Source organism: Sturnus vulgaris, chromosome 3 (assembly GCF_052056855.1).
Source record: "Sturnus vulgaris isolate bStuVul1 chromosome 3, bStuVul1.hap1, whole genome shotgun sequence".
Lineage (NCBI taxonomy): Eukaryota > Metazoa > Chordata > Aves > Passeriformes > Sturnidae > Sturnus > Sturnus vulgaris.
Window position 1 is genome coordinate 64,674,118 of NC_142245.1, and position 106,554 is coordinate 64,780,671.

The 106,554-nt window shown below is 38.9% G+C and overlaps 1 protein-coding gene across 1 annotated transcript; it reads right to left on the reverse strand.

Moving 5' to 3' along the window:
- Positions 1-16,008: 16,008 nt before the first annotated feature.
- On the reverse strand, positions 16,009-66,147 carry CLVS2 (clavesin 2). The gene is made up of 5 exons (XM_014876685.2): positions 65,693-66,147; positions 57,132-57,306; positions 26,401-26,511; positions 23,672-23,892; positions 16,009-18,948 (listed from the first exon to the last, which is right to left on the reverse strand). The coding sequence occupies exons 1-5, from the start codon at positions 66,079-66,081 to the stop codon at positions 18,861-18,863; spliced, it is 984 nt and encodes a 327-aa protein (XP_014732171.1). The 5' UTR covers positions 66,082-66,147; the 3' UTR covers positions 16,009-18,860.
- Positions 66,148-106,554: the final 40,407 nt, after the last annotated feature.

The window sequence follows — 106,554 nt, forward strand, 5'->3', positions numbered from 1 at the left end:
CCTGTTTCTGTTTAAAAAGAAGGTCTGAAATGTATAAAGTAGTTTGTGTACAGCATTCTCTTTTCCTGCTGTTAATTCTTTAAAATACCTTTTAACTGCTACGGATACCATTTATTTTTCGTTCATTAGTCTTAGGTGGCCCTATCACAGAATTCTCATGACAAACAAGAAAATATCCTTCTAACCTTTATAATAAACATTGTTACCATCCAACACTTCACAGAAATGTGACTGTATAATGAAACAACATGTACTCAGATGTATAGACCATTTCATGGCTGGAGCCAAAAGAATGCAGTTTACGGATGTACAAGAGGATAAGAGCTCTTCCATGTGTTACAAGCTCAGACAGTTCTTGGCAAGAGAGAAGGGTTTTTTTGAATTGTTAAGAGGAACAAGGTGCCATTGTGAAATAAATTTGGGCTGCAGAGAGTTCTGATTTCTATTGAGATGGATACTGCCAGGCCACTTGATTTTCATTTGATTTTTCCAAATTTTCTGATGCTGCCCTCAATCATTCAGGAAAAAATAGCCAAAATCAGACGCACCAGCAATACACAGATGTTGGCTCTGGTTATGCAGCCTATCATTTTTGAAGGAGAGCCATACACATGTTGGTCCATCCCCAGCTTCCTGTATCTGCACAACTCGCAGTGCCTCTGGCTGCTTTCAATACCCCGTGGCAAAGGGCGGGTGGCTGCTTAAAGAAATATTAAATTTGAGAGCAGCTTCCAAGATTGGATAGAGCTCCAACAGACACCTCGAGACAGATATCCTAAAACAATAAACACTTTGCTGCCATCCCTTCTCTCACTTCCCTTTTACTCTTTTACTTGCTTTAAATCCTCTGTATACAAGGTTAGTCGTCTTTCTAAATTACAAAACAAGTGAGTACCAAAATAATTTTCTCCTGACCGCTGCAAGCAGCAAATAACAATCCTTCCTTTGCTGACTGGTAGATAAAGAGAACCAGACCTGCATCTCCACTCCCTATTCCCATTGAGTCAGTGTTTAGCTAGTGCTCAAATGCACAAAGTCATAGCTCAGAGTAAAGATCTGAGTTATTGATATCTCCCAACCAAGTTACAGTGACTGCAATCCCAAATGGGTAAGCACTGCTAATTCTGAAGATTTCCTTCACTCTATGAAAAATAGAGAAATTTTTAATTTAAACCTGTTGTAAGTTCCAACTGCTACAATTAAAACAGCTGCGGATGTCTGGGTTACAATACCTCCTCATCAAAAAGACGGTGAGACCTTAGAGTGAATCCTCTGAGAGAAGTCTTTGGGTCTCCATTGCTGTTTGAAGAGAGGCTGATTTTTTCAAGGAAGAGATTTAGCTGACCACACAAGAAGTATTCTCCAGATTCATAGGCAATGAGTCCATGAATCCAGCACAAGATCCTATGATTTTTGGATTTTTTTATTTTTTAAGGAAAGAAGGAAAACGTCAAACTGTAATATACATCCATCTCATAAGCTAATTTGATGTTCAGTATGTGTTGAATGTAAAGAGGCACAATTTGTTAGGGGACACTGCAGTGTCTTTTATTGATCCATCACCATGCAGATCAGTTGTTCAGGAAGTCTGAACTCATATTACTCACACTTCTGAGGACTTGAATATTCATCATAATAAAGATCCATGTGGAAATGTTTCCTGCCATATCACAGTCCATTCCTTTTGCCTTGTCTCTCAGAAGAGCAGCTGGGGCACATTTCAGTACTTCTAGCATGAGATGATTCATCTTCTGAAGGAGGTGAAGGAGAGGTCAGATGTGTGTGCAGCAGAGCTTCTTTGATGATGCAAGCCTTATTATCTGATTTTATTAAGCAAGGATTGTCCTTTAGAGACCTATCTCTTAATTACAAATAAAAGGTGTAAAAACAGCTTCTTCCACTGTTTAAGAACTTGTAAAGAAACAATTCTCCTGTGGACTGCCTCCGAGCAGTGCACGGGCTGCTTCAGGTTCCCATTATGCCTCCTCTGCTAGTCATACCAACAGCTTCCCCCAGCTAAGATTTCTGCTTTAGGATATGATAAGTAGTGCCTTAGAAGTGACTGCTCCTCTTTATTGATGAGGGTGCATAGAGCTAGATCATGTAAATGAAGGTTGGTCAAATAAATGCTATCCATTTTGACTCCAATAGCTATGTAAGTATTCAGCAGCTGTATTTTTGTATCAAAACACCATAACAGCAAGCAGTTCCCTACAGATTAACAATGTAAAACGTAGCATTTGGAGCACAGATTAAATGAAGAACACTGGCTCAAGGCAGATGAAGTACCTTCAAAGCATTGTGGTACATTTAATATGTCTGAAGAAGGACTCGTGAGCAATTTAAGTGTCATCATGAAGAAACAATGACCTAATGTAGATGCAGATTGAGGAACTGAAGAGAATGATTTTCGGCTTTGAAAATAATATATAAATAGTTAAAGGTGTAGGTATAATTGTAAGTGTAGACACAGATATTTGGGAAATTGTTTTTCACTGGTGATAGGAAAAACAATGAGTAACAAATTTCTTTCCATATGGCAGAGAGACAGATGATTTTATCTTGAACACAGAAACAATACTCAAAATAATGTCAAACATCTGATACAATTCTATTGTGAATGAATAAAACCTCCAGGAGTTACACAGTCCAGCTCCTCTGACCCTAAGCAATTCCAGCCTACTCTTCCCTGTGCTGCCCTTCAGATGCTCTGCTCTGTTTACACCTCCTGTCTGGTATTATTCTTAGGCAGTTACATTTCCATTATACAGTTTTTTGGGGCCAAGAGTGATTTAAATGCATTTTTTCTCATTCTTAGCTAGCCTACTGAAGTGCAGAACTGGGATTTTGGAGAAAATACATGACAATCAGGCAATTAACATTTTTTTCTAGTGAAGTTTATCTTTTGCAGACATGCTACACTCACAAAGGAAGAATAGGATTTTCTGGATAACAAAAGATGTCTTTAACATTTCTGTGGAGCCCAAAACTGGTATGCATGCCAGAGATTTTCCAGCTGACTCACCTTTGCATTCATGTTTTAGAAATTATACCAATCTCTCCTTAAAAAAATAATTTTAAAATCCATGGTTCCTGCTTTTTATGCCTTGTGTTCCTTGAGGAAGGAAGCAGAACTAGAATACAACTCTCTACTTACTTCCCTTTCTTACAAGTTCTCCCCTCACATTTTCTCCATTGTGGATGCCAGTCAAAGGCAGTGAGAGTTTATCTCCTGGCTCCCCTTACAGAGAGCACACAGCTTATCTCCTAGGGGAGATGACAATAACCATGAATTCTCTTCTCCACTGATCAGAGCAGGGATTCAGGTATATACCTCACATATAGATGTCTAAAGTCAGGTAATGCGAATTTCCCACATCTATCTTAATGATAGCAAGCCCCTGCAGCATAACAGTCTTTGAAGAATCCCAAAAGAGGATAGCTCTTGCAACCAGCAAATCTCAAATCCATCACTGTGTTAGACACTAAATAAGCCTGTACCATATAAGCTATTTTAGTGAAGGTAGGAAAAGCCATACTGGGAAAGACTAAAGGTCTGCTTAATCCTGTTTCTGAGAGTGGGCAGCAACTGATGCTCAGGAAAGATTTGAGAATGGTGTGAGCAGGAATTGATGCTCCCCTGGTGAATTGTGTCTCAAGATACTCCTGACACAGTAGACATACTCCTTTTGCATTTAATGACCCTAAATAAATAATCCTTTTATGAATATTTTTTTGGAAGTCATATATATTTTCTGCATCTACAGTGCTCTGTGGTAATGATGAAAATATTTTAATTAGGGGGTGAATGAAGACTCATTTTTTTCTTATGCATCCTGAATGTGCAGCCTGATAATTTTGTGTGGTGAGTTTTTGCTCATGTAAGGAAAACAAACAAACAAACAAACAAACGAACAAGTTATTCAGTTTCTCCAAACCACTCATGAGTTTTTAGGCTTTTATCATACTTCAAACTCCACTGGCTGAACTGTCTTAGCACATTTACTCTCCATGTGAAAATACCATTACATCATCTTTGGTATCACTCTATTAAACATATTTAGTCTTATTATACTATTTCTGTGCAAGCAAGCTCAATACTGTACTTTCTAGACTGACTTGGTGGTAGTCAACAATACTGCAAAGAATACAATTTTTTAAAATAAATAACACAATAACATGGCATGCTCTCTGCTAAAGTAAATTGATTTTCAGTTAAGAGCTGATCAGAAAGGAAAGGGAACCATTACATGCTGGAATAAATACTTTGAACATGGCATTATTTATCCTAATGCTTTAGTTCCTTGCTATCACTGTCACTCTAGATCTTCACTTTTCCCCCTCTCTTATTTACCTCTCCCCCTTCCCCTCCCCATTAGTGGTTATTTTTTCTTCCTTGATACACATGGTCTCCTTGTCTACCATAGTATTGAGAAATTTGTTGGTTTTCACATGCGAAAGTGAAAAATTAGAAAGTGATTCTGACACCAATATCAGAATTGTAGGATTTTGAAAAGAAACATGCAAAGCCACAAATTTATTTATTTAATACGCATCTCAGATCTCTTTGGCTGTCACCAGGTGACAGAGAATGAGGCCAAAGCTTTGGGATGGATGAAGAGAAAAGAACAAATCTTTGAATGGATGAGTATGGTTCTGAAGGACTGGAGGTACATACTGATCAAATCATGACCTTTCTGAGAGGCACCTACAGCAAACAAGAGATGCTGATCCAAACAAAAGATAAAAAAGGAAATTTAGTTCATAAGAAAAGTATATGGATTTTGAAATTATACTTGTCTCATATTATAATGAATTGTAAAAATCCCAAAAGTTTTAACAAAATAAAATATCCAAGCTGAAGCAGAAGTATTTTGTGCCGTTGTTTTAACTAAAATATCATAAAAGGAATAATTTTATCAAAATAAACATGTTTAAACTGTTTTAAAAATTACTTTAAAAATGTGGATGGCATTTAAATGTTTCACAGTTTCAACTTTTTTTTAGGATCTAATGAAGATCCAAAATCTTCAGTAGAAAAGAGCTTCTTGGACAAATTCTGACCAGTCTCACTCAGGAGAATAGAGAAAGATGGGAAAAATTCAAAGGCTTAAAACTGTCCCTTCCCACGCAGCCTGACTCATCACACAGATGCAGGAATCCAAACAAGGTGGCATTAATCATCTGTGCCCTGGAATTATGGACCTCACTATCTGAGGACAGAGGCAATAAACCTGAGGAGTGCGTTGTTTAAATTTATAGAGCAGGTGCAAGCATTAACCAAACTTTTCAGAAGACTAGTCTTGCATTTTAAGATGGGAGTTAATGACATGATTATTTTCCTAGATCAGTAAATCAGCAAGTAACTGACTTTTAGTGTCCTCTTAGGCTCTTTAATCTTATTTCAGTTCATCTGTTATAGGAACCAATATATATTTGCAACTTATGACTTTATATGACAGAAGTCAAGCAACAGAGCACATTCAATTTAAGGTCATCTCTTCCATGAGAAATTGAGGTAGTTTGGCAAATGAGATGCAGAACCAAAACGGGCATGAGAACAAAACTTCCTTTAAAAAGTGCAATGCTAATCATTCAGACTCATGATATTGCTTTAATAGTCAGAATAGCAGGCTTGATTAAAAAAAAAAAGAAACAAAACATTTTGTTTTAGTTATAGGTTATAAACAGACAGAAAATCAATTTGAAAATCAAAGCCATTTTAAGAAGGAAAATCAAAGTCAGGTCATTTTAATCAAAATGCTCTTGCAAATAATGACTGCAAACTTGAACATTAAAATCAATACCAGTACTGCTACTAGCCTCTGGTAGTTTTCCTCACAAAATAAAAAGTCCCTTGGGAAACTCTCTCAACTTGGAAAAGCTGACAGTTTTATTCTCTGCCTTCCCAAAATTAGTCCTCTGATGGCACAGATACTTTTCTCCCTAGGGTGCAGCAGTCTTGTTCAGTGAAGCTATGTGACAAAAATCCCATGGTAACTAAAACCCAAACAAAGTACCTTTTATAAAGAAGAGATTTCCATATCTGAAATGCAAACCATTAAATGCATATTTAATTACTTCAGCCAAACATAAACTAACTTCTGCAATCTGAAACCCACAAATATCACTCTGCATACAAGCAGTGGTAAAAGGCAGCAGGCAGGTGCCTTTTCATTATATGGCACTCAACCAATGCCCAACTTACCCTGATAGCCTTTTGTGGTAGATAAATTCTTACCTGAGCTTTAAAATGTAAATAAATAAATAAACAGTGGTCATCTTATTAGTGTGCATTTATTTTCCACATATGAGAATAAAGACAGGGTAAAATTAATTCTTTTCAGTGGAAAATACTCAAGATTAACTGCATTATTTTCATTTTATTATCTCTGCAGAGGTGTAAATTGCTGTCATCTTAGGCTTTATGTTGCACTGTTAAGATGCCTCTAGGAAAGGGAAACTAGGCAGGAAATTGGCATCATTATGCATTTCTAAGGTGCTTATATTTAATTATTACAAACAGCAAATATTTAAATAATAACCTGGGGAGAACAGTCAGTCAAAAATATTTTTTTGTAGGTGCAGGATTGTGAAAACATCATTTGATTAATTACCTTGAAACAGAAAAAAGGGCTCATCTCCTCCCTTTCCAAAAAAATAACCCAACAACAAAAACAAAGCAAAACAAAACAAAAAAAAACTAAAAAAAATCAACAAAAAAACCCCAAACAAACAAACAAACAGAAAAGAAAACCAAAACAACACCAAACACCGCATGAAAAACCCTCACACAAAAATCACCTCATCATCAATAAAATTGGAAAACAGGAATAGAGCAATAGATGAAGATTAAAGAAATTCTTCTCTAGTAGATCTGTCTGTTTCCTTTCATAATTCAGGAAGTTAGGAAAGAAATTTAGAGGCAATGAACTTGAGAGAAGAATTTAAAGAAGGAAAAAAGCAGCAATAGCAGTTCACATTCTCAGCTTCCCTGAAAACCTCTACAAAATCCTCCACCAAACATCAAGTGGCAGTGGATGTTACTCACAGGTATTGTGACTTCAGGTCAATCTCAGTTATTGACTGAATTTTAATTAATCCACACTGCACTGCAGTGGCCTCCATATTTTACAAAATTCTTATAATGAGACGGTTTTATCATAATGAGAAATTACCAGTAGGCAAAATCTTAGAATCACAAAATGGCTTGGGTCAGAAGGAACCTTAAAGGTCATTTAGTTCCAACACCTCCCACTAGACCAGGTTGCTCAGAGCCCCATCCAACCTGGCCTTGAACACTTCCAGGGATGGAGCATCTTCACCATCCTCTGAGTAAAGAATTTTTTCCTTACATCTAAACTAAATCTCTCCTCTTTCACTTTTAAACTGTTCCCTCTTGTCCCCACACTACCTGCCCACGGAAAAAGTCATATTCCTGGGAGATATGCTCCTTTCCCCCAGTCTTTAATTCTGGAGGTTGAAGACTGTCATTTCCTAACGTGACTGCAAACCACATCTTTTTAAGAGACTATGTACAGGTAGGTTTGCAAGAATTTTTTTAAACACTCTCTTGAGTGCAGCATCATTATTTCATTATTAACTTTAGTCTGTAATTTTTTTTCAAAAGGCACTATATGTCAAAGGGTTTTAATGACACTAAAATAACTTAGGAGACTATTGTCGTTTAGCCTGCTTGCACAGGGGTGCATCAACTTGATGCAGCACATGAGCTGACATCCAGGGCTACAGTTTTTTTAAAGAAAAGGAAAACGTACGAACAAGAAATTAAATTAAAAAAATTTAAGGTGTAATGTGCCAGGTACATGTTTCCTTTTTTCTTTTTCTGCAAACAAGACATTTTGTTTCTCCTTGTGGTCTTTGTTACATGAAAATTAAAAAGATCTAATAATAATATAAAGCCTTAATAGAAAAAAATCCAGTTGATAATATAATGCACAGTTGTACATCATAATTTATTCTGACAACTTTCATATTTCAGGATATATTCTTGGTTTGTGGTTGATAGATATAATCTGTAAAAGGGCATATGAGAAGAAATATTAAAGAAAAAGAAACAATTTTAAAGCATTGACTATGCTATTTTCCACGATTGGATTTATTAACAAACTAATATGAGGCTTCATATTTCACTTTCAAATTTTATAAATTTTGGTTTATACATCAAAATCTAAGAAAAAAACCCCATTAAGATCAGCATCCCAACTGCTTCTTCATCAGGGTTAGACTTTATTTGGTGATTCTGGGATTGGGATATGGTTCAAATCAGTCTCATTTTTACTTCATTGCTCTATAAAGAAGAAATTACATGTCTGTTAAAAAAACATTTTTATTTTCAGAGACTGAAATGAAAATGAATGCTATCAAACCATATGATTATCTGTTTTCTGTAGCATTACCACTGCTGGAGATAAAATTTAAACAGTTCTATTTAAACAATATTTTTTCATTAATATTTTTTCTATAAATTTAATGACGAAAGTTGCAAAATTGTATATCAGAATAGAAGAGAATGATAGTGTAAAACAAAATATTATTTCTATTTTGACCAGCGTGACATATTTTTGCTACATAGGCACTTTCTCAGTTGCTAATCTCCAGGGGTTTCAGCAGTTAAACTGATGGATGATGGGAAGAGGATTTCTTGACAGCTTGGTAATCTGTCCAGAGGGAAAAGGATGCTGTTGGTCAAGGTTCAGGTACTGGAAGGGCTTTTGACTAGCCAACCATCTGTACACGTCTGGAAGGCCAAGGGCTGTTTTTCCCCACTACTCAGCTCATGGGAATGAAAACAGCACTGCCAAGAATCTTGTAGGCAATGCGACAAAATACTTTATTTGTTACTGACACAGAGAATTTTTGGCTTTGTGAACACTTTCTTTGTTTCTATTGTGCTCAACGGACAGAGATTTGTGTAAACACTGCCAGTACTATTGACATTATTATCACAGCTCCCAGTTTCACCATCCACTTCTAACCTTTCATCACTGCAGCACTACTGTGGGCTGCACCAGAGCTGTGGTAGCACAATAGGTAATTAATTCCACAGACAAGACTCCCATACTCCTGCACATCCTCCTGGCCATGCCACTACACTGATGGGAGTTACACTGACATTCTCCTTTTGACTGGAGGTCGTGTATGAACTCCTGCCCAAAGGGAGCAACAAGCATTCCTCTGCCCACCTACCTACTTTTATGGTACTACATGTCTAAAATGTCTGTGTAGCCCCAGTGTAGGTCCCTGTTGCCTCCCAGTTCCCCCAGAACAAAGGCAGGTCTGGCCCTCTTTCTCCCATCCTCCAGCCCACATCTGGTCTCCTCTGGCAGGAACTGAAGGCACTGGAGTTGCCCATGAACTGCGGGATGCTCCAGGCAGCTCCACACCAGAGCCAGGCACCCTGAGCCCGTCACAACACGCTGTCACATGTCAACACAAGATGCCAGCTTGGAGGCCTCTGGCTTCTTCCCACAGAAAACCACCACTAGGGAAGGGGGTCCAACATGGGAGGTGGGGTGAGGCAAGCAGACATACACACACACTCCCCCCAAAAGTGCACACACGTTGTTCGCAGGGAAAAGCAGCCTGGCTACATACAAATGGGTTATAACTCAGAACACTGGCATTGCAAACCACACCATTAGAGGGACTTCAACTCTGCTCAGCCAGGAGGATCCAAGTGAGGGATTTCCAAGGAGCAGAGAGCTGTATTGACATGTAGCTTGTACAGTTATGTCATGATGAAATGCACCCTTGTGCAGCAATAGCTTATGTATTGTGTACAACCATGCAGCACCTGGGAGCTGAGGGACTACATTCCCACATAGATGAAAACCCATCAACAGTTTTTCAACTTGTTGGCATAAGAAATGCATCTGCATACACCACTGAAATTATGTGTGAAACAGGAAGCTGGTGCAGCCTATTTTTAGCTTTTTAATATGTGTAAACCAGAAAGCTGTGGAAAGAGATGGAAAATGTACTGAAGAGGTGAATGTGTCCTTGCGTCTAAAGCAAGGCATACCACAAAAATGACATTAAAGAAGCACATAAACACATAACTGTAATTTACTGGGCCCTCCCCTCCCATGGGAAAAACAAAATCTAGAATGAAATATGGTCATTTGGCAGGCAGTGCTCCAATGTCACACAGCCTGCTCTATCCTACCCTGGTTAATCTCTCCTGAGAACAGAAACATTTTCCTGGAGAAAGGGATATCTCTGTGAAGAGCTAACACCACTTCTCCCTGATGTGGCATCAAAAGAAAAGTCAATGAACATGAGCTAATGCTAGGGAACACACTACAGATGAAGCTTAGAGGCAGGAGAGTAGGAATTATCTTGGAGGGGGAAATGAGCTTTTCTTGTGTTGCATCTCTACGTGATCTTCACCTGTGAGATAAGAGAGACTTCCAAGTATGAGTTCACCATGGTGCTGTAAATATGAAATATGTTAACTCCCTAAAACTTACTGATGGATGGAAAGAGACATTCAGCTTTACCAGACTTTCATGCTGACATACCACTCCGAACTTTTCTTTCAATACTTTGGTAAAAAAATTGCAGTTCATCTTGTTAATGTCTTCCATACATGTTTTAGCACAAGGAAGCCAGACAAACACTCCCATGTACAAACACGAAAATATATATGTATTTTAATTTTTCATTTGGTCATATTTTATTTAACAGAATGTCATTCTTCCTCAATAACCAATGATGATTTAAAGTCGTAGCACTCTCCAAAGCAGCCCATTGATCACAGAGAACCGATGATATTTAAATATACAATATAAAGAGTGATGTTTCACAAAGTTGCTTTATCTTCAGACTTTAGGTTAGAACACAACAGACCAAAATTAACCATTTCACTAGGTCCAAGAATAAAATTCAAACTGACAACAAGAAAAGAGAATAGTTATTGAAACTTTACAGAGAAAGAACATGATTATTAAACTTGTCCTGGCTTTACAAATCTCAGACCCCCTGAGTCCTAACAGTACTAAACTGAGAAACAAACAAATTTTATCCTGAGGATACAAGCACTGTTTGTAAATTACTCATGTAATTTAATTTTGAATTTTGATATGGTGCTATAACATTTTCCATAAGGCTCCAAAGTAGATTGCTGCATGCAAAAAGAACATTATTCAGTAGTTACTGCTATGCTAGTACTACAGATCACAAGAGCCTTAAGGCACAGATTGCCAATCTGCAATTTTAGATGTCACCATGACTAGCTGTTAATCATTATTCTCATAACAGAGCTGTATTGATATATTATGTGAGTGGTTTTGTTATTTTCATGAGTGCAGAATCAACAGAGTTAACATGATTTGTGCTCAGCCTTCACTGGGACATGAGTACGTCCATAATATGTTGTTGATTAAATGTTGGTTCAGTAGTTCCTACATGAAGAGTGACAACTAACAGTCAGGGAAGGTAATATCTTAAATCACAAGAGTTTTTTCATCTACACTCCTAGTCTAAATCTTTCATTTTGTATTCCCCTATGATGTGGTTGGCCTTGGTCTCGTTTTCCATCTCACCCTGTTAAATGGTGATTTATACAAGGGAAATATTTAAAATACTGATCCTCAAGGTCTATTGATCAGCTTATCAGTGTGTTGGAGTTTTTTTACAGTTTTCTTCTGTTATTCATAGAATAAAGTACACACAGAAGACAGGATGCTGTAGAACACAAGAGGGTAGGAGAAGGGCTGAAAAGCTGGCCATGTTTTGCAGAACACATTTCACACAGCAATCTATAGGGTGAAAGAGCTATAGAAGCAAATTATTTAAAGGAGCCATTATTCTCAAGTTGAACACTAGCAAACTGCAAAACTATTTTTTAATAGTGTCAGGTAATCTAAATGTGTGCTTCTAAATATATTCATAACTTTAGAATGACATTTTCCACTATTTAATTCCTTCTACCATTGCTGCATCAAAGATGCACATAAACCTCAGGGACAAGCATACTTACAGGAAAGTGATTATATACTGAGTCCCATGAAGGATACAATGCAACCAAACCCTGAAGTCTTTAAGTTATCATAATCTTAGGCATTACTTGGAACAATCACCAATTTAGTATTCTTAGGCATTAAGTGTAATGCTTAAAGTTGTCAGTTTCCTTTAAATCATCTCTGCTCTGAGTGGCTAATGGCTACAATTAACATCACCAGCAGCCCTGTTTAAAGACACAGGACACAGATCACCAGCTACAGCTCGAAGGCTGCATAATTAGCACAAGACACCGAGGTTCGAGGTTCGCAGGGGAGATTCCCACACCACTTCCACTCACAACTTTCCACAGAGTAGATACCGATGTCAGGGCAAGGCAGGCTGTAACTCCAGCAAGCACTAAATTCCTGAATTTTCTCCCACAGAATTTTCTCTGCAGCAGGGTTTTGCAGAATACGTCCCTCCCTTCTCTTCCTATGGATAGGCTAGGGACCTCCACCCTTTCAGCTTCTGCATGCTACGTGATACCCACATCCTGGGACTACCGTGGAAACAGCAGCAGCAGAGGCACTTCGGGTTTAGCATATGCATCAGGTTTAAATATACTGAAACTGAGTTTGTGTGGAAAGTGAGAAACATGTTATCTCTCCTTCCTGATGACAGATGCGTCATGGGGTTTGTAAGTCCTCTCTTATATTACTGAGCAGGTGAAAGCCTCTCTCACTATTAAAATGCTTAACCAGTTCACTCCAAATCCCTAATGTTGTTCTCTCTCCTGCCACCCTTCCTTAAAGCCATAGGGCTCCTTTGATTCTCTCCTTCCACCACTTCTTCAGCCAGGCAGGACACAGCACTTCTCATATTCCTGGGACCCATCTTCAGGTGAGGCTTTGCTGTCCTGTTCTGACCGCTTAAATCATGGTCACAAGCTCAGCTACAGCACCTACCATTTTACATGGTAGCTCGTTTTCTAAAGATTTGGGAAATTCCATCATGGCCATAGATGGTAGACCATGTGAAAAATGGAAACTCTGCTCATAATGCAGAGGGTAGGGATAATAGGCTAGTGATTAATTTCCTGGAAGTGTTAATGCAAATTCTATCACATTATTTTTGCCATTCATACAGCTTTCTACTGCAAGCTTGCTTCTGTTTTGATTTTTTAATTATTGTGTTTTATCATCTTCTATAATCTCTTCCCTTGATTTTTTTCTACTCTTAAATTTTTATTAACCAAGGGACCTGATTTGAGATGCCTGCCTTTAGGCACTGCTGTTTGTTGCTGATGATGCGACAGCTTCTTTAAGGAATCACAGCAGCATTTCCATATCAAATAAAAATCCTAATTAACTCCTGCCATTTGTCTACTGCAAATTGACAGATATGTCAATTCTCTGGAAGTGAATTCTCTACAAAAAGAAGCTTTGTCATACCTTTATTAGAGAGGACTTTATGTAAGCCACTGATTCAGAGAGAACAGACAGGGCTGACCACCATCCCTGCAGACAAAATACTTTGGCCACATTTTAACAAAATGTGTACCTTAAGGAATTATCAGCACCTTCTTTTGGAGGTCTCTCTATTTCACCTGCTTGCAGTGCCCCTCATCCCCTGGATTCCACAGTAATAGCTGATCAATTCAGATTTTGAACTCACTGCAGAAATCACTTTTTTTCTCTATTTTTAAATTAATATCATGCAAGTGTTACCAAGTCTTTTAGCAATCAAAGCAGTTAACATACACAAAGCGTTGGAGGAGGAGTGACAAAATAGTGGGAACTTCTGACCTATGTTTCAACTTCACCACAGCCCAGCCCTGCACAAGCTGTTATTTTTTAACAACTAAACCACTTCGCAAATTGTGCAATCCAGGGGTCAATGTAATTTTGTGCCAACAGACCCTTATGAAGGAAACAAATTAAGATCCCAAAAGCTGATAGGAAAAAAAATCCTGCACAACTGAAAGCTGAAATCCAGACTGAAGGGAATGTTGAAGTCAATCTGCTAAATATAGACTTTTGACACAGGATTATTCAAAGTTACAAGGCAATACAGGATGTGGGATTCTATCTACCTGGCTTGCACTTTCATTTGGGGTCACCTGAGCATGCCTCTAAACAAAATGGTGATGTTCCTTGATGTTAATGGGAGATAAGTATCTTGTTTCGTCCCTGACAGAATTCTTTACAGGGCAAATTTCCTTTTGGGGGTCTTTGGATTAAACTACCTTTTTCCCCCAACAATCAGAGAGAGAAGAAAGGCATTTCATTTGGGGGACATACACCTTTTTTTTGCCATTTCCTCAGCAGAAATGGTTAAATGTGCATTCGGATTTAACTCCACAGGAAAGCAGATCAAAGCTCTTATGGTAAAGTGTTCTAAAGAAACTAGGCATGACCGAATTGACAAAAAGACCTTGTTACACAAAATAGGGACACATTATTTTCTCTCCTTCAGTTAAAATCAGAATGAGTGATCAAAATGTCATCTTTTCCATATAGAAAAATGTCTTCCATTGAGATATGTCTCTAACTCGCTGTGTTCCTGTTTTACTACCTGAGAAATGGGATAACTATTATTTTCTCAATTTCACAGAATGTTTTGAAGTTTGTGGACAAAAAACCCTATTCTCAGCACCAGAAGTACACACACACAGGCTACTTATAAAATACCTTTCTTTAGAGGGACCTGATCCAGCTAGATGTGTGATTGTTTTTTTCAGTACAATCCTTTGAGACCTTTGCTCTTATCTTTCATATTGATATTTATCCACCAAATTTGTCTTGGAACCCAACAATGCCAATAGCACAGGATATTCCCCAGACAAAATTAAAGATTATAAAATCCAAACTCAGTATCCCCCTAAAATCCCATTTTAATATTCTAAATAAAATCCTGAAGCCTGATTGATTTTGTTTTTTCTCTCTTGCATGCTCTTTCAAACATGACTTTATAAAAAAACTTGACAAATATATACATCAATAATAATAACAGAAACAACATAATAACAGGGATATGACCAAAAGCTTATTGCAAAGTGTTCTCCAAGTAATGCTAAATGGTAGTTCTTATGATGCTTGACAAACTTTAATTTCCTGAACAGAACAGGAAAATAATAAAAGGCATAAACAAAATACTGCCAGGTTACAATTTTGTCAGGTAATGTGCTTAGGCTTGGCTGTGACTGTGATTAAATAATACAAAGAGTATTCCATGCAAGATATTGAGCTGAAACATTTGACAGTGACATTAAAGTGAATCTGCTCCTCCACATATCAGTGACCTCTGGAGGTCCCTTTTACTCCTCTTTTCTTTAATTCTGTGTTCAGTTTGTGACTAGGCATAGCATGTTTGTAGAGTGCAAAACATCTTTTTAAATATGCTATACAGTAAATTTACATTTCTGTAAAGACATCTCAAACTATTTCACAACTAATAACTATTGGGAGGGAGTTTGTGTATTTGTTGGAGCTTAGTGGGTCTGATTACCTGTCTCTGTAAAGTCAAGAGTCTATTGACATCTCTGATTACAAGGAGGTTTTGGTCATGGAATTTTCCATAACTTTTCCATACATTTTTAAACATTTGTGTCTTGAAAAGCAAGAGGACATTTTTAGATCTTATCAAAGGCCCCAAACTATCGATTTTTATACTTTTTTTTTTTTACTCCTTTTTTTATGCAGTTGGACAGGTATAGCCAGTTTCTCCACTAAGTTCCTCATATTGCAGGGTATTTTTATATGCACATCAGCATGCATAATTACAACAAGATTTTATTCTACCCAATACACAAGAAAGGTAAGAAATTAAGAGGAGTTCCTCCCAAGCATGTGCATTCTGTTTTTAGCACTTCGATTCTGCTATAAAAATTAGACTGCAATTCCTATGGTAATAAAGATTGGAAAAAGTTTTCAGTCCAAATTCATCTAATAAAAATTGAACTACCTAAAAATATTTTCTACAAGAAAGGCGGAACCCTTTATGTACCCTGATATGTAAAAGAGAAATGCCTTCAAAGAATACTGAGAGCAGGTAAAGTATATTTATTTTTCTTACCCATTTCCATATACCTTTTCAGTATCACAACTGCAATTACCACTGTCAGAACTTGCTCCAGTGAAATAAAAGCTGCAGCCAAGAAGACCTGTAGTCCAATTTCTCAACAGAAAGAATCTTATCGAAAAAGCAATTTTGTTCTTGCTGAAAGATGAGGTCCCAGTTACACAAAATTATAATGTATCTGACTTTCACTTTCTGGAAAGAATGTATTAATACTCATTACCTTAAAATTGAAATCAAACATCAGAAAATATTACATAAATTACAGTTAAGTGCACAAATAAAGGATTTTCAAACAAAAATTTATAAGCTTCAAAACAAACTTTAAGCTTCATACAGTGGAACAGATTTGCATTTTTTTATTAGACAGGTGGTGTACTCTGAAATCAGCATTCTGCTGTCTTAGACCACTCTGGCCCATGTATCTAAAAGGATCCATGAAGATTTTGATCACCACTGTGTCACAGCTTATATACATGTGGAGTACTGACTAAATCCTGAAGCCCTTATAAGGAGAAAATTTCTATGATTGTTTTAGTTTTATCTGATAAGAATTTTTAAATCATAACTATGACAATATACTATTCTACTAACCAGAAGTGTGGAAATATATAACATACATTCAAATATGGCACTTATGCGAGTACTGGAGACACATCTCACTTATACAGCATGATTTTACAAGGAATTGAAAAACAGAACTGGATAAAATATAAGAACTGATCATTTTTTTCAAGTCTCTCAAACCACAGAAGTAGTATTAGTACAGTTTCTACTACTGACAACTTGTAGGACAGACTTATAAGAAGTTCAGGCTCCATATCTTTTCTCTCTGCATTTCCTAACACCTACCATGAAAACAGAATTAGGAAAGCAGAAAGGCAATGAGTTGTTCAGACAAGTTCCTGCAAGGTGATGGTGTATTAGGGCATACACTGTTTATCAGTGCTGCTAATGACCTGTGAAGTAAGAAAGCTTTATCTGTGTGTTGCCTGGGCTAATCAAGGGTGATGCTGGAAGAGTCAGGGTCGTCTCAGCCCTGAGAAACGCTGAAGCTGCCACCACAGGAGTTACAGCTAAACTCGAGATGACAGACCTTCAAGTTTTCACTCTCTGCTCTTAACTCATCTCAGCCTACCAAATCTTACAGCTGTAATCATCCTGGATGAGAAGAGGTGACCTACAACCAATAACTCTGAAACTTCACCAATCACTGGAGTGATAAAAGAAATGTTTTAAACTCTAGCACTTGGGAGGCAGGGTTGCTGTAAGCTATCACCTCCCCTGTGGTTAGTGTTTTCTTAACTAATCCCTGCACTGCCTGAACATGTTCCTACAATACTTCTAATTATTCAGATTTCTTGATGGGCACCCTGTGTGTCTTCCCACTCTGACTGTCAATTTAAGTCCTAGTAAGAAATTACATTCTCGCCTCAGCATACCACAGGCTGCACACACATCAGCCAGCACACAGAGATGACAGAGCCCCTATGTTTCAGCTGATTTACCCAATCCCTAGTGAAACCTGTTGCCCTTTTGAGGTAAAATGTATTTCTCTATTATGGCACATGTTCAGTATACATAGTTACACTACAACCAAAACAAAGGTGTCCTAAACTATAGGCTGAGACTACAACTTATTCATATTAATCTTTGCTTGGAGTGGGATGCTGTTGATCTATGGAAAGTTTTACTATTTTAATAATGACAGTGTCTCAATATACAATCTATAATATATCTAAGTACATTGAATAAGTATGATTTCTTGTATAAACCTGCAATGAAATATACTTATCTAACAATGTCACCTTGTATGCTTGTCAGAGATTGGTAAAAATATATATATATATATGTGTATCCAGTCTCCCAGTGCACAGGATTCAGTGATTATACCTCTGCTGCCAGGCTTTACTTTCAGATACCGGTTATTACACTGTATTTAGAGGACTAATGTCTCACTCCAAGGGAGAACAGAGTTCTGGAAAAATTCTCGATGTGCACCCAAAATGCAAGAGAAGTAACTCCAATGTGTCCCACATGACAACACCCAGGTTACGGTACCAAGCCAGGTTACTTTTGTAAATGAAAAGTTAGGGAAGAAACCTCAGAGACCCATACAGCTAAACAACAAAGCTATCCCAGAGTTGCTTCCAGTTCACCTGTCATCTTTCTCACAATGCACGTGCTTTATGCCAAATCACAATCCTTAGCCCCACTGTTATTTGAGAAACCGATTCCCACATTTAGGAAACATTCCACTGATTACAGCATCTCCCAAATACTTATATTCCCTCTTTATCTTAGCACACTATGTGAGCATTGCAGAAAAAATCCAGTAGCCAATGTACCAGTTGGCTTCCCATGGGAAGGACAACACTCAATTGGCTTTGATATTTTTCTTTGTTCAGTATGTTTCTCTCTGTGTATGTGTGTGTGTGTGCATATGAGAACATACACTTTTTCTCCTCTTTTTTATGGTGCACTTCACTGACATATTTAATAGTCACTCGTTTCCATAGCACTTGTTTACCATAACTTACAAAGTAAAATTGAAGGATTATATTGTATTTACAAACAAGTTGGCACTTACAGAATAAATTATTGATTCCTTTTCTTTTTTATTTTTCTTTTTTTCCTCCACTTCTTTTTCACCAAAGGGCATCCAGAATTCAGGCAGAATAGTAACACCTGCTGCCAATATGCTACATTAACATGAGTAAAGTAGGATTCCAGCTGTTACACTTTTTCCCAATGACTTGCTTGTTGCTGAGAGGCAGTGCCTTCCACCTCAGTTCATGTCCAATGCTCAAAAACTGTTAGTCAAGTGAAAGCAAAGGCTGCATGTTTTCTTCCTCATTCTTATCCATGCGTTTCAGCACCCCAGGATCCACAACTGACTGAGACCTGCAGAGGGACAACATGTTTATTTGACATTTCTAGATCAAGACAAATGAGGGTAAGCCTCAGCTTTCTTTAGTTTATTTTAAGTTCTTTCAGGGTTTAAAAATAAGGGTTCAGCATTACCCAAGCATCTGATCATTGCAAATCATCAGGAAATACCCTCACGGAGGGATGACAGGGCTTTAAAGGGCTTGGTGCTGATCCGTAAATATAGGAGAAAAAGGTGGAATAAAGTGGATCCTCTCTTCAGTGAAATCATGAAGCAGGGAGTATCCTCCACACACAAGACCAAACTAAGCTGTCCTCTGCTGTGACTGACCGTCTCTCCAGAAGGTTATACAGCACTGGGCTGGCAAAGAAGGTACAATTCAACCACTCAGCTGGCCAGTCACACGCTGCAATTAGCAAGATGTGTTAGCTGGAAGCACAAGTTGCTCCTTTACTGAATAGCATCTTAATTCAACAGTGTGAGATCCTAAGCCAAACCTAGGAATAGTGCCATGGTTAGTAGGATTTCTGGAGCAGCGGACAAATGTGTCAAACTCACTTTTCAGCTCAACTGAACAGGGCAGGGAAGGATGATCAGGGAAAATTCAGTGATGATTGTATAATTTCTCTAGATTCTCTGATTCAGCCCAGAAGCATAATATGGTACTGGTGCCCTGCAACAGCCATATGTGAAGGACAAAGAGGAAAACTGAGTCTCCAGCAAAATCAAAATGTTCCATTGAAAACAAAGCCTGGAGTGTTAAGATGGGGTCTCACAACAGCTATGGCTCAGCTTATCAAAAAACAGCCATTTCTGGGGCACAGTAAATGCAACCCTTGTTAGATGTTTCCTTCAGTGACAAAAACCTCACGCAGGAAATGCCTACTTCTCTTTCTTTCTGTAAAGAAGATTTGAGATGACTAAAGAACATGTGTACCTCTCTCCAATGCAGGCATCTATTTTTGATCAGTGGAAGCACACTGTGCCTGCAGCATTGCTACAGATTTGACCATTTAGAGGGCTACAGTGCAGAGAAAAACCTTTACAAATTCTAACCTTTCCAAAGATAACCATATGGAGTCAATCCCCCTCCTCTTATAAGCTGGCATCATCCAGTGAAACCAATGAATGAGGCTGATTAGGTCTTTCTCAAAAAAAACCATAAGAAAAAGTATCTGACTTAAAGCCTAGGTGAAAACTTTAAACACAAGGATATTTTCTAATAATATTTATCCTACTCTCATACTAATACAAAGAATCAAGAAAATTAGCTTTAAAAACATGATCGTCTCTCTTGTGATAAGCGTAACTTAAACTTTTTAAATTAAGAGTGTACAATAATACTCATCCTGAACACTAGTCAGTTCCTCAGGCAGAAAACTAAACCACTGAATTAAAAAGGCTTTTTTTAAATCTTCACAGGGTACCGTGCCAATGCAAAGCTGATTGAAAATTTGCTGGTGGGAAGCTGCACTCATGGAAAATCCAGTTCATCATGATAAAAATTGCTGTGGAAGCAAATGAATTTCAAAGGTTTGCCAACTGGCTATAAGTGCTAAAACTGAGCCTTTTCCTCGGCTGCCAATGACTGAGCAGACAGGATTTCCAGTTCTCATCTGGGCAAAACTGGAAGGGAGCTGGAATGGCTGTAAAACCTCCAATTCCCAGCAAGGAAGCTTTGGCCGTAAAGTCCTGGGGCCTCCAAAACCCCCAATGCCAAGGCAGGTGTGAAAACTGAACTGCACAAATCCTGATCTATGGTTTGTAAGCTCAGATGCCCAAACGCCTTGAAGAAAAAGAAGAAGAAGAAGAAGGATAAATAGCTTGTGCTCAGTTTTAAACCAAAATTTACTGTCATGCTTCATCTCATTCAGCAGCAATTCACAAGTGAAGGTATGTGAAAGGAAAAACATTTAAGTCTATAGCTCTTTCTCTTCCACCTACATCTCCCAAATAACTTTATGAACATTACTGAATATATTCTGAGAAAACACATTGAGACACAGTTATTCTACAGACTTATACTACAAAGTCCCATTGCAGAGGTGAGGAACCAAAGCACAGCTCCTCTGCGAAGTTTATCAACACAGACATCTGCCCTGCTGGGTTAGGTGAGGAGAGGATGCAGGTCTCCAGCTGGGTGCCTCAGGATGACAGCAAGGGGAGAGCACAGCCACAGGCTAAACCTGACTGCTGAGACAGCTGCAACGTGGCCAGGTGACGTAAACAAGTTCTCCCCAGAGGTTTGTGCTACAGGTGGCATTAATTCCTCCTTATCTCCATCATTCTCCCCCCACAGTCAACCTTCCTTTCAAGGTGAGGTCATCCAAGTCAAGGAGATCTGGAGGAATGTCAGTGGTTCACAATGAGGGAAAAAAGTAAGTAAGAAAGAAATGAATTCTCAGTAGGATTTTGGTTTTAAAAAGACATTCTTTCAGGACAGTAAACTAATTTTAAAATGGTAAGGCAAATTAAACAAGACGATTGTTGATGATCTACTAGATGCTTGTGAAATTATTTCTAAGCTAAGCATTTTTCATTGCCTTAGTCATGGTTGAAAATCTTCTGCACTGATGTATCATACTGACTGTAAGTTTAAACTGAGAGAAACAACCCATCAGTTGCTGCACCCAAGTTAAATTTAATTTTTAATGAAATAGAGTTTATCTGTTTTATCTTATCTTTTCTATTTATGTTTTAACAAAGTCTGTGCACTTAATATACTGGTCTTGGGACTTTCTATCAGTCTTAGTACTAGCACAGTAAGTCTACTTAGTACTTTTTATGTCCAGCAGCAGGAACAAGGATTCCAGCAGATGCTGAAGGCATGCTAACTGAGAAATAATGCATAGAAGGTGAAGAAATTTTAGCATAATATTATATAGATACAGATTTCAACGTGTTTATTTTCTGCACTAGGTCTCCTACTGTGTTAGTTCCCCCATACTGAAAGAATGTCATTTTGGAGCTTACACTGAAGTGTAATACAGTATGAAAAGAGTTTTCAAGAACAAGTTAAATGAGAATAAAAATTATTTGAGAAAGAATTAAGAATCTGGTCAACTCACTGCTTTTCCACTGATAATAAGCTTGACCGGGACAATCTGGAAAACTCTGCTCCAAATAGGCTGCTTCAAAAGGACTTGCCACACGCCTTCACATAATTTTTTTGTTGCACCCTTGGATGAAATTATTTACTCCCACAAAATCGTTTTGCAGCAGAAAGACTTCTGCATTTCAGTTCCTTAATTCCATCCTTCTGTCTAAGATAGGTTCTCTATTATCTCATAATTCTTGTGTTACGTGCAAATCATATATGTGTATTGCTCACCTTTCCCCTCCTCTGGCTCTTTTTCTCAGTCCCCTTTTCTCCATTAATTGTGTTAGTTACACAATTCTATCTTCATATATCTGGGCATTGGGGATTTTGGAGGCTCTGGGAATTTATGGCTAAAACTCCCTCACAGAGAATTTGAGAACAGGTTTGCAGACATTCCAGCACCCCTGTTATATAGTTTCAATATAGTTTTAGCTTCTTATCCTAGCTCATTTCTATCCAGTTTCTTGCTATTTCCCACTTTCAACAGAGTTTCTTTTAACACAAAATCCTTAAACTTTACTGCTTTTTTTTCTTTTTTTATTTCCCATAGCAATCTTACTTTGTCTCATCTGTTTCTACAAAAATATCTCCCTTTTAAACCACACTGTCCTTCCCAGTCTAGGCAATATTTTCCAGCCAAAATCATCTTCCTGGCTGAGAAATCTGAAAATATTTGATCCTGTTTGATCTGTTTCCAGAGTTTCTTTCCCTTTTGCATTGCATGCTGTCTCCTGAAACTGGGTTCCCAGCCCAGCATATCCTAACTTAATTTTAATGACTTTATATATTGGTTTCTGTCTTGTTTGTTCTTTTCTGATCCATTGCTAGCCTTGCCCCTTATGAGCTGCACTCCGACTTTTTCTGGCCTTCCTGCTGCCCTTTCTGCTGCCTTTTCAATCACAGCTGTAATCTTTACCCTTTCCTCTCCTACTGCCCTGGAAAGCTGGGATCAGATTCACCCCTTCCAAGTTAATGATCTCACTGCTTCCATAGTTACTGGAGAGATAACTAAGCTCTTCCTACACTTTATTCTGAATGGTAAAATGCAGCAAACAATAACATTGTACCTTTTCAAAGGGAAGGATATTAGAATGCCAGGACATTTGTGAAACTTGAGTATAACAATTGGCACTGATTTTGGTCCTGGTTCCCCTCATATTTTCTCAGGCATGCAGTCACTATGACTGATGGTTCAGATGCTGTAAATGTCCTGGCACTAACAGACTGGTGGATATCAGGCAGTGGGCTATGAGATGGAGGAAGATAAGAGCTAACATCACCACACAGAAAGATAATTGACTCAAATTTACTCTTTACACAGAGGCTCACTCCAGCTAGCACTGTTTCTCTAATAAGTACTGTAAGCTGAGGTGACATAGCAGCTTATTCCAAAGCCAGTGCTGTGTACACAACCTATATGGCACCACAGAAATAATCAGCTGCACTGAGTTCACAACTCACATGGGTAATAATCAAGGCCATGATGTCGCATCAATACTGATATTTTTAAGAAAGGAAGAAAAAAAACTATTGTCTTTCTATATAATAGACTGAACTACCTACAGCTTCATAAAGGAGGACGAAGGCAAATGTTAACCTCATGGCAATACTAGAAGACACTAGTACCTTTAACTCACCTTTTCATGGATTTGGGAGAGAGGTCCTTTTCTATATCCTTTGCAGGAGTGTTGTAGGAGTCTGCATTGCATTCACTGTCATCATCATATTCATGGTCCAGCAGTGTTCTTGCCCACGTCCCCATGTCATAGGGGGGCAACATTCCTCCGAACTCTGAAGGCAGGATCTCAGGGTGGATGAGCTGATGCAGGCTGTTGAGGTTGTTACCGTGCAGGAATATCTGTATGTACACATGCAGGTAAAAACAGAGGGACATCACCAAAAAACATCAAAGCCCAAATGGCACCGTCATTATTAGGAGGATATTGTACAATTTAAATATTCTGGTTGTGCGGGGCTAACAGAGGTGCAGAGGAAGGCACACATCACCTCTGACTTAAGCATGGTCATACTATGTTCATAAATCTCCAAAGTGATTAAAGCATAAATAACTTAAAATGTTTGCAGGGAAAAGGATTTAGAGTGGGGTAAGAACTGGTGTTTGGTAGCTAGATGGACAGAATATTAGATAGACAAACTGCCTTGTTAATCTCTTGTCAATTGCTCTCCCTAATTCTGTAAATTAAATGAATAAATTAAGATTATAATAAATAAATAAAAATTATATTCACCATATACAAGAAGGAATATATATTGGCTTTCAGTATGCAACCATGAGTTCTATAAATAAATAAATTGTGCAGTGTAACAACAATAGTGCTGGGCATATTTTCTTCCTTAATCTAGTCATATCAGTAACTGCCATTTATACTTGACAATACATGAAGTAAGTAATAACAGTAAATAATCCCTGTGACAACACTGAGGGAATAGCTGATGGACTATTTGGTATTTTCCATCAATGTGTTTGTAAACTGATGTTCATATATACTTTACATTAATACATCAGTGTATTAGTGTGACGTGATATGAATATTTGTATTTATGTTTATGTTTAACTTTAGTTTTTCCCCTCAGAAATCTTTCACGTTCCACTTCACCTTGCAGTGATTCCTTGGGGCAGCTATAGCCTTAGCATGATTTGTAAGAGTTAAATTCAAAAGGCAGAAAGACAAAGACCAAATATATGCTTGTCTTTTATTCCTTACTTCAGACCACCTTCCAGTCACCTGTGGACCCAGGAAAGTTAATATGACCATGCAAAACCAGTGATTTTCTTCCATCTCAGAAAGGAATTTATCCTTTTGTGAAAGAACATTTATTGATGGTGAAAGCTATTTGCTTTATGGTGCCTTTACATCCACGTGTTTCACTTCTTAGCAATTGTTTTCATATACAGCCTAGTACTGCATTTATCTGAATGTAACTATCAGTTGCAAAGCTACATGACAAATTAAAAAAAATACATAATAATTCAGGATAAAAATAACAGATAAATAATAAGCCTGATTTAAAAAAAATCTAAACAGATTTCTCTTAGGTTTGAGGCTTTTTTTTTCCCCAATCGTTTGTTCTGCATCTAACCATTTTTTTTAAAGCTGATCTTAAATTTTATGTGCTGGTCATAACTTTCACATTTTGACACTAAGTTTAGAACTGTAAATCAATATTTAACCATCTGACTACTTTCTATAGGTATTTGGTATTGACAAAAAACAGTTGTAAAAAGTCAGCATTTCTGAAAATATATGCTATCGATTCATGTGTCTAAATAAAAATTTAGGTGCTAACTGATAAGCCTCCGTGTTCAACTGCCTTATCACCTGTTTTTAATGCTGTAACACTCCTATGAGCTGCACTTTACTCCCTAGTTATGCATAGGCAGCACTTGAGTTGAAAAGGCTTCAGACGTATCTGGCACTACAATGTTCTTTGCAGAAGCTGCAGTCAACAGAGTGCAACTGAATCCTGCAAAATGGGGCTTCATTTGCATATTTATAACAGATATTACATAAAAGGCTTTGTGATTTATAGTTCAAAATCTGTAGATACCACAGGCCTCTCAAGCATAATCTGTCAGTAAAAAACAGCTCAACACCAAGGATCATTGTGGCCTTGCAGAGTGCGTTTGAGGAGAAAAAAATACTGAGCTGCTTAGGGAGCTGATTCCATTAAAAAAAAATCATCATGTTCTTTGCAGTGTCATTGTACATGATGTTGATTGTGTTTTCCTGGATGACAAAGTTCCTGTTACAGAAATAATATAATTCTATATGCTATCACCACCAAGCTCTAATTTAACTGCACTGATGCAAATGGTACAAATTCAGCAACATCTCAGAGGCTGCTCATGCTTATGCACAGATGCATGCACACAAATTCCCTTTTATTGGCTTTCATTCAAATTAGTATTTGCAAACTAATATTACTAGATGCCAGCTGGGTATTTTAGCTCATGCTAATGTCAAGGAAATCACACTAGGAAAGGACTTTGTAGTCACGAACTCTGTTTTTAAAAGGAAGACACAAATAATTTTAACAGAAATTAAACAGAACAGAATTGAATACAATCTTAATAGAAACTGTAATGTTGGCAATATTTTTTATATAACCCCCAGGAGCAAGCATATGCTTGCATTTTAAAATACATTTAAGTGCACTGCTTGACTGTGTCCTTAAAGGATAATGTTGTATAAGTTTCTAAAACAGTGGAAGGTACTCTTTACAACACAGATATATTTAAACAATATATTTAAACCTTTTCCACCAATAGCAAGCTGATATCTCTTGTTAATCTACTTTATTAGATGACAACTGCCAGGAAATGGACAATTAAAAAGAAGAATACCCTTTTTCGTGTCTTCTCCTTTAGGAAGGGTCGGATAACTGTGTAGAGGGCATGGATATACCACGGCTGATTGACGAAATGTATTCCTCCAAACCGAGCTGGAAAGCTGTCCTGTGTGCCACAAAACAAATATATTTGAGTGAGTTCTTAACATATGTAGCACATGCATCAAATACTTTTTTTTTATTTTTCTGAATGCCTTCATCTTAATAATAAACCTTTAACAAGAAATATTATTCAAAACTTCATCCTCTCAGTTGAGTTCCAACCAACCACACCAAGGAGCAACACACCTTGGACAGAATAAGTGTGCTGAGATAGCTTTGCTATTCAAAAAAAGGCACAGCATTTCTAACCTCCAGAAATGCTTTAAACTTTTATGATTTGCCCATACTCCATCTATGCAATGCATTTTTCTCTTTTCCACTTCTATGGATTTTATTCATTTTTAATAGTAACAATCTCAAATTTTCCAGTGTCATTGAAGGGTGTCACCTTAAAAATAAAGTGTAAATCTAAACTACTATTAAAAATGTCTCCAGTATTATCCATGTTTCATAAAACTGAGACTGCATTAAACATTATGCATAAACCGTTATGCAATATCCATGACAGTAATTCTTGTCACATCGTCAGAGGCCTTCTGGGAACTCAAATGTAAGGACAGAATATCTGTAATGAAGCAATGGCTTTTCTTTCTTACTTGCTGAAAATCACAAGGGGCAGATAACTCACTAGGAAAAGATTCTGATATGCATTTTCAATTTCTAAGTCAAGAGAATATGCCAGAGGGTTTGGCAGTTTGAGGAGGGCAGCCACTCTGTCCTGGAATTGCCAAATTCCTTGTGTTGTCCTCATTTTGTCTTTGCCTGGTTGATCATATGCACAAACAATGCAATAAGCCAGCTCCTGTCTCCTAGAGTTGCACCATTGAGGAAGGAGGAAAGAGATGTAAACAGGTGCAGTCCCCTTTTGTTTTCATGGCTTATGTCAGAACCTTCTCTTAGTTATACAGACTTGCTAAATTAATGGCTTTCATTCGAAGCTTAAATCAACAGGTGACACAGCATAGGCAGCCATGGTAGTCACTTAGATCAAAACCAGGTTCCTCACAGCAGCAGCAGCTCCTGTTTGACCATATGGTAACAAACAAGGACATCCTTTCCAGCTACACCTCCTCCTCTCCCTCCTCTTTTCCTTCTCCGATGTGGACGCAATAAAGGCAACTTCAAGTCTGTGCCACTGGGATCAAAGGCTCAAAAGGAGGCAGTCAAATGGTCTGACATGGTGCTTTGTGCAAATAGACCTATTTTGCCTCCTCTGGAGACAAGAAAGGAGGCCTTATAGAAGCACCCAGCAGCTTAAATGTAAGCTGCAAAGCACCACTTGAAGCATAGGGTCATACAGCACACACCAAAAAAATGGCCAAGAAAAAAAATCATAAACTATTGCAGCCAATCAAGAACTGCCACAAAAGAAAGGCAGAAACTGCAGGAAGGAAATTTTTCATTAAATGTTTCCAGATAGGAATATATTTTGAAAACTGCCTGCATATCCACAGAGTATTTCTGTGAATGTGTTTAGACCTGTGGGAATAACGAAGTACAAATCACAGACTCCTCTCCAAGGATACATTCATATCCTATCAGGCACACCTAACCCAGGGGTCCTTTACAGCAAGGTACCTGTTGCCTTCAAATTGTAACAACTTCCCGGATTTTCCATCACGGAGGCAGTACCTTGGACAATAATTTGCAGGGAGGATGACAACCACAACACACATCGCTCATATCTGGCTGGCCAGAGCACAACAGTCAATGCAATCAATGGTCTGTTTTGCAGCTTTTCTCCAGAAACTTTTGATTAACAGCAGCTTTGAAAGAAAACAATCCTATCGAAAGATTGCTGCAGAAGCCTCATTCTGCTAAATGCCCGATTCCTGTCGCCACTAACTAAATGTCAAACAGGATGGTTGATAATTTGACACATAATTCACCCTGTTCAGTATTGTAAATCCCCAAAAACCTTTCTGAGGACACAGCTGTGATGTGCAAAAGATAGTAAATTATGTTTGTATCACAGTGATTCAACAAATCCATTAGGAAGGATAAATCACTGGATGACACCTTAACCTTTAGTTAGAGGAGATACAATTCATCTACAGAAGGTTGTGTTTATTTGGATTATCACGGCTGGTTCTCCAGCAAAGAAATCCAGTGCTCCATGTTGCATACCATGCACAAAAGAGCACACACCTAGAGCTGCAGAAATCTCAGCAGAGCTGAAAGTCACACACAATTTGTGAATAAGGACAATCTGTGAATAAGAAGATCTCAATAGGCAAACTGACATGTACAAACACAGATTCAGAGCAGAGTGCCAATGGCATTTGTATTCTAATGTGGCCTCAGAATGATCTGTATCTTTTTAAAGATATAAAATTTCCAGCACAGAAAAGGATTATCCTTGAAAAGTGCCACTTTGACACATCTACTATCTTCTCCTGCACCTTGGAAACCATTTACATGGAAGATCACGAATATATGTGGAATGATCTTCAAACAGAAGATTCCACTTAATCTTAAAAGCCAGTTTATTTCAGTGTTTCTTAGAAATTTTGAAGACATTTTCTGGAACCAAAGAAGATGTGTATCTATCAGTCTTTGTGACTGAACTGAGGTGCCCAGATTCAGAAGCAACTTCCTAAGGTGTAATTAGAACTCCAAAAAATTTGTGCCAGAAAAGAGAAAGGGTGATTTGGTCAGAATGATCCTGCATTGTACGCAGTGCTAGACTAGTATTCAAAAGCTGCTGAAAGTAGATCCAAAAGCAAACCTCAAAAGCACCTGCTGAAAAAATAAAAAAGCAGAATAAGCAACTACATCTGCTAGAGAAACAGGTGTCAGAAGGTTGTCTTGCTCTTCTCAGATGTACCTGATTTCCACATGGGGATTTGCCAGACAGATGGTCAACCTACCTAAACAGCAGGCAGGAATTTCTTTCAAATCAATGATTCTTCTGGGGTTTCATGTAGATTAGGTTACAAGCACCGTGGCAGTCACAACTGCCTCTGCAGACATGCTGTACTTCAACAGATGAGCCTGTAACCCATGAATCACACGAATTCTAAGTAAAAGGAATCTCTTGGCAGAAAACAGTAAGAAATGGAGATCAGCTGTAAAGTGAGCTGTGCTTCTGACTGGAAAAGTAATAAATCTGATGGGGAATTACCAAACTGCAAAAAAGATCTAATTATGTGTACACAGGGGGTGGATTTTTCTTCACATTCACTGTAACCTCTGTTTCAGCAGCAGAACATAACCTTTTCTTTCCTCTGATGAGCACAGTTTGTGACATGGCCATGCCATAGACACAGACAAGCAGGCAGTTACCACCAGAGACCACAGGCGCCCTGATACGAAAATAACAATTAACAGGTGGCTGCCAAGGAAGAGGCATGCCCCTACACTGCTGTCTGCAGCACTGGGGGACTACCAGTGCACTGGCAGCATCACAGAACAATCCCTCACTGGGTCTCCATCTCTGGTGAAATGGTTCTGTGGACTCACAGCACAGCAATTTTAACCTCTCTGACAAACCTAATTTGTACAAACTATCTTTACAAGCTTTGTCTCCAAGGACCCAGCTGCTGTTGCCTGCTACCACCCTTGGCACATACTAAGAAGCCAGGTTTCCACTTGCCAGACACCACATTCCACCCTGTACTAGGCTTGGCCATCACCTGAGTCAGCTCTCAGGGTCTCACAGAGGGTCCCCTGCTCCCCTTTGGCCAGCAGGAACTCTTACAGCACAGGCAGTAACAGCAAAACCAGTATATTAAATTATCAACAATACTTATGAGAGGAAAGTGCCGAATTCCTACTGAAAACCAATGTGAGCCTTCTTAATGGTGTCAGGGCTGTTATCATATCATAAAAATTAGCCATCTTTTTCTCTTTACCAAATGCAAAAAATCAAAGAACTTCTTAAAGGCCATAGCATTCTTCACTCCTTGAGCATCATGTCTACATTTAAATCTCTGAAGTCTACTTTTAATGAAGCAGCCCTCCTAGCTGAACTCAGGACTGTAACCAAATTTGTTTTGAAGTGTAGTCTCAGAAACTGCTGAGACCACTGTGTGCCCAAAGGTGCTTTGGCAGCCCATTGTCATCAGAGCCTTAAAAGTATGCTGCCCATCTACAGCAACCAGACTGTCTGGACACATCTTGCCACATTATTAACATTGAGAGAGTGCTTGGCCATGTGAGCTCTGGGGTTATTTCTGAGGGTTTGCTGTCCTTATGTGCAGTGAAAATGTTTTTGCAGACAGTCTAGAGATGTCCTTCAAAGGCCAGTCTAGACAAATATAATGAACACACTCACACCCTTTACTTAAGGCTGCACTTGAGTGCTCTGATTAATTCAGCTGTAGCATCTGCGGACAACAAGAGGTTACAAAGTCAAAACTGCATCAGCTGTATCTTCATAACAAAAATTGCATGTTTAAAGAAAGTCTACAAAACTATTAATATCTTAACTGTGATTTAAGACTTATTGCTGAAGATAAAGCATTCGTCCTCCTTTAGCTTTTCTGAGAAGTCAAGCACTTCAGGGAGAAAAAAAAATTATTTTGATGAACAAAAATAGTATCTTTATAATAGAAAGCTCTACTAGAAAGAAACTGGAACATTTTGTCTGCTACAAAATGCATCACAACTAAACTTAATTTTTAGCATGTTAAAGAGAAGACTATGGAAACTCATGGAAAGAAAAGGCTCTGGCTAGAAGGAATAGTTCACATCCTTAATATCCAAGAGCTGAACTACAAGAAGAACCAACAGTCACTGCCATCTACATCAGGAAATGACACCCATCTTGCTACCAAACTAGAACTTTCACCAAAGGTGCTGAAAAAACAAGGCATCCCTAATACCAAACTTCCTGCCAACATCCATCCATGACATCAGTATGCAATGTCTCAAAACAAACAAACTTTATGTCAAGACTGATCACCTATGCTCAAGACGTGCCTGGAACCAGTGGTGATGATTGGATGATTAGGAGACTGGAAAGTGAATCTTTGGCATCTAAAAGAAGTTGGGTTGGATTTTTTTAAGGAAACAGATGCTAAACACACTAGGGAGAATAAATAACAGGTGAGGAAAGAACCTTTCAAAACAAAAGACAATGCTGACACTGAAAGCTGACCAGGAACACAACTAGATTGGAAGCTGGTAGACAGCACTGAATCACCAAACATGCAACAAGACTGGCAGGGAGCAGCACCTGCCAGCACCCTAACTCATTCTGAGAAAATTGGTAAATTCTGAGGAAGCTAAGCTTCAGGTTGTCTAATGACACAAGACTTTCCCTCTGCACCTCTTTGTTAAGGCCCTTTAAGGTTCAGGAAAAGAAAAGTCTCAGGTATTGAAATTTTGTTTGACACCTGGAACAGCTGCACTAGTGATTTCCCTCTGTAAGACTAAACTGTTGTTCTCTCCTAGTCTGAGCTTGTCATTTTTATTTTACAATGTTGAGCCATTTCTAAGACAAACAAAAAGTGCCCAAATAAATTTTTGTTACTGTGTTCAACCAAAAGCACAGTACCTAAAGGCAAATTAACATCATTCAGTGACATTCCTACAAAATAAGATTTAATTATCTAGAACTGGATGTTGTCATTTTGCTAGGAAGCTCTCAGTGAAGCAATTTGACTTTTGGCAGTCCTTTTAATTTCTATTAGTCATTTTATCTTACAGCTCATATAGAACTATGTTAAGTTGAATGAAATGAGAAGAGAGATGGTATCCATCCAGTGAGAATATTGCTTTTATATTGGAGTATCTGCTTTAATTTCAAATAGTGTTCCATCTTTCATTCCAATATGCTACTCATAAAAATTATATATTGTTTAAATTAATTAGGTGGGATTTAAAAGTCTCTTGACCATATGTGTCTGCATGTTTATATATAAATATAATAAAATTTAAAACCTACATAGATTTTGTGCTTTCAATATTTGGATAAAGGGATTATACCACTCTCAATTTTTAATTAGGTGGGATTGATAAAGAAAGTATTTTGTGTAAAACCTTCATTTTCATTTGAAATTACTTTATTTCTTTGCAAATTACCTTTCATTCAATAGTTTTAACTTTTTTTTAAAAAAGTTTTAATTAGAAATTGTGAAATTCTTTTAGAAATTTTTCTTTGTTTTAATGGGGATCTGGTGTTTTGAACATTGGTTCTCTGCCTATTTGTTTAGTTTTGACCTTGAAAATGAAGGCTTTAATTTTAAATAAGAAATTAAAAATGCTGTTTTTCAAGGACAATACTGCTTTCAACTATCAGCACTGCCTCTATTCTAACACTTCATTTGGAACATGGGATACTAAAAAGGGGGAAAGGAACCCAAAAATTTTTACAGCCTGATGCTATTTTCCAAATCAGCAAAGCCAGAAAAAGAGTAAGAAGGAGGGTAGAAGTAGTTTATTCTATTCTGTTTTCTACCCTGTGATGAAAATCATTCTTTACAACAGACAATTATCAGATGGTGATTTTCTCTATGGAAATTCCCATAGGGAAAAAAAAGCCTGTTTTCCAGGCAGCTTGTGAATGTCTTATTAGATTAAGGTTACAGACAAAGAGAAAAAAACACTATACCACAAAATGCTGTGCGTAAATACAGTAGCAATACTTTCACAATACTGATGGGACAAAAATAATGTGGAAAATTACTGCATAAAGGATTCCATGTCCAGTTCCTGAAGGCAGAAGTCTTTGGCCAGGGACTGTGTAGCAAGAGCTGAAATGTCACACCAGCACCTCAACTTGTACCACTCCCATCCTGAAGTCACCCTCTTTTTGTCACTGAGACTGTCCAAACAGCCCCTGGTCTCTGCCAAACTGCTGACCACAGGATTCCTGTCAGGATGCTTTTCATCATGAAGAAAGCTTCCCACTGGAATGAGGTCGTTTCAAAGAGGAGCATTAGTATCTACCAGATACCACCCCTCTTCCTTGTACCTGATAAATTTCACACATGAGTAGGTTAAACAGCACCTGGAAGTGAAGGGATACTTTAGGATAATGTTAAGATGAGGACTGAAAGAAACAAGGCAAGGCAGAAACCATAGAAATAAGATAAAAGTGAGGAGCAGAAGAGATTAAATTAAAAAGGGAGAGATATCAAGATACTACTATGATCCACAAGAGAAAAACATTCCCCTTGTTACTTCTCTAGCCCCTTTTCAAAATTTTCACAGGAAGGCAAGGAAAGAGAAGTAGAAAGTATTCCTGCATGGAGGATCCATGTTTTATAGTCACATGTCAAGACTGATTTTGCAGAGCTAAACTCAAATAGGGTAAATAAATACCAAATCTTATATTTTCCATGTAATTTCATATATCATTCCAGCTGACAATCTCCTAGGACCAGACCTAGCCTAAGTATTTTCAGTTCAGGACAGACTTCTGTCAAAATTTGCAAGAAGCTAATCTGAACCTGTCCAGGCAATGGAGTGCACACGTCTGCAGATGTATAAAGTGAAGAAAGATCCTGCACAGAGGCAAAAATGGATGTTTTCAAATACCACTGCATAGCTATCCAGTGCCAGTAAGTTACTGAGTTGAAAGATACCATTTCTACAACCATTCATTTCTCCCCTGGAAATGGAGAACTTCTAAACGGGTGCCTACAATTTTATTATTCAAAGCTCCTTCAGAAATGCAACTCTCAGTTTCTGACAAGATGCATTAAAACTGGATTAGCCCTTTGTAACTTTAAATTTACAACAGTACAATAAACTGAAAAATATAGAGTTTCAAGAGTTATTTCATGAGCCATGTGTTTCCTCATACTATGAGGAATCAATCTCCATCACTGCAGTAAGCACTAAGACCCATAATCATTTTAGCCATCCAATTTTAATCTGTCACTCCATGCAAATCACAGTCCTGAGAATTGAACTGAACCGTAAAATTGGAGTGATAGTGATTTAAGAAAAATCAGCTGAGAACAGCCACTGAGATCTAGAATGCAGCATAATTAAGCTTTAAATTATTGAGGAAATTGAATAACTGACTTGAGATCCATTAATAAGTATTATATTTTATTAAGAGTAGAGGTATCATGAACTATGCAGCATACATAGTTTCAAGAGGTCAGTTCCCCACAGGATGAATCTATTTCCAGTTCCAAAAAGTGTTCAAATATCTTTGTCATAGTACAGAATGAAGATTTATTTCAGCCTTTCAGCTTTTAAGAAAGCCTTAGTCTGAACAGCTCAGCTACACTTTATCTTTTCAAAGGTGCTTGAAAAGATATGATTTCCTACATGCTAACTCCACTTCAGCTTCCCTCTTCTTCTGCACTCTTGAGTGACTGCTGGTGGTACACATATGCAATATGTGCCTGGGAATTTCAATATTGTTTGAGGGAGAACTGCCATTCAACTTATTACTCTAGAGGACCATAAATCACTGTTGTTGAATTCTAACTTCAAACATCAACCCCGTGTCTTTGTACAGCCATATGAGCATGGGTGTCTCTGTGCTAGCTTCTGTGGAGGAAACCTCCCAGTAAAAAACAGAAATTCACAACAACTGGGAAAATAAATAGCTACACATTTTACCATACATATCTAGGACAAGGCTAATGTGTTTGCTGTGCTCTCAGGATATGCAAGCAATGAAGAAATGTGATGGTAGGATCTCTCCTAAAATCACGCTTTTGAAACTCTTGAAAATTAATGTGTAAGGAGTTGGGAAATCAAAACCAGAAATGCAGATGTCTTCTTGCTAAGATAAAAGCGAACCTACATGAATGTATTCTCAGCAAGGGAAAACAACAGTAGCCTCAGTTCACATCACACGGATACCCACTGAGAAAAGAACTCAACTCTGAAACTGTCTGGAATGTGGAGTCCAGTGCTGGGCTCCAGTACAAAGCAGTACAAAGCAGACAGAGCCATAGTGACAGAGTCTGGCAAAGGGCCAGGAAAGTGACTCAGGGATTGGAGCATCTCTCATATCGACAGAGACTGAGAGATCTGGGAATGTCCAGCGTGGAGGAGAGAAAACTCAGGGGAATCTCAGCAATGTACAGAAACACCTTAAGGGAGGGTATAAGAAGCTGGAGCCAGGCTCTTTTCAGCGGTGCCCAGTGATAGGATCAGAGGCCATGGGAACAAACTGAAACACAGAAGGGTCCTTCTGAACATAAGGAAACCATATAAGAGCACACAGTTCTAAACAGGTTAGACATTGATAAAAATATAAAATCACTGAGGTTAAATAGTCTTTTTACCTGGTATTTTTTGAACCACTTATCACACTTGTGCCATTTTTGGAATTCCTCACCAGCAGAAGTAACCAGCGTGATGATAGACTCCTCAAAGGCAATTAAAAAATTATTTGCTGGTAGATGTTAATATTTACCCTATACAAGTTGCTTAGGCTTCTTGGCTTGGCTGAGGTCACTCAACAAGTGACTGTCAAAAATGTGCTTGGCTTTCTCCACCTAAACTAAGGCTTACCTTACCTGCAAACCCTGACGTTTCATGCATCACACTCTCTGAACCAGGATGACAAAACAGTCACTGCCAAGCTGTCTGCACAACGCTGAACAAGTTCGGTTTCCAAAGGCTGGGAATGAGCTGCCTCCCAATTCTGACACCCACCAGTGACCCCACCTTTTCAGAAATGTCAGAGAGCAACACAGGGAGCTCACAGACCAGGGGAAGTCAGCAACAGTCAAATTAACTCCATTCATTAATGACACCTCTAGAAAAGAAGTTCAATTTCCATTTTGAAACTGTCAATTTGCTGCTCTGCTCTTAGCTCTAGCAGCATAACAAAGGGTGGTTACATCTGAAAGTATGTCTTTTTTCTAAATATAGCATTATATACAAAGATATGGCTTTTGCATATGTAACATCTTCGGATGTTTAAAACTAGAGATTGCAAAATGTTTATTGCTCTACTGCTAAAGCCTTATTCAAATTGTAGCATCGTAAGTGCAATGCAATCTACTAGACCAGTGTAACCTACTTTTCACGGGAAGCCGAAGAACGTATGCAAAAAGATCCTCCTTCTCTCACCTTCCATTCTATCTTTCTGATTTAGCCACATTCTGATTTGCAGCCCTCTTCTACAGCATGGCTTACATTTTCTGCTTTCCTCTACTCCTGTCACTCCAGTGCTAGTGGTTGATGCTAAGCAGAGCATTAAATCCCCAGTACAGGGATGAGGGGATGTGTGAGTGGATTTAATGGAAGGCAGAGAGAGCCTGCTGGCTGTCTCTGGCTCCCAATGCATCCAGGAGCACCACAGCAGCATCGTGCCATGCTATCAGTGCCACAGCTGTGCAGCTCCAAAGGCCCCTGCTGTGGCCACCGTGTGCTCCTCAGAAGGAGGCTGAAAACACAAAACTCCTCACTTCAGTGAGGATACCATTAAACATTAAACCCTAAACAAGCTTCTACCTCCGCTTAAATGAACAGTCAAAAGTCATTCCTCAGCAACACAGGACAAGCTGAAATAAAATCAGATCCAATGCTAATATAAGCAGACATGGCCTCTTCCAACCTTACCATTCACAAATGGATGCTGTTGTTGAGACCATGTCACAAAGCTCTTGTACCTGTGCAAAAAAATATTTTAGCCAAGCAAAATACTTGTTAGGTATTAAGAGGTGTGGGGGTCACAGCAGGATGCAGGTACAAACTCAAAATGTACCACATTTTCTAGACATAAGACATCTTCTATTGCCATTGAACAGAACTGCATTGAAATCCAAAAGGAATTAGAGCGCGTGTTTGTGTGTATAAAAATAATTATGCCTCAAAAAGCAAATTAATCTCTTTTAAAAAATTATTAACATGGATAATTTGGCAATTTCCAGTAGCCTATTCACTTTAACATAGATTTAAGAGCTCAGACTATCAGTGTAGGACAAAAAAGGCATTTCCTATCTAGGAACCAGAATCAGTTCTTTGTGCCCTACTGGTAGATCAATTATGTATTAGAGCTGCTGCTGCTGCTTGACTTTTAATCCACATTAGTTCACAGACCCTAAACAAATTTGATGTTACCGTATTAAAAAGGGAAAGCACTAGCATAAGTTATACATAAACAAAAATGAAAACAGATCAAGCAAGAGACCAATTAATCAGTCAGATGCTGGCAGTGAGGGGACAGGCTGCCTACTGCCAGCACACAGGGAAATAAGAAATACAAAGATAAATAATTTAAATTCCCTTAAATGTAATTAAATCCAACCTGGAATAACCATAAGATAATTTTTAACATGTATTTTGCTAACCTTAGTTTTGGCAATTCAGACAGAGAAATTTGCCGATGTGTATATGGGTACAGTGTTGTACTATAACCTATTATACCTGTTCTCATCCTGAATAAACAACACTTCCAGCCACATTCTGGATATCAGACACCAACTGTATGCTTAGCCATTTCAAGACCCTGAATGTGTATTTACTGAAATAGATCATTTAAAGCAGTACTTCAGTCAGCTCTGCTCATTTTGGAGCCTGGCTGATAAATCTTCACACGTAGCCGAAGCATTAAAAAATCTTCCATTTTCTGAGCCCAAGTTCCTGCATCATCATATCCACTACAGTCTTTCAGCACTAAAATTAAAGGCAGCATGAATATTTAAATGTTCTGTAACAAGAATGCAGAGGCTATATATGCCAGTACACAAAATGCAAAAGCTACCTTAGAATTTGAGTTCACTGGATGGATGGAGGGAAGGAAAGTAGATATTAAAAAAAAAAAAAAAAAAAAGCAAGGGGGAAATTATCTCAGAATTCTCGCTAGTTATTGCTACTGCCCTAGGACCTGTAGTTTGAGTGCTCTAAGCTTCCATTTCCTTACAAAGACAATGTTATTTGGTTGAAATATTTTTTCCTACAGTGCACAGCAGTCTCTCCTGGAGATAAGAACAGATACAGCCTAGAGGTAAATGGGGACATGAGGTGTCTGAATGCTCCACTCAATGCTGGCAGCTTTCCCAAAATTAAACACCTCAATTTTGACCTGTTTGATACTTTTAAAATAAAATCCTCTAAAAAGGAGACATTTTACATAAACATTTTCTTTTAGTCATTATGGAAAATTTGTGATTCTTCTGAGAAAGGCTTTAGAGTCAAAGGTTATAATGTTTCTGTATAAATTTTTAGCAGAACTATAGCCTTTGTTTTTGTGGATAAGAATGCAGTATCTTGGAGCTATTCTAACAGATTTCATTCTGTTACTTGCTGTGATCATACACAACACAAGCTTATGTCAGGATAAAAAATTGAATTTCATGCAGATTTGATATGGAGTTATGTGATGAAATAAATCACAGACAAGCACAATCCTTGTGTCCCAAGACACCCTCAGTATTCAAACAGATTGCTTTGTTATTTTAAGCTGTCACACTGCTGCAAATTTCATCACCCAGTCCTGTGGCTGTGACAGACGTCACCTGCAAAGTGAGGCCATGCTGAATAACCTCCAGGTGGAACCCAAAGTGATGCCCAATGTTTGTTGGCACTTCAGTAATTGGCTCCTCTCCTCCACCTCAACTCTGCCCCAAAGTTCCAGCACAGCTGAACAGCTGGTGTGCACACTGAAGCTGTCAGCTTTCAGCAGGAGAAAAGTAACCAAGGTTCTCGACCATTTCTGCATATATAAAGTGCCATGGTGCCATTGTACAGAGAAGCATTAACCTCAATGACTTGATCAAATAACAACTCAAGGAATCTCATTCTGCCTGTCTAAATCCTCTCTGTACTTTCAGCTAACTCCAGCATTTTTACAGCAGAATTCAATTGCCTCAAAGTGTCATCAAGAACTGGAAAACACCAGACACGATAACTTATCCAATGTAAGATGTGATCATCATGGTGAATGTTTTAAGAGTTTATAGCAAGTGGGTCTGATGAGCTCGACTTGCTCTGTGACATTCCAGTCCTGCTACATCAGCCTGCAGGGGTGAGAGCAGGTTCACCAAGGATCTCCAAAGCAATGTTCTTCACATACAGCTCACTCACTTGAACTCACTATGCACTTGCAATGATTTGATTGTATCGGGTGTACTCCATCACTTCTGACTACAGAGACAGGCCTTTCCCAAATAAAATGTACCATAAGAAGTACCAAGGTACACAAAATAACATTCTACAAAATTCCAAGCAGCATTCATACTGCACAATTAACAGCATCCAGAAACATTAATGGAGGAGAAACTCAATTATCTATACTGTGAAAATGTCAGATTAAGTTATAGCCACCGTCCCTCTCCCAAACAATTTGGAAGGTAAGCAGAAATCAAGCACCATTTCCAAAATGACCTTTGGATGTAGCTATAGGCTTAAGTTAACAAAAATAATAATAGTCAGGACATAACCACTACAGCAGAAAGGAGCAGCCCTGGGCATGTCTGTTTTATTAGTACATAGTTACACTCTCAAAGATTTTGCCCACTGGCAGCTGCCCATTATAAACCAGCAAGAAACTCAGGAAAACATGAAGCAATTTTAAATTATTATGCCTCATACAAAACAAATATATTCACTTTCAAGTGTTAGCTATGGATTTTAAAAATTTTATTCATTACACAGATTAAACCTTTTAAATACCATTAATTAAACAGAGTGGTTACTCAAGCACTATGAGGTCTATTGTGTAAATACATGTTAAGGAGTCCTGAGAGATATTTTTGTTCACTACAGTAATCTCTACTGAATAGCTTTTTTTTTACAAAAATTAGTATCATACAAATGGTTCTGTTCATATCATCTCTGTTGAAACTTTTATTGTCCATATTCGGTATAGTCTGAAATGGTGACTAGAAATGGCTGCAAGATACAAAAAATTCTCCACGCAAAATAATGCATCATTATTACTGTGTTAGCCATCAGGTCATTAGCATCCCAGTTCGTTTTCAACAGGACTGAGAAATGTATTGTCATTTATAGTTAAGGTAAGTTATAATGTATTAATTAAGTTCTGTCCATATTCCAATTAATTCAGCAGGTAACTCAAAAGTTTCAACCAAGAACCCTGGGATCTGTAACAACATTTGGTAAATGGGGAAAGTGAGGGAGAAGAGCCCCAGTCTGAATATCAGTAACAAGTGAAGGACACCAGAGCTCACTGATCAGCAGACCTAGGGAGAGCACACAGGGGTTTTGGAGAACCTCACTTACAGTGACATAACTGCCTCTGAGGAGCTGGACTCTGCATCAGGTGAGAATCGCGTCCAGTCTGAGTACACAACTGATAAATCCAAAATAAATAAAGTCCGCATGCAGGGTTGTAAATGTTGATGATAATAACTATTTTTGATCGTCTTAAAGAGTAATTCATCTAGGCTATGTGATTCTCCCTTTTCAAAACAACATACTTGTCTGAAAACAGTTCTCCACTACTGAGAATCTACTGAATGGTTTTTTCTAGGTAAGAGGCTTCATATGCATATAATAAAAGCAACTTATTCCCTATCAGCAGTAGGGAGAACAGCACAACCCCAGTGGGAATAGGAGATAGATTAACAGATAAACTGAATTCATAGTAAATAAAAAATGTGAGCAAGACCTTCGCACGGTTTTGCATTTCACAGAGAAAAAAATTCTTTACAAGCATTTTATAGTTTTCAAATAAAACTCTCCCTCATTGTGTTGGTTTTGTTTGACACCAACACAAATACAGATGTAGCTGTGTTTACAAAAAAACTATTATCTTTTCTACAACACTATTGTTAAACAAGTGTTGACAGATTAATATAACTCAGCATCACTGCAAAGACCTTACAATGTATTCCAATAGAGCAGAAAGTTTATAAAATAGATGCATTGTTGCATGATCAGCAGGCTGTATATAATTTTATATAGTCCACACAAACTGTAATTCTTCCCTGATCCATATTTATCATACTGGCATGCGCTTTTCAGCACTACACAAAACAAAAGCAAGTACAGATGCTATTTACTATGAAAGCATGTGCACAAGTATATGCATCATCTACATGCATCAGTTTCTACAGATGAAAAGTATTCCCAGTGAGGATCATACTGCATTACTTTGGACATGGCTTCCAGCCAGGTAGGGAAGATACCTTCTCTTCAAATGAGAGATCTAAAATAATGCCTGAAGCAAGTATCAAACCAGAAGTCAAAATTTTGAAATTCAAGCAAGTAACTCTCTGTCCAACCTGGCAGGCCTAGCTTTGTTTAAATCCATCTCAAATTGACACCAACTCTGATGATCTCCATGGATGGGCAACTGCTGCCAACTCTCCAAAGCTGCAGGGCTTCAGAAGTGCAGGAGGCTGCACCAGAGCTTGCAGGGGTATGAAGATGGGCACAGAGAAAAAAAGAGAAAACATAAAGACACAGAAAAACACCAGCATCATGGATGGAAAAGTTTGGACCTCCCACACTGGAGCATCTTGTCATGCTCAAGAGGAAATAGGATTTGGATCAGTTTTGGTGAAAGTCACCTGCACACTCACTGCAGGTAAGCACAAAGCCTTTTCTGCAAGGATGGAAAGCTGCATTCATTACTTTAAATGTGCTGACTAGTAATTTGATTGTTAAAACTAATTAAAGATATTTAAAAGCTGGTTTGACTCACTGTTATGTAACACTAAGGGAAATTAGATCTATTTTAGGACTCTAAAAATGAGGGCAAGACAAATGGCACACACAAACATGAGCCTCTATCCCCAAGTCTCACTTCACAGTTTTGATATCTCCAGGCCTCAACACACTCACCTGTTACCTGGGAAACATCATGGAAATTTGACTTTCCAGCACCAACTCCTCTAACTCTATGCTTGATGACATTTTCTTGCAGTGACAGCTCCTATTTTCACCCCTCCTGCTCCTTCTCATTAACATGTAAATGCATTACAGTACATTTCATTCTAAAAGAACTTGCTGTCCATCCCATTTCTATTTTATGGGTAATGCTCAAGAAACAGGATGCTCTCAGCTCCTGCATTATCCATCCTCTCTGCCCTCTCCCCAGTCTCCCTGATCCATGCCAACTGTCCTCCCCAGGTTTCAGTGCCATGGGTCACCTTTCACCATCCCACTTCAGCACTCATTCCTTGCTCACTTCACACTGAACATGATCCCTAGAGAACTCCCTTTTCCTAGGAGCATTTCAGTGTCATTCCTGTGTCAATATGTATATAACCTCAATTCGTGTCTCCCACTGCCAAGCCTCACCCATCACTACTACTTGCCTGAAAGCTCACTAACAACACTAAGCCCAAATTCACTCAGTTTTTGTTTTTCCTAGTGTTGCAGCAATCCTCACAATGCACTCAGTCAGCAAACTCACAGCCTTATATTTCTCTGTAAAGTCCTTTTCTCCTCTAACACCAGGGTCTGCAAGATAACACCATGTCTTTCCACATACAATGTTGTAGGGAACCTGACCCTGTTATCTTTAATATCCTACCACCACATTTTGTGCTGCCTAGAAGTTATTCTAAGGGTTAAGGGGTTTTTAATCAATATAGGTTTGATGAGCCCAGGGCTGTGAATTTCAGTCCATGTTAACAGGATCAATCAAGAGACAAAGGACAGGAACACGTCAACCACCTAATAAAAATAAAAAGGGAAACTAGGCTGACATTATTTGGGTGACCAGAATTGTGATCTATGTGAATTCTGACTGAATTCCCTTCTAAGTTTTTATTGGGTGTTGAAAAGAAAATCAAGGTTCTGAACAAGGAAGGAGTGAGAGAAGCAAGCAACACCTGGCCCAATATGATGCACTAATAGCAAAAACATTCATTCTGAAACCATCTGCTCTGCAGCAAAACACGTCTCCTGCAATACAATACGTGAGTCAAAGCAGATTATGCCCGGGCTTTGCAGCAGAACATGGAACAAAGCAAGTCATCCCAAACCAACCCCCTCATCGACTGATGCAAGGTCGGGAATGCCAAATAAAAAGCTGAACAGCATGGCAGGGCTCCACTCGCTCCATCCGGCCTTACCTCAGGAAGAGGGACAGATGGTGCCAGTGACTCAGAAGAACGCCAAAAGGCTCTCATCTCACAGCAATAACCTATGTCCCAGCCCTGTGACAGTCTGTCATCCAAGCAAATAGTATTTTTCAAGGACATAAGTGTGAACTTGATGCTGGTAGGAAAACATAACAGAGCGCTCTCACAGACAACCTCTCTTCCTGCATCCTGGACAAAAATAATTCTATTCTGCAGTTTCACCTGTGTGCTCCTCTGTGTGAGAAGGCAGGGCCTTGGGTAATAATGCCCAGCAACATAAATTACAGCTTAGTGTACTTCTTCTGACTAACTTTAAATTGTCAAAAACTTATACAGAAAAAAAAAACCTCGGGGAAAGCATAAAAGATTTGTGAGCAAGACTTCATAACCTTAAAGAAAATCAATCCCAACTTTAAAAGTCTGAAAAAAGCCCCAACAAACCAGATCCTCCAGATTTTGCTTTTTTATTTTCTGGTTTTTTTCAATTACTATATTTGCAAAATAGAACAAAGCAATTGTAGGTCTGTTCCCTGCCTCTTTAATATTTTTTTCCATTTGCAAAGTGCGAAATAATTGCTTCCCATTTCTACCGTGGGAAAAAAATTGCCATCGTACTTCTTTTCCCCAAAAGCAGGCACTGAGTGAATAAAAGCAGGGAAGCACTGGCTCAAGATCTGGTCCCATACAGAAGGCAGGACTAATTTAGGACAAACAGAACAGGGACAGAGTTTTGCATTGGTAGACCAAGACCTGGGCAGAAATGAACTGCTGAGAAGACATGTGCCAGTAACAGCTCCTGTGATGGCACTCTTAGTGACACAATGCTCTAATGACATAAATGCATTAAGCCTCATGGGGAAGAATAATTTTCTCCTATTAGACAAAATAGCACAGAATGAGACAGCTACATATGGGCCCAAAGTGCTGTTCTGGGGAACTGTTTCACAGCAAAATCTTTATATTGCACCTTTATGTCCCTTATGACACAGATATTTCTGCTCTTCCAGTCTCAGCTCAGTACACCAAACACTTGGGGGCTTGTCAGTAACAACTCAGTCTCCATTTGCCCTCCCAACTCAAGAGGTGTTTCTCAAAAGACCCACCCTGCTTCACAAGGGCCCTGAAGTACTCTGCCCTCTGTCCCATTCTGTTTTTGTTCAGTCTGAGTGCCAGTTCACACATCACCTCTGTTCTGGCAGCTCACATGGAGATATCCCCACTGCCCTTCTGAACAATAACTTGTATTTGTAGCATGTTGCTCTGAGAAGTGTCCAGCTAAAGCCCAGTGCAGCAAGAAAAAGCAGTCCTAAGCATGCCAGCCTTACCTCCATTCTCAAACCTTGCATATGACAGAGCTGAGTCATCCATCATATTCAGGCCCTGTCATATTTTATTTCAGCTGCTCTCAAGCCCCACACATCTCACCTCTGTTTACATTCTGCAAATTCTCCTTGCATGGTGCTGCTTAAACAATGTGGCTGAGAGAGTGTGCTCACCAATGCAGCAAATTATCTTTTTTTCCAAAAACACTGAAGTACTGCTTTCCTGTTTTTCAGGGAAGACATCAGTGCTGCAGATGCACGTTTTTTCATCTCAGTCCTCATGTCTGCTTTCCTAGCCTGTGATTTAATGAAAGATTAAAGACTAGCTTATGAAAGTTCACCACGGCAACTGCTGATGTCATTGGGAACTGGATTCCCAGTCGGGGCTTAAAGAAAGATGAAGACCATATTGATAATTGACAATATTTCTGACATTACTCATCTACCTAATTAAGCCACAACTCCACACCACTACATATGCTCAAAACTGAATGAACAGAAGATGCAGCACCATTAATATGCTTAGCTATTGGTGCTACATACAATTAGCCCACAGAAATTAACTGCTCATGGAAGGTGTAGACTATTTACTCCTTCCTTATCAAGCAGCAGAAAAACAATTATTATTATTATGCATCTACTTCATGATGTCATGCCTTTAATAATCCTACTGAAAAAAAAAGTATGTGCATTCTTCCTCAGAAAGCAAACCTAAATGCTGCATCCTACAAACCGTAAAACAAAGCAAGTTTTTTTATTCATTCAATTGCAAGCACATATAAGCATTGAAGGAAACGAGACACACTGACAGCCTGGACAGCTTTGCTAGTAATCATTGTCGTGTTTGCCTTCCTTTAGGGAAGAGGTAAAACTTTTGTCTGTGTACAAACACAAGAACAAAAGCACATTCAAAGTAACCAGAGCATACATATGTTCCCCTTCTGACTCTTTCTGAAACAAGTTACTGATAAAATGCCTTCATGGTAGTTTGTTGCTTGCTTCATCTCCTACAGCAGCCCAAAAGCAATGTACTGATGAGCAGTCAGCCCACAGCATAGAGGTACATCCAGTCAAGGAGAATATCTGCCACAAACCCATAATTTTCAGGGATGATGAATCAGGAGCTGTTCAGGACTTTAGCAGATTTCATGAGGAAAAAATGCAGTTAGGGGAGGAAGCAAAGGTTGATTACACAGATTTAAGAAACACTAGCAATAACTACAAACAGTTATGCTCATATCTACATATCTACTATGAGTATTTTGATGACAGGAATGAGAATGGAGGTAGACAGACCCTCTTCCTTCTGCATTTAAGTGAAAGCCATGAGACCTGGAACTGTGCCTGAGTGCTCGAAACACAGCCAAGAGGCTCTGCAGTTCTCCTACAAAGTGTGGCTGCCATTCTCATTACCAAAAAAATGTAAGGTTGTCAAAGAGAAGCTCTTAAAAGAAGACAGTTATAGGCCCCATACGAAACTAAAAGAATCCACCAAGAAGATTTAATGGGACAGAGTATCAAGAGGATGAAGAAAAAAATACATAGTAAGGCTCACCTTGCATGTAAGATTCTGCTTAGTTTGACTTCATTCCTACAACTTAAAGCAAGAACACACATGGTCCAAGATGTTCCCATGAATCTTCAAATAAATTCATTCTTAACTGGCTCTCACACAGCTGTCCTTAAAGGCCTTTGTGCTACTTTCATTTGATACTGCATTGATTTTCTCTGAAGCTTCCTCCTATCATGGCTACCCTGATCAATTAGCATGCTATAAATAGAGCAGTCAGATTCCTTTCACTGGTCTCATTAAATTGCACTCCTGCTGAATTTCTGTGGAGAACAGAATTGGATCATACGGATAGCAATAGTATGAAGACGTCCTGGGGTTTTCCAGAGAAAATCAATTGCTCAATATTCCTAACAAAATGCTTTAAAAAGCATGACCCAATGGATCTCAGCTAATGCCCAAAACATATGTCAAGCCTAGCTTGCAGTTCTGCATCTCTAAACCACTGAAAAATAAAGGATGAGAAAATAAGTGGTTAAGAGCCTCAGGCAGCTTCTCGTTGATACATAATCCCCCATCACGCACAACTATTTAACTGCATCCCCTCATAATGGAAACATGTTGCTGGAGGTATGCAGTTATCCCATTTAATTATTCTGGAAAATGATTGAGAATCTGAAGAAGAACACAGTCTCAAGGCACGCCTGGTGCCTGTCAAAGTCACCATGTAATGGTGGTGTGCTCACTGACTAAAACTAGAGTGGAATGGTATTATCTGGTAACAGTTAGTTACTGCAGCAGATGTGGGACAGCTATGATTTCAAAACGTTAATCTTTATTTTCCAATGGTACGTTAGTATAGCTTTTAAAAAATTTGTTTTAGAGATGACATTTCAATATCAATGAGATTCATAACAGCCATAAATTATGAAATAAAATGGTCTCCTTTGAAACATTTCAAAATATAAACTGAAGGGCACTTTTTAGGTCTGTCTTCTGCCCAACATTTTGCTCTATTCTTTCGTAATTATCCTGTCTTCTCCTGACATTCTTAATGTCCTCATTTTCCCTCTGTTAAGCACTATCCTTCAAAACCTTTTCCATCTTCCTCACAAAATGAATCTACATTTTCACCATATACTCTTCTGCAGGTTGAAAATCCCTGTTGCAAAGGGTTTATAACTGCACTTGAACTACTGAATGTATCCTGTGCTTCTACATTAACTCACTGTGTCTGGAGCATAATCCATGGGGTTTCTGCATAAAGACCAGAAAGATCCACTGCAGATTTCAGAGGACTAGCTGTACCTTGCAAAGGCTTTCTGAGGAGAATGCTGGAGGACTACCAGTACTTGATGATTTGCCCTGGGTTCTCTATACTTTGCATGGTGGCCTTCAGCCAGAAGATGCAGTGCTCTAAATTATACCTTCAGTCAAATAGCTCAGCATGAGATGAAGGCATATCCCAACAAACCCAGAACCTTTGTAGGTAATAAGGCACATTCAGTGCAATGTCAGGTAAGAATTAATGAAAACTGCAGTTGAAACACTGAATCACAGCAGAAAATGCTGGAAGTGGCCAAGGGTTGAAATCCAGTTCTTCTCAGAAAGGAAGTCCTACCCCAAAAGATTCTAACAGCTATAAAGGATTCGTGGAAACCGACTAAAAAGAGCAGAGAAATAACAAATACATCTGAAATTGCAATCTTTAATCACTGATTAAAAGTTGCATTTTCCAATGACAATGTGTGATATTAGAGTCAGTCCTATAAAATAAGGGACAAGAATACCTATTTCATAGTCAAAACCTATACTGTGAGGGACAACATAAAATGTAACCCAAAAGAACAAGCAAGAACCTTGGCACAGCCAAAGCTGTGCTGGGGGAGATGCTCACATGAGGCTTTCTCTGTCAGGCGCTGGAGTGAAAGTCTTTTTTTTTTTTTTGATTGAACGTAAATTTATTTTCCTCAAAAAGGATGATATATTCAGCCACCTTGGATTTCAGTCCATATCCATGTTTGGATATTCATTATGTATAAACAAAACATTACTACCCAATCCTTTTCATTACAAAAAACGCTGGAAAAGATTACAAGCACTATTTTCATATTCCACATAATAAGAAGAGATGTTTTTTAAGAACATATTCTGATCTTCACAAAATATGCAGGAAAAGACTACAGAAATTCTTTTTGGGGAAGGAAGCTTTTTTTAAAGTATATTATCCACACTGGAGTATGATACTTTAGAAAGAATTAATACTTAATATTTCGTCAGAAATACAATTTTCTTCATTTGTTATGTATCTAAACTTTCAGCTCCTGAACACCAAAACACCACTTTTTTAAACAGTCATGCCTATTAAAACACACAAAAATTGAATTTTCTTAATTGTTTTATGATTAGGAAACATGGGATGAGAGAAACCATCACCAGCATATAATTTCACATTTTTATGGTGCTTCCCCCAGAGAAGTTTCCCACAGTTGTTTTTAAACATTAGTGAATTATGACAGCAGTGTTCTTCCTGCACAGCAATCACTTATAAACAAAGTCAAAATTTTGCTTATAACCAAAGGCAAATTGGATTCATAAAAAATAATTGTCAAAAGAGGTGAACACTTGCTGAGGAATATAAGCCAAAATAAAAAAAAAATACATTATATTGTTTTGTGGATGGAGCACTGTAAGGCTTTGCTGGCAGAGGCAGTATGCATGGACAGTATGTGCAGAAGACACTAACATAAAGACAACTGTGCACAGCCTAATAAGATCACAGGGGATTTATTAGCATCATGGAAAATAAAGGTTAGACTGCTTTCAGAAAATAATTACAAAATTATCCAGTGTATACTTTTGAGGTAAACGTGAAATGCATATATAAAATGGATTGATAACACAGGTAAATTGAACACTATAAAAAAGTACATTTGGTCTCTCCAAATAAAGAGGATCCCACTGATTTTCACATTTCACTATCTCCAGTGCCAAACAAGCCAGGAGGAACATCTCCAGGTCCTGATTCCAAATCACTGCTGCTGCAGATAGGTACTGCACCAAAACAATTCCCTCCTATGGGTTACTGAGAGTCAATACCAATCCCTGCTTTGGACCCCACAGCACACAGTGAAATAGAAAAGGGTTTTATAGGAGTTGACATTTTGAAATAGAAAAATTAGGATTAATGCCAAGAAGAAATCTGAAGAGCAAGAAGTCGCATAGAGGTTTCCAAAGAATGTGCCAGACCTGCCTTCAAGCTTTTAAATTAAACTGTGAGAAACACTACAAAATATAATGCACAGGATAATCTTGCCTTAGCAGAAAGATGAACTGTGATCTTAAAACATGTCTTCTGTCTCTAACATTACAATTTACAACAAATTAGTTTTATTTCTGAGTGACCTTACAAGGAAGTCTACTATTTATTCCCTTTATGGCCTTAAGATACTGAAGAAAAGAGAAATATTTAGACCTTGACTGAGAAAAATCACTTTCAAAAATAAATAGATATTTTGAATCTGAGGAATTGTTATAACCATATAGTTGTTGAACTGTGGTCTACCAGAGACAACAGAAAGTCATTCACAGTGACAAGAATTAATTGTCTATACTGAGTTTGTGCTACAAGCCCTTCATGTTTGTGTCACCTTAGTATTGTATTCGTTTTTCAGCCTCATCAGAGCAATTTAGTCACTCTCTTTAGTTAATGCACATAGATTCAGTTTCCTGATAAGGAGAAGAAAAATAGAAAAGTGAATAGCATTTAGCAAAAGCTCAAGAAAGAAGCAGCCTGCATGTACAAGTCTCTTCTATTTTCTTTCTCTCAAGATGCAGTAATTTTATTTGGATATTTTTCTCTGTTGACAGAACTGATGGAAAAATGTCAACTATGAGAATTTTCATTGGTTTCTACACTAACCACTTGTACTTTGTTGAGTCGAAGAAAACATCAGATTTAAAAAAAAATTCTTCTTTTTCTAGATCATGGCATGTCATTCCCGTAACATCCTCAGAAGCTCCCAATGTGTCCTGCCTGGCCCCATGAGCACCAAGTCACATGTACCAAGCAGGCCAGCTCCAGTGTGAGGAGCTAAAAGGAGAGTTTCCTTAACAGCCTGGTGCCTAAAGGACTCACTTGGTATGTAAACAGATCAGGACTCACTCTCCAGTGCTGCTTTCATGAATGGTATGAAGAGCAATGGGAACACCAGTTAAAAGAAGATCTGGAGATGACTGGAGATCTTGAAGGTGATTGGAAGCCAGATGTGGAGAGCATTTGGCCAGTGAGATCACAAGAGGCTGGAATCTCCTAAGGAATCTAAGAAGAACTTAATGTGCCATGCAGTCATCTATGCTGATTGAGGTTTTGGAGGGTGCCTTCAGAATAGAGACCAAAAAAACACATCAGTGAAGACTGGTACAAAGCAAGACAATGTCAGCAGGAGAGGGTTGAGGAACTGGAGAAACAGCAGGACTGTGGCAAAACCTGCTCAGAGCAAAACGGGCAGGAGGAATGAGCAGAAGAGACTGTGCCAGTTAGATCAAAGTGCCTGAACAAAAGCCAAGCTCCCCACAACTAATCACGCCTTGCTTACAGCAAATATCTGCAAACCACTGGCAAAGTGCCCTCTGTCTTTCTTGTTCAGGTTCACATGGAGGATGACAACCCACGGCAGGCAGATACTCCACTAGTTCCAGCAGCAGTGTTTGGAGGGTGGGTATTTAACTCCAACAAGCTTCCTTGCAGTTTTCAGTAAGACGCCACAGAGCAGAGCTTTTGCAGGGGGGAGTTTAGTTTGCTGCTGCTTCTCATTTGTTTCAGAGGTGGCAGCCCACATGGCACTATGTGCATTCAAAGAGAATCTAATGAGAAGCTCTTAATTTAGCCATGCTAGAACTCAGAGTCCTGGCTTGGGGGCTCAAGATCAAAACTAAAGTCTTGAGTCCTCCTGATCAAAAATAAATGTCAGCTGGACTCCAAATATATAAAGAATGACTGAAAATCAGACCATAGCCTGTCACAGTGGGCACCCCAAATTAGAAAACACTTAACACAAATTTTTCAGTGGAATTATTCTCGGTAGGGGATAGGAAAATAAACAGAAAAAAATATTATGGTGTCTCCTCATCTTAAAAGTGTGTTTGTGAGAATACATAAATTAACAGTGCAAAGGCATTCAACATATTTTTTTATGAGCATCATAAAATAATCTAGCAAGGAAATTAATTATTCTGTCTTCAGACAACAGGTTAACAGCTGGAACCACACTGAATAATGACTGTGTCTATACAGACATGCCTATTTGTAGCTGAATTCGAGCTGTGGTCATAAAGTCCTTTCTCACCCAGCAGGTTAAGCCCATCCAGACAGCAGGTGAGGAGCTAGAAATAACAATCACTTCCAGTCCACCCTGTTTCCACAGTAAATTGCTGCTAAGCCTTTTTATGGCCTTTTTACAAGTGAGGAAGGCCAACTGTAAGCAAGCTCTTGAAAATAACAAGCTCTTAGGAAAAATATCCCATTTAACTGCTGTTGCTACAGAACATGAGTTGAACTGGTATGAAATTACGCTGTTTATAAGCACATCCTTCTGTTCTCTGGGAAGTCCTTGGCTCAGGGGACCCTAGCATTTACAAACAACTTAGTTCTTTGATTAAAAAAAAAAAAAAAAAAAAAAAAACAACTAACAAGAAACAAAAACAAACAAAAAAAACCCTAAATTAAATTATTTACTAGACTTCCTGAAAATGGAAGATACTCCCATTAAAAGCTTGAGTCTGCTACTTTTTAATATTCTCTTAAGCAATATGCAAAGTGTCAGGATCCTGTTCTCAAAAAATGGTGGAAAATTAAAGCACTGAGTGAGAGGGGTGTATGGTTTTAAGTCTGGATGCAAAAACATTTAAAGCTCAATTTTGTGTTTTTCATCTCACTTGTGCTCACTGCTAGTACTAACTGTTCCTTCAGCTCATTATTAGCAATCGTATGCACTGCACAGAGCATAATTATATGTGACCATGTAATTATATGAAGTCATGATACTGTTTTCAGAGGTATCCTAAGCTCTGGAATTTCCTGTCTTAGGAATCCTTGGCACTGCAATATGCTGACTGCACAGATGCAGTCCAGAACCAGGTAGCAACATTTATGCACTCTCTGCTCTTGATGAACCAACCCTGATGTTCAGCAAGATTCCCTGCAAGATACTGGTAGAGTTCACACTTAGAGAGGATGGGAGTAGGAAGTCCTGTCCTGTCCTGTCATTTTCATCACCATTTTCATCATCATGGTCTGTGTCTGGTACTTCTACCTTGCACTGCTGCAACAAGTCTGATTGGGGATATTTTTCTTACAGCTCACAAGAACAGCTGTGTGAAAGACATTTTTGAAACTAATTGTAGCTGCAAAGATGCTGCCTTCATTTACTTTTTAGTTTGCTTTCATTTTTACAGGAGTGAGTTTATTTTAGCTTATGAAGCCTCTCTTTGTTACAAAACAAACAAAAAAGACACAGTTAAAAGCCCTGCCTTGTCCCCCATAATACTACCACTGTTTCTCCCAAACACTCTTGTCCCAGAAGCGAGTCTTCTGTCTTCTGCATCAATGCTGACTGTCCACATATGCTCAGCTCCTCATTTAAATGTGCATCATCTCTTTTCCACCAGCTTTTTAACTACAGGAAAAGCGTTCACATTCAGCCACCAATAACTACACACTTTTGCAAAGCATTGGCATGTACAGCCTGAGTGAAAACATGCATGAAAAAAAAAACTGTCATGCATGCAACTACTATTATGCATTAAATAGAAATCAATATTTAAGAAGGAATTAGTGGTCCAGTTTTTAGAATACTAAATATCAGTTAATTAGTTAAAGTGATTCATGCATACCTATAGTCTTCCATTTTGCAAAATTCAATTATAATTACCCCCAAAGCTGTTTGTCAGAGTTAATTATAACCCAAACTTTCAATATAAATTTCAAATTGAATTTTCAGTCTTTGAAACTGTTTTCACCTGCCTTATGAAAACAATATTGTCTTGGTAATTAAAAATAATAATAATTTTTTTAGAAGTCTTAATAGGGGCTTATGTAAAAAAGGACTATCACCAAGAAAATAATTATATCCAGAACCTCCTCCCTCTTTCTTCCCAAGTGTTCTCAGCTGGGTGTTTTGGTAGCAGGGGTCAGGGCAGTGCCAGAAGCAGTAAGATGAAAGGCAGGTTTTCAGAATGGGGGAAGAGGAGTGGAATATACAACACTTGACTTAATTATGCCATACCAGAAGTCCACCTAGCCTTATATCCTGTCCTTAACAGAGGCCAAAAAAGAGAGCCTAGAGCAACTACAGCTTGGACTGTATTATTTCCATTCAGCATCCATCATCTCCAATTTCGTACAGCCTAAGGAATTCTGAACTTTGATCTGGTTTCTATGTATTTACTAATCTTCATCTCTCTTCTCATTTTCCCTAAACACAGCTAAAATTTAAGCATCCAGAATTCCTCATGGCACAGAGTCCCACATGTCACCCAGATGTTGTACAAAGGTGTCTTATAAAGAGCCAGGCCTCCCCCTAATATCACCTGATGATGCCCATTTCTTAAAATTTAAATGACAAATAACCTCTGCAGCTTGACCACTTTCTCCAGCCATCCATGATCTTGTTTGTATCCTGCTCTGGCCTCATTAGGGACCCTGCTTTAAGGAGGAGGTTAGATTGGCCAAGCTCCTGAGGTCTTTTCCAAGCTGAATTATCCTATGATTCCATGGTTTTATAGATTTCTGCACTTTCCCTCTACAGTTTTTCTTCTTCCATCCAGATGAATTCCAGCCAATTTAATTCTTCCTTATACAGAAATCATCTGATACATTTTGGGTTTTTCACTCAGAGTTCGTCACTGTCTACAGAAATTTAGGACTGGTTTTCTTCAGAGCTCTCAAAAGTTCTCTCTTCTATGGGAAAAACAGCTGAAGCACACAGATTGCAATCCATTACTGGTGAAGGAGGCAAAATTTTGTAAAGTTTTTGAAAGAGACCTTATCAGGGCACTCAGGTATTGGAGCACAGAATGCTGTAGCACTCCCTGCTTTCAGGAACACAGGTGCTGAGCAACATGAGCTCCTTCACAAGCCCAAAATCAGTGATTGGTTACAGAAATCAATGAATGGGGAAAAGTGGGGAAAAGACTGGAACTCACAAACATCCACACATTGAATACACTAGGCAGAGTCAACACAAAGTCCTAAAGTTGAGGCATGTGTTTCAACTCTCAAAAAATGTTTTCCTTCTGACTTTACACTAGGGAAGGTGTAAGAGCTCTAAGTGCAAATCCTCCTTCTCAGTGATGAGGTGCAACAGGAGTGCTGTAGGCACAAGCATCTGCAAGGAAGAGTGTTGCTCCTTTTTTCCAAAAGCACACAGCCAGTGTATGAGCAAGGACTGGAGCATCAAGAGTCCCAGCCGAGTGTTCCTACCTCCACATAAAGTTTTCTTCTTGTCTAGCAAAACCATTTATCCTACAAATCAGCACTGACCTACACTACACCAATTGTTTGGAACAGCACTGTTGTGATGGGTATGCTAGAATTTCACATCAGATTACAGGTAATCACTGTCCTGTAAATTGCCATGATCGGAAGTCCTTTTCCTGGAAACAGCTTCCTAGGAAGTTTTTCTAATTTATACAAGTAAGTTTGGGGTATGATTCTTCTCACACTCCCATTTAACATATATTTAGACAAAGCATACCAGAGACCAGAACTCATCTTCTTCTATACAGTGCAAAACTGTATATTTACTTATCTTACTTTCCAAAGCAATTTCCTAAACATTAAGCCATTGTGAAAAGCCAAAAAATGCCATAGCTTGCAAAGTCTTTGGTACATACCATAGTGAGCATTCTGCTCACCATATATAAGCATATATATGCACATATAGAAGCATATACATATATAAGCAAATATAATGCAAATTCAGTAGATTTCATTTAGGAGGCAAAGGGATTTGGTTAACATCAAATTCAGTGGTCACTAATCCCATTCTCACTACCCTCTTCCGCCTAAGCGACTCAAATATTTAAATCTCCAAATGGTAAAGTTCAGCATCTTGAGCCCTGTTAAATCTTATAAGCCAAAGTAAATTTCATTTCTCTGATTAAATAGAAAGTATTTACAAAGATCATAAATAAACAGTGTGTGCAAGTTGTTCTTGTTCTTTTTCATTCTACCTGATTAAGCACTTTTTACTTTGACATCATTCAGAATGATGTTTTTGCTATGCATTTTCCCCCAAAATAAAAGGCAGTAATTAAAATGCCTTTTCCTTCTCTCTGCTGCAGCATTTCATGCTCACTTTTTCATCTCTGAAGTAAACAGCACTGAAGGCAGTGGCCACAAAATGATGCCGTAGGTGCTGGCCACCATCAGATTTGGAATATTCAAAACTACAAAGCTGGGGGAACAGGTAAGTTAAGTAAGCCAATGGACTTCTCCTCAATTCAGTCATGAACCAATCAGTGGGAACAGAATGTAGAGTCTCAGAGCTCACCTGAAGTTTGGTAGGTCAACCCTCATATTTTAAGATGCAATTATTCACTGCAGCTCTCCTCAAAATAACTATCTCTGGATAATGCCCAAGAAGAAACACCACCATTTGAAAATAGAGACTACTAAAGTATTTATTCATGCTCCAAACCAGGAAACAATGGCTAACTTTGAAAAAAGCACAAAAAATAAAACAACTTGGAAAGCAATAATAGGAAATGCAGCACTGCTAGAGCACAGGTCTCACTGCTGCCTTCTAATGTAGTGTGAAGGCGATGAAATCACACTGTTGTATAAGGAAACAGAACAAAATAAGAACTGAGGTCTTTGTCTCACGTCACTACCCTTCTGAGTGCAACAGCAGGATGAATACTAGGTGAGCCATTTCATCAGTTAGATCAAAACTCTGTATTACTGCTATACAATTTCTTCAAAAATCACACTATCACAGTGAAAAAAGTTCCAAAGTAAGGCTGTTATGTTGCTTTGCAAGTAATAAAAAGGTATAAATGATAGAAAAATCACAGAAGAGGAATACATGTCCTTCTAAAAGCAAGGCACACTGTCACAGGAGTGAATTACAGGTACTTTTAACATGGAAACTCAGGCTTATGAAGAAAAAAACATTTTAACAATTTTAGTTTCTCATTTTAACAAGAATAAAATACCATAGAAAACAGATGCAAGTTATGCAGTATCCTTTCACCAATGTGCCTGTGCCATGCAAAGTGCATTTACAATGAGCTGAAAGAAATTTAAATCACTGCGTACTCAGTCTCAGAAGCTGCTGCTCAGATTAATCTTGACCCAGAAAAAGAGCCAAGCACATGCTGAACCCTGAGTAAATAAATAGTCCCAGCTAACTGTCCAATCACAGGGCCCCACACTTTCATGACAAATGATGTAGAGCCTGTCTCTAAAAGAATCAACAAAAGAAACCAACCTGGCATGGCAGCAGCAACCCTTTCATTAGCCCTGTGAATAACTACAACATAAACTGATTACTTCTAACTTCCTGTTGCTGAAGCTACCATCTGAATTTACAGAAAGCCAGTCACTTTGAAATAAAGAGAAAAAAGTTACCTCATATTTATAGCAAGGAAGGAGCCTACACATCAGGAGTTACTGCAGTTAGCTGACTGAGTTCACACTTTTGTCACAAGTAGCTTGCCTGTACACCCACACCTTAAGGTGTTAATAGCCTTGCTATTCATATCTTGTTGGAATTTTGCTTTGTTTCAGTCTTTTATATCGACCTAGATTTGTAATGAACTGCAAAACAAAGAAGAATTAGGAAAAGAAAGAAAATAACAGTGTTACCTGAAGGCCCTCTATGGCTAATCTAAGCATGCTTGGTGTGAGCTTGGAGGCCTGCTTGAAGGTGAAGTTGCTCCAGTCTATAATCAAAACAAACCCATTCACTTGCAGCTCGGGGTCTTCTATCATGGCTTCTAAAGAAAGAAGTATGGCACGCAAAATATCCACCAGCGTGTACCTGAGAATGGGAAGAGGAGATGTGGTTAGGACAGGAGCAACAACCACAGAGGTAGAGGAGTTCTGAGCATTCTCCCTTTGTCAAAAGTTTAAATCAAAGAGCGTAAATGTTCCCTCAGAAGCGCCTAAAGCTGGGAAATCCTCAAAAGCTCAGTTTAGTAGAACTCATCTTCTGGAGCAGGATTATGTACCTACAGACCATCAGCCAGCCAGAAGAAACCACAAGAATGTAACACATCAAAAACAAATTTGAACTTTCCATAGTATTCTGCATAGTAGCTGCTTTAGTATCTTTATGTGTTTTACACGTCTGTGTAAGAGCTTCTATACAAATTTCATTTTTTCTAAAATCATAATGATAACAAAAACCGAGACTAATACCAGAAGCATAGATCCAAAGTTTCCTCCTATATTTTTCTAAGGAAATGAAATAATACGTCCTACAAAATTATCAACTAAAATAGGGAATTTCCACATGCTCTCCTTATCCCACTCTCTGTGTAATTTTTCTCCTAAATCCACAATTACAGAAGGCTGATTACTCAAGGATCTTAAAAGCAGAAAGTAACACACATCAGGGCTTTGAGGTGTTTGTGTAATGAAGGTGCCTCTGCTCATGGCAGAAGAGTTAGAACCAGATGAACTTTGAGATCCCTTCCAACCCAAATCATTCTAGGATTGTAGGATTTTATAAACAGTTACCAAAACAGACATAAATTTGCCAGCCCACACCACAATATCAAATGAGGCACTAGAAAGTTAAACCTGAAAAATATCAGAAATACAAATATTCCAGAAATGAAAGAGTTAAATATTCAGTGTACAGATATTTTTAAGCAAGGCCCCTTAAATGTCTCCCATGATGGCATCAAACAGAAGTTTTCAAAATTGTGAGTTCCTAGAGAATTCTTCAGCATTCTGTATATGTAGCAAAGAGCATGTGTGCCTACTTAGAAATTACATTAAATAATACTGAATTCAACTTGCTTTAATACAATGAATACACTGTTCTGTTGTGGACATAACTGTATTTTGAAAATATCTGCAAAAGGAAATAACACAAATGAAATTAATCTGTTGTAGCTGACTCCTTGCATCTTTCTATCTTTGTTTTGGTTTTGTTTTTTTAATATTCACTCCTCTCCTTTGAACTTTTCTGAGAATTAAGTCTTTTCTAATGCTTTACTTTTCTGAGGTCTAAGGTTTACAGGAAGTTTGGAATGCTTTGGTCTGAGGACAATTTTGACCACAGCTCTTACAAGGAATAGACATTAAAAATGTTCAAATTCTAAAATCAGCCTCAGCCCTACTTGACATTTAGGTTGTCCCATTCAAAACATCTCATTCTGCAGAAGAGCTCCACAATGCAGAGCCCAATATTCAGTCCCAGAATAAGGGTCTCAAATTCCTGATGTACATCTCTAATGCCCTCCCTAAGGAGTTTAAGGAGACATCACATGTGTTGGATTAAGAGCTTCCTAGTGGCACAAGGTTGCTAGAAATCTGGTGCATCAGACATAAAGATTCTTTGTTTATGAGGCCAGTCAACTCTCTAAGACTGACCATAAAATGCTTTTTTTATGTATACCTAAGTGTTAAATACAAGATGTATACATGTAAACAGAAATACACCTAATTATGTGTTGAATTCACTTAAGTCAACAGGAAAGCAATGGGAACAGGATTTCATCTGCCAGAGAGTAAATAACAGTCACAAGGCAGGGTCTCCACAAATCTGTGGCATATTCACCACCACCATAACTCCTATTATAGGTCTGCTAGTGTAAGAAATACAGGCCACAGCAACAATAATATTTATGTTTACTCACTGAAAATAAGAGAGAAGTCCTGCACGAAGCAGGTCTGGCTAAAAGCAAGCAAGAACACTTTCTGCCAGAGGGAGGTATCCGAAGTATTCTTAAGGTCTAAAAAGCTACATCAGGAGTACACAGGGACATGTCACTAACAATCAAGCTTCCCACCCCACATACCCTTCAGGGCAATTAGATGAAGATAGGAGCTGTTCTTCCTTCTCTACTGGATCTCTTCTCTTGGTTTCACTACCTTACTTAAGTACAGTACAGAGCACCAGAAAGACAGACAAATCCATTAGCCAGTATTTAAAGCAGCTTTTGCTCTGAATACATGCTAAGGCAAGCCAGAAATGTAAACCTGGTGTGGCAGATGAAATCTTAGGTGATGCAAAACGCTGAGTATTGAAAGTATCAGTTGAGCAGCCCAAGCAAAAAAACATGATCAAAGAAACTTCATGGAAGCTTTCACACAGCACACAGTTATTTGTGTAAAGACTCGTCTTTAATCCACTCCAGCCCCATATTATCCAACATTTCACCTCATTGCTACTATTGTGGATGCCAGCACTAGGATGCACAGGATCTGCCATAAAATACACTCCACCCCTGGCTGGGCTTTAGGGAAATCAAAATCCTACGTAAAAAGAAGTTGTGAAAAATTGCTCTGGATTTTGTTGCTGAAACTTTTATTCCACACTGAAATTACTTTCCATATAGATACAGAAAGATGACAAGTCAAAAGTGAGAAAAACAGGACAAGCAACTGAGTGTGAAATATTTTTGGCCCTGCCTTTCTACTTCGAAGGAAAATAAAACAAAAAAGAAAATATTAGCCTTTAATTTGAACAGTCTATGGTGTACAGTCTGAGGGGAAGATGGTACTGTTTTATTCTTACCAATTTGTGTTATGTAAAAATGTGTAGTTAGGGAACAACAAGCCACTCATTTTGCCCTGGCATAGTTTTTAAGGACTTGACCTGGTGCTGTTAGATATGTAGGGTGTGCTGCAGTGCATGTTCCGTAGCAGCCTGAAGCTAGGCTGTGAATAAATAAATCCTAATTTATTTATCCATAAATCCAGTTGCAGTCACTTGTTTAAACTTGTTTTGGGACATATTGTAGCTAGCAAGATATTACTAATTGCTAGGATAATCAAGAACTCACAGTTAATTTAAATGGATTTAATGCCTTCCATTTATAGAAGCATGCTTAATTCGACAGAAAACTTGGACAAGTTTTTTAGTCCAGTTATTAATGTGTGCAACAAATGCTGGAAATATGCTATCACATATATAATGCACACTTAATGTTTCTTTTATATGTCAGTCTTAGTTTGAGACTGACCGAAGCAGGGACTGGTGTGCAAGACACACTCTGCTACCTCTTGAAATTTTTTATTCATTTTTTATTTTATTGACTTGAAAGTAATAGAACCTGAAAAGGTGTGACAAGTTAACACCCTCACTGACAGTGAATTTTTCAAACTCTCTGGTAGCTTTTGGCTACCATTTCTACTCCAACAGTGACAGAACTTTGGAGGGAAATGCCCCACTGAGTCCTTTATTTGTCAAGAAAAAAAGCCCTCAAACAATTTACTAGCATCCCACTCTTTTGTAATTTAACAGTGGCAGCAATTTCCCCATTACAAAAGAGAAAAGTTACATGACTTTTTTTTTTTTTTTTTTTTTTTTTTTTTCTGTGGGACATGAACAGATTCAACATATTTCCAAGGATTTCTTGGGAAAACAGTCTGGCAGATATGGCTATCAACTCTTGGCAATACTTCACCAGGACCTTTCACCTTTACCTCTAAGTTATGTAGTCTACACATCCTTTTGTGTGCATCCACTGTGATCTCCACCAGGCCAACATAAAGAGACAGGGAGAATTCAGGGTACAGATGCCTCATGTCAAACTCAGCTGTGTCAGCTGTTTTCAATACTTTATGCTCTTGATGATGAGTGGCATCAACCATATCTTCTGTTGAACCAGATTCTGGTTCCAGTCAATTCACTTTTGCCCTGAATAACAGATAATCTGATTTAGCAGACTTGCCCTACTATCTCTATGGCTATTTGTCATATCCTCCCTAAAAGAAAGAAATTTGAAGTAATTTTGAGAATTAAGACTGAATGGCATGAATCTGCCTCTCAGGATGTGAACTAGAAGAGATAAATGATAAGCCTCCTTTGCTTGAATTGGAGCCATATGTCTCTTGAAGGTCCAAAACACAGAGTACAGTCTGTATTTTAAGCTCCTCACCACTTGGACAAGAAAAGGCTTATGTCGAATGAGCTCTTGTGACACTGTGATTTAAAAGAGAAAGTTGGTCAAGTCTCTGAGCCATCATCTCATCTCTAAGCTACTGTTCTGGCTCAATGTTTTTAGAATTTCACCAAAACAAAAGCCCTCAAGATACACAAAGGAGTACTTCGAAATGATACTTCATATGTCCTTGGTTTGTCATTTTGGGTACAGAATTGAATGCTGGAGATGGGGGATTGAAAGTTCTCTTATGGCTATTCTGCTTAAATAGTAGCAGCATGCCCTGAGGATACCTTATTCTAAAATCAAAAAGCACTGCTACAACAAATGCATAGAAAAAATAGTTTCAAATATTTTATCAGATTATCTTTTAGATTCATATTTAGTACCATTCATTATGCTACATATTAGCCCAGTGTCTAACAGTCACAGCCACAGATGAAGATTCACTGATCTAAATTTTACATTGATCAAAAAGCTGCCTAGCCAAAACCCCTTCAGTCTAAATAGAGGTGATGATAGGCAGATAGGGATACCTGGGGGAAAACTAGCAAACAGTAAAACAGCATCAATCAGCAGGAGTAACTGTAGAAAAAAATGACAGTGTTTACACCAGTTAATAGTAATCATTTGGAAGATATAACTTCCAAACAAAAATTGACTCTGCTAAGCAGTTTTTTTACTGTTAATATGTTACCACTATTAGCATTGCTATTTATTTTGTCATACTGCCTCCATCAGAGCTTGAAAAATACCTTGCCATCTTGCCTGTTGTTTATGGTGAGCAGAGAAGCTGACCAGCCTCCTCATAGCTACAGAAGTTAAATTTTCATTTAACAGGAGGAAAAGTTTCTAGCACTTGTGCACGTGAAAGCCTGGTTTTGAAAGCAAACCCGTGGACTCCGTCTTTGCCCTGCTGTAAACTGTCTGATGCAACAGCAGAGCCAGCAGTAAATGAGTGCAGGGGATTTCAATATTCACTGAGGTTGGTGTGAGCTGACTGGGTCACTGTGACACCAACAGAACTAGGTATCACTGCACTTTTCTAATGCACTTTCTGGGGAAAAAAACCGGAGATAATTAATACCAGGAAGGTTTCAAACACATAGCATCAAAATGGCCTGATATTCCTGGAGAATGTGTGTCCAGGTGCCAGGAAGCATACAGAAGACCATGCACGACAACAGATCCCTTGCAGCTGAGAGCTGAAGTTAATTGCACTATTAACTGAAAAAAACTTCACCAGCTGGACACATTAAAAAAAAGGGAGTCTTCAAATGCACATAGACACCTACAAGCCAAATGTAGCTAAGAATCAACAATCTGGAAGCTAATAGGAAAGGTTGATCCCTCCCTGAGTGCTATCCAGCTTCCTGGCAGGAATGCCACTGACCTTCATTTTCCTCATAGTACACACAAGGTGGAGAGTTAGGCTGCATCCCACTGAAAAACTGCTGGGCTGCTGAGCACGTTATCTTTCACCTTTCCTTTTTTTGTTTGTTTGTTTTAAATACATGTCTGACTGGGTTGTTCAGATGGCAGGACATCTGGTAGAGTTTTCAGGCCTCACTTTAATTTAATGATTTAACATCTAGTACACAGGCTTGTTTTACCACAGGAATTTTTTGCCTCCCACACTTTTCTTTCTAATTGGAACTATGTAAGTCATAGGCTGACAGTGCTATATAAATAATCTCTAGTATGTCTGCTATTCATTTAAATAACAAATTGGAACTTTTTTATTTCTAATTGTTACATCCTGGCCATAATAAGTTGCACATATATGATAAATGTGGAGGCTTGCTGTGCTCTATTAACTTGGTTTATGAAGCACACAAAGAGGGCCTAACAAGACAGGTTTGAATAAGTAATCCTCCTATTGCTGCTGTAAGAGGAGCACTGGGTTATGTGCTGCAAGATCTCAAGTCAGTAAAGGTATAAGCTTGAGACATATTGCATAGCACCCCGGGCATAAGTTCCACAATGCTCCCTCCCCAGGTTCAGCCACTGAGCATCACATAATGGAAGGCACTAAATTAATTAGAAAAGAAAGTGACCTAGCTCCATTCCCAGATGTGTCACTGACTTATCATGTGCCTTGGAGCAAGCCACTCCCCACAGCTGGGCTTCAGCTCTCTCTGCTTTGTCTGAGTGGTCTGTGTGAAAACAAATCCCTCGCTCTGGAGGAGAGGTGTACCATGAGCATGCACTGCTCAAAAGCACTAGGCAACCAATTGTGAACACATCCATTAAGTACTCTAGTGTACCCCAGCCACTTTGCCATCATAGCATAAATAATATTAATCGTACCGACAGGAGTTCATGAAAAAAAACCCACAATAAATTTATTGCTGGGTCAGCTGAGCTCATGTACTTTAAATATCAGCACATTCAACATCAAGAAGAAAATAAACGTATTCTTTCTACATGGCAATTATTATTTTTAATGCTGCTTTATCTCTGCACTTGAATTCTTGGTATTATTTTGACTAGGATGAAATCAAGTGATATGACAAATGTCACACAAAGCTTTAGGATTTTTCATTAATAAGAAACAGCAGTATACGGTGGGTCACGCTACCTTTAACAAGGGAACTTCTTCATCATAGACATACGACTTAATGACAATCCAAAAACATCCGTTTCTCTGCTAATTCTTCCTTCAGGGATTTGTAAGAGTTTGTGGAGTCGTTTATAAAATTAAAAGTTGACCTGCTTCTTATGTGGGAAACAAGGAAGGTCCTTATCAGGGGAAGGAAATATACTCAGCCAGTCCTTAGCCTCATCCCCACTGCTCTTCACTCAGCTTTTATGCTCCATCTGCTAGAAAAGCAAAGCAGAGAAAGGACACTGGCCCCAGCTCTGCATATATTCATCCACCCTTTCTAGTCGTTACCCTGGCTGTGGACAGTTTTGATTTGTGCCAGACAGCTTTCTCCTAGTCCCTAGGCTTGATTCATGGGTTAGCAAAGGACAGGAAACTTCTCCCATATAGATAGTGTGGGTGTGGCAGCCATGTATGGAGGAGAGGAAAGCCAAGGTGGGCCAGCATCCCTCTGGACAGAGACCTGTCCATAGCTGTAACACCAACCGGGGCAGGGAGCTATGGGAATGCTCCCTGCCATGGCAATCCGCACAGCCCTCAAGAGGACAGCTAAACTAACACCTAAAGGGCAAACTTAAACATGCACCTCCCCCAGATATTGTCCTTTCTATCCACACTGACAGTTGTTTGAGTCCCCCCAAAGTTTCAAAGTAGCTGAGCTGAGGGTATCTGCACTGAGCACTCAGCACTATGCTGACTGCAATAATGATGGCAACTTACAAGATTCTAAGTTTTCTCACAAAAAAGTGCTTCAGATCCTAAACCTGCACTCAGGTTGGGAGCCAAAGAAAACAATGCAGTACTCATAGAAGCAGGTTTTAGAGAGTTTAAATGTATTGAAATCAAGCCATTTTTGTGGATATAATTTTAGACTGCAGGAGAAACTGAGCATGACACCTCCACAATGTATTTAGAATAAACACATAATATTAAGCCAGTTGATAAAAAGGGCTTTGATGGGAGACAGCTCTCGGGTCATCCTACTAAGTCATCTTCAGGCTGGAGTAGTCCCCCCAAAAAAATCAGAAACTGTTCTAGAGACTAATCTTCAATTTGCTATCAAAGCTTTGTTTACTTGGATCTTATTATGCAGAGAATTGACATTTAGAGCAGCATGCATGGAAAAAGAAGTGGTTACAGAAACTTCCATCCTGGCATTTCCAGGTGGCTCAGGAAGAGCTTTCTTCAGCTGAGGGAAAGGATTCAGAGTCTCAGCTTCCTGCACAGGCAAACTTTTCAGCTCAAAAGCCATGATGGATACTCGTGTACGCACAGCATCTCCCACTTTCTCCCGTGGCACCTGAGCAGCTCCGTGTGTGCTGAAGCAGAAAGACCAGCCAAGAGTGCAATCAGCCTTTGTCTGGGGGAATAAGCACATCATCTACGTGCCAGCTCGCTTGGGCTGAGGGAAGGCAGAAGGGTGTAAACCTCCTCGCAGACAGTTGAGAAGAGCACCCCATCAGGGTCTACTTGCTTCTCAAAATCTCACCCCAATGGATGAGCTGGCTGAAAGGGCCCTAAGCCACAAAACGTATTACTTCTTTATTCTCTCCCTCGGCCTTCCAGGCTTGTGCCCAGCCCCCTGTGGGCAGCGCCGGGTGTGTCCCTGCTGCCCACCCTCTCTCCCTCTGCTCTGGCACGGCTTTCCCACGCATTGCCGGGGGGAAGAAAGGGTTGAGGTGGGCTAGTGGCTCTGCTTTTACCTGCTCTGGTCCCAGTTGGCAGCAAAAAGGACGAGAATCTTCCTGCCGTAGTGGTCCAGGTTGGCCAGCCCGCCGGGGAAACCATCCTTCAGCGCTTGCTTGATGCCCGGGTCTGTGGCCTTGAAGCTCTTAAACATGTCCAGGTTCTGCTGGCGATATTCAAAGTATTGGGCCAGGAGGCGAAACGCCTCGAAGTGCTGAAACTTCCTGGCCCGCAGAAACCGCAGGATGAAGGCATCGTCGGTGCGGAGGAAGCCGATGTCCGGCCGGGTGATGACCATGTCCCGCACCTCCTGGATGTCCTGGTGCAAGGTGTCGGGGTTCTCGTTCAGCTCCAGCCGGGCTTTCTCCAGAGTCTCCGGGGAGAGACCTGCCTGCAAATGAGTCATGGCGCTGCCCTCCTCCTCCTCCCCGGCTCTGCTGCCTGCGCTCCTCAGCCTCCCGGCCGCTTGCCCCCCGGAGGCGGGCTGCCCCGGCACGGCTGGCCGCCGCTCCCCCGCCCCGCCGGGCCTCGCCCCGCCGCTCGCCGGCTCCGCCGCCGCGGCCAGTCCGTCCGCCGAGATGCGAGCGGCTCCCAGGCTCGCAGGCAGCCGGGTCCCGGGGGGGGCTGGCACCGAGACTGCCCCCGGGCTGCTGGCGGAGGCGCGTTATCTCTCTGACATAGCGCCCTCCCCGCCGCGGGGTCCAACGCGCCGCATCATCCCCGCAGCCGGACCGCGGAGGCGCCGAAACCCGCCGGGAGCGGGGCTGCGGGCTGCCGGCTGCTGCTCACCGCCCGCCCCCGCCGGTGCCGCTGCCGGTGCGGATTTCGGGCAGGGCGGCAGCGAGGAGCCCGGTCGCTAGGCAGGGCGAGCGGCGCCCGGGGATGCTCCCCTGGCCCGGGGCTGGCAGGGGAGATGCTCTCCCCGGAGCAGCACCATTTACGTAAGATCAGCGCTCGCCCCGCTTCAGAAGCGTCTCCCTGGATTTGAGGGAGGGTTAAGAAGGGAAAGAAAAAAAGAAAAAAAAAAAAAAAGGCACCACCACCACCAAACTAAAAAAAGCCAGCGAGGAGGAGGAGGAGGAAAGCCGATCCGCAGGTACTTCGCCGGTACTGCCGCCGAAGCGCCTCCCGCCCTCCGGCGCGGAGCCCGGAAAGCCAAACGGAGCCTCGGCCTGGAGGATGCTCCTGCCCCCCTCCCTCGCCCTCCCCCGCTCCACGCCCCGGCTCGCAGACGGCACCAGCCGGCGCGGGGCTGCCTGCTGCGCGGCCCCGCCTTGCGCGCGCGCCCGCTCGGGCCCGCGCCCGCTCACGGCTCGGGAGCGCGCCCGCCGCGCTGCGCCCCCGGCCGCGGAGACAGCGCGGGCCCGGCCGGGAGCGCTCCGCCGCACCCCGAGCCCCGCCGCACCCCGAGCCCCGCCGCTCCCCGCTCAGCGCAGCGCAGCCCGCGGGTGCGCGGCTCCCGGCGGCCGGGGAGGGGGCGTTGGCAGAGCCGCGCCGCTGCCGCCAGTGCCGGGGGTGCGTGGAAAAAGATGGTGGTGGCCGGTGCGGGGCGGTGGCCGGGGGGCTGCGGGGTCAGGGGGAGCACGCATAAGCATCCCGAGCGTCCGGTCTCGGGGCCGTGACAGTAGCGAGATGTTTGTCATCAAGCGGTGGTTTTCCGAGCAATCCTTTCTTGACAATGAATTTCCTAACATGAAGCTCCGTGAGCTTAAAATCTGGGAATAAAATAAAGCAGCCCTCTCTTCTGGCCTCGTGTTGGATGCGGCAGGTCTTGAGTTGCATTATATTGCAAAGGGCAAAAATACCTTGCTTCTGTGTGCAGAATATTTCCGTGAAGAAAGATGTCTTTTTTCATGCAGGAAAGTTTGATGCTGCAGTCTCTTTTGGGGAAAAGTTTCCACTGAAAAGCATTTGACCTTTGTCTGTAGGACTGGGCCTTCCCAATGCAAATACACCTGTGAAAATCAAGCTTACACAAAAGACACAGCAAACATGGGAAAGCCTGCAACATGTACCTCCTCCTCCCCCTTCCTATGGGAAGGGCAGCTCTTTGGTACTGCATTGGGCTCCTTTCCCAAGGTGACAAAGCCAGGGCACACAGGCTGAATTACTGAAAAGGCACAGAAGTTACTGCTCAATTCAGAGGGTACACATGGGGAATACACCAGAACAAAGTATAGGATGGGTTCTCAGACAAATAGCAGGGCTCATAGAAACATTTCAGTGATAGCCTGTGTGGTCTGCAGGCCATCACCAGGTGCTTGGCAGCAGGAGGGAGCCCTCTGCAATGAGCAAGGTCTAAGCAGTGAGCAATGCTTAGACAGAAAAATTGTCATTCTTTTGCAGGTTGAAGAGAGTTTTTCAGGTTTACTGGATTTGATATGGGTTCCTGCACTAGGAACCATGTCCTAGCTCAAGGAGAAACTTTTGAAAGGACCAGTCTAATAATGCCTAGTCATTGTGCCCCAGCTCTGTTCAGTCTGAATTTCATGATGTGATTTGAGATGTCTCACAAGAGAGAAAGATATGCTATCTATCTAAGGGCTGAATCACTCTCTAAAAATGCTTATTTCTCTTTGTCTGATAAAAAGACTTTAAATTACCCCGCTTTTGTACATGTGATTTATCTGGGTTGATACCTTTTTCTTAGAGCAGTTATTGCTCCAGAAATAGTTTTTGCACTTTTTTCATTATTTTCTATTATTCTGAAATCTTCATTTCCTTTTGCTCTTACTGTCTTCCTCAACATTACCTCCGCAGAGAGCCTTTCAGAATAGCAGTTTCCATCACCCCTGTGGAACAAACTGCCAGACTTTTCCTGCCATCATTTTCCATTTCTGATGCTTCTGCTCTGCCTTTTCCATTGCAACTAAGCTAATAAAAGAGTAGGTCATGTGACAAGTGCCTTAAATTCACTCGGTGCAAGGCGAGCCGCAGGCATCCAGTGTCTGGCAAAATCAAGTCCATAATATATCCTGTCTGTGACCTTGTAGTGGGTTCACGCTGGCTGAATGCCAGACACCCACCAAAGCCACTTCTCCCTCCCCCTCACAGTTGGACAAGGGAGAGAAAATATAGCAAAGAGTTCACGAGTTGAGATAATGACCAGGAGAGATCACTCATCAAATACTATCATGGGCAAAACAGCTTCAAATTAGAGATACTAATTGAATTTATTGCTTAGAAAATCAGAGCAGGATAATGAGAAGTAAAATAAGACCTTCTCTGCACCTTTCCCTCCTTCCCTGCTCTACCTTCTCCCGTAGTGCTGCAGGGAGAAGGGGAATGGGGATCATGGTCAGTTCATCACACCTTGTTACTCTCACTGCTCAGGGAGAGGAGTCCTCTCCTTGCTCCACTGTGGGGTCCCTCCTATAGAAGACAGTTCTCCATGAATTACTCCAGTGTGAGCCCATCCCACAGGCACAGTCCTCCTCAATCTGCTGTAATGTGGGTCACACTTCCATGGGGTGCAGTCCTTCAAGGACACCTGCTCCAGTGTGGGTCCCCTTTGGGGTCACAAGTCCTACCAGGAAACCTGCTCCAGCGTGGGCTCCTGTCTCCACAGGTCTGCAGGTCTCTGCCAGGAGCCTGCTCCAGCACAGATCTCCCATGGGGTCACAGCCTCCTCTCAGGCATCCCCCTGCTCCAGCCTGGGCTCCTCCATGGGCTGCAGGTGGATTTCTGCATCCCTGTGGAACTCCCTGGGCTGCAGGAGCACAGCTGCCCCACCATGGGCTGCACCAGGGGCTGCAGAGAAATCCCAGCTCTGGTGCCTGGAGCACCTCCTGCCCCTCCTTCTGCACTGACCTTGGTGTCTGCAGAGCTGTTCCTCCCACATATTCTCACCCTGCTCTTCTCCAGCTGCAAACACAACTGCACAGTAGCTTTTTTTCTCCTGTTAAATCTGTTATCCCAGAGGTGTTACCACGGTTTCTGGTGGGCACAATCCTGGTCAGTGGCATGTCCATCGTGGAGCTGGTTTGCATTGGTTCTGCTGGACATGGAGGAAGCTTCTGGCAGTTTCTCACAGAAGCCACTTTGTAGCTCCCCTGCTACCAAAACCTGGCTGTACAAACCCAAAACGGACTTCCAGTAACACAATCCTTTATCTGCTTTAGTTTTATTTTGCAAATGGAAATATAACACATGCATTAGATTTTGTCCTTTATTCCAGAGCATAAATGCATTGAACAGGGAAAAGAAGCAAGCTGGCCAAAATTAAAATGTTAAAGAAAGAAGAAAATGCATGGAATTTGCCTGGAAACTTTCATTATTGTTCCATTTTTTGTTTTCCCCATTTGGACCATATTTAAGCCATTATTCTTATCCTTTTTAAAAATAAAAAATAAAAAATAAAATAAAATAAAGAAAAAAAAAACCACAAGGAAAAGTATGAAGGAAGAGAATAAAGAAATATTGAAGCCAAATATATTAAATTCATCAAAAGCTCTCAATTTTCTGTACACTTCCTTTTTAAAGAAGGGTTTCATCTCCATAAAAATGGATTTAATCCTTTAACAATTTCTAAATTGTACTTTGCCATATTCAAATGAGATCCTCTGAATTTGAACAGCATTTCAAGAAAATCATTTTGGCAATGAATTGTTGAAAGATAGCTCAAAACACCCTCGTGGAGGGCAGTGTGAAGGTGGAAGGAGGTGCTTTAGCCAGCACTTTCCTGAGGTGAATAGATTTAGGAGGTGGACACTATGAAAAGCACACATAGCAAGGCAGCCTGGAGGCAGAGTAGGTAAAAAAACCAAGATATTGGTCATGTTCTGTCTGAGCCACAGACAATAATAACTTTTTTTCCCCAGTATTTTGAGATGTTGCATGTAAACACACAAAATATCTTGTTTAAATATAAGTAACTTGGTAGAAGCAATAAAAAACTCTGTCATCCAAAAGAAGATTTATCAAACCAATTATATAGGATAATGAAAAAATATGTGCCTTCCAACATGTTACACCACCTAAGTCATGAGGGGAAAAACAGAGCCACCAATGCAATTAGATGGAACCTACTGATGGCAGAGTGTAATTTATTTATTGTGCACATGCACTTTTCCCTCTATAAAACAGTAGGGGTGTCTGACTAAATCCATTATGTAAACCTCAGCATCTTTTCACTTTCACTTAGAAACTATTTTTCTTTGAGGCTTTTATAGTCACTTTTGCCTGAACTTGATACAATTGAAATCCAAGTGCTCTGCAATTCTACAAGCACTGCAGTTAGGCATCTGATTTGAAATAAAATTTAAACACAAATAAGGCTCAAAGGTGTTTGTGTAGGTGTTTGATATCAGAGATCTTAAATCACGTTCAGAATTAAATTGTTTAAAATCAGCAATAGACCAGTGTATTCAGGAATAAAAATAGAATGCAGAAATAAAGCTTCTAAAACATACTGTTGGTGGATAAGAAAATAACTGTTATTAAGACCAACATTGGTAACACACTTTTTTCTGAACTGGTTTAAGATCCTAGACAGTCCTTGCTGTTGTCTTTGATTTAGAGTTACATTCAGCATCCTGCTCTGGGCATTCTTTCTGGAGAGTTTTTCACTTAGGATCAAATTTTGAAGACAGTTTGTCTTATGTAGCTGTGATATGGCTAAAGAGCTGAGAAATATGTTTGAAAGTACATATAACCAGGAATGTATATGCTCACATCCATTCCTCTTCAGGAGTGTTTTTGTGGGTAGATATTGTGTCCTTGAAGCTTTTGGAAAGTGCTAAATACAACTTTGTCAAAAGCATCTAAATGACACCTAAATCAAAACCAGTAAATTCAAAGTCTAGGTCTCATTTTCAGAATCAATTTAGAAACTTCATTCAAACATTTTAAGAGCATAAGAACAACTATAGGTGGTCTGAACAAGCATCTTTGTCAGTTCATAGTGTGCTTACATAGTCACTTAATTTGGAAGCCTCAGGAACAGTATCAGCTATTAGTGTTAGGCTCTGTGACTCCAGAAATATTTTCTTCAGTGTGAGTTAATCTTTGAAGTCTGCTGTGACTTGACAAGTTCCTGTATTACAGCTGAGACTTGGCAACGGATTATAAAATCATAGAATGATTGGGTGAGAAGGTATCTTAAAGATCATCTAGTTCCAACTCTCATGACATGGGCAGGGATGCCACCCACCAGATCAGGTTGGTCAAAGCACTGTCCAAATGGGCCTTGAACACTTCCAGGGATGAGGCATCCATGACACCTCTGAGCAACATGTTCCAGTATTTTATCATCCTCACAGGAGAGAGTTTCTTCCTAATATTTAATTTAAACCCATCCTCTTTCAGTCTAATGCCATTACCCCTTGTTCTATCACTTGTAAAAAGTGATCCTTAACCCCTGTCAAAAGTGCCTCTCCAGCTCTTGCAGGCCCCCATTAGTTACTGGAAGGCTTCTGTAAGGTCTTAATGATCTCATTCATGACCTTGTCTCACTACAAATAACTAACAAAACTTCCCAGTTTTGATCTCAGTGGAAGCCACGAGAAGTTGAGGATTAGCTCAGATCTCATTCTGTAACTAGGTGAGTTATAGGAATGCATCCCTGTGTCTGAGAATGATGGGAGCTCTTAAGCATATTTGTAGAAAATGTCAGGATGCTTTGACCTAGAAAGTCCCATTATATCTGAAACAAAGGAACTTCTAGGACTGAGCTCTGTAGGAAATCTGCCTGCAACTCCAGATGCCAACTGAAAAATTGGCTTCTGAGAACAAACTAGGCATCTGTCTTTTATTCATCATCATAAGTCTCTAACAACATAAGGATAAATAGCTTTACAGGAGACAAGACATAGCATCAGACCCTAATCAGAAAAATATTTCAGTATGACAAGCCTACTCAATAGAATCATAAAAAAAATAAAACTAGAAGGTATTTTAAGAGATTGCCTAGTTTATCTATTCCCCATCCTGATGGATGTTTGTCTGAATGGCATTTAAAACCTCCAGCAGCAGATATCCACAGCTTTTCTAGAGAGTCTATCCCAGAGTTTCACTATCTGTTCAGTGCATTTTTCCCAATGTCAGACCTATCTATCACTTGCTGCAATTTAACCCCCTTTTTTTTTTTAATCTTATCTACTGTAGACGGACAGAATAATTTATTTATTTATTTGGAGACTGGTATAAAGTCTAAGGTAAAATCTCCTTTTTTAAGCTGTACAGCCTTTGTTCTGGCCTTTAAAACACTTCAGATATACACAGTGAGAGGAGGGGTGTGAGGAGGGCATTAGCATTCTGGGAACAGCATTTGGATGGGCTTTCCCATCTACAAGAGGTCTTGACTTCATTTATGCAATCCTTGCTGTTGGCACAGACGGACTTCCAGAGGTGTAGTTGTAAGTAGCAATGATTAATCTGTGATTTAGAAAATCCAGCATCCCACAAACAGATGATACACAAAAGTAAAAGTTTCACCTGGCAATATCACCAACACAAATGTCTTAACTACTGTATTAATTTGGAAAAAAAAACAAACCAAAGAAACCAAACTTAGGTAACTGCAGGACTCTATTAAGCAAGTTCAAATATTAATTTAGTGTTAGTAAAAAAGATGTCTGGAAATGTAATGAACTTCATTGTTATATTAATACCACATTAGCTAGTAGCAAAGCACTCAGACATATTTCACTATATAGAAATATTTCACTGCTATAGAAATTTGCATCACAGAGATATGTAGGGAATAAAAGATAATGAATTCATAACTGAGCCAATGCTTCCAGTAAGCTTAATCAAATGATGAGTTAGGACACTAAACATTCCATAGTTTTGGTACATAATTATTACAGAATGCTGAAGAATGCTAAGATTGGAATAAATGTACACTATATTTAAAATGTATGAATGCAGTCCTGGAACAAAATTATTCATTAAATCATTTTTAATGCGGATATGAGAACGACATATAAGCCTGAAAAGCTTTCAGTGATGAGCTGTGACTTGGGTTTCTTGAAGTCAATATTCAGACTTGCATACCAAAGTAGGTGATCAGTTTTGTCCTTGAACACATCCCATTGCATGCATCAGATGGATGAGAACCACAACTTTTGATGTGATGTAGAATGACAAATCTCAGTTCTTTCATTATACTGGCATGACCTATGCCAGAATAACTGCAAATTCTTGTAATTGGAAAACCAGGTAATGTTTGGTTTGGCTGCACAAAGTATATGTGTTTGCCATTTCCATATGCCTCATTCAGTTTGCAGCTCAGGAAGCCGAGTACCTTCCAAGCTAGTATCAGCTATTTTCTTCCTGATGAGAGAGATGCTGTAGGATGGATTCAGTGCTGTGAAGGTACTAAGAAAACTCCTTTACCAAATCTGGGGACATGTTTTAATCCTTTAAAGTGTGGTTATGGGAAACTTCAGTATCTCCAGCTTTAAAATCTCTCATTGGATCTTTTTTTAGAATAAGTTGCAGCTTTCATCTTACTGAAAATACTACCTTGCTTTGATTCATAAAGAATGGTCTTCTGTTCTTGAAAATCCAGCCTTTGAAAAGTTTTCAGTGGTTTATTATTCTCCTGGCTTACTTTTCTGTCTGTCTGTATGTTTTTCTAACTATTTATCTTGTTTAGGGCTCATTTTCTACCAAACAAGTAAGCATTTCCTATCACATCCTGGCTTCAAGCCCTCACTTTCTGATATTTCTTTATAATATTTTTTAGTGCCTGCTTTGTCCACATGGTCAGGTAATTCTGTAGTTCCTCCCTGGAAGTCTGTTTTACTTGCTGTGTGACATGGATCCCTGCTGGCATGCACAGCATCACACATTCTATCTCTAGAGGTGGCACTTTGTACTACATCATACTCCTGGATAAAACACACAGAAGTTTTTTTTCTCTTTAACATAGCATCTCCTGAAGGATACTTTGCCCTTGAGATGTAGTTTCATAAACAGTTCCATAGGTCCTTCTTGGTACAGTATTATTCTTAGTGTTCTCTGGACAAGACTTATTTCAAGTCATACCCACTGCAATAATGATATCCCTGACTCTGCCAGTTGCAGGATGGATGCAATGTCTGACAATAATCCTACAATGTCACCACACCATTTCTGGCACTGTTTTATCCCCAGCCTCTAGATGCAATAACAAATCTGTCATTGTTGACTTGGTTAGAGCCACTGATGAGATTACTTGGTAGAACCTGCAGGTGAGCTCTTTGTAAACATTCACGTCACCCTTTTACACACAGCAGCCTTAAACCACCTCATCTCTGTAGAATTCAATTATTTTCATCTACTACAACAATACAGTATGGATAGAAACATCCATTCTGATCTTAAAGGTTATAATTTATACCCTTTTGAATGACCGAGTTTGTGAATTTGTCTTGATTCTGTCAGTTACTTTGAAATATCAGAAACTGCTTGAAAGAGAAGCAATTGAATAAAGCTGAAGTCAGCCTGTGCTCCTGTGGCAGCATTTTCAGCTTGTTCAGCAAAAAGGACTTGCACTCCATCACAGCACAGATACTTCAGTCACAAGATAATGTAACTACCATAGGCTCTCTTCAGTGATGTCATTTCATTAGGATTTTCCCGTTTTCTCCTTTCTTTGAAAACTTAGTACATCATCTATATATTTTGTGATTTTCTATTTTGCTTTTGGAAAATATCATGAAGGATGAAGAAGCTTGCTGCCTTTTAAATTTTTCTCTAGCCTTATTTTTTTTCAGTTAAAGAATTCAGGCTGTTTGAGAGCTTCATCTATTTACCAAGTCAAAAAACAGATTGCACCCAAGAGCTATCAAGTGGCAAAATTGCATTATGCTGTAACTTGTTTCAAAATAAATGGAGCCATTGAAAGTCATTAAACCAAAATGGGAAGAAAGGTGGCCTTATTTTCTAAACTTACACACATGGAGAGCTTGTTGTCACAGCATCTTACAAACAGTAATGGTAGCAGGCAACAAAAGTTAGGTTTTCTTTGAAAACACTGACGGAAACAGCTCAGTGCTAACAAATGTAGACACTTTAGGTTTGGGAAATTAAGTTCATTCTGCTCCTGCTGCAAGTGATTTGATTTTAGTACCTTAAAAATGTCACTTAGGATTCAATTCTGTTGCCAAAGCACAAGCATTTAGAGCCTTTTGAGATGCCTTCAGTAATGGCACTTGGTCTTCAGCCCAGACCCATGCAGCTGCCATCTGTATCTCAGGGAATCTCACTTGGTGGTGGACACCTGCCTTTTGAAAAGCAAATTAAGTGCTATTAAATAGCAACAAGGTAGGATTGCATGTTTACTTGCAGTCCAGCTTGAAGAATTAGCTATCTTTTGGCTGTCAGACTGTTTGTAGAGCTATGGAATGGTAGGAGGGGAAAAGGACACCTACACCTGATCTGTTAATTAAAGAGACAAACAACTACTTTTAGTTTTGCCTAAGTCTAAGGTCCCTTTATCACTGAGAAATTCAAAGAAGGACAAGTATAGAGTTAGACTGCTACCGAGCACTTTTAATAAACTCCTGAGATCTTTCCAGGCACTGTTGATGCACACCAGAGGCTAAACAACAGAAGATTCATAGGTTGCATGGCTCACTTTTCTTCTCTGCAGTGACTTTGCCCCGAAGACAGGAGCAAAAAAGAGCTGGGACTGCACTGAGGCACACAGTCATATTTGCAGCAACAAAGGGAACCCTTTTTGTTGAACTCAGACGACCCAGGAAGAAACCCCAACATCTTCTACAGTTGTTCTCCGTGACTGAGAGACCACTGGGTAGAAGAGATGCACGTTCAAACAGCTAAGATTGTCAGAGGATTGAGCATGTTTAGGACGAAGAGAAGAAATTGTGAGCTCATTTCTCTGTCACCAGTTAGAAGTGTAGGAAAATAAATGGAATCAAGAGGCAACACCATGGTGTGGCCAGGGCTCAGCAGGCTTCGTCCTCACCAAGCCTTTTTTGCACTAACAATACTAAAGGTGAGGTACCTTGCTATCTTCTCTTTCAGTCTCACCAAGTTTACCAAAGAGCCTAGAGAGGACCTGTGCCCTAACCCAATAGGTCCATAAATAAAAATAAAATATGATCTGCATCTTACCAGTCTCTTGTATAGCCATAAAATGCCTCCTTTTCACTTCTGTAAGTTCTTTTGAACACAGGTGTTGTTTTCTGAGCTTTGGCTCTCAGCTTGTTTCAGTGGATTATCTTAATTAAGGTGATAGCAGCAAATCTGGAACTAATGTCCTTGTTTTCACACATCAGCACTATGAAAATACCATACCAACATGAAGCCTTGGTCCACAAAATCAGAGGGACTTTTCATACTGCCTTTGAGAAGTAAGAGAATTCACTCAGTTCTTAAACTTCCCTAGGAATACTTCCTACAACACAGCTTAGACTAACACAGAAGTCCCCGTCACCTTAAAAACATATGGTTCTCTAAAGCATAATGTTCGTGAAAAGTTTACCTGCCTTATCATTGATAGTGAAATAAAAACAACTATATGTATACCACAGTGCTAACTAAGAAACCTACTGCTGAAGAATTGGCAAAATTCAGAGGAAGGTAAAACCTGAATCATCAGGTGAAATAAGTGTCTTCTCAGAGTCTGAATATTTTGTTCATAGAAAATGCATCTGAATGAATAGAAAATGCTACTGATGAAGCAGCAGCAGGTATACTTCCACAGGTTCTTTGCCTTTCAGGAAAATGGGTATTGTATCATATAAAAAGGCACTTTTTTTTTTTTTTAATTAGACAAAAGGCATTTGATATTCTAGCACCAAGAAGTGTTAAGTAAATCTTTGAATACCTCAAGTCAGAATGCCATCAGATTTTAAGCTATCAGGACCACATGAAATGAGTCCAGGATATGCCCGTGCCTGTTGTAAGAGAACTTCGCAAAATTAATTCTGAAAGGACATTTGGCATAAGCAGCATCTCTGACTTCCCTCATACAGTTTCATAGTCTGTGGCCTAGAGGTAAATTTCAGTTTAGCACGAAAGCATTCAGCTTCTTAGCTGCCACAAATGTTAATGAGAATCTTTTGGCTAAACCTCTTCCTGCAAATTGGAAAGTTTACATTTAAAGGTCAGAAGGTTCCCATGGCATTTGAAGACAATGAAACATATTCCCAGGCCACTCTTTATTCTGCCACAGAAAATCAAGATGCTGAGACCCAAAAATCCTCCCAGTTGCATTTATTAGCCTTTATAAAGAACAGGAAACTACATTGGTTGTTAAAATATCAAGAATCCATCCAGATTCTCCTGTGCTTTACTCTGGAAATAACCACAAAAGCCAACTGAGTCTGTACCAAAAATAAATGATTCAGAAGTCTTTCTAAGCTTGCAAGTTTAGGTGAGGTACACAACCAGTTTTGAAAAAGTTTCTACCTGCCAAGTTTGTTTCTACCAGAAGCAATGGCAAAACCAACAAAAAAAAGTCAAGAAACTCATGTACACTCTAATGCTGTTACATACATATAAGCAAAAAAAAATAAAGTGGACTGCCTCTAAATGGGTTTGAGATTTTTGGGTGGGGTTTTATGAAAATCATTGTTTAAACCTCCAAAACAGTCTGAGGCAGACTGTTGTGGAGAAAAGGATGACACAGAAATCTGTCTGCTCTCAGGAGCTGAATGTGTCTATGATTTGAATACGGCCATTTTTCTGGTTCTGTAGAATTTTTGGCAATGGGCTTCAGAAGACTTGTGAAAGTCATGCAATAGTTTCCTCTTCAGAGACACAATTGCTTTATGACAGGTAGCTCACATTTCTTGCCATTTAATACACAGAAACCCTCCTAGGATGCAGTGATCGGTCCAAAAGGATTGGAACAAGAAATGCAGTAGCATCTTCTTTATTACTTTTTCACAGCATTATCTGACAGAATCTGTCTAGGCACATATTTAAAACTGTTTTCTTCAGATAGCTGCAGCAACAAATTGGTTCCGTTTTTCACAACTTTATGAAAGGAGTTACAAAAATAGAATTCTCCTAAAGGTGCCCCTTCCATCATCTGTAATGTATGGTCACATGCTGTATTAGAAATGCTAACATTTCCTGAAGAAGCAAGAAAGAAAAGTAGATAATTGGATTTTCTTCTGCTTGTCAGGAACATACCACTCACCACCAGGCACTGAATGGAAGAGATACCACTGTTTAGTAAGTCATGGTAATTGAACAGCTGACCTAAAAGGTCATTTGACTGTGAATAATAGGTATCTGTTAAGGGTTTATCACTGCTCCTGATTATATTATCAAAGCCTTGCTTAGGAAAAGTCACAAATGCTTAAGAGGAGCAAGCACTTTCTTTGGTTATCTAGATTTTTTATTCATGTAACTACACTAACATTAGAAGAATGATCTGTGATTTATAGTAACCAGAGATAAGAGTCAAGACAAAGATTGCTTCTTTAAGTTAGATGTGTCCAATCTATTTCATGGGGCTGTTTCAAACTAAATGTAATGGAACTGGATATGTTCTGTTTGGACATAAATACAGATTAAAGACAAACCAGAGCATGTTCTTGATGAAAATTGACACAAGAGAAGATGAGCTGCATTAACTGAATGTCTAAGGCAATAAATGGTGGACAAGGCTGAAAATACTCCTTCATCAACCAGAGAAATCACAAATGTAAGAAGTCTTGTTCTATCCACTAGCATTCTTATATGGATCCTTTTGTTTAAGTTTGTATATTGAAAAAATTTCCTCAATAAAAGGCAGAGTCCAGTCTCCAGCAACCTTATACTCATGGTGAGGAATTTGAAAAAGAACTTTTTTTCTGTTCTTTGCATTCTGCTGATGTAAAATTAGGCATTTTTTATTTCTTTATAATAGTTGCAATAGTTTCTACTGTGCCTTTTATTGAAAAGTGTTGATTTTGAAATGTGCTGCTTTCATGTTTCATATTTTCTTTTATTATTTCATATATTTTATCCCATAATCCTTTATTTTCTGTGTCCCTAACTCTCACTCCTTTTATCCCTTTTCTTTATTGCCAGTTAGACTGGTGCCTTGCACAGGAAAAGAAGGAATGAATGTGAAGGAAAATTAAAAGAATGAGAATAGGAAAATTGAGAAGAAAAAAAAAGATAATGCATTAGTCATTATTATAGTGCAAGTTAAATTAGGAAAAAAAGATCTTTTTAAATAAAGTGCCTAATCTCCTGAAAAATTTGTCAGCTGTATTTTCTGAGGTCATTTAACCCCTGTTTCTCTGTTCTGTGTGTCACTATAATAAGTATCATAACTATCAACTCCAAAAGGCAGTAAGGGTTAGGAAAACAGGGCAGACCTGTCACGGGCCCCATTCCTTCTTGGCAGCACATCCCACACCGACCCCACTATACCGTGTAAGAGGACTCCCAATTTATGACAATTGCCATCGTGGTGATGGCTGTACTCAAGTCAGTGGCCACAAGGAATTGTTTCAGAGCCCCTGGTTGTCATCCTGAGTGGGTGGCACCCCGTGTATTCAGACTTCCCAAGAGCAGAGTGCTTTTCAAAGTGATCAGTTACTTAGTGAAAGCCAGTGAAAAAATTGTTGCACATAATCTGAGCCACTGCACTCTTTCCTCCTTTGTGCAGGTCCTTCCAGAAATGTTATATAATAATAAAAATATTAAACTGCCAAATAAATAGGCATATTAGCATTATTCCCACTGAAAACATGTGCCTGTTCTTGGTTATTTAGAAAAGATCCTATTTAGCAATGCTGTGGCCACTCAAGCCAGGTGCTTCTAACTTCCCAGGTTTGCTGGCTCTTTTTACCCAGTATGGACTATGATTTCCCCAATTTTACTCTGAATTTTTATCTTCAGTACTGCAAATTATTTATATGACAAGTTTGCTCAAGTGAATTTGATTTGCCATTGAAGTGTTGAAAATAAACTTAGAGATGTTTGGAAAATTAAACCTGACCTTTCAAACTTGTGGAATGTCATACTTTATACTACAACTCCTTATCATGTAAGCTCCAGCTACTGATGATGAGTAAGCAGAGATAACATCAACTAATTCAATACAATGCTCACAGAAACATCATTGTTTCATTATTGGCATCTACTTTTATTTCAGTTTTATTTTTTTCTCTATGACATATCTGCATAGACAGCTGACATATCCACATCAGCATTTGTGACAAATGGCAGTGAAGGTAAGCTACCATGATAAGAATGTCAAATGGCATGGATGCAGATACAGAATGTCAGCTTTCCAGTTCTGGAGAGTCTTCGTTTTAAAATAAAACCCTCCCAGAATGACAAAAATTCAAAGGAATGTGTTAGCTAAATGCTGCAGTTTGATTTAGTTTCTATAAAAGTCAGTGGTTTATCTTTGGATAGTTACCCTTTTTCAGTGTGCTGGTCTGTAGTTCCTTTGAGCATTACTTCTTGGACTTAATTGGCAATATAAGTGAATGATCAGGATTAGTGATGCCAGCCAACATATTCTTCAGAAGAACAACATAAAGTACTTGGATGAGTAACAGTAGAAATTACATCATCAGTAACTGCCAAAAAAAATCTTATTATTATATCAGAGCACAAATATGCGCTTTCATGATCTGCTGATATTATGTTTCTAATACAAAACTTCAGAATGTCTCTTGTTGCCTCTTTCTTACACGCTAGTGGAATGATGGGTTTTGTATCAATCCTTTAAAAATGCATATTACAGAACTCTCATGATAGAAACCAGAGTCAACCTTCAGCCCACTGAATTCAGAATAAAGAGTCTAATTGATTTCAGTGAACACTTTATTGTATCCTAAATAGACATATCTCTCAGCACAGCTATGAAAATACTTGGAAATCAATTAAACTTATCAAGACTTGAGCTAACTGGCCACTTTCCCGTGATTTCTCTTTTCAGTTTATATAGTAGTGGGAGGTCATGGGATAGACTTGACACTTGGCATTTTCTTTTCCTTCTCCGTGTCTTTGCAGGAATTATGCCCAACACCCCCAGGCTGTCGCTGAGGTGTCTGCAGAGGGCAAAGCAGAAGAAATGCACACAGGAAAAATGAAAGGTGATTCCGGCAGACAACAGACTCCTGTTAGTCTGTCAAAAGAATTTGTGCTTTAGGTATTTTTGTCACCATTTTTGTCAGCTTCAGGTTGGCATCTTGGGAGTTTACAGAAGTCCTTGTCAGAACAATACAAGTAGAATTATAGAAAGAGAAATTAAGGAGACAACGCAAAAGGAGAAACTTAAGTTTAATTGCGAAACTGCACTTTTCCATTTCACTGTTTTTTCTGCTAGCTGGTCTCAAGCTGACATGACTCTTGTAGGTGTCCTTTAGCACAGCTAGATTACAGAAATAGAGGGAAAACCGAGGGAGGAGAATTTCTTGGGCATCATGAGGAGTTAGGCTCTTCTCTGTGCAGACAACTTAACTCTCCTTGGAAAATCCTCCCCCAAAGAATACAGGCTAGTTAAGTGCTTTGCTTTTTTGTTTGTTTGGTTTTTGTGGTTTTTTTTCTTTTTTAGTACTTCTAGACTTTTAGATTACATATCAAATTCATGTCCTATAAAATGCTTGAAATCTTTCTCTTTTAGTATTGATGCAGTACCCAGTAGGCAAACTTAACTTAGCTTATCCTAAGCTCCAGAACATCTGAAAGGGACCAACTATAACATTCTTAATTTGCATAGGAATCTTGGGATTTTTCTCAGCAGACACTATTTTAAGGGCAGTACATCTTGCAAGGACAAGGGGCTGACACAGCTCATAATCAAGATTCTTAACTCTTCTCAAAATAAATAAGCTCTCATGCAATCAGAGGAGGATGAATGCATAGTGCAAAAGTGATTGCAGCAATGCTTCCCCATATTCTTCCAAAGTTTTTGTCCTGAACTAAACAGTGAAGCTTTAAATTTGATTTACTTCAATCTTTTTTTCAGGCAATATTTGGAACACATTCTATGATTTTGATCAATCTAGAACATGTTTATCCATTATGTGGATATGTAACATAGTATGTAACATTTTTTATGCTCAAAGTAGCTCAAGGATACCATTCTAAACTGTAGTGCAGCACAAGAACATTGGGTTTTTATCAGGACACATTAGCATTTCATCTGGAATCAAAACCTTCTGATGGCAGAGGCTCCACTCTCACTTACTTCTTGTCAATATTGGTCAGTATGCAAACATCAGGATAGTGACATATCCAAAATACCACTGTAGGACAAGAAGGAGGAAATATATTTAAATTGTACTTACTATAAATGAATGAGTAAACAATGTTTCTGTCTACAGTCCCATTTCAAATGCCTGTGACATGTTGGGAAGAGTGGTGTACAAAGACCATTAGTGGCCTCTTCCTTTGGAAAGGGCCGGAAAGATTTCATTGTATCACACAGCAAGTAACTTCACATTAAACACTTATCATTTCTAGGAAGGAGCTTCCATTTGGGAATTTTACTGGCCAGAACAGGGCCCTGGCAGACATGAGAGGGCTGCTACCAAGTTGCCTTATGATCTCTAAAGAGAAATGGAGCAGTATATTTCACTTTTGTATTATGGAAATAAACGGTAATATAGTGAGGAAGGATAAGGTGGAATGGGTAAAGGTATAAAATAGATATGACAAAGACAACACTAGAAGGTTTTTTCAAGAGGAGTTGAAGTTTCTTTTTTCAGTCCATAGCATGGTACAGTGGTGTAGTGGCACTCAGTGAGACAAATCATAATTTACCAAAACATCTTCAGTAAGGTGAATAAACACACTTATATGACTAGTGTCAAATAATCAAGAAATATTGATTTTATATTTATAAATTTTATATTCATATTTATAGATTGGTCCAGGAAGTCACTAAATGGCATCAAACAATTAGTTCAAGTTTATTAATTCTGCTCAGATGTCCAAGAAATTAGATGCCTCATCATCCTGTCATTTAAGTATTTGCCTCTAGCTGAGACCATGACCCTGAATTTTTTTATCAAAAGAGGCCAATTTGATACAGCTTTTTTGGTCATTTCCTTTATCAAAAATGTAGACATGGACCTAAGTAGTGTCTTATTAACCCACTTCTAAAACTTGGGGGGAAAATACTGTTATTTTTCCCGTTTTCAGTATTTTTCTTTCTTTTTTTATCAGTCTAATCTACATGTGTGAATATGAAGATAGATGTTATCTGTAACCCATGCCAGCCTACAGGCTGAAAATCTGTATCAGAATGGGCTAAATATGCACACTATTGCAATAAGAGTTACTAATGTGCAAGCAAAGCATATCTCTGATACAGCTGAACAGTGCCAGAATCAGTCATCCTCTTCCTGAGGTAAAAAAAGGATGGAAGAGGACCAGGTTAGGGAACATTTGAACATACTGAACATGTGCCAGTCCATTCTCCCAGGAACACTGAGGGAGGTGGCAGATGTCACCAAAAGGCCACTATGAAAGCCATAACAACTGGGAGAGGCTTCGTGAGAAGTGGAAGAAAGAAAATGTCTCTTCTGTCTTTAAGTGGAGCAAGATGAAGGACTGTGGGAACTAAAGGTTTTTTAGCATTACTTCTCACCCAGGGAAGGTGCCAGAGAAACTAATCCTGAAGTAATTTCCAAATATATTGAAGGTGATTGGGCATAGTCAGCAGGTATTTATAAAGTGATCCTGAGCATTGTGATCTATCCAGTCCTGTTCTGAGCCAAGGAGCTGGGGTAGATGATATCTAAAGGTCCCTTCCAATCTCAGTTATTCTGTGATCCTGTGATCTTTGCTTTAGGATAATATTAATTAGGATATATTAATTAATATCAATATTAATAATTTAATATTAATTAATTAATATTAATTTATTAATGTTAATATTAATTAGTTCTGCTTCCTAAGGAGAATCATAAAATTTACTGTTCTAATCTTATCTTGAAAATTGAAGGGATAGGATTAACCCACAGGGGTTAATTCACCTGAGTAAACTTTAGTTAAATTTTTCAAAGAAAGTATATTTCATGGGTCTGTCAAAAGAGATGTAGTCAAATATATTCTTTTAACAACTTCAATAAAGAGCCTGCACAAAACCAAATACAAACAGGGAAGAAAATCAGAAGGTAATCAGCAGTTCCACAGAATTCAAGGAAATAAAGACATCCTCTGACCCAGTCTAAAATCTCATTATATCAGGAAATCTCACAAGATACTCAAATGTCACTGAGAATGAGATAGCTTGGTGAAATCTGCAGATCACGTTTTCTCAGACATAATTTTTATTCTTCTTCATGTGATTTTTTGGAAGGAAGTGTAATTTCTACCTATGATTATTCTCACATTGCCCAGAGACACTATTTTAGTGAGCACAATATTGGAGACATTCTTTACATACTACTGAGAGAGCAGACTTTCATTAGTTCAGTCTTATTTCCCTCTAGGTTGCCCTTGGACTGCATCCATCTCTCCACCCAGTGAGATTTAATATTCCAGCTTTTGCAACAATATCTAGAATTACATGGTGATCACCCCACAGTCTTACAGTAACCTGGTTCATTCCATTCTATCTTCTCCTGCTTCTCTGAATTGATATTTGTCTCTGGAGGAAATGGAAGTTGAACTTTACTTTCCTGGAGGCAACAGAGTTTTTATACATTTTTAAACTGATCACAATGGTTATTTTATTACTTAAACATTCAAAGAATGTAATAACAATCCCCCTCTGAGAGTCATAGCTACTGCTGCCCCTTCTCTCTCCATTCTTCCTGCTGTCAAGGAAATGATACAGGCAGGTACTCCAGGAACTTTGATGGATTCTTGCATAAGCTGGATGCTTATAAAAAGTTACATCTGAGAGAGATCACAAGACTGGAGATAAAAGTGTGCAGTGGCCATGGCCCTCAACTTGGAAATTGAGAAGTCGAGGAATAGTTTTCCATGGAGCATTGATGCTCCCAGTTAAGATGTAGTTTCTATACCATTTCCCTTTTCAAACCTGTAGCATGACTATGGCACTACTGAAGTCATGAGAGATGCCCTTTGACTTATCAAGCAATGGATTGAGTGATTGAGCTATAAAATATTTCACCAATTGTATGATGTAAGGTGACATGGTTGGGATCAGCTCTAGGTCCTTTGCAACACTCCTGTCAAGAGCTGCAGATACACAGGTGGCCCAGGACACCACTTCATGGCCAGCCAGAGCACCTGGCTGTGGGTTCTCAGAACAGACCCTACCCCTGTGGCCTCTGAGAGCTGGAAAACCCCAGCCAAAATGCCAGTAGCTTGTTGGAGTCTAGTCACAGCTTGTTCACTCCCCAAATATACATTCCGTGGGAGACTGCCTGCTTACACTTTTACCCTTTAGAAGGCATAAAACCAAAAACATTTAATCAGCCTTTGCTCAGTCTCCCCTTGTCTTTAGTTTTTATTGTTTCTTTGTTCCTTTTCCTTACCAGTTGCTGGTGATTATTCCCAACCATGATCCCATCCATCAAACAGCTGTATAGTGCATTTTCTGCTCTCCCACTCTCTGATCCAGGTATGCATCACTCGCCCCTTTACCTGACTCTATCTGCCAGCACATGACAATGGAAAGTAAATTCCATTTCCCACGGTTGCTTACCACATTGGACTGCCTGCAACAAGATACTGATTATCTGGAATTCTGTCCTGTCATAGTGAATGGCAAAAACCACCTTAAGTGTACCACAGTCAGCCTAAGAGAAGATCACACCTATTTAAAAATGAAACAGATGAGCTTCTGTGAGAAAAAAAAAAAAAAGGCAATACTATTGCTGTAATGCTTTGTATCCTTTGTATTCGTTGTAAAATGCCTGCAGGCTTCAGAGATCTTGCAATTATTAGAGGAGTCGACAGGATATATTTATGTGTTGCTTAGAAAGGGGAATATTTTCTTTATTTTTATAAACAAGACTTCTGTATCTTTTGACACCTGCAAGCATAATTTACCTGATTCCACACATCACAATATTTTTTGCTTCCTGTTAAGCCTTTATCTGCATTAAAACACACAACAGAATCCAACTAATAAGCTAAGTAAATTTACGAATCAATATTTTATTCCCTATAATTTTAATTGAAAAAAATTGACTAAGTGCAAGAATAGTTTTTAAATATTATATAAACAATAATATAACCAAAACCCTAGAATAATAGAATCATTTAGGTCAGAAAAGACCTCTAAGATCTTCTAGTCCAACCATTAGCCCAGTCCTGCCAAGGTGACCACTACACCATGTCCCTAAGCATCACATCCTTGCATCTTTTAAATACCCCTAGGGCTAGTGGCTCAACCACTACCCTTAGCAGCCTGCTCCAATGCTTGACAACCCTTTATGTGAAGAAATTTTTCCTAATACCGAACCTAAACCTTCCCTAGCACAACTTGAGGCTATTTTCACTCATCCCATCTTTTGTCACTGGGCAGAAGAGGCCAACGCCCTACCTTACTACATTCTCCCTTTAAGGGAGTTGTGGAAGAGTGAATGGCACAAATACATGGTACAAAAAGTTATTATGATAGAAAACACAGCAAAATGTGTTCTACTGTTTAGGCAGATATCCCTGGGATTCAATTTACTTAACTTTAGCCAATCAGAAATTGAAATATTACCTAGAATAGCAGTCTAATCACAGGGGGGAAAAAGAGGCAATTCATCCACTCTGTCCTGAGACGGATGTCTAAGACATATAGGATAGATCAACTTTTGGAGAAGGTTCTCTCTTGTTGTCTTTCCTGCTGATAAGAGACAATGAGCTTAGGTGAGATATTTTAGAATAGAGACCTTAGAGATCTTTAGAGACCCTTTAGAATACTAGCATCAGGTGAAATTCACCCCTGTCTAAATAAAGTTGCTTCTCTCCCAGGGTTTTCATGTTGTTCATGTGAAAATCATTGTGCATGTAAGTACAATATGAAGGTCAAATGCTAACAACTTTTTACATGGGATGCTTCCCAGAGATTGACTGGGATTTCCATCAAAACCATTAGAAAAGAGGCCACTGACTCTAAAAGCACACTCCCTGGAGTTCTATTCATTACTCAGCTCCCCTAAGAGCAGCAGCCTCAGGTTCTGAATTCTGTGCATCCATCCCAGCTCACTTCTTGGCCTTGATCTTCCGTGACTATCAAAATAGCTGTCAAGATCTTGTACTTCAGGTTATGAACATTGCATGCAGCTTCAATAGCAGCCAGACAAATATATTCAAAATCCAAATCCTTATTGATCCTTTTAGATATTGTGAACACTAATGATTTTTGTTTGTAGCAAGTGCTTCTTTGAAAAGAAATTTCAGGGACAAATACAGTGCATTTACATAGAGACAAGTAAGTTCTCTTTACTTGAGAAAAACTGCTTCTCTGTATCTCAGGAAAAGGGAGCTGAATGAGCTACTTTTATGGCAGAAAAAGTAATTACTGTTCCCCGAGCCAAAGTGGATCTGTCTGGCCTTGCTTGCAGTAAAGCTGGACACTGAAAACAGTGCTCAGTTTTTAAGTGCTTGTCTTTAAGCATGAGAATGTCCTGCAAAGAACAAACATCTTTTCTCAGAGATGCGTGCTTTTTGTCCCTGCTGGTGCTTTTTAGTCCTGTAAGTTATTAAAGGAGATCCTGAGAGCTGGAGGGTGGTTTGGCTCGGCCAGCCTGCAGGTCAATATGCCAGCAGCATGTTCTCCTTTGAATTCCCCAGATTTCACTGAAAACTTAGCACAACTGGCAACTTGGCTTTAAAAGCAATGCTCCAAGGTTCTTCCTTCCCCTTGGCTCTTTCAGTCTCATCCAATGCGTTCACCAGCACTTGCTCTTACTGCATTTTTGTATTTTGTTCATCAAGAAAGTCACTTTGCTCTGGCTCTGATTTTTGTTTGCAATTGTCAGTCAGGCTTTGAGCCTTGCAAAGGCATTCAACATTTCAATGCAAAGGTCAATGGAAAAAGCTGACTGTGTCTTAAACATTCTTGTAGTCTTTGGTAGTCACCACACACAAAAGGGAGACTGAAAAAGAACAATCAAGATGCTTTGCACATAGATCTGGAAAAAATAATCTTAAAAAATTCCAAGGTAATCTAAAAACGGTATTATTCCAAGAAAGAGAGCAGCACAAACCACTCGTTAGTAAATTAAAAGTACAAGTTAATGGAGGCTGTGTCTGTGGGTTCAGCAAAAGCAGTTGGTGACATCGTCAGTGCAAATGAGAGATGACAAATAGGCCACACTTTTAGGGGACGGGCTGCAAAGAGGAGTAATGTGAGCATGAGGCACAAGAAAACAATTAGACCAGCACATGACTTCGTCTAGAGCAAAAATTAAATACACAAAATACTGTGGTGATAGAGTGGATAATTGGTTTCTTTGACCTTATTTATTGGCTGATATTTTTCAAACAGAAAAGAATTAGCAAGGACATTAAAACAGTATCATCTGTTAAAAAGTTAAGCCAATCGTGGACATGGCATACACAAATGTATCCCAATATCACTTGTATTTCAGCATTTTTTGCAGTTCCAGGAACATGAAGTACATTAATTAGAAGGCAGCTTTGTTAATCTTCCTTCTGAAGCATTATATAAAATTACAAGTGGTTTTAAAGAGGAAGTTACAAAGTAATATTTAGTTTTTATCTTTTCTTTGTCATGAAGTCCATGAATCCTGAAAATGAGGGGACACCACAAAAAATATATTGCAAAAGGAAAGCAATTGCATTCAGTATTTAAACTGTCTTATTTCACAGTCCTGTGTATCAACCAGGACAGCTTGTTCCCATAGAGTAAAACAGAAAAATAGCTCATGGAACTTTTCTTTCATGTAAAAACAGGTTCATGTTCATCAGTGTCTTAATTCACCATTCCAAATCAAAATCATAATACTAAAGACACAAAGGTCTGTAGAGATAAATTTCCTTCTAAAATAAAGAAAAAATCTGGAAATGGTGTAACATTTGTCTTTTTCCTCACTAGGCTACATAGTGAAAGAAAGCACAGAAATTTAGACCATACCATATTACAGTGTCTCTCTCTGAATCCGATGACATATTATGAAAAAAACCATGACCTCCATTTGTGATTTGATTACAGGGAAAAAAAAAACATAGAGAAAGCAGTTTGTCATAAGTGGCAGTTGATACCCTGCAACTAAATACTTGGTAGGTTGATTTTTTTTTTTAGGTTACAAATTACTCTTTTGCACTGTATGAGAAGGGCGTTTATTAAAATGGATGTCAACATTTTTGGATAAAATCCATATTTATAATGTATGTCATGCACATGAAGGTGCAATTCTATTACTTTTTACAAAACTACCCGCAGTTGTTTGTCAGTGGTTTTGAAAATATTACACACCATGTCCACCATAGTACTATACATGGAACTGCATTATTTTGACTGTGTGTTTAAATTCATGACATGATTTTGTCGAAAATGGTAACTTATAATTAGAATTTCATATGAAAAATGTTTTTCATTAACAATTTCACATATTAGTACACTAGGTAGTGTTTCGTTTTTACTTAGGGAAATCTTTTTTATCCAGCTACAGCTTTCCAGCTCACAATCATAACAATAGGAGATATTCTTTTACATACGTAAAGATCAAAATACAGATATTTGAGGTTTTTTCTGGAAAGCCTCTGAAGATTATAAAGTGAAATGAGTACCATGACATATTCAAGTTACATTCTTTTTTTACATTTCCCAAAGAACAGTGAGTGCCTGACAATTTCTTATCTTTATTGTGTCTCAGCCATAAAGCTTCAGTTAAATTATAGTTTGAGACGTTAGCATTAATATGTTAATTGCTTGAACATCACTTTTTACATATAGTATGACAGCTACTGAATAGCACAAACTACGTATGTATACTAATGCATTTTTTCTCAGATTCCTGTATTCTTCTAATCTTGTGAATATCTTTGAACAGAAACTCTTTATTTTTAGGCAGAACATGTTCTTCCACGGGTCCTGCTTCTTTAGGAAGGTATTGATGTAAATGGAACTTGGAATCCTTTCAGTTTCAAAGAGTTTTTATCAGAGAGATTTTAGAAATCATGTATGCTACTCTCTAGGTTAAAGTTACATTCATTGCAAAATAAAGGTTTGTGCACTGATTGACAAAGCTCCTTGTGAAGTCTGGCAACTTGCACATGGATTTAATTGAACTTTGCTTTTCTATCTGTGCTGAATAGCTTCCAACCCTATCAATGCTTTGTGCATCCCACAAGGTCTAAAGTAACCTGTAGATATTTTACCAAAAGCATTGCTGCAGTGAATGGACTTGCCTTTTCTCTGTTGTCTTCCCCTCTGCAAATCTGCTCTTTCTGTCCCTTTTTTCCATCCATACAAATCCTCCACTCTTCATCTTTCTTACATTATAACTGCTCCTGAATGCAGCAAGCTGTTGCACACAGAGAAAGAGCATTGAAAACAAGAATTCTTGACTGTACAATAATGCCATGGCTCTGGATCTTGGACCAAGGCAAGAATTACCCTTTTAAAATCCACCATTTCCATGAAAGCTTAACTTTGGACAGGGAAAGAAAAATATTTTTTCTTATACTTGATGACAGAGAAGTAAAAGAGTTATCTCCCTCTGCTGCTTCACATCTCCAAATATTAGACTGGGAGAGAAAATAACCTGTTTTCAATATCCAGTGCTTCAAGGTAAAACACTTGGGACAAAACAACCACACTGACACAAACACAATATGATTTATTACCACTATGTAGGAAAGAGATGCTGTGTCACAGTATAGCACTGTGAATGTCATCCCTGCTCAGCAGCAGTCAAAAAATCCACAAATAAGAGGATCCAGTTTATGACACACATTTTGAACACTGGGTACACCCGAGATATACAATCTAATAAAAATACATAGTTGATTTTTAAAGGGGACCAAAAAAAATAATAATAAAAAAGGCAACAAACATAATGGGAAGTGTGGAATAGCTGTTAGGGGAGGAATTTAAGAAAAGTGACCACACAGACCATAACCACACATCCTAGAGAAAAGGCAAGTGAAATAAAGCCTTTTTTCTGTAGGACTGAAAAAACAACCATTGAATTTTTCAACATAACAGCCAAGAACACACAATCTGCTGATTAGACAACAGCTATATTCCATGCATAACTAAACAGGGGAAATCACTTCCAGTGTCAAAAATAATAATGGGCTTAAAAGTAGAGGAATAATAGAGGGCTGGGTTAATTTGTAGTTGCTAAATGTAATGGTCTTAATAAAACCTCAAGAAAACCCTATGCCACACACTGCTGGGAACTGGCAGAAGACCAAGGGGAGGAACCCTGTACATTTGCTCAGCTCCAGAGCATCAGATTCATGGCATTGCAGGAGGCAGGATTTGCAGCTGGACAGAGCTCTGATCTAAAGGATCAGGGCAAATATTGCACTCTTGTGATAACCCATAACTAACCAAGTGCTTCTGCTGAGACTTGTTTAAATTCAAAACAGTATGTAAAGCAGCCACCTGCTTCCCTTTTCACCATAATGGTTCTGGTGACAATTGGAAGACTCAAAATGAGCCAGATTATGTTTCATGCCTTCCCCCAGAGGCCCTTCCCTCTCAGTGCAATCATACTCTGCAGCCTATTATGATGTTCCCATCTGTCTTAGTCATCGTGCAGCCAAGCTATTTGTATTTAGCTCCTTAACCTTTCCTCATGAATCAATTTCTCTAACTCGGTAATCAACACTGTCTGACAGAGAATGAAAGTAAATCTTGGATTTAAAATTAGGGCTTCAGACAGCAACTCCTGAAGCAAGAGATGCAGAAATTCTCTATGTCCTTTCTATTACTGTTGTTTGGATAAACTTGAATACTTACAGGGGGAAACAATGAAGTAAAAATGATTGACTGTGTTTGGAAAAAAATTTGGGCAGAATAGAAAAAAGCAAAGAAAAGTCTAATAGCAAAAGACAGGATTATGATGTGTTTTACTTTTTCCTGCTGTATTATGAAAAAGCATCCATCCATCCATCCATCCATCCATCCATCCATCCATCCATCCATCCTTCTGTTCTTGTTCCTAACAGCCTGTTACTAACTCTGATTTTGACTTTGACCTAACCAAAAGTATAGTTGTAATATTCAATTAGTGTTCATTGAGTGAACATGTACAGTCTAATCAGTTATAAGGGTTATCCTGCACAGTCTCTTGTTTAGCACTGTGCTGCCAAAAATCATGAGTGGCAGCTTTCAAGAAAATTTTGGAATCAAGTTAAAAGCCAAAGACATGCAAATTAACTAAAAATGTCTGTCACTGCCCAGTAGTGAGAGCAGCCATTTTTGAAGCACTAATGAAGCTCAGTAGCTGCTACAGTTACTTCTGACTTTCCCTAGCATTACTTTTCCACATTCACATTCTCAATAGTTCTCTGTTGAGGACTGCTTTTAAAAAACAAGTAAAAAAAAACTTCACCCTGTTCAGTTCCAAAAAAGAAATAGCATAAAATTGCTCTGAAGCAATTCCTTGTGTTTGAAGCAGGACTTGCTCATGTTTGCCTTGCCATGGAGTGTTTGTCTAGGTTATGCTCATGGTTGTCTCAATGTCTTAATGTAACAAGACTCAGGGTGAGACCTTATGGAAGGACAAGTGATATCTGTCACAGGTGGCACTTGCTCATCTTCTCAAGCAGAAACACTCACAAGAATCAAGAGAAATGTGTCAAGAGGAAGGAGTATGCTCAGCATTTCTTGTAAGCAGCCCAGGGGGAAAGGAACAACAGCTACTGTGAGTCCTCACTGTGTTTTTGGCTTCCTCTTGAAAAGCAATGACAGGTTGGTATTTGTCCACACCTTTTAAGGCTCCTTTTAGGAGCCAAACAATTATTACTATGGGGTCATTCATCTCATAGCATTACTGTCCTCATCCTCCATAAATCTTAGACAAAGTTGCCAGGCTCTGCCTTTGGTTGCTTCTTCTGGGTATCTTTTTGGCTACCATCTTTTGGTTTGGAAGGGGAAAGCACGAGCAATGTGAGCCTGTGTGTAGAATTTGTTCACTGAACAAGTTTAGCCGAAAATCATTACACAAATATCATGGCAGACTGAGGACTTAACAGCACAAGCCCATGCAGGGGGTCTTCTCTGCTTCTATAAATTGATCATCACATTACTGGGACTGAGAGACTGTACAGAAAAACTTATAAGGTGTCATGCTATGTTCATTACCCCCAGTGGAACAGGAATGTAGGAGAGACCTCATGCTGTGTTTTACTGTCTCTCTGATTCCCTCACTCAGAAACTGATGACATTAAAGATAGATATCTAGATCTATATCTATTAAAAGTAATAATAAAAAAGTTTAGCCCAAGAGGAATCCATCCTTAAATAAGGACTTAAATAAATAAATTCATCCTTAAATAAATAAATGGACCCTTTCACTCAGAATAGAAACAAAGATTTGATCTCTCCTCACACAGATGTCTCATCCTTTTGGAACAGGCAAAAGCTCTTGTATTCTGAAGTGAAAGTATCTTTTATTCTTAAACTTCTCACTCTACAAGGAAATCAAAAGGGTGTCTTGAATGACCAAGACATAAAATCCATTTCAATGATAGAATTGACTGGGTGTGGGGATGTGAAAACTGGCTTTCCTTCACAACATACTATGCTGAAGAGAAAGTTGGTATCTGCACATAAATCAATGCTGCTACTGCTGCTGGTCTGTACTGCCTTCCCCTTTCCTAATAGCAGAATCACTACCATAATCATGGCAATTTTACCTGGATATTACTGGCATAATTAGTTCTTTTTTAATGCACAGAATGAATTTGGAAATTAATATCTATTACTAGGAAGCATCTGTGGACTGAGGTAATTTAGCTTAATGCAGCCTTTCTGAACTGTATTTTCTGGTCATTTCATGTGACATAAGCTGCTCAATAGCTGAAATCCATTTATTTCAATATAAAGAAAATTTTCCATTAATAAAGGTAAGTCTGATATGAAGATGATTATATGAAGACCAGAAGGGAAATAAAGCAATAATTTCTTGATGATAAAACCAAAATTTAAATCACAATAAACTTTGATGACATTTGTGCATGACAGAGGAGAAGAAAAATGTGTATCATAGCCCAACATGCAAGGGGAGGGGGAATTTTAATAAATACATCTTTATAAAATAACAGTTAAGTAATTCAATTTGTGAAAAATTGCAGCTTTTAAAATTTCTCAATATTCTGCCTCACTTGCATTATTTGAACTTTCATTTGCTACTGAGCAAATAATAATGTATTAATAGACACATAAATCTTTTGCCAGAATTACTTCAAGACACAAGGATAAGAAAAATCATTAAGTATTTGATCACAGTTGCAATATCTGCCTGATTTAGAAGCAGATCTATTCCTAAGAAAATACAGAGAAGATGGTAAAAAGATGATCAATAAAACTCTGCTTACAAGTATAATATGAAAGAAATAAAATGAAAGTAAACTAGATTAGATGGATTCATAAATTAAACTGCTAGTGGAATATAATTTGTTTATTTCTCTCACATTTTTGTTCCACTGAAAGAACAAAACCAAAACCAAATTAATTTAAAACATTTTAAAGTAAAAATTTCACCCACTAAAGTCCAAGGGCATTTTATCACTGCCTTCAGCTGAGTTGGATTATCATTTATTCTCAGCTCTTGCTACAACTAGATCTTTATCTTCGTGGATGTAAAAAAATTGTCGACACAATACAATGCACTTACAGATGTCTCAACAAGTTTTCAGTCATTTAGTCCACGTTCAGAATAGAAAGTAATGTAGAATACTTGACCTGCTTTGCAGTGGCAGAGCAGCAGACAGTGAAAATTGCACTGCGAGTGGCATGAAGACATCTGTTGTTTCATGTCATTCTAGCCCTGTAGCTAAGTTAGAGTGAAATTCTCTTAGTCAGAGATGCTAATGCAAATTTAAATCTATTAACATTAAGCCTTACACTTTATTTATTCCAGTTGTACTGATAGTAAAACTGGAGGTAGGAAGGTGGTGTGACAAATTAGAGCTGGGAAGGAATCAGAAGCTGGTGTCCTCATCTATGGCAAACCCAAGCTGCTCAGCTGTTTCATACATCAAGGCATCAAGACATCATCTCCTGAGCACTGCTGATTTGTTGCTTGGGTTTTTTTTAATTTTCCTAAGGGAACATGCTTGTAGTGCATGGCTGGGAATGTTACACAATAATTGGCCTATGAAATTTTTTGGTTGCACGTTTTCTTCCTCTCTGCTTCCATTTCTCTTTATTTAACTGACCCTTCTTCAACAGAATATTTGAGCATCTTCTTATGAACAACCTGAGCCACAAACTAAATGTGTTTCCTACCTCTTAAAAATAGCAAGATTCTCCTCTTTCTTGAGCATATGAGAAATTTAATTTCTTTTTCAAGTTCAGGACAATTTCATTTTGCTGCTTTGGTTCTCAGATAATTCATAATTGACTTGGAAAAAAGTCAAATTCAGCTTGGATCTAATCCATATCACAAGAAACAAAATCACAGCTGACAGTCTTGTTAGCACAGTCAGCAGAGAAACCCAGACTCTGCTTCTATAAACAGTACAAAAGCAGAACTTATATTCTGAGCAATTTATTATTAAGAATTTTGCTAACATGAGGACACTCATGAAATTGAGACATCACTCCCTTGAATGAGACCCTATCAGTTCCCAAAATTACACCACTTTAACAAAAAAAAAAGTCCAAAACAAAACAAAAATAAAACAAAATAAATAAAAATAAATTTTAAAAAAGTGCTTTTGGAAGCAATTTTGAAGCATTTTTTGTTCATTGCTTGTGTAGGAGTCGAGTTTTTTTGGTAGAAGTAGGATTTCTTCTACTTAGAAATAAACATAAATTAAACATTTGAAATAATCTGCTTTCCACCTGAGTAAAAATGTTCACAGTGGTTCTTGTAACGACTTTAGTTGTAAATAAAAGCAACCCGCTTAGGTAAGCTAAGGCAAAACCACTTCTTCATCAGAAAGGTTAATTGTGCCAGGGAAGGCATAATACTTGTCCTTGTGTCTAATCAAGGCACTGATAAGCTCTCATTACTCTTACTTAACCTGCAGGAGAAGCTGGAAAGCCAGAGTTTGTGGTGTGCCCAGCTGATAAAGGGATTGTTTTCCTTTCCCTGTCTGGTGCCTGGGTCTCCTGTGCAGTCACACAAACTCAGTCCCATCAGATGCCACAGGAATGTATGTGCAGCACCAGTTGCTGCTGATGCATCAGGCTTGAGCTCCTTATCTCCCTTCAATCCGTGCTGCATGTTTTATCATCCATGTTTACTCCTTTTGAAGGGTAGAATAAAAAGCCCTTTTCTCAGTAATATTTTTTTCTTTCCTTCCCTCTGCCAGTTTTATTGCTGTGTCCCTTAATTGCTGTCTTTCACTAAAGGTTTCCAGGTTTCATCATGCCAGTAAATAAATTATTTCCATTTTAACTCCAAATAGTCTGTTCATATCTGTCAATGGCTAATTTATTCATTCACATCCTGAAAGGGCCCCATACCAAAACCTAATTAACATTTACTGAGCAGAAGAAAATTGTATGGAAGAAGCAGTTCTCTCTAGCCTGTATAATACATAGTTGCTCATTTTTCCTTTCCTGGTTTTGTGTCCTTTACCCATATTGGAATGGATTTGATCTAACTCCCTTTGCTTTAGGCATGGCACATACATGTTCCCCCTGTTCCCCCCCAGAAGCCTGTGAAAGGCATTCTCCTGAGAGCAGTGAGTGTCCTAGAGGCAAGGGAAGGCTTCCCACAGGTCTCAAAGTTCATTGTGAATAGACATGTAGAGCCATGGCCAAAGCTACATTCCTGTCTGCTCCCAAGCTGTATTCCTGCTCCTCCTGCTCTCACAGTCATGTTTGAGGGGAAAATTTAGTAGACCAAACTTAGTAGCTTAAAATTAAGATCTCATTTAATAGAAGAGGAACCCCTTCTCTGGTGGTTCAGACCGTTTGAAACTGTGGTAATTCCATTCTGAGGGGTATTCCTCTCGCTCTCTACTGCAGCAGATATTTTTGTCTCCCCTGGCAGTGGACAGTGAACAACATAATATCATATCCTAAACATCCCAGAGATACAGAGATGCATCCCCCGGTGTAAATGCATCAGCAATCAGCATGCCCCTACCATTCAGCTGAGACCTTCCCCACCTGCACAGGTTCTCTGCTTGGGCCATGGCAGCTGGAAACTGCCTGTCCCCGCTCCCACCCCTCCCTAAATCTAACTCTCATAGGACAAATTATTTTAGCATTCAATAGGGGAACAATGCAGCTGAGTTTTCAATAATTTGGCACTAATCTGATACTAACTCTCTGCTGGAGGGGTCTGGACTTTCTGTTGTTATAAAAGCTTTCCCATACTGAACTTTGTTCTCCTGCCAGATTTTTTGTTTGTATTTAATTTTTGAGAGTGGCTTACCCAGAAGAATTGATATGTACACACACCCTCTTTGCCCTTTCACAGGCAGAATTTGTCCACGAGTGTGAGAAAACTCAGTGATCACTATTCAGTTTCCAGCACCAGAACTACTTTGGCTGAACATTGTGGAGGCAGAGCCTAGAGAGAACCTGCTCACTCTCCAGGGAGACCTTACAGCAGCCTTCCAATACCTAAGGGATCCGCAGGAGAGCTGGAGAGGGACTTTTCCCAAGGACATGCAGTGATGGCATAAGGGGCAATGGCCTCAAACTGAAAGAGATTAGATTTCGATTAGATACTAGCAAGAAATTCTCTGCTGTGAGGGTGGTGAGGCACTGGAACAGGTTGCCCAGAGTAGCTGTGGATGCCCTATCCCTGTGACTGTTTAGAGTCAGGTTGGATGGGAATCTGAGCAATCTAGTAGATGTCCCTGCCATGGCAGTGGGGGTTAGAACCAGATGATCTCCAATGTCCATTCCAACCCAAACCATTCTGTAATTCTATGAAATTAAGCCCTTTATGTGAGTTTCAAAGCTGAAACTGGTATGCACAAGAGACCAAACATTTTTATTGAAGCAAGTTAATGCCCTTTGGAATAAGAATATATATTATATTATTTTTTATATTATATTATATATATATTAATTCTAGAAGAAGAAGATATATTAACAAAATAATTTATTATTTTGTCATTTAAAGATATCATCATCTTGTCTTGCTTCTGATTGGAGGGCACAACACATATAACTGCAAATAACAGATGAAAAGTTCATTTTTGCTTTTCAGTGACAGTAATCATGATAGTTGTCATAAATCTGTGAAGTGCAGCTCTATTTTCTTTATGAACTTTGGACCTACTGTTTCTGTGGCACAATTATTTAGTTATTAATTTACATAGAAAAAAGAAAAAATAATAAAAGCTCTTGAAGCTGAATGTTGTCATTCAAAGGTCTAATCCCAGAGTGATTCGCTTTGTAATTGTTTAGAAATTAACTACTTGGCTATTTTTAAGATGCAAGAGTAAAGAATTTTTTAAATTAAAATATTTAGTCACATGTTTTTTTCTAAAATAATATTAAACCATATGTTACAGGCCGTTTTTTTAAATTATTTATTTTACTACTGTAATGTAGTGAAAGGGTTCTGTTCAAACAGATAGTTATACAAAAAAAAATATTTTCCATGCTGTATTTAAATAACTCATAGCCACCTCAGGCCAGAATCATCAGTCTGCATGCGGCAGTGCTGGCCATCAGGTGTACCCAGTCTCTGGGGTACTGCTGTAACAGGTGTTACTCAGGCTTCTGTTGCAAATTGCTGGTTTAATTTGTAGGTTTGAACACCCTTCTGCTAATAAAGCCTTTGTAGAGCAAGAGCAGAAAGGCACTCTCACAGAAACGTGGCAATACCCCAATGCCTTACAAACAAAAGTTCAGTATGAAGCATTGTGGAGTCAACACAAAATTATTTTAAAATCAAAGTTTTTTTCCTTCTCCTAAGTGGATGTTTGCAATAACAGTTTATGTATTTCCTTGAAGGCTTTCATTTTAATAGGACACTTAGTTCGAGAAAATGGTATCAAATGGATTCAAGGAGGGGGTTAAGGTACTGAGGCAGAAGGGAATAAAGTACTTGGAAAAACTCTGGGCAAACTCATTAAAACAGGGATTCATTTTCCCTGCTTCATAAGGTATGAACCAAACTGGTTGTCTAGATTTCCAGTAGATTTCCAGAGAGCAATTCATCACAATTAACTTAGGTGTAATTAACTTAGGTGTTTATCTTAGGCTGAGACGAACTAAAAGTGCTCTGAAGGTATCCTTTCTCTCCACTAACCATAGGACTTTCTTCAGTATATTTCTCCACTGAAAGCTGTGGTTTAAATCAGACATCATATAGGTTTTAGACAGCAAAGTGAGGTGAGATATATAGCTTGCAAAGTAAAAACGGGAGCAGCATCAAGAGCTGAGAAATAAAAGGAAACTGTGAAGGACCTTTGGGGTAATAGGAAAAATATGGAAGATGGGAAATAGCATAATTAGGTAATCAAGTGAGGTCACACAAAAGGATTTGAAGAGCAAGACAAAATGGTTTCACAGCAGCCAGGTAAATCTGACTGGGCTGTCGTACAGGATAAAAGAAAATAGAGAGAGCGATTAGGGAAAAGGTTTGCAATAATCGCTGCAAAAGTTGCTCAATGCACAGATACAAGAGTGTCCTGCATGGATGCAAAAGAATTGCCAATCTTTGGGATATTGTGAAAATACAAAGGGTATTCAACTGCAGTATCTTCAAAAGATGAGGAAGGTGCTGAAGGTGAAAACTGGTTGCATTTTTACTGTAGTGGAGATAAGAAATATGATATGCCAAATCAAGTGAGAAAAGATCTTTTTTGTCTTTGAACCAGATCTAAACCTCAGAAAGAGAAAAGTCTATTGCATGTTAATATGGATTTTTTTCTGGTTGCTTATTGAGGCAGAATTGCTGGCTGAGATGTTAGAGATAAAAGAAACATTTATGTGGAAAATCTTAAATCATAGACTATACAAGGGAATATATTTTGTTGAAAAAATAAATAAAATGTAAATGATTAAATTAAAAAATCTGCTCTTTGGTTATTCATTATACCACCTAGTCTTAACAGTCTGACTACACATTTAATACTCTCAGTCTGTAACATAACAATAAATATTACATAATACAGACAAAGAAAGAGCAGTTATTTGATTCAACCAAATCAGAATAATGAACTGATAAATATCAAGTAGCTGCAAAATGGCTTCCAAGGCTGGCTCATTTGGACATTTTGGGAAATTGTACTATAAAAGCCTGTGATGATTATCAATAAGCTGTGTTATCTGAAATCAATCACAAGGTAACTGAAGGCACTTTTAGAGCAAATCACTGCTTTCTGACTCATATTTAACTAAAATATTTTTATAGTTCCCTAGCCCATCTTCCCAGCTCAAAATCAAAACTGTACTTCTTTCTGTTTTTCTAGGAATTCATCTAGGACTCCTATTTTTCTCTGTGATGTTTTGACTGCATTTTAAGCATAAATATTATGAATCCTTTCCTGTCAACTTTTGATTTACCAAACATTTGGCCAAGTCAATGAACACATTAAGCTCACTACATAATACCAGATGGCTTTATGGGCTTGTGTCCTCTCCTGGGCAAATCCTGCTGTCATCTCTGAGCATCTGCACGGAGCCACAAGGGATGTGTGCACTTTTCATTCATTCAGCTGGGTCACTCAGCATTAATATTCGGAGGAGGAAAGGAGGTGTCAGACAAGAGAATTGGTTCTGGCTTCTGTTAGCACATTGACATGTCAATCATCCACCCTAGAGGCTGCCAGGCCCAATTTAGAACAAAAGTAACTGCTGGGCTGAGCACAACACAAAAGGAGACGAGATTTCTTTGTGTTAACCAGTCCCCACACAGCGCCAAAACGTGATTAGAGTCTTCCTCACAACCAATAAACACATGAAACTCAGTCACTTGCGGGACATACTTTGACATAAAATCTCTGACCCCAATCACGTTAGGAATGATTCTGCTGCGATCATAGGGTGTTCTCAAACTGAAATTGTATTTTAAGTGCCTCTCTCAGGAAAGTGGTCCGACCCAGCATGGTGATAACTGGAATATGTTAAATTCCCTGCAATTTCTTACGTGACAGCTTTGATCACTCATAAAAGGTACTGTTGTTTTCTAGATTAATACAGTCACCTTTAAAAGACAAAACAGCAGAAACAAATTAATCCCCAAGCCGTTTGATCTCAGTGCAATTCCCCAGTAGCTGCATGTGCAATAGCCTCCTAGTGCTCCCTACTGGAGTCCATCCAGAATGCCTCCTGCTTCCACAGACAGCTTTAAAGGAAAAAGGTGGGTATGATAGCAAAACCCACATGGGCTGAGCTGCTTGGACTAGGAAACAGGAATTCCTGCTCCACGAACCCAATCTTTCAGCCTTGTCTTCCAAAATTTTGATCTTTTTTTGGAAGCCTGAGATAGTCAAAACAAATGTAAGCATCAGCAATGACAATGTTTTCTTTCATAGCTCATACCTTTGTACCCTCAAGGGATAAAAGTTTCATTTTGCTCTGGTAGGTGGCTTCTCTCAGCAGATGCACTAACATAGGACAGCTTTCAAGTGACTGCCTTTATAACATCAGATTCAAACCCCTCAAACACTGAGATCTGAATGCCAAGTTTCTTCTCTGGCCTAAGTTGAACCAACATCCAGGCTGCAAATATTCTGAGGAAGGTTAAATATTTATTGTATTGATCAGCTCCATCTCTGTGTGTAAAATCTCCTACCATCCATTGATATTTAGAGAAACATTTTCTCAGGACAAGCCACATGTACACCAGTAAATCTCTGTCAAAATCAATAGACAGACACCTTTCTATGCCACCTGAAGAACTGATTTATTTAGTTTTAATATAAGGTTGCCAAATACATATTTTTTTTCCTTTTTTCCCTTATGCTTGCAGCCGTCTGCTCTTTACAACATGTGACACAAGCAATTCACCCTGAACGTCTGCCTGGCCTGATTGGGAGTAAGTGTGGGAAATCTTTCACCTCCAGCATTTCTCATAACAGTCACTGCTTCATATACTTATTTCCTCAGGAAAAGAAATGGGGAAAAAAATGTATTTCAGTGTCTTTAATTCTTATGTCCTTCAGCCCCACTCTCTGTATGTGACTGCATCATGAAGGATGTATTCTAACTGCGGCCTGGTTTCACAGTGAAGTTTTATGGCCAGCTATATTTAACCCAAAGTATTAACCCTACAACTCTATTTCAGATCCTGTAAAACAAACACATAACATCAGCAGCCAAAGGTTGTAGCTAAACTGCAGGAGTAGCAAACAGTGACAGCAGGAAACAATAAACCACTTCTCCTTTAGCTCTCATAGCTATATATTACTAATGCTGTTCAGCCATAAATGTCTTTGAGTGGCTGCAATTCACAAGCAGGTGAGAAGGAAGCCTGACCTCCCTACTTATGTACACCTGGTAGAAGAAATGAAATATCACAAAATATTTGTCTTTGGCTCTTACTTAGACTTTATCTGTACAGATATTTTGATATTCAAGTACCCACAGATATTGTTGCATGACTGACTACACAAATTATTCTGTATCTCAATAATATGGCACCATGCCCACAGAAGATAAAAAGACAGTGATTTGATTAATTTTTAGTAGAGTATTTTGATCATCAGCATAAGACCGTTTATAGTCTTTTATAGTCTAAGAGACTAAATAGGCAGCACAGTGGCACTTTTACACGCCTTAATAAATGCTACTATTATATAAATTCTATTATTCCTACCATTAATATCACCTTCAAATAACATATTTTTGCCTATTTAATGTAGTGGTTTAGTTTACTGAAGGATATGGTACACAAACTCTGGCCAAAATATCAACATCAATGAAGTGTATGTCATGGCTAAAGAAAGATGCAGAGGAGCTTTCGTGCTGTCTCACAAATGGCCAGGTCACTGTGTGTGAGTCTAGCATCCCTTCTGAAGCTGATTCAATGATGTGAAGTACCAAGGAACTAATGCTCACACCTTTTTTTCTAAAAGGTGTATCTTCAGCAAAATGCTGATCCTTCGATGCTTCAGACAAAAATATTGTGCAGAGAAAATATGTACATCTTCAGTCAACCTTAAGCCAAACATCCCCACCACCTGTCACAACATGAAGAAAGGAGGCTAATTCAGCTCTGAATAAGTGCCATCACCGATGATGTAAACATTTGTAACTCAGGGTGCAGCTATGCAAATACACATCAAAACTGTGTTACAAATACACACGTTTAGCACATTGGTGCTAACCTGTCAGAAGAGACAGGAGCTCTGTTTGCTCAGCAGAGCTTTGCTTTGCTCATTTGTCCCCTTCTGTTCCTCATCTCTAATACTGAGATGAATGGGGTTTTTTTACACATTAGAGAGATGTATGAGGTGTTTAGGAACAATATGAATAGCATTGGTATAAATATCTTCTTTTCATTGAAATAGTTTTTCCACAAGGAATGTTATTATTTCAGGAGAAAGATGCTTCAATTTTCAACACACTGACAGCATTTTGATTAGTAATATTGTATTTTCTTCCCCTTGTTTCCACCAACATGATTTTTACATAAGACACAACTGGTACCTCTGTAATTCATCTCCATACACAGCATTTCCACACACAACTTTATGAACTCAGAGATAAATAGTTTGAGAAGGCTGTCTGTTTTCATTTGCATCATTCTTCATGTGCTCTCTGATCTGAGGTTAAGTTTAGCAGCTGCCTAATACACAGTCCCAAGACTGAATTATCTCTGCTACTTGTGATGACAAGAACTCTTCTCATTATGAAACATTCTATCTGTTGCAGGAGAGGGGCAGATGTACACAAAATGGAGGGATGAGCCAGCATTATTGTTCACTCACAGTTTAAGGGAGATTTTTTTCACATTAAAAACAAAAACTGCGTGCTAAAATAAGCTGTACCAGAGTACTGAAATAATCAAGATTTCTGAATTAAATTTTAAACGATGGAGTATTAACTAAGAAAACTCACACCAAAGCATCCAAGAGAGTATGCAGTATTTATTTAATGCTGAAGACAAGTTTAAGAATATATCCAATGGAGACTCCTCAGCCACCAAACAGAGCTTTTGTTGAGAAAGCAAGGAAATAAAAGTTAATAAATTTAAGAAAATTTATACAATACTTTAATTTTCAGAGATTAAAAACTGACTAAAATCCCTAAATTACAAAAATATTGAAAATAAAATATTTCTTGTTAAAATCAGCTAAAAGTCATTTACAGGACCAACAAAAACACAGCTTCTTTCAGGGGGGGTTTAAGAGAAAACTTCTCTGAGAAGACTATGGCTCTTGATTTTTGATTAAAGACATAGTCACAGCAACCTACATCTTCAGGGTGGATCAATACTCTTCATTATACTGCTTAATGCACATGCTGAGATTAAAAAGCACTTCTGGTGAAAATCCCAGAAATCTCTTGTAATGGTAGCAGCCTTGAAGAACATGATGCCCCAGCACTTTGCTGCCTAGCACGACTCCAAAGCAGAGAAGCCAATCTGCCTTCTGTGGTACAGGGCTGAGCTCCATGGTGAGCTCTCTCAGCAGATGGCCCACGAGCTCCTTGTTGGAAGAGCTGTTGACCACAATTAGAGGCTATATTCACAAAGGAATTCAAGGTTGAAAAATCCTCTTCAGGTCCTTAAGCTGTTGGACTTCAGGACCAGCAGCACTCACAGGAAGGAAGGATTCCAGGAAGGAAGGAAATGGCATTACAAGAGAGATGACAAAGACTGGCACAGGAGAAAGAAAAAAAGCACAAGGCAAAGCTTAAAAGATCAAAGCTCTAAGATGAGTACAGGAAATGTTTCCATGAAAAGCATCTGAGAAAGAAGCAGATCATGGAGAAGGATACTACAGACCTGAACCATAATCTGCTCTGATGTAAGGTTTCATGGGCTTTTGAGAAAAGGTTCTTTGAAAGAAACTGAAGGGAAGAAGGGACAGGAGTTGATCCAGCACCAAGAGACAAGACACAGGCACCTGAAGTGAGTTAATCACCAGGTCAAAGCTGATAAGCTTTAGCAAAAGATTTGCTACAGAGCAAAAGCTTCAAAGGTCTCAAGAAATCCTGGATTGGCTGATGGAAGAATGGAATAGGGAAGCAAAATGAAAACGTTTTAAAGGAAGAAAAATGTAATTCTATGGACAAATTCTGAGCAGAAGAAAAGAAGGATGAGAAGACATATAAGCATGCTTCTAAATATAGCTCAGAGGAAAATTCAGCAAGCCCCAGAAATTCTGGCCAAAACTACCCCACAGAAAGTAAAATACATCAAAGAAATTGTTTGAAAGAAAGAAACTACTGCTCTCAAAGATAAAACTTGGTGGTGGAAAATGTCATCTAAGGAAACAGAATAAACAATCTGAAGAAGAGATCAGAAAAGTGATTTGTTGTTAAGAGTTTTGAAATCTGGAGAAAAAGTTAGAAAAAATATCCAAAGCACTGTATGGCATGAGTCAAAAGGAAAAAAAAAAAAATAGTGAATATTTAAGAAAACAGCTAGATATCTTGAAATGCCTGTTAGAGTGCAGATAATCTTAAAGAAAGATTGCAGCTAATTTTGTGTCCAAAAGCTAGCTTGCAATTTATTCTTTTTGAGATTTGTCAAGAGCTCTGGATTGTATTGAACTAAAATGGTTTCATTTTAACCTTGCTGTATCCAGTGAATATGCCAATCACAATCTCTCCTGACAGCCTGGCCCACCTCCTTGCTGCTCTGATGTCCTTTGGTGGCACAACACTTGAAGCACAAGCTAAATATACCTAATTAATATAAATTTCAAATATATTTAATTAAATTTTACTAGATAATCTGATTTATGCATGTAAAAAATAGAGATCTCTTCACAAGAAGTGTTTACTCTTTGTTAACTTCTGCAGTTTTGAGGA

Excerpts from the sequence above, each read along its gene's own strand:
- CLVS2 (XM_014876685.2), bottom strand. The coding sequence starts at position 66,081 with ATGACTCATTTGCAGGCAGGTCTCTCCCCGGAGACTCTGGAGAAAGCC. Across the intron at positions 57,307-65,692 it reads GCCAACTGGGACCAGAGCAG|GTACACGCTGGTGGATATTT; the intron begins GTAAAAGCAGAG and ends TCCCATTCTCAG. Across the intron at positions 26,512-57,131 it reads TAGCCATAGAGGGCCTTCAG|GACAGCTTTCCAGCTCGGTT; the intron begins GTAACACTGTTA and ends TGTGGCACACAG.